At 46.0% G+C, this 143,823-nt stretch overlaps 1 protein-coding gene across 6 annotated transcripts; it reads left to right on the top strand.

The window, feature by feature from the left end:
• Positions 1-25,601: 25,601 nt before the first annotated feature.
• ADCK1 (aarF domain containing kinase 1) lies at positions 25,602-138,371 on the top strand. 6 transcript variants are annotated; one of them, XM_041759704.1, is made up of 13 exons: positions 33,085-33,135; positions 34,676-34,766; positions 36,310-36,455; positions 38,767-38,850; positions 71,787-71,990; positions 96,894-97,052; positions 107,652-107,810; positions 115,497-115,613; positions 128,417-128,566; positions 129,733-129,930; positions 135,173-135,366; positions 136,705-136,821; positions 136,970-138,371. In XM_041759704.1, exons 3-13 carry the CDS (start codon positions 36,321-36,323, stop codon positions 136,992-136,994), a joined length of 1,542 nt encoding a protein of 513 aa, XP_041615638.1. In that variant the 5' UTR covers positions 33,085-33,135; positions 34,676-34,766; positions 36,310-36,320; the 3' UTR covers positions 136,995-138,371. The 6 variants fall into 6 exon arrangements, with proteins under 6 accessions (XP_041615637.1, XP_041615636.1, XP_041615638.1 ...); XM_041759705.1 differs by having other exon boundaries at positions 71,787-71,852; positions 136,705-138,371; XM_041759701.1 differs by having other exon boundaries at positions 136,705-138,371.
• Positions 138,372-143,823: the final 5,452 nt, after the last annotated feature.

The following is a 143,823-nucleotide window of genomic DNA, read 5'->3' as shown; positions in this document are numbered from 1 at the left end:
GGTTTTTCACTGCATCTGTATCTTTGAGGTAAATACTCAGTAGGGCAATTGCTGGGTCATAGGGTAGCTCTATTTTTTAACTCTTTGAGGAACCTCTACAGAGTTTTCCAGAGTGGCTGTACCAGTTCACATTCCCACCAACAGTGCAAGAGGGTTCCCCTTTCTCCAAATATTCTTCAACATTTGTTTCCTGTCTTGCTAATTTTATCCATTCTCACTGGTGTGAGGTGGTACCTCATTGTGGTTCTGATTTGTATTTCCCTGATGGCCAGTGATGCGGAGCATTTTCTCATGTGCTTGTTGGCCATGTGTATGTCTTCTTCCATGTGAAATTTCTGGTCTTGTCTTTTGCCCATTTCATAATTGGATTGTTTGTTTCTTTGCTGTTGAGTTTAAGAAGTTCTTTATAGATCTTGGATACTAGCCCTTCATCTGATATGTCATCTGCAAATATCTTTTCCCATTCTGTAGGTTGTCTTTTAGTTTTGTTGACTGTTTCTTTTGCTGTGCAGAAGCTTTTTATCTTGATTAACCCACCTCACTTTTATATGCTTTCCCAATTTTTAAATATCTTGTAGAGTCAAAGTATTAGTTTGTATTAAAGTATAGTTAAAGGGGCCAGACTTACAGATTACTTAGAAACGGCAAGAGAAAAAGTGTAACTTTATAATGGAGATATAATGCCATGATCACTGGTATTATTTTTAGAAGGATAGTCTGACATTAGTTGCTTCCCCAATTACCTTATCAAGTCAGATCTAACTTTCAGTTCCTAAGAAATTTGGAAGATAGGGGAAGAGATAAATAACACAAAGAAACAGAAAAACCAGAATGTGAGCCATTCTACAGGATGACTGGCCTAGACTCTTCAAAATGTCAAAGTTATAAAGAAAAAAGTAATAGAATGGATGAAAATAGTATGGATGAGACATACTAAGTGCAATAAATAAAAGGTTGATTCGATTCTGGTTCAGATGGGGAAAACTGTAAAGATATTCTTGGGCCATATGAAACAAATTTGAATATGGACTGTTAGTAGACTACGTTATGGAATTTTTGCTAAAAGGTATCAACAATTGTTAATATTTTGTTATATTTGCTTTCTCCCTCCCTCCCTCTCTGTCCCTTTACTACACACACACAAACACACACACACACACACACACACACACTTTGTCATTGTTGTTAAGTTGAACTGTTTGAAAGCAAGTTGCATACATTTCATCCCCAAACGCTTTGGCATGCATCTTCTAGGAATAAGGACATTCTCATAGAGCTTTTCCTCTATGGTCAGGAACAGGACAAGGATGTTCACTCTCACCGGTTTTATTTGACATAGTACTAGAAATGGGTTTTTCATATATGGGCTATATTATGTTGAGATATGTTCTCTCTAAACCTACTTTGTTGAGGGTTTTAATCATGAATGGATGTTGTACTTTGTCACATGCTTTTTCTGCATATGTTGAAATGATCATATGGTTCTTATACTTTCTTTTATTAATGTGGTATACCATGTTGATTGGTTTGCAAATATTGAACTATCCTTGCAGCCCAGGAATTATAGTGATTATAGTGAATGGTTTTTTTAAATGTACTGTTGGATTTGGTTTGCTAGTATTTTACTGAGAATTTTTGCATCTATGTCCATAAGGGATGTTGGCCGCTAGTTCTCTTATTTGGTGATGTCTTTATTTGGTTTTGGTACCAGGGTAATGCTGGCCTCATAGAATAAATTTGGAGGTTTTCCTTCCTTTTCTGTTTTTTGGAATAGTTTGAGAAGAATAGGTATTAACTCTTTTTTATTTATTTTATTATTATTATTTTTAAAGATTTTGTTTATTCATGAGAGACACACACAGAGAGAGAGAGTGAGAGAGAGAGAGAGAGAGAGAGAGAGGCAGAGACACAGGCAGAGAGAGAAGCAGGCTCCATGCAGGGAGCCTGATGTGGGATTCCATCCTGGTACTCCAGGATCACACCCTGGGCCGAAGGCAGGCGCTCATCTGCTGAGCCACCAGGCATCCCCTTAACTCTTTTTTTTTTTTTTCCCTTAACTCTTTTTTAAGTGGTGTTTGGTGGAATTCATGCATGAAACCATCTGGTCCTGAACTTTTTTGGGAGTTTTTTGATTACTGATTCAACTTCTTTGCTGGCTATCAGTCCATTCAAGTTCTCTATTTCTTCCTGCTTCTGTTTTGGTAGTTTTTATGTTTCTAGTAATTTATCCATTTCTTCTAGGTTATCCAATTTGTTGGCATATAGTTTTTGATAATATTCTCTTATAATTGTATTTCTGTAGTATTGGTTGTTATTCCTCCTCTTTCATTTGTGATTTTATTTATTTGGGTCCTTTATGTTTTCTTTTTGATAAGTCTGTCTAGAGGTTTATCAATTTTATTAATTTTTCAAAGAACCGGCTCCTGGTTTCATTGATCTGTTCTAATTATTTTTTGTTTGTTTCTATATCATTTATTTCTGCTCTAATCTTTATTGTTTCCTTCCTTCTGCTGGCTTTAGGCTTGCCAACAGCATTTTTCAAAGAGCTAGAACAAACATTCCTAAAACTTGTATGGAACCACAAAGACCTCAAATAGCCAAAGCAATTTTGAAGAAGAAATTTGCAAAGCTGGAAGCATCACAATTTCAAACTTCAAGTTATATTACAAAGCCGTGGTAATCAAAACAGTATGATACTGGCATAAAAATAGACACTAGCTCAATGGAACAGAATAGAAAACCTAGAAATGAATCCACAACTATATGGTCAATTGATCTTTGACAAAGCAGGAAAGAATATCCAAAGAGAAAAAGACAGTCTTTTCAACAAATGGTATTGGGAAAACTGGACAGCGACATGTGAAAATGCAACTGGACTACTTTCTTACACCATACACAAAAATAAATTCAAAATGGATGAAAGACCTAAATGTAAGACAGGAAACCATCAATATCCTAGAAGAGGCAATAACCTCTTTGACGCTGGCCATAGCAACTTCTTTCTAGGTATGTCTTTGGAGGCAAGGGAAACAAAAGCAAAAATAAACTATTGCAACTTCATTAAACTAAAAAGCTTCTGCACAGCAAAAGAACTCATGAACAAAACTAAAAGTCAGCCTGCAGAATGGGAGAAGATATTTGCAAATGACATACCCAATAAAAGGTTAGTATCCAAAATCTATTAGAAATTTATCAAACTCAGCACCCCAAGCAGTAATAACCCAGTTAAAAGTGGCAGAAGACATGAATAGGCATTTTTCCAAAGAGGCCAACAGACACAGGAAAAGATACTCAACACCACTCATCAAATGAAATGCAAATCAAAACTCCAGTAAGACATCATCACCTCATACCTGTCAGAGTGGCTGAAATCAACAACACAAGAAACAACAGGTATTGGCAAGGATATGGAAAAAGGGGAATACCCTTGCACTGTTGGTGGGAATGCGAACTGGTGCAGCCACACTGGAAAACAGTATGGAGTTCTTCAAAAAGTTAAAACCACCCTATGATCCAGCAGTTGCATTACTAGATATTTACCCAAAGAATACAAAGATCCTAAATCAAAGAGGTATATCCACCCTGATGTTTATAGCAGCATTATCTACATGAGCCAAAGTATGGAAGCAGCCCAAATGTCTATTGATTGATGAATGGATAAAAAAGATGTGGTGTGTATGTGTGTATTGCTACATATATGTATATATATACATATATACACACATATATTGGTATATTATTCAACCATAAAAAATGAAATCTAACCATTTGCAATGACATGGATGGAGCTACAGAGTATTATGCTAAGCAAAGTAAGTCAGAGAAAGACAAATACCATATGATTTCACTCATATGTGGAATTTAAGAAACAAAATGAGCAAAGGAAAGAAAGAGAGAGGCAAACCAAGAAAGAGACTCTTAACTATAGAGAACAAAACCTATGGTTATCAGAAGGGAAATAGGTGGAGGGAATGGGTTAAATAGATGATGGGGATTAAGGAGTGTACTTGTGATGAGCACTGGGTGATGTATGGAAGTGTTGAATCACTATATCATACCTAAAACTATTATTACACTGTTTGTTAACTAACTGAAATTTAAATAGAAACTAAAAAAAAAGAGTATACCCTCCCCCCTCCAAAAAAAAACTTCTGTGCTTCAAAGGGTAGCATCAAGAAAGTGAAAAGACAGTCTACAGAATAGAAGAAAATATTTGCAAATTATATATCTGCTAAGGAACTTATAGCCAGAATGTATGAAGAACTCTCACAATTCAACCACAAAAAGACAAATAATCCAATTAGAAGACAGCAAAGGATTTGAATAGATGTTTCTTTAAAGAAGACACATGAATGGCCAATAATCACACAAAAAATTGCTCAACATCATGAGCAATCAGAGAAATGCGTATCAAAACTATATTTACTAGGGTGACTAAAATAAAAATGTCAGACTAAAACAAGTATTAGTAAGGCTGTGGAGAAATTGGAACCCTCATACACCGCTTATGGTAATGTAAAATGGTGCAGCAACTTTCAAAAACAGTTTGGCAGTTCTTGAAGAAGTTAAACATAGGGGATCCCTGGGTGGCTCAGCGGTTTGGCGCCTGCCTTTGGCTCAGGGTGCGATCCTGGAGTCCCGGGATTGAGTCCCACGTCAGGCTCCTGGCATGGAGCCTGCTTCTCCTTCCTCCTGTGTCTCTGCCTCTCTCTCTCTATCATAAATAAATAAATAAATCTTAAAAAAAAAAAGAGGTTAAACATAGAGTTATCTATATTATCTATGGCCCAAGAATTCCTAGGTATATAGTTCAGAAATTTGAAAATATACATCCATGCATAAGCTAGAGTACAAATGTTTATTCATAATAACCCCAAAGGAGAAACAACCCAAGTGTTCATCAACTGATGAACAGATAAACAAAATGTGATCTATCCATCAAATGGAATATTATTTGGCAATAAAAAGAATTATAGTATTGATACATGCTAAAACATGAATGAATCTTGAGCAAGATTAGCCCACATGCAAAGTTGGAGGGAGCAGTCTACAAGAGATTACCTTCACTTTTAACACTAATCACAGATTGGGAGTTCCTAAAGCCCTCAAATTTGATCATTCATTAGAAGAGGGACAGAACTCACTGAAAGGTGTTATCCTCATGATTTATTACAGGAAAAGGTTCTAGATTAAAATCAGCCAAGGAAAGAAGTGCATAGGGCGGAGTCCAGGAGGATTCCATATGAAGCATCCAGTTGACCTCTCCCTGTGTAACCAGGACAGCATAGCTTTCCTGGCATTGGTATAGACAATATTCAGGGAGTATTGCCAACCAGGGAAGCTCATCTGAGCCCTGATGTCCAAAGTTTTTACTCGGCTTCCATCATGTAGGTATGTCTGATTGCTTTTGTGGTTGATCGCAGTCTCTAGCCCCTGCAGACATCTACTGATACCGGGTGACCTCAAGCCCACACTAAATCACATTGCTGGTCTTTCTGGTCAGCCCCCACCCGAAGACTATTTGATGTGGCCAGCCTCCACCCTAAACCATATTTTTAGACTATCCGGTGGCCTAAACTCTGAGGCAAACAAAAATACTCTGATTAAGCATGATATTTCACAAGTTTAGAGATTACTTCCCAGAAGCTGAAGACAAAGGCCAGATCTCTGTCCAAGGTGAAATTCTTGACTACAGAAACCTTGGAAACATGTTAAATGAAAGAAGCCATGCACAAAAGGCCAGATATAATTCCATTCATATGAAATTTCCAGAATAGACAAATGCATAGAGACAAAAAGTAGATTAATAGTTACTGCGGAGGAGGGGGCTAGTGCTGGCTGGTTTAGTCTGTAAAGCATGGGACTCTTGTTGATCTCAGCATTGTGAGTTCAAGCCCCATATTGGGCACAGAGCTCACTGAAAAAAAAAAAAGTTACCTGGGGCTGGTTTGTGTGGGGATGGAGGATGGGAAAAGTGAGTGACTGCTAATAGGTAAAGGATTTCTTGTCAGAGTGTTGAAAAATTCTATAGTGCTGATGGTGACACAATTCTGTGAATATACTAAAAACCACCGATCTGTATACTTAAAAGGTGAATTTTATGGAATGTGAAATATATTTCAATAAAGCTGTAAAAGTGAAGTCAAGTAAAATGCAAAACTAATAAAACGAATAAATAAGTGAATAAAAAGTATGATATAGTATCCCTTCATTAATTTTTTTCCAAATTAGGTTTAGAATTATCTTGTTGAATACTTTTTGAAAAGCTTGTAGGAATGTTTTTATTGAGTTGACTGTGAATTTACGTAGAGCTGATATCTTTACAGTTTTATGTCTCAGGATCACTGTTTAGGTGTTGACTTATTAAAATCTTCTTTCAGGGATCCCTGGGTGGCACTGTGGTTTGGTGCCTGCCTTTGGCCCAGGGCGCGATCCTGGAGACCCGGGATGGAATCCCACGTTGGGCTCCCGGTGCATGGAGCCTGCTTCTCCCTCTGCCTATGTCTCTGCTTCTCTCTCTCTCTCTCTCTCTCTCTCTCTCTGTGACTATCATAAATAAATAAAAATAAAAAAAATCTTCTTTCAATGACATTTTGAAGTTTTCTTTATATAGACTACCTATCTCTCAGGACATTGATTACTAGGTATTTCATTTCTTTGTTATAAGTGCAATCTCTATTTTTATATTATTTCTAAATACAACAATAATTTTTATTAGGCAAACCAAAAATGTTCTGAAACATAGCAATTTATGAATAGAACCAATGTTTTCAACTGTAGATTACTTAAAGTTAGGGTTAACTTGTATATGGTGAAATGTGTTCCTATATCTCCTTCCTGGGATTGAGCAGTTCTTTGGTTTGATGTACAGGAAAGCAGCTTTGCTATCAGCTACTTCCCTCCTTGAGCTAAGAGATTTCCTGTTTAAAAGCACTGCAAGACCTGCTGACCCCATTTCTTTTCGGATTTAATTATTCTTTTTGAAAGTTGACTCTAACCTGAAGGGGATTTGAAACGTAAGGCTCCAGTGGGGAATGAAGCTTTAGACCCAAGATAACTATTCCTTTTTCTGTTGAACAGCCTGGCAGGGGAACAATTTGCCCCCTGCCCTGAGCACTGTCATTTGTTTTGATCACTTTCATTCCCTATCAAGTGTGCTGCCAGCTCAGAAGGCAGCCATCTGATATCTGAAGTGACTCCTTTCATTATTGCCTTGTCTTTTCTCTAGTAACAAGATATTCCACCAGAATATGCCTGTTTGTGGTTTAAGAAGCTGCAGTGTGTGCATAGCTATGGATTTAATAACCATAAAGGGAAAAAATACTGGCATAATAAGAATAGTTACTATTTGCTGATGAGCTCTTCTGGGCTCGTTTATCTCATTTACCCCCTTACGCCAGTTCTATGAGTAGTTAACTCTTGTTTCCATTTTACAGACCAAGAAATGGAGGCTCAGAGATGTTATGTAAATTGCCTAAGATGACAAATAGAAAGTGACCAATCTGGGCCTTCATCCCAAAGAATATGATCTTAACCACTATTCCATACTGGCCCCCAAGTGGAAGTTTCTACTTTTCTTTTCTTTTTTTTTTAAGATTTTATTTATTCATGAGAGACAGAGAGAGAGAAAGAGAGAGAGGCAGAGACACAGGCAGAGGGAGAAGCAGGTTCCATGCAGGGAGCCCGACGTGGGACTCCATCCCGGGTCTCCAGGATCACGCCCTGGGCTGAAGGTGGAGCTAAACCGCTGAGCGCCTCCCCCCCCCCCCCCCAGCTGCCCAAATTCTACTTTTCTAAGAAATCTGGAGTCAGATGTATTGCTCTCTTTGCTTCCTAGCTGTGTAATGTTTAGCGCTCTACCTACCTGATAAGGTAGTGAAGATGAGGTGAGATAATGAATGGAAAATGCTTAAGTGCTTGAGTCACCACAAGTATTATATTTTCAAAATATTATATTTTCAAAAATATATCACGTTTGTCAGAAAATTAGCTTTTTCTGTACTAGAAATTTTTTTTCCTTTTTCTGTGCCAGATCCTGTGCTAATTTGGGGGACTCAGTGAAATGCTATATAGCCCAAGTCCTAACCACCAGCAGGCTGGTCCATCTGGGGCTTGTGGACCGAATCTGGCCTTCAGAAGTATTCTGTTTGTCCCCCACACATATTACTTTAAAATTTTTGAATTAGATACAGACAATTCAAAATGGGGAAGATTAAAATTTTTTTTAAAATCAGAGTTCAATTTGCCAACATATAGTAAGCATAACACCCAGTGCTCATTCCACCAAGTGCCCCCCTCAGTGCTCGTCACCTGTCACCCCATCCCCCCGTCCACCTCCCCTTCCACTACCCCTTGTTCATTTCCCAGAGTTAGGTGTGTCTCATGTTTTGTCACCCTCACTGATATTTGCACTCATCTTCTCTCCTTTCCCTTTATTCCCTTTCACTAAGTTTTATATTTGGGGAAGATTTCAATAAAAATCTAGACTTCCTACTGCTTTTGAAAACCAGTAGAGCTGGCAACACTGGGCCTCTATTTTCCCATGGCAGCTGTCACCTAGAATGCAGTTTGTCATGTGGGAATATGGACCACAGACCCCATCACCCCCTGTTGCTTCCAAGGCTGGGGGAGTCACTGGTCATTCGCTGCTGCAATTGCACTGTTCTTGTGGTAGAAGTAAAACTTCATGTACCTAGAATGCTCTCAAAAGAAATCAAAAGATAGACCAAGGGAGCTACTACGTGATTTAAGAAAAATGAATAATGTTTTTGCTTAAAAGCCAGGATTATTCTCACATCTGACCTGCTTCACTCTTTTTGATTATCTTCTCAGCCTCTATAGGCATATACATTGGCAGCCCCTGGTGCGGAAAGGTAACCTCACGATGTGAAGCAGTGCCATACTGGAGGTGAGCCCAAGACACTTTGGAAGTCCAAAGAAGAGGCACTTAACTAGGCCTGGGAGTTCAGAGGATGCTTTCCTTAATGTCACCTGACCACGGTTATGTGCTATTAGTGGGTGAGGCTCAGAAGGACAGTGGCAGAGGTTTGGGTGGTTGGGTGGGATTGGGGAGCTGTTTAAGCAGATGGAGGAGCTTGAGAAAGGGCTCAGAGATAGTAGCAGCAGCTTGTGGACCTTCTACCTTGACCTCTTCCCAGAGGGGGTGGTGTCTCTAGCTCTCATATCACTAACAGACAAAAGATGACTCTACCCAATCAATGGCCAAGCCCTCCTGGCTCCATACACCAGCTGTACTCACATCCCTAGGTCTCCCTAACTCACTAGACACACATGTACCCCGAGGCACCACCCCTCAAAATCCATCAACACAAGTTCTTAACAGAAGGAGTTTTCACACCCATCACCCAGTCACACATCAAACATAATATAGAGTTATTCCTTCAGATGAGGGGCTGAGAATATCTTAGTGTTTAAATAATAGAAGTCAGAGTCTGTGTGGCTGGTGGAATTTACACCCCTCTACAAATAAACCACCCCTAAACACCTGTTTCTGACAAAGGCAAATTAAATTTTTTCCAGGGCAATAAAGAGAAGCCTCTAGAGGTGAGAGTGTTTCTCTGAGAGGAGTCCAGAAAAGTGGAGGGAAAGGGACTCTAGCAACTCACAACATGAGAATGGAAGTCTGTCTCAATGCGCAGGACCAGGCTCCACCCATAAGACAAGTCATTTTTTGTTCATAGTGGGTAGACTGATTTTTTATTTTTGAGGGTGTCCATCCAGCAAGGGAACTAGCAGGTCTAGCCATGAGTGGTGGGAAGGTTAAGTGAAAGTGAAGGGCCTGAGTCTATCCTGGCAGGAATCCATTCCTACCAGGGGTCTAAGAGACTTGGCAGAGGCTAGGTGAAGGCTTGAGGATAGAAGAGACTTCCCTTGCTGAGTTCAAGGTCAAGTTCAACACACAGTCAAGAACTCTGCTCCAAACCATGGTAAGAATACCACTCCATACTCACTAGGGTGGGTATAATAAAACAGGCAGACAATAACAAATATTAATGAGGATATGAGAAATTGGAGCCGTCATACATTGCTGGTGGGAATAAAGGGTGCAGCTACTTTGGAAAACAGTTTGGCACTTCCTCGAAATGTTAAACATAGAGTTACCATACAACCCAGAAACTCCACTCTTAGGTATGTACCCAAGAGAAATGAAAACATGTTCACATAGAAACCCATACACAGTGTTCATAGCATCATTATTCATAATAGCCAAAATGTGGAAACAACTCAAATGCCCATCTACTGATGAATGGATAAACAAAACATATCTCCGTGCAGTAGTATACCATTCAGCAGTAAGAAATGAAGTAGCAACACATGATACAACATATATGAACCCTGAAAACCTACCAAGTAAGAGAAGCCAGTCGCAAAAGACCAGACATCATGATTCCATTTACATGAAATATTCAGAACAGGCATGACCATAACAGAGCTTGGAGTGGTGGTTGCCTGGGGCTAGGGCCAGGTGTGTGTGTGGGGGGAACCTTCTGCTAATAGGTATAGATTTCTTTTTACAATGTTGAAAAGGTCCTAAAATTAGATAGTAATGATGGTTGTACAACTCTGTGAATATAATAAAAATCACTGAAATGTACCCTTTGAAAGGGTGAATTTTATAGCATGTGAATTATATCTCAATAAAGCTGTTATTAAAAAAGAGATCTCTGCTCCAAGTTTCCAGATACCCCTCCAAGTGGATGCGACAATGGCCTTGCTCCTTTTTTTTCTTTCTTTCTCTTTTTAATAACTTCTTGAGCCTCTCTTTATTTATTAACTTCACATCTGCTTATTTTTCTTAAGGTTCTGCGATAAGAAATGGGTATTTCTCACGGGTATGCTCCATGAAGGCAGATTCCTGGCTTTTCCTAGTTGTGTGATATTGAACACGTTAACTTCTTTTTTTTTTTTTTAAGATTTTATTTGTTTATTAATGAGAGACACAGAGAGAGAGAGAGGCAGAGACACAGGCAGAGGAAGAAGCAGGCTCCACACAGGGAGCCCAATGTAGGACTCAATCCTGGAACCCCAGGATCACGCCCTGAGCTGAACGAAGGCAGATGCTCAATTGGTGAGCCACCCAGGCATCCCACGTCAGTTAACTTCTTGACTTTCGTTTCCCATTTGACGAAGGAGATATTAATTGTACCTTCTTATAGGGTAAGTATGAAATATGTGATAAATACATGAAGCCTGTTTTAGAAGAGTACCTGCCACATAGTTAAGCTCCATATGTATTTGTAATGATTATTTCTATATTAAAACCCTAGATCCATATTTAGCATATACTAAGTGCCCTATAAGGATTAGCTATTAATATTACTGTAATATTTTTAGTAAAGAGGGTAAGGGCTAACTTGGAGACTTCATCTGTTCTGCTACTGATGAGCATTTGAGCTGCTTACAGTTGGAGTTAGTAAAGAACCATGTGGCCTTGCATATTGGTGCATTAATTTCTCTAGGGTATATACACTTGGGAATGGGTGGCTAAGTCATGGGGTATTCAGATCTTCCTGTTTCTGGATAATGCCAAACCAGGTTCAAAGTGATTGATTCAGTTTATATTCTCACTTCCAAAATTTGCACACTCATCTTGTAAAATTTTATATCCAGCTTGTAATGTTGGCATCGATTTTAATTTGCATTTCCCTGATTAGTGATGAGGGGGTGTGCTTTTGAGTTCCTCTTTTGTGAAGTTTCTGTGCAAGTCTGTTGTCCCTTTCACACCAGGTTATGTGTCTGTTTCGTGTCCATTTGTGGGAATTCTTCATGTGGTTTGGAAACTAGTCCTTTGGTTGGAAAATAGTCCTTAGTCTATTGCATGCATTTCTAGTTCTCTTCTTGCTCCAACATGATATCGTTTGATGAACAGAAAATTTTGATTATTAAGCAAATTTATGAGTCTTTACTGTTTTGGTTAGTGCTCTATGTGTGTTGTATAAGAAATTCTTGAATATGCTTCCCTGTATTATTTTATAAAAGCTTTCTAGTTTTTCCTTTTACACTTGGATCAGTTCCACATGGAACTGATTACTGTGCATGAGGTAAAATAGTATAATTTCAATTTTTTAATATGTGGATGCTCAATTTTATCAGCACCATTTATTAAAAAGTCTGCTCTTTCCTCACTGATCTGCAGGGCACCTCTGTCATGTAGTGTCCATATGTGTAGATCTTCTTGGGAGCTCTTTATTCTGTTCCTGTTACTGGTCCTCTCACCTTCTGCTTATTCAATAGCCTCAGATTTCAATAGCTCTTTAGCTTTAGAATCAGCTTATCAAGTCCCACCCCCCAAATTAAAAAGTAAATAAAACTGTTCCCAGTCAGTGACATCTCAAGATCTAACTGGAGGGTAGTAGGCAGGAACTTTCTTTTTCCACTTGGAAATGAATGAAGACGCATGCAGATTTTTTTTCATCTTTCTATGCGCTAGCTGCCTTATCCTAGGGGCATGAGTATGGAGTTGAAAACAACAGGGAATGGCAGAGCCAAGGGAGTCACTAAGGACAGTCAGACCATATCTTCTAACTCCTTCCTAACTTTGGGTTCCACAGCTTTCTGTTTGACTTGAGTTTCCTTTTGGATGCAGCCAAAAGCATCCCAACTTACCTTAAATACAGCTTGAATGCAGAAGCAAGTAAAAAAGCCTTTTCATGAAAAGGAAAACAGGGGTCACAAAAACTATTAACTTCTTTCTATAGGAAGGTAATATGTAATAATTATAATGATAACAATGATAGTTATAGCTAACATTTACCAAACCAGGCACTGTGCTAAGAAATATACAGGTAACATATCATTACATTTATGATGTTACTCCAAAGCCATGACCTCCCAATGTTATTCTTTTCCCAGATCCAGATATGTTAAGTAACTATCACAATGTCACAGAGCTAGTAGAATTTAAAGACAGGCCTGTCTGGTTCCAACATACTTATCAATTGCTCATTTGACTTAGAATTCTCATGAAATAGGGAAAATTATTATTATTTCAAAAAATTTTAATTTATTCATAAGAGACACATAGAGAGAGGCAGGGACATAGGCAGAGGGAGAAACAGGCTCCCTGCAGGGAAGGAAGCCTGATGTAGGACTCGATCCGAGGACCCCGATATCACGACCTGAGCCAAAGGCAGACGCTCAACTACTGAGCTACCCAGGTGCCCTGAAATAGGGAAAATTCAAGCAGAAGAGCAAGGTTTTAGGAAAAGGGGAATTCTATCTCACTCTGGGGAGGAACATAAATGGATATAACCTTTCTAGAGAACAGTTTGGCAATGTGTATTAAATATCTAAAAATATATTCTCTTAACTACTAGTTCTGCTTTTTAAAGAATGAGTGGGACCCCCAAATAAAGATTTTTGAGGATGTTCAGAGCAGCAAAATTTTTAGTAGCAACATTTATTTTTGACTAAATGTTAGGAACTGAAATACTATTGCAACCATTAAGACTAATGTTTTAGAATTTTTAATGACAAGGAAAAATACACTATCTTAAGTGAAAGAAGCAGATTATGAAACCATATTCACAGCAGGATTCCTATTGTATTATTTAAAAGGCAAGAAGGGTAGACCATAAATTGATAGTAGTGATTATCTCTGCAGGATTATGGATAATCTAAATTTTCTTTTACTTTTCTGAAATTTTCAAGTTTCAACTACGAATATGCAGAACATTTTATTTATAAAGATCTCAAACATATTCAAAAGTAGAACAGAAAAATGAACCTGATGAAATTCATCACCAGCTTTAACATTTTTCAACACACGGCCAGTCTTGCCCATGGCACTGCTTCTCACTCCCTCCCCCAGATTATTTTGAAGCAAATCTTAAACATCATATTTTATTTGAAAACAATTTCAGCACCCTTCTCTAAAAGATATGGTCCTTTTTAAAAACCATAGCCACAGTACCATTATCACACCTAATTTTAAAAATACCAAATTATTCGATATAATCAAATATCCATCTAGTCAATTTTGTCATTTCTCTCACTGTCTTAAACATTTTTGTTTTGTATGTTTCTTGTGTGTTCTTGTTTTTGCCTTTTAAATATCTATATATTTTGCTTATTTGAATCAAGGTCCAAGTAAAGTTTATCTGTTGTGATTGGTTGATATATCTCATATCTCTTTTACCTGTAGGTTCCTTTTCCATCTCTTATTTTTTTCATGCAATATTTTGTTGAAGAAATCAGATTATTTGCCTCCTAGAGTTTTGCATCTTTGTGATGGTCTTCCTCCTCTGTTTCCTGTAAATTCTTCATTAGATCTAGAAGCTTGATCAGATATAAGGTTTTGTTTATTCATGAGAGGCATAGTGAGAGAGGCAGAGAGACATAGGCAGAGGAAGAAGCAGGCTCCTTGCAGAGAGCCTGATGTGGGACTTGATCCCCAGACCCTGGGATCACACCCTGCCAAAGGCAGAGAGAGGCTCAGCCGTTGAGCTACACAGGCATCCCCAGATGTAAGGTTTTGTTTGGCTTTGTTTTTGTTGTGAAGCTGGGGAAGGTATAGAGCAACCTCACAGATGGTGGTGTTTACTGCTATCAGGAAAATCCAGAGTCTGGTAGTCTTTCTTGTGATGTTAGCAGACATTACTATCGCAGCACCCATAAATCAGTAGGAGTTGCAGATTGGTGAGGTTCTGGCATTCCTTTTTCACTTACTAGCTGGCATACTTCTGTAAAAGAGAATTTCACGAAGGATAAAGAGAATGAATACCTGATTTTCTTTAATTACTCATTTTTAAAATAATTAGGTGGTTTTCTAGCACTTCTCAGAGATGACTTATTATTTGTTTGTTTGTTTTGAAGTACTCACAGAGGTAAAGATACTTGATGTGCTTCAATCCATTGATAATCAGTTTTGCAAGTGGGAGGCTCTTCATGTTGACTTCTGAGTTCTTCTGGCCCAGCCTTCATTGTCTTTGATAACTTCCATGCTTTCTGGTGTGACAAAATATTTCAGGATCATCTTACCCATTTCCATCCCCAGGCAAGAATGAGTCTCTAAGAAGCCTTGATTTCTTTTAGTGGGACAATCTGTATATTAGGAGGTGGTAAACAAATGATTTTTAATAAAAGGAATAACAAACACTGGATGATGAATAACAGTACAAAATAAATAGTATTATAAAAATGTCACAGCCCAACACTCCTTTAGAGAAGGAGATATGGTACCACACAATCCAACAGAAATGTCCACAGTATATCATGGACATGATTCCTAGTCACCCAGAAAACTTAAACTTTGTTCACCAAACTTATTTGACAAAGAAGTGTAAAACTTAAAAAAAAATTGTATGCGTGGATAAGCCCTAGTTATCTGGAAAGTTAAGGTAAATAGAATGTTTCATTCACCTCAACAGTGAGTGGTTCTCAGGATTGTGCTGAGAATAGAATCATTTAAGGATCTTGTCAAAATACAGATATCTGGGCCCTACTCCAGACCATCTGAATCCAGGGAAGAGGGCTTGGAATTTGTATACTAATAAGACTTCCAAGACTTGAAGCAGGTGGTTCTAAAAACTACCCTTTGGTGAGCTTTGCCAGATAGCTAGATAGACAGATAAATAAAGAAAAGGGAGGAGGAGAGATGCCTTTAAAGAGTTCACCTCAGAGCATACGTCTGAGAATTAAATCCCATTAAAAAAATTTAGTGATTCTCTTTTTCTGATTTCAAAAGAATTTTATTCTCTGTGAAATTTTGAAAAATGGAAAAGCAAACAGAAGAAAATAACCACCTGCAATCCTATTCCCCAGACACCATGTCCATTAGGTTGATGTATAGCCTTCTAGCCCTCTTAAGGGCATTTTGATTGCTCTTTTTTGCTAGCAGACACCATTACTGACTTGCTTGGGGGCTCTCTGCTAGTAAGTGGGAGAGTCCACACTGGAACCCAGCTGCTGAATCCTGAATTTCATTATGTTCCAGTCTAACAGAAACAGAGGAGCTCCCTGCCTGCCCCTGCCTCCATATCATCCCCAACATTACTTTACACATGCCTATATTGCATTTTAAAAATTGATTTTAAAATGAAAAAAACAATAGTCTGTGTCCATCAGACTGTAGGCTTCTCAGCAGGGCAGGAAAATCATTATTAATATCAGTATCCCCCACACAAGGCCTGGTGCTTAATAGTGGCTCAGTACCTGGGACAGTGTAGACACCCAACAACTGTTTCTTCCAGGCACGGAGTGGAAGACAATTAGGTCTCTATGGCCTCTGGTGGAACTGAACTTCAGGTGTCCTAGATTTTCCCAGACTGACCTGGTTTTCTCCCAAAGTAACAAATTGTAGCATCCCAGCTTTTAAAAAACAGAATACCTTCCTGACAGCGTGATGTGGGAATGTGTGTGAAGGTGTAATTTTCCAGATATTTCCTAGTGGGGCATCTCCCTTCCGCCCTGTTAATTTTCTGGAGGTTGGGGCAGCTGTGAATTGTCAGCAGCCAACACTCAAAGGAGCTGAGTAATGGGGATACTGGCTTGGTAAAGGGGACCTGGGAAGAGCACTAAGCATGCATCCTATGCCACCTAAAACTACCTAGCATACATCAGTGGCACCTGTACCATAGTTGAGAAAGTCCCAGTGTAGAGAATGGTGTACTGAATGCAATAAAAGGGGTAAAAGGGGGTGGTTTGTGTAATGTCTGTGAGGGGGAGGAATCTGGGGGAAGGGGAGCCAGATGGAAGTCTGGAAAAGTCTAGATACGGGATCCATGGGGAACTTGACAATGCTTGTGGCAACGAAAAAGGTGAGGAAGGGAAAGAAAGGAAGGGTATGTGAAGGAAGTGTCACAAAAACAGGTAGGACTGAGAGAAGGAAGGGGAGAGGGACCTGGGGACCTGGGAGGAAAGCAGTGTCTGGGCAGGCATAGAGATTCAGGGTGAGGAAGCTGGAGCTTGGTCCTTCTGGCAAGACCAAGAGACAAATTCTCTAACATGAATGTTTATGGAACTATCTTCTCCTTTGCTTTCATTCAGAATATCCATTGTTAAAGATAGGATTTGCTCCTCAGATTTCAGCAAAAGGGGCATGATTGGGGGATGCCAAAGCCCACATGCCTCCTCTCCCCACAGAAATGCCAACCCACCCACCTGCCCCATCAGCAGGTTAGGGCCAGGGTGTCAACAGCTTTTGGGGGAAGCTGTAAGACCCTGTCCTCTTTCAGGATCAGATTAGCTCTTGACATGAGTCACATTTCCAATTGTCTTTCTTTTCTGATAAGAGGGTCCTCACTGTCTCTGCCCTCCTTTCTTGGCAACAGAAGGGTGGTGTGAGATTTAATTTCTCAAGAAAACTAAAAAGGACACAAAGATCCCCAGCCTATCTCACGTGAGCCAAGATCTTTGGGTGTAGGGGGTCAGCTCAGACAAAGGCACTCTGATAACTCGTAATAGTTTCTTTCTCTAATTATAGAAAGTATTTAACTATTGTTCTGTAATTGCTTGCTGCAGTTGGGTTTGAGCTTTTTTTTTTTTTTTTTTTTTTTTTTTTTTTTTTTTTGCCTTTTTTTTTTCTTTTTGTTTTGTTTTGACAAAAGCCTGCTTTCTGATGAGTTGTTCTTTTTTTTTTTTTCTGCTTTGGTCCACTGCCATAACAGTCAGTCCTTGGCTATTCCACTACATAACTGAAGGAGGTGGTATAGTATTTCTGGAGAAACCACTTTACCTCCTTAAATGGTTTTCCTGGCTTCCCCACTCCTCCCAGTTGCCTAATAGAGAAAGGGAATCAACATTTATTGAGCATCTACTCAGTATTTATCAGGCATTGTACTAAGCCCTTGGATAGGCTGTTTTAGTCAATCCTTACAGCTAGTCTGAGAGTAGATATTATTATCCTCAATTTACAGAAGAGGAATCTAAGGCACAGGAAGGTCACAGCCAGCAAGCAGCTGAGCCAGGAATCAAACTCAAGTCTGTCAGACTTCATGTTCTCTCTCTTTCAGAGCCCAAGAGGATTTTTTATGGACTGGCTAATTGAATATTGGTGTTGATGCTCCCACCACTGTGGGAGAATTGGGGAATCCTGCTTCCTTACCCTGAAAGTGCCTACCTCTAGGTTCCCAGCTGGTGGTAGGGCCTAGGGGGGAAGCCTGCAGGACTTCAATAGGAAGGGGGATTCCTGTGTTGTGGGACTCCTGTGTTGAGGTCTGGGATTCCTGAGACATGGAGAAATTTCTGATGTCATGGCAGTAATGACAAGGAGGGAAGCCACCTCTCCACCAAGAGGGCTACAGTGCTCCGGGTCCTATGGGAAGTAGAGGCATGTTCAAGGGTTGAAACGCAGTGTTGAATGAATGAAATGCTTAGAGGAGGTACAGGCAGTGGCAGGGAAGCAGCTGGGCACTAGCATCGCAGGAAGTTGTCACTGCTCCCAGGTCTAAGGGGGTATAGTGTGGGTGTTCCTGCAGCTCAGTGAGGGCTGGGGCTGGGCAGAAAGGCCTCGGCAGGAGCTGTGGCAGGAGAGGATCTCAGCCTCTGCCTAAACTTGGACCTGAAGGGCAAGAGCACACACATGAAGTGGGGTGGAGGTGTGCATGTGCATGCATGCATGTACATGTGTGTGTGTCTGTGTGTGTGTGCATGCATGTGAATAGATATCTATAGGCCTCTCTCTCCTTGGGCCTCCCTGCCTTCCGCCCATGTTGACCAGTGGCCAAACCCAACTGTAAGACAGAGGACAGTGGAGCCCCAGGGATACAGCCTGTGCTAGTCAGTCTCTTGGGCACAGGGCAGGACAGAGAAGGGTGGAGAGAGGACTTGCGGTAAGATACAGAGGATATTTGGTGCAGGGTCTTACTCCACTGCATCCTCGGTGTCAGGTTGGACATTGCTTACAGACTCAGAATTGTGGGATGTGAATGCTGGAAGAGCCTTAGATTTCCGCCCATAAAATTCCTTTACTTTACAAAAGAGGATCCTAAGTCCCAGCAGGGGAAAAATGACTGGTCCAAGGTCCAAGGTCCAAGGTCCAAGGTCCAAGGTCAATAGACAACCAGTAGCATTAGGCAGGACTGGAAGCAGCTAACCAAACTCCCAGTCCATCTTGCATCTTAACTGAGAGGTGTGGTCAATTAATGGCTGATAATAAAGGATTACTGGTAAGCCAGCTTGCCAATTTCCTGTTAAAACTGCTCAAAGAACTCAGGGCCGGAGTTAACTTCGGCTCCAGACATTTGCCTCAAATGATTCCCTCTAAATATACCAATGATCAGTGTGAGCTGCTCATTCCAGAGTGTCTGCTCTAGAGTCACACTCAGGGGACAGAATCCCAGCTGTGTCCTTATGGAGTGGTCTTGGACAAGCTGCTTGATCCTCTGTGCCTTAGTTTGCTCAGCTATAAAAATGGGGATAATAATATCTATCTCATATATCATGAAAATTATATGAGAAAATATACTTAAAGCACAGACTAGCATTTGGCAATAACAAATGCTTGATAAATGATAGCATATAAATGCATATATAGTATTTATTAGCATATATAAATATATATGTGATCTTCGTGTACACACACACACACACACACACACACCCAGCTCTCCAGTAAACTGATTTAGAATTCTAGTTAAGAATTCATTTGGTTTTTACCCTGAGATATATCAGCTGTTGCTTGCAAGGAATTTTTCTTCTTCTTTATAACAGATAAGAAAACTGAAGGGTATGACAATTATAACTCAGTAAAGCTGGAAAAAAAAGAAAACTGAAGGGCCTGTGTGAAGTGCTTTTTGTGGGGTCTCTAAACCAGAAGCAGATAAGAAATCCCTGCTCTCCATGTCACTCCAGCCCCTGGGTTGGAAATGAATTCCAGATTACTCATCTTGATTTACTTCCTCCGAGGTGTTAAAAAAAAGATCTCTTTAGACTTGCATCAAGTCCAGGCCAGTCTGACCACCCCATGATGCAGGGCTGAGCAGGTTTCCATCTCATAGTCATTGGTACCTAGAAGTATTCAGAGGCATCAGGCCTTGCTCTCTCTCCAACCTTAGCCTCTGCTCTTCAACTCCAGCACACAAATATATATGGTATATGGATTGGTCTGCAGGTCTTCTGGCAAATGCTCAACTGCCCTCTGGGGATAGCTAGACCCTGACCTTCCAGTCCTGGGTCTGGATCGACTGCCTTTTCCTGCTGAACACTCTGTCCTGGGAAGGTGCTAACAAAAGGTCTGGCCCTCCAGCTCACCCTTCCTTCTAAGGCTGTAAACCCTGCAGGGCATTGCTCACCTTTGGAATACTGCCGGGAACCAAATACAGCTTTCCTGTTTCCTCCACTACAAGCCTTAAGGCTTTCCCTTCCTGCAAAGAACATAGTTCCTTTATTACTCCCTCTACAGTAATCTTTTCTCCTGCTTTTCCTCTGGTTGGCTGCTTCCTCTTAGATGGTTTACTTCCGGGACACAACACAGAGCATCTTTTTTTTTTAATAATAAATTTATTTTTTATTGGTGTTCAATTTGCCAACATACAGAATAACACCCAGTGCTCATCCCGTCAAGTGCCCACCTCAGTGCCCGCCACCCAGTCACCCCCACCTCCCACCCTCCTCCCCTTCCACCACCTCTAGTTCGTTTCCCAGAGTTAGGAGTCTCTCATGTTCTGTCTCCCTTTCTGATATTTCCTACCCATTTCTTCTCCCTTCCCCTCTATTCCCTTTCACTATTATTTATATTTCCCAAATGAATGAGACCATATAATGTTTGTCCTTCTCCGATTGACTTATTTCACTCAGCATAATACCCTCCAGTTCCATCCACGTCGAAGCAAATGACGGGTATTTGTCATTTCTAATGGCTGAGTAATATTCCATTGTATACATAAACCACATCTTCTTTATCCATTCATCTTTCAATGGATACCGAGGCTCCTTCCAGTTTGGCTATTGTGGACATTGCTGCTAGAAACATCAGGGTGCAGGTGTCCTGGCGTTTCATTGCATCAACACAGAGCATCTTGCATGAATGCTTCTCTTGGATAGCATTCTGAACACTGAATTTACCAACTCCAGGCCCTGATGCCTCAGAAACTCAACTGGGACCTTGGCAGGTTCTGAGATAATTTAGCTGCTTCCCTTTGTGGCTTTGATTGCTTGGTTCATTTTCTATTTAGCTTCTTTGGTCACATCCCATCTCAACAAAACCCTTTGGCTTCCTAGTGCACTTGGACTAAAATTCAAACCAGTAAACATTCTGACACGCTGTGTAACCTGACTCTACCTGCCTCTCCTACCTCCTCCCACACCATTCTTTCTGCTTAAGTTACACTGGGCTCCTCTCTGTTCTTCAAACATGCGAGGCTATTTCCTACCCCTGGACCTTTGTACTTGCTGTTCCATCTGCTTGCAATATACTTCCTCCCCTTCCCCATGGCTGACTTGCCCATCCATCACGTTGTAGCTTCCTCAAAGATGCCTTGCCTGACTTCTTCTCTATCCAAAGTCACCATCTCTGGCCTCTGTTTAGTTACTTTTATCACACACCCCTCTTCTTTCCTTCATAGGGTTTATACTATTATGTATCTATCCTGTTGTTTATCTGTTGTCTGTCACCTTTCTAGGCACTGAGGATCTAAATCCCTGTTCTTGGTACACCTGAGTGGCTCAGTGGTTGAGTGTCTGCCTCTGGCTTGGGTCATGATCCTGGGGTCCTGGGATCGAGTCCCACATCAAGCTCCCCATGGGGAGCCTACTTCTCCTTCTGCCTGTGTTTCTCATAAATAAATAAATAAATAAATAAATAAATAAATAAATAAATAAATAAATAAAATCTTAAAAAAATAAGTCCTTGTTCTCATGAAGCTTATGGCCTAGTGAAGGAGACAGATAAAAGCCATTTAAACAAATGAATAATATAGTTTCAAGTATTGATAAATGCTATAACAGTAAAGCAATGTAAGGGGATAGTGTGTTTTAGGGACTGTGGAGGAGTGGTGGTGGTTAGGTAAGAGTAGTCAGGGATGGCATCTTTGGAGGGGTGACATTGGAACAGAGAACAGATTGCGGGGATGGAGCAGACCTTTGAAGTTATGGGGGAATGGCAAGTGTAAGAGCCTCCTGGCAACAGTAAATATGGCAGGTTGAGGAACAGACAGGAAGCTGGTTAGGCTGGAGTGGCATGAAGTGAGGGAGAGAAGGATGGAAAATGAGGCTAGAGACAGAGGTGGTAGGAACAAGCCCAGGGGAACTGGGTGAGTTGGTAAAGAGTTTGGATTTTCTTCTAAGTGTGATGGGACATGTCTTCACAGCAATATTCAGTTTCCAAAGCATACACCTCATCTCTCTCATCTCTTATACACCTCACAAGAACCTCTGAGGTAGGTGGATAGATAATAATACTTTTTATCATGAAGGAAGCTACTATTTCATCATTTTACCTTTGGTAAATCAAAAAGGAAGTTCAAGCTTTGCCAAATTAGAAAACTTGCTTTTTTTTTTTTTTTAAGATTTTATTTATTCATGAGAGACACAGAGAGAGATAGAGAGAAGCAGACACAGGCAGAGGGAGAAGCAGGCTCCACGCAGGGAGCCCGATGTGGGACTCGATCCTGGGTCTCCTGGATCACACCCTGGGCTGAAGGCGGAGCTAAACCGCTGAGCCACCCAGGCTGCCCGAAAACTTGCTTTTTTAAAAAAATATTTATTATTGATATACACCGTATTATTAGTTTCAGAGGTAGAGTTTAGTGATTCTTTGGTTGCCTAAAAGTTGCTTTAAGTCACACAGTTGAAACAAGACTCTTTAAATCAGTGGTGTCTAGCTTTCCATAGGCATTGAAATGCTCTGGGGAGCTCTACAAAATAGTTACACCCGGGTCCTGCCCCCAGAAATGACTTAAGAGGGCCGAGGTGTGGCCCAGGAGGATTGTTGTTGTTGTTGTTATTGCTGTTTTTTTTTTTTTTTTAAAGATTTTATTCATTTATTTGAAAGAGAGAGAACTAATGAAGGGGGGTGGGCAGAGGAAAAAGCAGACTCCCTACTCAGCAGGGAGCCCAATGCAGGGCTCCATCCCAGAACCCCATCCCAGGACCCTGAGATCACCACCTGAGCCAAAGGCAGACACTTAACTGACTGGGCCCCCCAAGTACCGCCCCTCCCCCCGAGGGTTGTTAAAGCTCTCTAGGTGTTTCTAACCTGCCTGAGAACCACTGCTTTCAATCCACCAGCTTTTCACTACATGAACTGCTTCTTTGACAGAGCTTTTCCACTAAACTGCCTATTAAAATCACTGAGGGAGCTTTCTAAGGATTATGGAGTTCCAGACTGCAGACTAGAATCTAAAATCAGAATTTCTAGTGTTTGTTTATAAGCACCTCAATTGCCTATCTGTGTTGGAGCTTCCCCCATTTGCTTTTTGATTTTTCCTATTTGCTGTTGTCTCTTTGCTTGTTCCCTTTACGTTTTATACCTTTTTAATTCCTCTCCTGTCATTTTCATGGGATTTCATGAAGGAGTGGATTTAAACGAGTGTATTCAACATACTATGTTGAACTTGAAGGCTTAAAAATTAAAAATTTAAAAATGTTTAGATAATTAAATTTATACACACATTCACTGTAAAAAAAATTCAAATATTATAAAAGGGCACATGGTGTAAACTGAAAGTTCTTTAGCCCCCACCCCCATCACCCATTTCTACTCCTCAGGATAACTGCTAGCCTGATAGTAACATTTAAACTTAGGGTGCAATTAGGTGCATACTAAGTTTTTAATATATTTATTATGTCTTCTCTCTGGTTTTAAACTTCCTACTTTTATTTAAATACCTTATGTCTTTTACTGTATTATACTGCAACTTTATGCTTTTTTTAAAAAAAAAAAACAATTTTTTTGATGTTAACAACCATCTCTAGGAGAAACCCTTTCAACCTTTAATTCCCAGCCTCCAAGTCAGTTCTTAGTTTACGGAGCATTTCAAAATCATCTGGGCAAAATTATTGTTCCATTCTTTATGTTCCTAGATCACTTTGTTCATACCTCCAGCTCATACTTCTCACACTGCTTGAAAATTATTCATGTTCCTATCTTAGCATGTATACACTGCAAACTTCAGACAGAGGTAGGGGAGACTGTATTATGCAATTCTATACTACTGCTATCTCTGTATCAATTGTCTTAGTCTATGGCTTGTTTTTTTATGCCTTTTGTTGAGAAGTTATTGAATTTAATGTAGTCCAAATTTATCAAAGTTATAATATTTGAAGTGCATACACTTTGTGCTGTGTCATATAATGAACCCAACCCTGAGATCACAGGATGTTTTATTTTCTCTTAACCTTTCTGATTTTTTTTTCCCCTTGAAAGTCTTTAATCTACCTGGAATTAGTTTTTGTTTTTTTTTTTTTCAATTTTTTATTTATTTATGATAGTCACAGAGAGAGAGAGAGAGAGAGAGAGAGAGAGAGGCAGAGACACAGGCAGAGGGAGAAGCAGGCTCCATGCACCGGGAGCCCGACGTGGGATTCGATCCCGGGTCTCCAGGATCGCGCCCTGGGCCAAAGGCAGGCGCTAAACCGCTGCGCCACCCAGGGATCCCTGGAATTAGTTTTTGTATGTGAGGTGAGTGAAGTCCCACAGAGAGCTAGTTGTTTGAGTTCATATATTGGATAATGTGTCTTTACCTTTATCTGGATAATGTGTCTACCCATAATGCTAGCTCTTCATATAATCAAGATCCCACATATGCCTGGATCTGTTTCTGGGTTCTCTAGGCTAAGTTCTGACCACCACCTCCACCATCCTTATACTAATACCAAATGACCTAAATTTTTACAGCATTAAAAGATAAATACAGATATATGAAAGGCCGAGTCCTTGAAACACGTTACTCTCCTTGAGGAGTGTTTTGGCAACGTTTTACCCTTTGGTTTTGCATATAGATTTTCTTTTTAGATTTTGACGGAGAAAGAGCACGTGCACAAGCAGGGGGATGGGCAGTCAGAGGGAGAGGTTAGAAGCAGGTTCCCCGTGGAGCAGAGCTCAAGTTGCCGCTGGGGCCGGACTCTGGGATCATGACCTGGGCCGAAGGCTGAGGCTTATAACCCACCGGGCCACCCAGGTACCCTGCATATAAATTTTAGATAAGCTTGATAGTTCAGAAAAGATTCTGTTGGAAATTTGATCGCAATTATATTGAATTGACAGATGCATCCCCACCCCACCGCACCCCCATCTCTGTTCCCCCAGGAAGTGGCTCAAGAGGTATTTGTGGAATGAATGAAGGTCTGATGAAGGTCTCCAAAGTACATCTCATAAACACGCGAAACAGGTCAACGAATGCACGAATGGGGGCCACACATTAACCAGCAGCACATTCTCACCGTTGGGCAACTGTCAATGTCTTCTCCTGCTTGTCCTAATACCTTATTCAAAATACACAAACCCACAACCCGATTCTCCACTGGACACGCCTCTGTGCCTCCTCCAGAAACAAGTTTTCAGGAAGGCTGTACGTCCGCAGTAGGGCAAAGACAAGGCGGCCTGACAGGTAAGGCGCCCTGACCCCTCCGACTCCCGGGGCTGCGCGGCTCGCGGGTCGGCAGCCTCGGGCACCACGGACTACAAGTCCCGGCAGGCCGCGCGGCGGTCCGCTCCGTTAGGCGCAGTCAGCGGGTGGCGGAGGGCAAGGGTCGGCGAACCCCGTCCGCCGGCTGCGGCGTGCAACCTGGCGCCGCGTCCTCGCGTCCCTCGGGGGGTGAGTGGGGCAGGCGCGCCGGGGCCGCACGGCGCGAGGAGCGCGGGGGAGGCGGTGTGGCAGCGCCGGGCGCCTGCCTCCGCTCGGGCGGTGGGGAAGGAACCCTGGGCCTGTGCCCGGGTCACCCGGGACGGCGCGCGGCCACGTGACCGGCGGGGCCCCGCCCCCGCTGCGGTGACTGCAGCCGGGCTCGCCGGGGGGCGGACGCGCGGACTGCGAGGGCTGGGCTGGGCGGGAGGGCATCAGGCGGCGCGCCCGGGAGACCTCTCTGGGCTGTCGGGGGGATGAGCGCGGGGGCTGAGCGTGCTGCGGACCAGAGCAGGGGCCCCGCGGAGATCCGGTGCCCCGGAGCGCCCCTGGTCTCCCCACCTGGCGCGGGCCCTGCGCTGGCAGCTCTCACCGTAAACGTGCGGATGACACCTGTGTACGGAGAGCAGCTCCCGGAAGACACCTAGACAGCTCTCCCCCAGGCTGAGTGGCGTTAACTTTCTACTAGGCAGGAAGCCCGCGGATCCAGTAGGCATTTATTGCTCACGTCCGTGATAATTGGCACTTGGTGGGTGCTTTTGGGGAGGTATTTCGCGGAGTTGCAAGTGAATTAGACTTTCCCCGCCCCTTTTCATGTGTTTTCTTTGAGCATTTTCTTATTGCACAGGTTTTCAAACTGCATCAGAGTCACCTGGAGGGCTTGTTACCACACGGAATGCTGGACCCCATTCCTAAAGTTTCTGATTCACTAAGTCTTGGGTGGGGAGCAAGATTTTGCATTTTTTTAAAATTTTTATTTATTTATGATAGTCACAGAGAGAGAGAGGCAGAGACATAGGCAGAGGGAGAAGCAGGCTCCATGCACCGGGAGCCCGACGTGGGATTCGATCCGGGGTCTCCAGGATCGCGCCCTGGGCCAAAGGCAGGCGCCAAACCGCTGCGCCACCCAGGCTTCCCAGATTTTGCATTTCTAATATGCTTCTAGGAGATAGAGATGCTGCCTGGGACATACATTTGAGTTCTTCTGCTTTATAGGAAAAGGAGTCCTGTTTTTTTTTTTTTTTTTTAAGAGTCCTGTGAACTTAAAACACCAACCCTTCCTTCACACCTGGTTATGGGCCTTTGGGTCCTTGTTTGCCAGTTTAACTTTTTGTAGTTATGGTAAATATGTGCCTATTACGGCGTACAGGACTAATTTACTGCTACATCATTTTATATACAGATTTTCACAAAGTCTACACTTGAGTCATTTTTCCTGGATTACATCATCTTCTATTATGTCATTATTGGCTTGGCTATTTCTCAACAGCCCTCACAGATGTAAGATTTGACCTCTGCTGGGAGAGCTTGCATTTTATTCCTTCCTGCTATGTACGTTTTCTTGTCAGATAAGGGACCTATATGGTAAGAATAGTGCTTTGTTCTGGCATCCATTTCCCCACTCCCTGCTCAGTCCCCTGGCCCCCAACTCATTCACTAAATCTCCCGGATTTAGATTTTTATGTTGGAGGGACTCCGGTGACCCACCTCTTACCTGCCACTTGCTCTTTGTGTTTGATTTTCCACTGTTCGCCCTTGAGTCCCACTTTTCTAGGATGAACTGAAGGGAGAATTTCTATTCCTTGCCTGAGTGAGATTTATTTTCCCTGTCTGCTCTGGGACCTTGGCATCAGCCAGGGATTCCTTTATTTAATCAATATTGATTCAGCCACCTTCTGGGCGTCAAACTCCAGGAAAGGGAGTATGATTACACTTGACCTGCATCATTGGTGGCAAAGCAGGTTAGAAACCTGATCAGGCCAACTATATGGTCCCTGGGCATTGACTCTGCATCTTTCCAGACTTGAGACATGATAGCATCATCTACCTTGTTTGGTTTTTAGCCACATGATGAAACATTTCAGGTTTCCCTGAAAACCTGATCACTCTTATTGGGTCTTTTCCAGTCTTGGGAGCAGACCAGAAGAAATAATGCTGAATTTCTTTAATGGCCTCGTTAGGAAATGGGAAGAGGCTGTGGTCACTTACAGGATTGATGGAATTGGAGCCCAAAGTGCCTTTCCTCTGGCCATTCTCACCTGTGCACCAAACAGGGAAAGGTGATTTCCATGCTTATCCTGAAATGTGGCATGGGAGGGGGTTGCCGATGGGTGGTAACTGATAAGCCAAGCCACTTCTTGGCCCACCACAAACAGTAAATGCTTGGTTCCCCATTTAGTTGTGCCCAGGGGGTGGACATTTCATTTGACCATCAACTTCCCATTTGTAGAGCTTTCCACACTTGCCTTTGGCCTTGTTTCATCACCCGCTGGGGTGTTCCCTGTGGCTTTCCCTTACTTATGCCTGTAGATGATAATAATATTTGTCTCATCTTACTGGGTTGTGTGGAATATCTAAGGAGATAATGAGTGCAAAGGGCTTTCTAAAGGTTGGTTGTTGCTAATATTGTTACCTGATGTTTAGGTTTTAGGGGCTCGGTGTCCTCAAGCTCCCTTCACCTCCCAAAAAGTGTGTGCTCATGTGAGAGGTAACTCAGGTGAAAGTCAGAAAGACGAGTAAACAGAACTGGGCAAGGCAATTCATTAGCAAATGGTTTAATAACGAAAGGTGTTTTTCATCGACAGACATATTTCACGGCTGACAGGGTCTTTTAAAATACCCTGAGGGAAGCGACTCATTTGCATGTTAAAGACTCACTGACACCTTATGGAAAACTCCAGCTCCAATCTATTTAGACGCACTTTGGCTCCTATATCATCTATTTTATGTTTTTCAATTTCCACCTCTTTTATTACTGAGGACATTTGCATGAAAACCAGGTCTTGGGAATTGTGTCTGCTTCCCTGAGGCTTCTCCTCCCAAGGTGGGGTGGTCTCATGGCTAGGGGTGGCCTTATTGCCCACAGGGACAGGCCTGTAGGAGGGTGCACGAGGAAGATGAAGACAGGGTTTAAAAGAAGGAAGAGCTGGGAAGTGGTGGTGGTGGTGGGGAGGATGGAGAACCAATTGACAGCCCTGGGGTGGTTTTCACCTGGGAACCTGATTTGTTACTGGGCTATAGTTTCCCCCTTGATTCATCCGTTTAGTAAATACTTTTGGAGCACCTTCTATGCTAAGGCAGGTTTGGTAAACTGTAGCCACTGGGCCAGGCCACACCCATCACTATATATCGTCTGTGGCTGCCATTGGCTTTGTGTTACAATGCAGAGTTGAGTAGTTCTGACAGTGGCAATGTAGTCTGCAAAGCTGAAAATATTTAATATATGGCCCTTTATGGAAATAGCTTATGACCTCTGTGTTGTGGGGGAGAATAGCGAGGCCAGAATGTGCCTGCTGTGTTTGAGGAATAGCAAGGACATTAGCACTTTTGAAGTGGAGTAAGGGGGAAAATGGAAAGGCCTGGGATGTTGGAGGAAACTGGGGGTCAGATCAGGTAGGGCTTTGTAGGCCAGTGCCTTAGGTCTTCTGAGTGAAGTGGGAGAGAGTTGAGAGCAGAGGGATGCATAATTGGACTGAGGCTTCCATGTTGAGAATAGGTGGGGGAAGAATTCACTCTTATTCAATCATGTATTTGTTAGCAGGCTTATTAATTAATTATGTAATATGTTAACAATTCTGCCCCTGAAAGAGGCAGAAATAGGACCAGATCCTTAGAGAAAAAAGCAGTGCATAATAAGGCCAGATAGGAAAGAGCAACTAATTCTTTTTTTTTAATAATAAATTTATTTTTTATTGGTGTTCAATTTGCCAACATACAGAATAACACCCAGTGCTCATCCCGTCAAGTGCCCACCTCAGTGCCCGCCACCCAGTCACCCCCACCCCCCGCCCTCCTCCCCTTCCACCACCCCTAGTTCATTTCCCAGAGTTAGGAGTCTTCCATGTTCTGTCTCCCTTTCTGTTATTTCCCACTTATTTTTTTCTTCTTTCCCCTTTATTCCCTTTCACTATTTTTTATATTCCCCCAAATGAATGAGACCATATAATGTTTGTCCTTCTCTGATTGACTTATTTCACTCAGCATAATGCCCTCCAGTTCCATCCACGTGGAAGCAAATGGTGGGTATTTGTCATTTCTAATGGCTGAGTAATATTCCATTGTATACGTAAACCACATCTTCTTTATCCATTCATCTTTCGATGGACACTGAGGGAGCAACTAATTCTAATTAGTTGGCTCACAAAAGGCTTCATAGAGGGGTGAGGGAGGGGGTTTGGGGGTGGAGAGGTATCTGGGAGATGAAGCTGGCAAAGTCTGATGGGATACGAATAGGATGGGCCTTGAATGCCTTACTAGAGAATTTGGACATTTTTGTCAGTGGAGAGGATATAGAATAATATGACTGCCCATGAAGGTTAGGGTGATGATGACCTGGGTGGAGAGTAAAGGTCAGATGGGATATGAGGAAATGCATTTGGAATGGGGAATGGTTGGGCAGTTCACACAAGATAGGATGGCCTTCCTCCCCTGCTTTGTTAATTGTATGAGGTTGTGCCAAATCCTGGTCTCCCAGGTGCTAGGAGTTCTTCTACATAAGCTCATCAGTATTTCTGGAAAGAAGAAATGAAGTTTAAAATAGCAGTAAGGAAAAGAAGTCTTGTTTGCTGAATATGTTAGGCATTATATTAAAGCAGCATCTCATTTAATGCTCATAGTGACCCTAGGAGGGAGGTACTGTCAAGAGCTCCCTTTTGTCGGTAATTACATGGGAGGCCCCAAGGGGTTGTGACTTGCTCAAGGTCACACAGCTGGTGAGCAGTGGAGCAGGATTCTTCCTGGCTCCAGAGCCTGAATACCTGACTGAGGCTGATTTCCTGGCCACTAGTGGCTCCATATGACCTTTTTAATGTGGGCTTCTCTGCAGGCCCCGCAGTGATGGTCTCTGGATCATCCCTCAGGGACCTTCTTGCACCAATGATCTTAAGGAAGGTGTATAAGGAGCTGAGGTACACAGCCTAATGTAAGGCCTGCTTCCAGGTCCAGTTGGGAACCCGTGTCTTAGTGAGACAAGGTAGAAGGTGAACTGAGCACCCTCCCCTTTTTGGTAGAAGACACTACAGGCTGAGCGTGTGTAGATAGCAAGGTGAAAGGGGAGAGTTAGGTGGGTACCTGTCCCGATATTAGAAGTGAGGCATGCAGAAGTCTCCAGAGACTGACAGGCAGGGGAGTAAGTAAGGTCCTTTACCAAAGCATGGCATTGGGAGAGGAAATAATGAATAATTGTAATAATAAGTATAATAATAAGAGATGAGTGGTGGTGGTAGTAGTGGTTGTTACTGTGTGCTACTGTAGGTGGCACCTTGCAATACGTTTTGCATGATTCCCTTGTCCCTTACTATCCCATCTGGTAGACACTGCTGTCATCATCCCCATTTTATGGACAAGGTCATAAGAGTCAGAGAAAGTTAGCAATTTGCCAATTTACCCAGTTGTTAAGTAAGTACAGAGACTCAAACCCAGGCATGCTGGACTGCATGTTCCCAACCACCATGTCTCTTTCTGGAAGGAGCCCTGGGCTTATTAAAATGTTGGCAGAAAAATAAACAAATAAAAAGCTGGCAGAATGATGTGGAGGTAGGGAGATTTTCATAAATAAAGAGAATATGGGGAAAAAAGAATATGAAGTAAATAAAGCCCATTCTACAAAGCAAGATTTTAATTTATTTTTATTTACAGACTCCATTCTTGGCACAGTTAGGAACTGAACCCAGGAGCTGAGCCAGAGCATTTGTGTTTAGGGAAACACATCGGTTTCTTACATTATTTCTTTAAAAATAATTGTTTGTAGTCACTCTTGTAGGGTGATCACAGATACCTGGGGTTGGGAGTAGGTATGATAAACTTGGAAGGCTTGCTTTTGGGCATGGTTTCACTGATGGATTTGAACACATGCAGCCTCTTTATTAAAAAGAAAATATTTAGAAGAATGGCTCTCAGACTTCAGCTTGCATAAAAACCACCCATTATGTTATTAGAATGCAGGTTCCTGAATCACACGCCCAGAGGTGGTGATTCAGTGGGCCAGAGGGTAGACCTCAGAATTTACATTTTTGTGTGTTTTTAGAAAAAATGTTAAATGGAGGTATAATTGACAGATAACATCAGTTTCAGGTGTACGACATAGTGGTTCAATATTTATATACATTGGGAAATGAGGACTGCAATAGGTCTAGTTAATCACCCTCACCACACAATTACAATTTTTTTTCTTGTAATGAGGACTTTTAGGATTTACTCTTAGCAACTTACAAATATATAATAAAATAGTAATTGTTGTCCATGCTATACATTACTTCTCTATGATTTATTTTATAACTAGAAGTTTGCATTTATTGATCCCCTTCACCCATTTAGCCCACTCCCACCAACCAGTTCTTTGTATCTGTGAGTATTTTTTGTTTTTTTGTTTTTTTTTTTAGGTTCCACATACAAGTGAGATCATATGGTATTTGTCTTTTTCTCTCTGACTTATTTCATTCAGCATACTACCCTTCAGGTCCATCCATGGTGTTACAAATGGCAAGATTTCATTCTTTTTTATGGCTGAATTCCATTGTATTCACCTATGAATCACATTTTCTTTTTTTTTCCAGTTTTGTTAATGTTTATTATTTTTTTTAAATTAATTTTTATTGGTGTTCAATTTACCAACATACAGAAAAACACCCAGTGCTCATCCCATCAAGTGTCCACCTCAGTGCCCGTCACCCATTCCCCTCCAACACCCGCCCTCCTCCCCTTCCACCACCCCTAGTTTGTTTCCCCGAGTTAGGAGTCTTTATGTTCTGTCTCCCTTCCTGATATTTCCCAACATTTCTTTTCCCTTCCTTTATATTCCCTTTCACTATTATTTATATTCCCCAAATGAATGAGAACATACACTGTTTGTCCTTCTCCGATTGACTTATTTCACTCAGCATAATACCCTCCAGTTCCATCCACGTTGAAGCAAATGGTGGGTATTTGTCGTTTCTAATTGCTGAGTAATATTCCATTGTATACATAGACCACATCTTCTTTATCCATTCATCTTTCGATGGACACCGAGGCTCCTTCCACAGTTTGGCTATTGTGGCCATTGCTGATAGAAACATCAGGGTGCAGGTGTCCCGACGTTTCATTGCATCTGAATCTTTGGGGTAAATTGAATCACATTTTCTTCATGCATCCATTGATGGACATTTAGGTTGTTTCCATTTCTTGGCTATTGTAAATAATGCTGCAGTGAACATCTGAATGCATATGTCTTTTTGAATTAATGTTTTTTTTTAATATCTTTTTAAATTTTTTATTTATCTATGACACAATTTTTTATTTATCACACACAGAGAGAGAGGCAGAGACACAGGCAGAGGGAGAAGCAGGCTCCATGTACTGGGAGCCTGACGTGGGATTCGATCACGGGTCTCCAGGATCGTGCCCTGGGCCAAAGGTAGGCGCCAAACCGCTGCACCACCCAGGGATCCCTGTTTTTGTTTTCTTTTAAATAGCCAGAAGTGGAATTGCTAAATCATATGGTAGTTCTATTTTTAAGTTTTTGAGGACCCTCCATACTCTTTTCCATAGTGGCTACACCAATTTACATTCCTGTTAACAGTGTACAAGTCTTCCTTTTTCTTTATATCCTTGCCAACACTTGTTATTTCTCGTCATTTTGATACTAGCCATTCTAGCAGGTGTGAAGTGATATCTCATTGTAGTTTAAATTTGCATTTCCCTGATGATTACTGCTATTGCACATCTTTTGGTATTCCTGTTGGCAATTTGTATGTCTTCCCTGGAAAATGTCGATTCAATCTCCTGCCCGTATTTTAATTAGATTTTTAAAAACTATTGAGTTGTATGAATTCTTTATATATTTTGAATATTAACCCCTTATCAGATATATGATTTAGAAATATTTTTTTCCCATCCAGTAGGTTGCCTTTTCATTTTGTTGATGGTTTCCTTTGGTGTATGGAAACTTTTTAGTTTCACGTAGTCCCATTTGTTTACTTTTGCTTTTGTTTGTTTTGCTGTTGGTGTCAGATTCAAAAAGTCATTGCCAAGACTTATGTCAAGGAATTTACTGCCTATGTTTTCTTCTGCGAGTTTTATGCTTTCAGACCTTATGTTCAAGTCATTAACCCATTTTGAGTTAGCTTTTGTGTATGGTATATAATAGGGTTCCAGTTTCATTCTCTTGCATATGGTCATCAAGTTTTCCCTTCACCATTTCTTTAAAAAGACTGTCCTTTCCCCATTGTATATTCTTGGCTCCTTTGTTGTAAATTAATTGCCCATATGTATATAAGTTTATTTCTGGACTCTCTGTTGGGTTTCATTGACATATGTCTGTCTATTTTTATGCCAATGCCATACTGTTTTGATTATAGTTTTGTAATATAATAGTATAACCAGAGACCATGATACTTCCAGCTTTGTTCTTCTTCCTCAAGATTGCTCTGGCTATTTTGCTTCTTTTGTGGTTCCATACAAATTTTAGGATAGTTTGTTTCATTTCTCTGAAAAATACTATTAGAATTTTGATAGGGATTGTATTGAATCTGTAGATTGCTTTGGGTGATATGGAAATTTTAACAATATTCTTCCAATCCATAAACACCAAATATCTTTCCATTTATTGCCTAATTTCTTCATCAGTATTTCATAATTATCGGTGAACAAGTCTTTCACCTCTTTGGTTAAATTTATTCCTAGGTATTTTATTTTTGATGCAATTATAAATGGGATTGCTTTCTTAATTTCTCTTTCTGATTATTCATTATTAGTGTATAGAAACACAACAGATTTTTGCATGCTGATTTTGTATCCTGTACCTTTACTTAATTTATTTATTCTGACAGTCTTTTGGTGGATTGCTTAGGGTTTTCTGTATATAATATGTCATTTGCAAATAGTGATAGTTTTACTTCTTCCTTTCTAATTTGGATGGCTTTTACTTCTTTTTCTTGCCTAATTGCTCTGGCTAGGACATCCTGTATTGTGTTGAATAGAAGAGGTGGGAGTGGACTTCCTTGTTCTGTTCCTGATGTTAGAGGAAAAGCTTGCAACCATTCACTAGTGAGTATGATGTTAGCTCTGAGTTTGTCATATATGGTCTTTATATGTTGAGGTATGTTCCCCTGTACCTACTTTGTTGAGAGTTTTTAATCATAAGTGGATGTGGATTTTGTCAAATGCATTTTCTGCATCTGTTGAGATGATCATGTGATTTTTATCCTTCATTTTGTTAATGTAGTGTAAGAAATCTGCATTTTTGAAATGGAAGAAGATTGTAGAATTAAATCTAAATTTATGAGTTATACTAAATGCCAACAGAAAAGACCAACAACTATATGTTGTTTAGAGAGATGATATAAAATGTAAGTTGAAAGTAGAAGAATGGAAAAAGATGTATCTGTGAATACTTAAAAAAAAAAAATCTGTGGTTCTACTGTGAGACATGGGTCCAAATAGATTTTAAAGAAAACACAGACAAGGCTGTGTGCAGCAATAGTTTCCTACAAAGAGGAAACAGAGGCACAGAGCAGGGAGAGGATGGTCAGAGACCGAGTCCAGAGCAGAACCAAACAGTGATGACCTGGATCTTCCTGCTGCATCTGTACAGCGTTTGCACATGTGGGCCGCTTAATGATTCCCTTCTCCTGGGTGGACTTCTCTCCTGCTACCTGCCACTGTGTTCAAGGATTTTAGTTTCATACAGAGTTCCTAGAAATTGAAGGGGAAACAGCCTCCTGGGTACAGTGGGCCCCAAATGCTTCAACAATACACCTGGTGGACTGAGCTAGTTCTGGTAGGGCGGGGAAGAGTATCAGGGAGCCTTGTCCACTTAATCCCACTGACTGAGAGTGCATCTGGTCAAACAGATCAAATCAGCAGGTGGACATTGAATCCCTAATTGCAGAGTACCCTGCAGGACCGTGAGTGGACACTGTAATTATAGTCGTGGTGTTTACCTTCAGGGGGCTCACGGTTTAGACAGGTGGCAGTTTACTCTATCTGAAATCAATATTTTGGAAATCAGCCAGACGTGGAGAGCTTATCTGGCTGCTTCTGACCAGCTGACATTTCAGCTGTGGCCTGAGCACTTCTGACCTGTGTGTGCATGGTGGTGAAGCAAGTTATAAGTGATGATGGCTGGCATGCTTTCCACTTTCCCCATCTGAGATAGCACCTTCCTCACATATTCATCCTCCTTCCTCAGACCCTCTTTGATTTTCTTCTGTTATTGATACCAGCTGGTGTTCTAAAAGGCCTGTTTGCTTCCGACCTGTTGTCTTGCCTAGAGTGTAAGGAGCACATGGGCAGGAACTGTGTTTTGTTCCCTCTCCCCCAGGGCCTAGAATGGAACCTGGCGCCCTGCAAGGAATAATGACTTGGTGCCAGGTCCTCTGCTAAGCATTTTATATACATGATCTCCTTTTATCCCAATAACTTTTGAGGTAGGTATCCTCCTGTTTTACGAGTGAGGAGACAGATCAACAAGATTAAGAAAATGACCTGAGGTCACATAATCTATGAAGTGGCAGAGCCTGGATTTGAATCCTGGTCTGACTTAACTGTGGAGCTCCACTGTTTCTCGTTCTCTCCTTTCCTTCTACAGGGTCTGGGAACATGGCCAGAAGGGCTCTGAAGCTTGCTTCATGGACCGGCGTGGCTCTTACTGCCTCGGGCTTCTATCTCTACAGTAACAAGTACTTGGATCCTAACGACTTTGGTGCTGTCAGGGTCGGCAGAGCAGTGGCAACGGTAGGTCTTTCTCCTTGTCAGAGTGGCAGGGGAACTGCAGTATTCCCTGCAGGTGTTTGTACCTGTAACAGATGTGGAGTTACCCGCGTAGCCTTACATGTGCAAGACTCCCTCTGCTCAGCTGCACAGGCATGGCTATGTGCCCCATGTATCTGTGTTCTTGTATGCCTGACCGCTGTCAGCCTGAACCCAAATAGAATGGAATTGCACAGGGTCTCTGTTGAAGCCTTTACATTTTAGACTCTGTATCTTACTTTAGTGTCAGACCTGGGCTGGTACTCCTCAGCAAATGCATATGGCAAGACTTTGCAGCTTTGTTGAAATTCTATCAGAAAACGCTTTCTCCAGGGAGCTAGTGTGTGTGGTTCCTGAGGCAGGGCTCATACTCGGAGCAGCCTGGCTTTGGAGAACTTTGAGGATCCCTTCATTTTGCACGTGTGAGGGCGGTTTAGTAATCCCAGACTAACAGAGAATCTGAGTTGTAAATTTCACCTTTAGAGGTGTTCTTCAGTGGCCCGGGAGCATCCTTTCTGTGTGATCGTGTCCTCTTAATGCTGCTGAGAGCAACTCTCCCAGACATGCGTATATAACTGCCCAATCAGTGGGTAGATTGCCACATGCTTCAATGCTTTCTTTCCTCCTTTGTCTGCTGCAGGATGAGCTCATCTTTTCTTCCCCTTGGTGTGGATAGACTCTGATGCACAGTCTGTTTGGGTTGTTGTTTTATTGTTTCCTTAATACTCAAGCGTTGTGAAGTCTTCTCCCGAGCGAGTTACAGAATCTAGACGGACAAATAAATAGGCATGGGATATAAAATGATTCCTAAGAGCCTACTGAGTGCCTTTTTGGGGCCCAACGTTGTCTTATATGCTTTGAGAAGTAGAAATGAACTGTCCCACCTAGACCCGGCTTTAAAGGAGCTTATGATTGAGGAGTGCTCACATGAATGGGTCAAAAAACAATCAAAAGCCATGGATTGGGTCAAGATGTGTGACTCAGGTGACCACTTATGGCACCTCAGACACAGAACTGAAACCTGTAGGCTGGGAGTCAGGATGAGTGCCCTAGGGCAAGCAGGCTTCAATGGAACCTTAGAGATTTGAATACAGTTGGCTCTTGAACTATGTGGGGGTTAGGGTGCCAATACCCATGCAGTCAAAGATCCATGTATAACTTTTGACTCCTCCAAACCTTAATGTCTAATAGCCTACTGTTGACTAGAAGTCTTACAGATAACATGAACAGTTTATTAACACATTGTTTGTGTTTCATATATGTCATATACTGTATTCTTATAGTAAGGTAAGCTAAAGAAAAGAAAATGTTAAGAAAATCATAAGGAAGAGAAACTACATTTATAGTAGAATACTGTAATTTACTACCACCACCACCACCACCAACAAACAACCCATCTGTAAGTGGATCTGCACAGTTCAAACCCATGTTGTTCAAGGGCCAGCTATAGCTGGAAATGAGGGAGGAGGGCATTTACCAGTTCTTTATAAACCAGTCACCAGGGCTCTGGTCTTGATTGGCCTTGTGCCTTGTTCAGTGACCAGCTCTTGCTTGTGGTTGGTGTTCAACACACTTATGTCAAATGGAATAAAGCTTTGGGGGTGTAGACAAGGGAATAGACTTCTTTTGGTATCAGCTATGTCAGCCCCTTAACTTGGAGGGGCCTCAGTTGCTCAGTTCTAAAAGGGAGAGTTTGGCCTGTCTCCTCCATGTCTGAGATATCTGGAAGCCTAAAATTTTCTGATTCACCAAGTATATGGGGACTTCTCCTAGACTTTTGGCCAAGGGACCCAGAATCAAAGCTTAGGCTATCAGAGCAACATAAATATAAAATAATGTTTATTTGTGATAATAAGTTTATCCAACAGCACGCATTCAACTAATCCTTACTGAGCATTTACCTATGTGCCTGGCATAGGAAAAAGGTACTGGGGGTACAGTGATGAGTGGGAGAGATAAGCCTCTGTGTTTATAGAGCTGAAATTCTAGCAAAGAGAATATAGTCCACATATAAGGAAACAAATGAACAAGGTAATTTAGGGTATGATCATTTTGTTACGATAAATAATTGAGAGTTCCTGGTGTGTTAGAGCTCTCTGCAGAGGTGGCATTCGTGCAGAGTGCTGGTTGACAGGAAGAAGCCAGCCAGGCTAAGATCTGGGGACAGAGCATCTTAGGGGAGGGGTTGTCTACTTCTCTAGACATATTGCCTGTGTCGGGGGCCTGTGGCTGTAGGGGTGCCAAGGAGCAGTCTTTGCTGTCCAGGCACTAAGCCTTTCTTTTCCTTGGTCCACAGACAGCTGTCATCAGTTATGACTATCTCACCTCCCTGAGGAGTGTCCCCTATGGCTCAGAGGAGTACTTGCAGCTTCGATCCAAGGTAAGGAACCCAGGGGACCCATCTGAGCCAGGCTAGGACTGGTAAGTCTTGAAGTAGCTGTAAAGCCTGAGAAATTCCTGCATGCAGCTGGAGGTGGGAAGGGGGCGGTGTGGGAGATTGAGGCCGGGGGCTTGGGAGCCAGGAAGGGAGGACTTGCTCCTCATTGGAGATGTTTTTGTGCTGATGGGCCAGGCTGCCAGGCCGCCATCAAGGTGGGTCCCATGGCACTCAGGTTATTAATCTACAAGGCACTGTCAGGGAGGCTGGTGCGTGTTTCTGGGGAGCACAAGGTGTCTGGGATGACTCAGGAGGGATGAGTCCTGTTCCTGAGATAACTCAGTTGGCTTCCGAAGTACTTTGTCAGGTAAAACCCGACTGAAAAAGGTTAATTGCTTTCCAGTCCTCTCAAGACTACACTGGGGCTTCTTGCTAAGCCGCTGAGTGGAGCTGTCGACCCCACACCTTCTTTCCTCACTTGGGATAGGTCCATTGATTTTGATGCTATGACTAGATGAGTGAGGCAACAAGCAAGAAGGCATTTTTTTTTTTTTTTTTGGATGTAAGTTGAGTTTGGGGTCAAGTGTAGATACTTTTGTTTCCTCCAGAGAGAGGTTTGTGATAGATCTATATGTCTTTGCTCAGCCTGGAATTTCCTTGGCCCCTTAGAAAATTTCTAGTCATCCTTCTGGCCTCAGCTCAAATACCTCTCCTCCGTGACACTTTCCTTCTCAGTCATTCTTGGTGAAGGGGGTAATTAACTTTAAAATTTTTATTTAAACTTTTCATTATAGAAATTTCAACCATTAATGAGAATAGAATAGTATAATGAACGCTTATAGAATTGTCATCCAGCTTCAGACATTATTAACATTTTGTCAGTCTTATGTCATCTACTTGCTCCTTCATTCATTCATTCATTTTTAATTCATTTATTTATTTTTGCTGAAATATTTAAAAGCAAATCTCAGGCATCGTATTATTTAATTTGTAAATACTTAACTCTGTATCTCTAGTAGATAAGTACCTTAAAAAAAACTTAAATACCATAATCATAATTAACAAAATTAAAAAAAAGATTTTATTTATTCATGAGAGAGACACAGAGAGGCAGAGACATAGGCAGAGGGAGAAGCAGGCTCCCTGTGGGGAACCCAGTGGAAAACTCCATCCTAGGATGGTGGGATCACGACCTGAGCCAAAGGCAGATGCTCAGCCATTGAGCCACCAGGTGCCCCATAACTAACAAAAATAACAATATTTCCTTAATAACTTCTAATAGCTAGTTTATACTCAAATATCCCTGTTCCCAAAAATGTCTTTTTAAAGTTGGTACATTACAATCTGGATCCAAATGAAGTGCATATATTGCATTAGGAAACATCAACCAAAATCTTCTCAAATCTATAATATTTCCATTCCCTCCTCTTTTTGAACTATTTGCTTGTTGAAAAAAGCAGATCATTTACCCTATAGAATTTTCTGTATTCAGGATTTGGTTGATTGCATCCTCAAAGCATCATTTAATGAGAAATAGATTCACATAGCATGCAATTCAAAGTATGTAACATTTGAACATACAAAATTATTCTTCTCTCCCTTCCTCACGTACCCAGTTTTCCTGCCTGGAAGTGATCATCATGTCATATGGGTCCTTCCAGAGATATCTTCCTATTTGAATTTAATCATTCTGTCTTCTTTATTTCTACCACAAATGATAATTGGTTACATGCCTTCCTCTCACTTTAGACTATAGATTCCTTTAGATCAGGGATTGGGTCATCTTTTTTATATTTTCTGCCTTTGATGATGATACCTAGGACTGAGTTGACTTAATGGCTGTTTCAGGCTACACCCTACTAGCTCCTTCCTTGGGAGAGAACTAGAAAGGGTGCATGGTTTGTATGCAGAAGACCTGAATGTGTGCTCTGTCTTTAAGGTGGTCATTTAGCCTTTGGAACTACCATTTTCCTTGTCTGTAGACCACAGTTGGCTATAGCACATATTGGGGCTTTAGATAATATCTGAGACAGTGTGTTGTGAAGTGTAAATGTGAAGCAGATATCAAAAATCAGTCGGATGTCTACTAGGAGGTGTGCTCCATGAGGACAGACAGTTGGTCTTCATGTTTGCAGCACCTATAGCAGTGCCCAGGACACAGTAGGTCTTGAATAAAGGTTTGTTGAGCAAATGAATGGATGAAATGTTAGTTTGTGTCAGAAGATCTCAAAGCCCCAGGCTCTGAGACTGATGCCCATGCCCACCGCCTGCCTCTCTTTCTCCATTGAACCAGTGTTCTGAGCCTCAGAGCCCACCAGAGAGACATTCTGCACAGAGGTCCAGGCCGGGGCTCAGGGGCAAGGTCTCTGCAGAGCAGACAGGGGATGGGTGATATGGAGACAGTGGCCCTCATGTGTAAGTCATCTGAAAGGCAATGGTGCCATAGTTCCTGGGAAAGTTGACAGTTTTAGGGGATGCAGGAAGGGAAGTGCAGCCTGGTATTTGGCAGGAGGGTAGCTCGTGGTAGCTGGCACAGATAACAAGAGTGTAGGCTGGTCCCTGGGAGTTGTGCCTGGGAAGGGGAGCTGGCTGGAGTAAATACTGCAGGAGTGTGTTCTTCCATTGGAACACTTATCTGTTCTTGTCTTCGTGACTGATAACGGAATGAGTGAAGGGTAAAACATAATTATCTCACCTGTCAAGTCAGCATCTCCAGGTCCCAGAGTATGCTAGAGCCAAGAGACAGTGACTTAGAGAAGCACTTTCAAGGTTGGTGCTCGGCTGGCTGGTATCTGAGTGACTCAGCTCCACATCAGGAAGGGGTAGGAATCAAAGTTTTCTAGAGGTGCAGTGGCATTTTGCTGGGCAGCTGAGGGGGTGTGGGGAGACCCCAGTGCTTTGAAGAACCAGACTCCTAGTGTCCAGGATGCTTGTAACCAGAGGCAACAGGTGTGAACCAGCTTGTCCAGAAGGCAGAAAGAACTCATGGCTGATACAGGTGTTCAGACTGGGCTGGAGGAGGCAAGGTTGAGTTGATTCTGACTGAGGGGGTGTGGTATACTAGATGTATGTTCATTTTTCAGCTCAAGAACCATTCATATTTTGAGGAGTAGCATCTAAAACTTCCTTTGGGGAGCCACCCATATCTCATGTATTTGCCATGAGGTTTGAGTGAGGCTCACCCCACCTTCAGCTCCAAGAGTGGGCACATGACTTAGGCCATCTGTAGAGTCCATTCCTGTAGCCCTAGAGATTGATTCAGGGATGGGCATCTGAGCCAGTGTTGGTCACTGAGTGTCAGGTCTAGGACTTTTGGGGGTGTCCCTCATAGAACACTGCCCTTTCTGCTGTGTTAGCTGCAAGTATAGGATGTTGACTTAGAGCTGCTGGCAGCCATCTTGCCATCATGAGGCGACAGCCTGTCTGTGAATGGAGTCAGTATTGTAGAGAGACGTGTCATTGGAGTCCCTAGATCTTGCTGAGCCTGAAACTAGATTACCACTGGACTTTCTAGTTAGATGTGCCAGGAGATTATCTTTTTGCTTCAGATGGTTTGAGATCAGTTTCCTGTTACATGCAATCAAATGATTCCTATACACTGGGGACTCCTGGAGAAGCATCCTTGATCTTGAAGCACATGTAGGGTTTTGATAGATCTTAGAAGGTCTGGTAATTCAAGAAAAGAATGAAATTCAGAAATTCCAAGGCCTAAACAGAGTGAGGAGGGGTTTGCATGGTGCTGGGTAGTATTGTGAGCATTTTGGCCTTTCAGGCTCCTGGTCGGCCACTATGCACGCACCTGTATTGCCCTATCTGTAAAGTGGTGGCAGTGGCCTTTGCACCAGCTGAATCTGGAGGAACAGAGATGAGAAGCTTTATTAAATTAAACACTGTGGATTCTTGAATATGGCCAGAGGGGAGATTGAGAGGCACAAAGTTTGCCTCAGTGGCTCCTTATCATTTTAATGAACAAGTTAATGTTTTCCTATTTTTCTTATTTTTAAATCTGTTAATTAGAATTCTTCTGTAAGGAAGAGCTATCCCTTCTCCTTTAGTTGCTTATTTAATTATTTTTATCATATGAACTCATGGATATTTTTAATCTATGGATTGTAGCCTGAAACCATCATTATTTTTATTGTTCAAATTCTTCTAATTTTGGCCATTGGGAGCTCCTTCAGGTTGATTTTTTTTGTGTGTGTGTCATTTTTGCACGTCTCTATTCATTTTTGAGCACTATCTTAACTTTTTTTTTAAAGGTTTATTTATTCATTTTAGAGTGGGAGAAGGGAGACAGAGAGAGAGAATGCAAGTACATTAGATGACGCGTAGAAGGAGAGGGAGAGAGAATCCTAAGCAGACCCTCTGCTTAGCACAGAGCCCCACGGGGCTCCACCTCACAACCCTGAGCTGAAACCGAGAGTCGGACACTCAACTAACTGAGCCACCCTGGCGCCCCCACTATCTTACCTTTCTAATCTGCAGACTCATCTTGTATTTTCCTTACCCCAGCCCTGGAATCAATCACTTCTCCAAGGAGTCCTGGTTTCTTTTATTGGAGAATGGTATTTAGAAACCAAGATGTTGGTGCTAGATATGCATATTGCTCCTGGAGTGCCATTGTTTTTAGGCCCTTCCAGGAGGTGGAGCTAGGACATATATGTATGTATATTTACTCATGCTTACACACACCTATCTGTTAAAAAACTGTGAGTTTATACTGATATTTCCAATTCCAGTCTAACATCACAGAGTTTATTTTAGCTCTCTCCCATTCCTTATGTGTAACTTATTTCTCTGAGAGTGATAGCCTGTTATTATCTACAATATATTCACTTACTTGTTCAACTAGTATACCCTAAAATAGTTAAAACCCTTGGGGCATGTAGGAGCAGAGAGAATGGCCCAATCTGGGTGAGACTGAATGAGTTAATGGGGTGTTTGAGCTGGGTCTGGAAAGGTAGATAGGATTGAAACATGTAACACTGGGGACAGGTGATTTTGCTTGAGGTTGATGGGTAGAATTTTGGGGATTGTCTATAAAAAACAGAGATTAGTTCAGTGTTACTGGGGACTAAGGTATACTAAGCAAAGGGGCATACTGGCAAAGAGAATTAAAGCTAGGTCACAGAGGGATAAGAGGCGAAGGGGTATACCAGGGGTAGTAGGGAGCCATGGCAGGTTCTTAGGTAAAGTTTTGTTAAGCCTTCAGTGAATGAGAATGCTTAAAGTCATCAGTCACTGAATATTTTTCGATGTGATAAATATCGTACTCATCATCTGATAGAGTAGAAGCATGAGAGAGGAAGGGAGAGAGAGGGATCACAGGTGCCTTTTCCTTTCTTAATCAGCATCCTAATATAGGAGGGGGCCTCAACTGCTGCTTTGGGAAGCTTTTGAATTGAATCCCATTTCTTGTTTCTGAGTAGGTCACTGGGCTCCTATGGTGTCAGATGCTTCAGGTCACTGGTATGTGTATGCATCATATTAGTTACTCTAGTATTTACTATTGGGGCTTGAGGAGATAATGATTAATAATCCTTTCCTCCTTGTCTGAGAAGCAGAACAAAGGAGATGCAGGTCTCTGCTAGAAAGAGCTGAGAATGTCAGCTTTATTACTGATAAATGCTGGGCTGGAGCATGTCTTGGGTCTGTGAGCAAGTGGACTTGTACTTCAGTCCTGAATTTGATAGACTTACCTCCACAGGCACAGATATGGCAGTACTAGTCTCTAAGAGGGGGGCCTGCCTCTTAGGACAGGGAGGAGTGGAGCACCAGTGTGTCTGTGGGTGTGTGCGAATCCCAAAAAGGGAGGCAAGAGGAAGGGGTGGGCTGAACATGACTTGTTTCTTTTCCCAAACTCACCAATCTAATTGGTGAGTCCTCCTCCCACAGGAAGTGAGAGGGAAAAGAGAGGCCAGGAGCATTATACTTCTAGTGGGGCTCCCATTAAACAGAAATAGGAGGTTCACCAATAGTACTTATTCACCTGCAGACAGCAAATAGCTATAATTTTGCTATAAAAACCTTTCATATCCATTAAATTCTGCTAATGTTTACACCTGACCGTGTTTAGGGACATGGGCTGCTTCAGGCTTGAGTATGGGACAACAGTTGCAACATTACTGAAAGCCACATTTAGAGAGAAGGGTCATCTGTTGTCAACCTTTAGAACCATGGTATCTGGTAGAGTGTTTTTTTGGGGAAAAAGGATATTGGTTAGAAGGGGCTTAGGTACAGTGATGACTCTTTTTATAGTTATGCCATTGACCTTGAGAAAGACATCTCTGGCACCAGCTCCTCAGGCCTCTAATGTACAGATGGGACTGGAGATCCAGAGGAGTGATGGGATTTTTTTTTTTTTAAGTAGGTTCCATGCCCAGCATGGAACACAGGACTTGAACTTACAACTCTGAGATCAAGACCTGAGCTGAGATTGAGTCAAACGCTTAACTGACTGAGCCACCAGGTGCCCCAAGCCCCCTGAAGTTTTATGGCAGATCTTGGGCTTGGACTGGGTCATCCAGATCTTGCCTGATCTCATGTTCTTTGCTCTTCATACCTGATTGTCTCTGTTTATCCACTTGCCACCTTGGGGGGAAGCACCAAGTTGGATAGAAAGTGTAACCAAAGATTCCTGTGTAGCTCTTCTTGCCAACTAGCTGCTGCTGCTGGGTTCTTCTCCCCTGGGTCCATCCATCCTGGTATGAGCCCTGGGAATCTCTACAGAATCTCCTCCTAGGAATCTCTTTCTGTATTTAATCAACCAACCAAAGAGTTAATCCAACAAATATTTGGAATTCTCATTTCTCAGTGGAGGAAGTATAAACCCTCCAAAGGAACCAGTGAATGCTAGCTCTTTGCTTTGGGAAAGCGTTTCAGCTCTTAAGCTACTGACCAACTGCCAGTTTTGAGAATAACTGTGCTATCAACTTAGTGAAGGTATGATAATTCAAGAAGTGCTTTAAAGACCTTGTTGCCCATCCAGAGGAACTGTAGCAGTGTCTGGCTCTTCAGGAATATTCTCTGAAACCTGGGGACTGTCGTGGCCACACGAGGACATCTGTCCATCTGTTATTTTAACAAACTTTAACTGAGCCTGCTCTGTACCAGGTCTTGCGTATGGCTCAGTCTCAGAGGGTATGAAGGGAAATAAGACTTGACCTCTGCCCTCCAGCTGCTCACAGTCCAGTAGGGGAAGCAGGCGTAAAATCACCAGTTGCGGAAGGATCGATTTGTCTTCATTCCAGCTCTGGGTCCTGACAGCAACTAACTCCCAGCCAAGAAGTGGGGTGGGGGTGGGGGGATGGCAGGGGTGGGAAGCAGGACCCTTGCATGGGAGGGGCTCCTGAGCTAGCATGGCGAGTGAGGGTGGGGTGCATACCAGGGAAGGCCTCCTCTGGTAGTCATATCTAACTGTGCCCTTGTTCCTTCATGCACGCACCATCTGTCAACCTGGTGTGGAAGTGTTTTGGTGAATTTTCATGCACTCTGTCCCTCAGGCCCCTTTTTGCTCCTTTCCTTTCTCATCCTGGAACATGTGTCAGAGTATTCTACACAGAGGAGGAGGAGAGAAATGGAATCCTTGCTGTCTTGGTGACTGGCTTTCTCAGAGTTTGTGATAATTTTTGCAGGAGCATGAGCTGCATTTAATTTGCTCTGCTTGGGTCATGTAAGGACCCGGCCTGTGAAACAGAGAGGCAGAGTCTGCAGTGGTACCCAGTGGCTCTTTGTAGCTTTCTGTGTCCATAAACCTTCCTGAGTACTGCATTGCAAACCCGCAGGACTTTGTGCTGTGGCCTCGGTTTGGGGAGAGTTCCAGAGGGCTAGGAACTGGGGCCTTGGCATGGTCTGGGGAGAGACTGGGAAAGGTCTGCCTCCATCAGTGGGGACCCCGGAGGAAAAAGGCATCATTTGGGCTTCTCCCGGAGACAGTGTTCAGTGTGGGGTGACTTCTCTGTAGTTCCCAGGCAGGCCATGCGAACGTCATGTGGTCACCTTGATTGTTCTAGACTTATCAGTGACCTATGGACCTATATACCCCTTGTATTTAAAAAAATATGTGAAATTAAAAAAAAACTTGTTAAATATCTAAGACCTAAGGCAAGGTATAAAAAATAATTTGGTGATCACTCTTCTACTCACTGCATGATCTCAGAAATTATGCCATATCGATACAAGTGTAGCCTCCTAGTACTTCCTTGATTCCAGGCTTTCTCTACAAAACCAGAAGCAACTGCTATCTTGAATTCATGGGTTGTTATTCCCATGTATTTCTTTGTAACCAGCTATTCATGTATTTGTATGATATTTTTCATCCTATTGGCTTTTCCCTTTACTTGATTTTGTTCTAAGCAAGATTGCAGGCTTAATAGACTAGCGATCTCTTTTTGGGGGGTCTGCATATGCAAATAAGAAGTGTCCTAGGTACCACCAGAAATTGCCTGTGTGCCATCTTTTTATATACCATTACTAGTACCGGGTCACCCTGGGAGAAAAGGCTGCATCATCTGTAGCAGATGCGAGGCCAAACTCTGGCTTGTGCCCACCATTGCTGTGATCTCTCCCCTGCTGGGGTTGGCCACTTTCTTTCCAGCTCTTCTCTCCTCTTAGCTCACCCTCTGTATCTCCTGGGGCTGCTTCGAACTTGAAGTTGCCTGATGGGATGGTATTTGCCGCTGCTCAGAAGCAATGATCTCTTGCCAGAGGCCACAGCTGAAATGAAAAAAAAAAAAAAAAAAAGCCTTGTGTTCTGGCGATGGGAGGCTATTACCATGTGCGAGGCATCTCCCCATACTGATCAGTATAATTAATGCCATTAGCCAATCCTGAATTTGCATGTATCTGTAGCTTATTTGCCTACCCAGGCTGCTTGGACACACAAGGTTGGCTTCTTGCTGCCCCAGAGCTGCTCACCAACTGTTCCTGCTACCTGGTTCTTGTGGGGTGGGTGGAGGAGGCCAGAGTGCATTGCTCCCCAGAAATGATGCCATGTTGAGTGTTAGCCTACACCTAATGGGGCAGGAGCTGGAGAGAAGCCAGCTGGAGACACTGTCCTTCCCCATCTCAGACTCCATCCTGGACTAACCATGACTGGGCTTCTCATTGCTTTATTGCTTTTCCCCCTGAAAACCCTGCATGGTTTCCTTTCTTGCCCTGGATTGGGTGCTTCCACCATGACCCATGTGATGAGGGATGGCATAAACTAGGACTTCCTTAGTGCTAGGGTAATTCACTACTGTAGTGGGTTACTGAGGATGGTGGGGAAATCTGTATCTGGAAGGGCAGCTTTCTAGGAACAGATTCTGGCTGTGTGCCATGGAGGTGGGAATGTGACAATGCACTATCAAATGATCAGAGATACCTGAGGAGCCTTATAAAGTGCAGATCCTTGGGCTCTATAAAGATTTGTTTTTGGTGGTTCTGGAGTGAGGCCTAGAAAACCATATTTTTAATGAGTTCCCCAGGTGAGGTTTTGAGGTTAAGAACAAGTGTTTACGTTGAGCATCGTGGGATAGGCGCTGTGGTAAGGGTTCTCTCTCTGGTATCTCCTTTAACTTGCCAACAATCTGAGGTATCTACCCCCATTTTAAAGATGAAGAAATGGAAGCTCAGATGAAGTGACTTGTCCAAGGATCCATGGCTAAAAAGTAGGTATATTAGCTTCCTGTAATCCCTATAACACATCACCACATATTGGATGGCCCATGACAACAGAAATGTATTCTCTCACAGTTCTGGAGAGGCAAAATCAAGGTGCCAGTGGGGCCATGCTCCTTCTGGTAGCTTCAGACATACCTTGTGGCTGTGTCGCTCCAGTCTCCGCCTCTGTTTTATTTTGCTTATAAGGACACTTGTCAGGGAGTTTAGAGCCTACCTGGGCAACCCAGAGTGATCTCATCTCAAGATCCTTACCTCAGTTACATTTACAGAGATCCTTTTTTTCCAAATAAGGTTATATTCACAAGTCCAGGGAATTAGGATAAGGGCATATCTTTTTGGGTACCACCGTTCAGCCCACTACAGGGTCTTTGATTTAATTGCAGATCAAGTGGCCCCTGAGCCTGTGCCTATAACCATGTGCATCCTGGTTCTCTCATCTGGACTAGATGAGCTTCTAGGGTTCCTCTAGGCCAGCAGCCGAGGTGTGAATTTCCTAGCTGCACAAGGGAGTTTGAGCCATATGTCAAGCCTTGATAAACCAGAGTTTTCCTCAACTATCTCTCCCAGCCCTCAGCCCTCAGCCCTCTACCATGTCTCCTGAAACCCATTGAGCTATTTATCCTCCCCAACTCCAAAATTCTCACACCTTGATGTGCTCAGGAGGTGAGGCTCAACTCCTACTGGCTTGGTTGGGATGGGCTTCTCCTGCCTCTGTGTTGGCGTCTCTCAAATGGGACTTGCTGGAATAGCAGGGGTAGATGGAAGGCCATGATATAACTAATAAAGTTGGTGAAAGGCAGTCTGCAGCTATGAGGTTGATGGAGATGCTTGTTAACTGCACTAATAATCTAATAGCCTGTTCTTGATTTCCCGCTTCTCACCGTCTTGGCCCCAAGCAGCTATTTTCTACCAAATTAAAATCCACTCAGCTCCTTTCCTGTCCCTGAATAAAACTACCCTCAAAGCTCTTGCCTATTACAGCAAGACTTTTTAATAGACTTTTCCTTGTAGAACTGTGAGACATATGTCCAATTAGCAGAATAACTTCACTTAAATATACAAATAAACTGTTGACTGATAATGGTGGGACATATGTGAGGCTAATTTAAGGCAACGTGGTTCAGGAACTGGAGCACTGCCCCCCTCCCTTACCCCCAGATCCTCATGCCTCCCCCTCCTCCCACTCTGTATATAGGATGAAGAAGGATGTCTCCATGCACTGCCTGGTCACAGTGCAGAGTACCTACGCCACTCACGATTCATACAGTCAGTTGTGTAGCAAAGTTTTTATTTATGTTTTTTAGACAGAGCGTGCACGTGTGCGTGGGGGAGGGGCAAATGGAGAGAGAATCTGAAACAGGCTTCATGCCCAGCGTGGAGCCTGCCTGGGGCTTGATCTCATGACCCCTGAGATCACGACCTGAGCCAGAATCAAGAGTCGGGCACCCCAGTGTGCCTGGGTGGCTCAGCCGGTTAAGCCTTTGACTCTTGGTTTTGGCTCAGGTCATGAGCTCAGGGTCTTAGGATGGAGCCACGTTGGGCTCTGCACTCAATGGGGAGTGGGCTTGAGATTCTCTCCCTCTTCTCCCTCTGCCTCTCCTACTCTCTCTTCATTTCTCTCTCTCTCAAAAAAAAAATCGGATGCTCAACCAACTAAGTCATCCATGTGCCCCAATTGTGTAGATTTTTTAAAAAAGATTTTATTTATTTATTCATGAGAGAGAGAGAGAGGCAGAGACACAGGCAGAGGGAGAAGCAGGCTCCCTGCAGGGATCCCGAAGTGGGACTCCATCCTGGGACTCCAGGATCATGCCCTCGGCCGAAGGCAGGTGCTAAACCGCTGAGCCACCCAGGGATCCCCCTGTGTAGCAGATTCTAATTGAGTACTGTGCCAGGTGGTAGGTACACGGCAGTCTATTCTTGAGGGGATGAGATAATTACCTATCAGTGGAACTCACGAGAACATCCTTTCCAGGAAGGCAGGTGTCTGTCCAGCTTGCTGCATCCTTAGCACTTAGAACAGGTTTGGCACAGCACAGGGTTTGGCACAAAGTGGGCTCTTTTTAGTGAATCCGTGAAGTAGGTAAACAGGATAATGTCAGCTCTTGCTGAGTGCCCTAAGAGAGAGAGAAACTATGGTCATAGGATAAAAAGCTACTGAAGCAGGGCTGGGGAAGGGCTTTCTGATGTGGGCTTTTCCAGCTGAAGCTGAGAAGTGAGACAGAACAGCTGGTGAAGACCTGGGAAAATGCTGTTAGCAGAAGAGGCAGGGCTATGTAATTTCAGGGCTCACTGGGGGGTTCTGGTGGTGGGGTGGTGTGAGGAAGTCAGTCTCCCCTTCTTGTGGCCCTATAGCCCTGACCCACAGTGGATGGGCAGCTCCCAAGAGATTACAGCCTCATTGCTGGGATGTGCTCAGGGTCTGGATTGGGGGGTGGGGGAGGGTTCCCTGCCGAGTCTTCTGTGGAACTTGCTGAGATGATGCTAGTTTAGAATGGGGAGGGCTACTGCCTGACGTGCGTATGACTACCCTGCCTAGGCTTGCACTCAGGCCTGCAGTGGGGATGAAGGGCAGTGGCAAAATGCAGATCTCTCCCACCAATGTGATCTGATTGCCACCCTGGGTGGAGAGCAGCCTGACTGTGGGGTACAGGTGGGGAGACTAGGTGGAGCCAGGGCACTGGGGGTGGCGAGTGGGCAGCTGAGAAGTCCCTGGGGAGGTGGGGCTGTTCATGAGCTAAATACCCTGGTGCATGATCCTTTGCCCCACCTAGCTTCATTTGCAAAACACAAATTCAAAGATAAAATTAATTTTAAGACAGTAGCTACTGCTTCCTATTGCTGCTGTAACAAACTACTACAAACAGTGGTTTAAGATACAAATGTTTTGGGATGCCTGGGTGGCTCAGTGGTTGAGCATCTGCCTTCGGTTCAGGGCATGATCCCGGAGTCCCAGGGTTCGGTTCTGCATTGGGCTTCTTGCATGGAGCCTGCTTCTCTCTCTGCCTGTGTCTCTGCCTCTCTCTCTCTCTCTCTCTCTCTATCATAAATAAATAAATAAAATCTTTAAAAGAAAAAGACACAGATTTATTCTCTTACAATTGTGGAGGTCACAAGTCTGAAATGCTTCTCACTGGACTCAATGAATGTGTTGGCAGGGCTGTGTTTCCTCTGGGGGCTCTAGTGGGATGTTCCTTGTCTTTTCCACCTGCATTCCTTGGCTCTGGACACCCATTCTCCATCTTCAGAGCTGGCAACATCTGGCCATGTCCTTCTCACGCTGCCAGCTCTCTGGTTCTCTTCTTCTGCTTCCCTTTTCCACTGAAAAGAACCATTGTAATCACACTGGGCCCACCTAATAACTTGAGATCATCTCTCACAAGATCTCAAGATCAGCAACCTTAATTTCTTATTTTATTTTTAAGATTTTATTTATTTATACAGACACACACACACACACACACACACACACACACACAGGCAGAGGGAGAAGCAGGCTCCATGCAGGGAGCCTGATGCGCGACTTGATCCTGGGTCTCCAGGATCACACCCTGGACTGAAGGTGGCACTAAACCGCTGAGCCACCTGGGCTGCCCAGCAACCTTAATTTCATCTGCAACCTTAGTTCTCCTTTGCCATGCAGGGTAACATAGTCCCATGTTTCAGGAATTAGGTCGTGGACATCTTTGTTGGGGTGCAGGCATTATTCTGTCTTTCATATTAGATGGCAAGTTTGAGGCCCTAACAAGGCAGGCCCCGTGTGCCCTGAGAAGAGGAAATTGCAAGCCTAAAGAGCCCTGAGATGGGAATGAGTTTGTCTTGTTCAAGATCCTGAGAGGAGGGCAGTGGGATGGAGTAGAGTGAATGACAGGATATGTGGTACCAAATGCAACAGGAGAGGCTGGCTTAGGCTGAGAACACAGGGCTCCTAGGCCACAGTGAAAGGTTAAGAACAGCAGGCTAGGATCTGCCTTAAAAAAAAAAAATCTCTATATGAAAATTCAAATGCAGTTAAAGAGTAGAGATAAAATATGATGAACCCGGGCACCTAGATCTAAAATATGTTGCCATAGGGGCGTCGGTGGCTCAGTCCATTAAGTGTCTGACTCTTGATCTCAGCTCAGGTCTTAGGGTTGTGAATTTAAGCCCTGAGTTGGGGCCCATGCTGGGCCTCTACTCTGGGTGTGGAGCCTACTTAAAAAAAATATCTTAAAAAAACATGTTGCTATCATTTTTTCATTTCTTTTTTCTGCCAGAGTTTTAAATTGCAGAAATCATGCCATGTCACCTGTAATTTCAATGCATGTCTCTAACAGCTGACGTTTTCTAAGTATTCCCATTATTATCACAGTGGATGAAATTAGCAAGAATTGTTTCTTTATTTTTTGATTTATTATTATTATTATTTTTGGAAAGGAAGGGCTGAGGGAGGGGCAGAGGGCAAGGGAGAGAGAATCTTAAGCAGGCTCCATACTCAGCGTGGAGCCTGACACGGGGCTCGATCTTACAACCCCAAGATCACAACCTGAGCTGAAACAGAGAGTTGGACATTTAACTGATTGAGCCAGCCAGGCGCTCCTAAGAATTCTTTAATTTCAACTAATTCCTATATGTGTTATGCTGTCCGCCACCCCCCCCCCCCCAAATGTCCCTTCCAGTAACCTTCATGCTGTATCTGAACTTTGTGGCTGTTCCCTCTTTCTGAGGCTAGAGTGAGGCCTCCTTCCCTGTATCTTTGAGGATTTTGTTTTCTCTTCCTTTCTGCTGGCCCCCAAGATCTCCAGGCAGTGAGGAAATGGCCTGAACGTGGGATGGTGGGGAAGGGAGGGGAAGCAGGCTGGCTGGATATGTTATTCTGCTTGTGGCCTAACATTTGTTTTTCTTGTCTGTAATTGCCATTCCAGAAATGCCCTCGCTCTTCTAGCCACAGAGCAACTGTTGAGAACAAATTAATTATGCATCTTCTCAGTGTGTGTGATTAAGGGGCAGATGGAGGGAAGGGTTCTCTTCAGTTTTTCTGGCAACTAGGTTCCCAAATGGATGCTTTCCAGACCAAAGAGTGCATGTCCTGGGCTCCTGTGGGCATCTGGATTTGTCTGTGTGGTGGCAGGCTTGTTCACTGGCAGGCAGACTCACAAGTTGCCAGTAATAATATTATTAATCCCTTAAATTTGCAGCATATTCCCTGTTTTCTGAGGGCTTGTGCACTCATATCAGCTCATTTGTTGGGATTTCAAGGATGCTGGAACAACTTTCTTTGCTTAATACCTCCCTAAATCATTGCTGATGCTTGTAATTCCACCATTAGAGATTAATTCCTTTGGCCTAAAACTGTTCCGTATTAAAATGCAAGTATCCTTGGCAGCTGTGATGCATGTTTTATTCATTAGGCCTTCTCAGCCCCTACCAGCTGCCCTCCCCAAATGCCCCCTCCTACAAATTTCTTTTTAGGATGGCCTTCTCTGAAACAGAACCCATGTTTGGAACCTATCCCATTCCATAGAATTCTACTTTTCATTTCTGAGTCTGGAAAAACAGGTAAAGAAATTCCTGCCAAAGTGACAATGACAGATAATTTCCTGTATTATCACCTCTAGGGATTGCACTTTAACTGGAACTTTCTAGAAACACAGTTTCCTCATGTGAAGGAACCTATACTCCTTCATCCTATTATGTCATCCTGTCATGGCCTTGGATCTTCCCTTTTTCAGGCTCCCTTAGAAAAGCAGAGGAAAGGGGCCTGGCAGGACACACTGAGATCCGGTTGTCTGTGTAACACAGATCAGACATTGGCGTGGAGTATTATTCACCTGGAGACTGGAAAAAGAAGTAGAACAGGCCATGTGTAACATCATGTCCATTTTGCAGAAGGAAGATCAAGGTTTAAGGACAGTGATCTAGTTGCAGTGGGGCTAGAGTTAAAGTTTTGACTTTAGAACCCCATTAACATGGTTGTAAATTTCATGAGTCAGAATATGCCTTAGAAACAGCCTAGCTCTGGCAAAGCAGGTGCGTTCCATCCTCTGACTCTACTTGGTAGGTAGCGGTTCTCTGACACACGGTAGAGCATACACGTGTCTTCACCTGGGCTCAGTGAGTGGGTTGTGGTTGATCAGTGTTTTTTTATTTTTAAAGATTTTATTCATGAGAGAGAGAGAGAGAAGAGAGAGAGAGAGGCAGAGACACAGGCAGAAGGAGAAGCAGGCTCCATGCAGGGAGCTCGATGTGGGACTCGATCCCAGGTCCCCAGGATCATGCCTTGGGCTGAAGGTGGCACTAAACTGCTGAGCCACCCGCGCTGCCCTGATCAGTGTTGTCCAATGTATGCCCTGGGTGTGGTAATAGAGGGGAGACATGTGTGCCACCTTGCTTATCTCTCATTTCCCACATAAGCCAGCTGAGGAATGGAAAGCCAGAAGAATTTGTTCAGGACTTGTACTGTACGGCCAGTAAGTTAGGGGCAGAACTGGTGCAGAATTCAGGTTTCTGGGCAGCTCAGGTGACTCAGCGGTTTAGCGTCACCTTCAGCCCAGGGTGTGATCCTGGAGACCTAGGATGGAGTCCCACGTCGGGCTCCCTGCACAGAGCCTGCTTCTCCCTCTGCCTGTGTCTCTGCCTCTCTCTCTCTCTGTCTCTTGTGAATAAATAAATAAAATCTTAAAAAAAAAAAAAAAAGAATCCAGGTTTCTTGAGTTCTGGTTTGGAACTTTTTCTTTGGAAGGAGCCAGGTATTCTAAAAAGCTGGCTTCTTAGTATTGATATTCATGTGGTTAAAGAGCATGTGGTCTTGAAGTCACACTGCCTGGGTTTGAGTCCCAGCTCTGCTGCTCCTTAGCTATGTGACCTTGGCTGGGTGTTTTCATCATTTTGAACTACTGCCATCATCTGTAAAATAGGTGATAATGATTGTGCCTACGTTTTAGGGTAGTTATGGAATGAAATAAGGTAGTACATATATAAAGTGTTTAGATTAGAGCCTAACACATAGTAAATAATCAACATTGGTAATTTAATTTAAATGTTAAATTTTGTTTCATTGTCCTTTTATTATTTTTTAAAGATTTCATTTATTTTAGAGAAGGAGAATACAGGTGTGAGGCGGGGTGGGGGGCGGTGGTGGGAGGGGCAGAGGGAGAGAGAGAATCCCAAGCAGATTCCATTCTGAGCATGAAGCCTGATATGGGGCTCAATCTCACAACCCTAGGATCATGATTTGAGCTGGAACTAAGAGACGCTTAACCAACTGAGCCACCCAGGTGTCCCTCATTGTCCTTTTAGATTATTGCTGGATATGAACACAAAACCTTCTCACAGTCACCCCCTCTGCAGAATCACTCAGAGTTATTACCCCTCAGACACCTACTTCTCATCCTCCCCTGTTGAATGTTCTGGGGTCTTCTGGGTGTGAAGTATTCCTGGAATTTATAATTTGCTGATGAAACTCCCATAGTACTAATAATCAAGTGTGAGATGGTGTTGGGTCTGTAAATGCCTGTGGTTCTGGGTGTCCTACTTCACAGAAGTTTGTTTTGGTTTTGGACATGTAACAGAGCCCTGGAGGCCTGGTGTGGTTCTCCAAGGGCGAGCTGCCAGGTGGGGCCTTGGTGACCATTTTGCCTGGTCGCTCCTCTTATCTGAACATTGTTAAAGCATTTCCTCCAAACAGTCTCTGCTTCCCCATGCTAGTGTGTTCCTAGTCTGCAGACTGAGCGTCTGTGTACAGCTGGTGCCAGCCCTGTCCCCTCACACCCACATCTCCTGTGGGCTTAGACAGCAGGGCCCAGTCAGACTTCAGACCCAGAAGCTGTGCTGTGGTCACTTCTATGCCCTAGTCCAGCCATGCAGGCTGTCCGTGGTTGTTCCCTTTGGGTGGCCTTGATGGGGAAGCCTGGAGAGCTAGAAGAGTCCCAGATGGTTCTGGGAGTCTGGCCAGAGGTGACTCCTTCCTGCAGGACGAATTGTCTGCCCCGGTATTATTTGACCTCACCTCCTGGTAGAGTGACATTTCCTGATGGAAGCAGTGTCTATTGGCCCCCTTAGAGAGTGTAGGGCATGGGAGTGGCTGGGTGGGGAGGGCTCTCTGGGGTGCGGTGTGGTGATAGGTCTGTGGCTTCTGTTGAGTGAGTCATCACTGAGTTCAGTCCTGACTGCAGGGGAAAAGCCTCTGCTTCAGATCCTCAAGGAAGCCTTCTTGGGGTCTATTTGTCTGCTCCCTGCTGAGGAAGGGTTGAGGGCTATGGAGGCTATCCCCCTTGGAAGACGGTCCTACCATTGTCCCTCACATTTGAAAGCTCTGTTGCTCTGGGCCTCTCACCTTGGGCTGTAGCCTGATTTGGTAGCAGCCTGGCCTTATGTGCAGTTGTCTCCCTGCTTTTTGTCATGTGGGCCCAGAGCAGAGCCTGCAGTCAGGGCCACAGAGCTGCACCGGGCCCAGTTCTGTCATAGGGAGGCACAGATGAAAGAAGAGCTGAGAGCCCCAGTGGGGATGGAACTCCAGGCTCTGCTGATAGGTCTGGGATGGGGGAGGCAGCTGCTTCTGTAAGGCGGGAAGGGGGAAGAGAAGAGAACGGGCCAGGCTGGGACTCAGTAAAGAAGAGGGGAGGAGAAAGGAGGGGAGGGGAGGAGGTCTGGGTCCAGGCTGAAGAGGATTTTGACAGATGAAAAGGAGCAAGGGGTGGTGAGATTGGAGTGGCTGGTGCAAAGACTGGGGGGCAGAGGATGGCATAGGACATTACCAGTCATTAGGTTGGGGGATAGCTATTGATGTGGGGAGGGCAAAAGATCAAGTCAGCGGGTGCCTGGGCTGCTTCATGCTAGGTCTTTGAGGCCCAGGTAGGAGTTTGAATTTCATACTGAAGGCTCTGGTGGCTTTTGGATGGTTATCACTGCAGGTTGTCCTCCTTTCCCATTGTGGCCAGTGTCCTGCCCCTTTCTGGACCCGCCTCCTGGGGCTGTACAGGCTTGTGGCCTTATCCAGTTGCTGCACTGAGATCTTATACCTCCTGGGCCTCACTCACTTCCTTCTCCTAGTGGCTCCCTGACCTCTGTATGACTGGTACTTCTCAGGCCCCGGGTGGTCATGAATTTGTTTCTAATCTCAGTGTCCTAGCTGGCTTACGGGAGCAGCTCCTGGGAGCCCAGATGTGACCAGGCACCATGGTGGCCGTGTGGCCTGGCTGGGGGAAATAGCTGAGGCTCAGCGAGTGGGAGGTGGTTGTGAGCATGCAGAGAGGGCAACACTCAGGGCTCATTGCAGGCACTGGCTTCCTGGGTTGTTTTCCAACCCATGGGTAGTGTTTAACAGTGTGTGTGCTGGGCCACAGACTTTAGTAGAAAGAGATGGGTTTTGGAATCCAAGACGGTGACTCAAACCCTGGATCTATCTACTTTGTATTGGCTCAGTAACCCTGGTAAGCCCCCTAACAGTTTTGAGCCTCAGTTTCCACATCTGTGGAAGGGGAAGAATGATAGTGCGCCCCCCCCTGCCACCGCCCAAAGGACTCTTACCCTTGATCAGGTGAGGTAGTGTGTGTTGAAGTTTCATGGACTGTGCATTGACTACTGATGATCCTTAGTACAGAGGGTATGATGAACAAGATTTTGTTTCTTGGCAACTCCTATTCTATGCTGGTACAGTGAATCAACAACTCAAACAGTAATTATTGAGAAGAGGATGTGAAAATTATAAATCAAGGACCTATTTGTGCTTGTTTTATGCTGACAGGTCATTTGGCAACTTATGTTTGATCCTCATTTTAATATGAAATTATTAGATGTTAGTAAAACATAAGATAGGAAACTTATACATACTGGGATGTTCACAACATTTATCATTTATTAATGAGCACTGATAAATTGAATGAAGATGAGTTTTTTTTTAGTTCAAAGACTCAAGACTTTGTATATATATGAAGTGTGACTAAAAAATATAATTGATTTAAAAAAATAAGACAATGTTCTGGAACTAGGTAGTAGTGATAGTTGTACAGCTTAGCAGATATAGTAAAAACCACTGAATTATATATTTTAAAGTGGTGAATTCTTTGGTGTGTGAATTATTTCTGAATTGAAAAATAGAAAAGCAATAATTATGTTACTAAAAAATTTAGAGATTCGAGGAAAAATTACCTCTAATTTCACCAAATCAAACTCACTGTGACTTTGATATACCTTCTTTTCTTTTTTAAAAAAGATTTATTTATTTATTTGGAAAGAAAGAGATATCTTGGGCAAGTGGGGGGAGAGGCAAAGAAGGGAGAAAATCTTTTTTTTTTTTAAGATTTTATTTATTCATGAGAGACACACAGAGAAAAGCAGAGACATAGGCAGAGGGAGAAGCAGGCTCCATGCAGGGAGCTGGATGTAGGACTTGATCCCAGGATGCTGGGATCACGACCTAAGGCCAAGGCAGACGCTCAACCACTGAGCCACCCAGGTGCCCTAGGAGAGAATCTTTCAAGCAGACTCCCTGCTGAGTGAAGAGCCTGCCTCAGGGCTCAATCCCACAACCCAGGAGATGACCTGAGGTAAAACCAAGAGTCAGTCAACTGACTGAGCCACCCAGGTGTACCCTTGATATACCTTAACACTGTTCTGTTAAAACCATAGTGTTCTATGAATATAATTCACTGTTTTTTTTTTCTCTTAATGTGTTATCCTTAGCATTTTCCATATTGTCATATAGTCCATTTAAAATAGCTTACTACTTTTTTTGTGTGCCTGTTACATGGTTTACTTAGCTGTTCCCCTTTTCCCACTTTTAGGATGCATCTGCATATGTTTTTCTATTATAATTAACACTGTGCTGAACACCTTTGTGCACAGACTATTTTCCATGTCATATTATTTTCTTAGGAGAAATTTCTATTCTATTTCTTTTTCTTTTTTTTTTAAAAAGATTTTATTTATTTGAGAGAGCGAGATAGTGACTGAGATACCAAGAGAGAGCAGGAACAGGGAGGAGAGAGTGAAGCAGGCTCCCTGCTGAGCAGGGAGCCCAATGCAGGGCCTGGGATCATGACCTGAGCTGAAGGCAGATGCTTAACCGACTAAGCCACCCAGGTGCCCCTATTTTTATTTGTATATATGATATATATGAATCAGAATATTGTTGAAAGTTTTAAAAAGGACTAGTAAATGGGGAAGGTGTATTATATTCATGGGTAGAGAGACTCAATAATGCTAAGATGTCCATTCTCCCCAAATGAATATATAGATTCACGGCAATTCCTACCAAAATCCCAGCAGGCCTTTTGTAGAAATTGACAAGCTGATTCTAAAGTCCATATGGGATTATGGAAGGTTTTGGAGTCAGTGCTAGAAAGTAACACTGAAAAAGAAGAACAAAGAGGACAAATACTATTTGATTTCAAGACTTATTATATACTCAGAGTAGTCAAGACAGTGTAGAATTGATGTAAAAACAGACAAACTAATCTATGGAACAGGTAAGAAAGTCCAGAAATGGACCCACACATATATGAACAATTAATTTTTCACAATGGGGCAAAGGCAATTCTGTGTAGAAAGGTCTGTCCAACAAACAATGCCTGAATTATTAGATATTCATATGCAGAATTAAACTTTGTATCATGGATGCATGCATACATCAAGAAGTATAGGTTGTACATGTGTCATTTATCATGGGTCAAAATACCTCAATGAGGCTGTTTAAACAATGATAGTATTAGATTGTGATATGTTGAAAATAGAAATCCATGAGTCCAAATGGACAAAAATAAACAGATGAATAAATTGAGAGTTTGATAAGGAACTGGTTAATTTATAAAATTTGGGAGTTCTTCCTTGCACAATACTTAATTATAAAAAGAAAACAAGTAACTTTAAGTAAGGAAGCCTGGTGGATAACATCTTAATGAAGTGATCAAAATTCATATTGCCTGTAGGGAGACAAATCAAAATTATGCACCACCTGATAAGATGTAATAATAATAGAGCTTTTTCTTAAATTGTTGGATTTGATTAGCTAAAATTAAAAAAAGAAATTTTTATATCTATGGTCAGAGTGAATACTGGTCTGTGACTCCCCCCCGCCACTTGTATTCAATGTCTGTTTTTTTTTTTTTTAAGATTTATTTATTTATTTATGATAGACATAGAGAGAGAGAGAGAAAGAGGCAGAGACACAGGAGGAGGGAAAAACAGGCTCCGTGCCGGGAGCCCGATGCAGGACTCGATTCCGGGACTCCAGGATCGCGCCCTGGGCCAAGGGCAGGTGCTAAACCGCTGCACCACCCAGGGATCCCCTAATGTCTGGTTTTGATATTGGAGTAACATTGGTCTCATACAATCAGTTGGGAAGTATTCTGTCTTCAGTTTTCTGAAGAGTTTGAGTGGAATTGGTATTATTTCCTGCCTAAATGTTTGGTAGAATTCAGCTGTGACACAATTGAATTAGATAGAATTGGATAGAAATCTTCTTGTCTGACGTAAACATTGCCATTCCAGCTTTATTTCAATTAGTGTTGGCATGATGTACTTTTTCCCATCCACATACATTAAACCTATTTATATTTTTATATTTAAAGAGCATTTTTTAAAAATTTTTTATTTTATTTATTTATGATAGGCACACAGTGAGAGAGAGAGAGAGAGGCAGAGACACAGGCAGAGGGAGAAGCAGGCTCCATGCACCGGGAGCCCGACGTGGGATTCGATTCCGGGTCTCCAGGATCGCGCCCTGGGCCAAAGGCAGGCGCTAAACCACTGTGCCACCCAGGGATCCCTAAAGAGCATTTCTTATAGGCAACATTTACTGGGATTTTTTTTTAAAGATTTAATTTTTTTTATTCATGAGAATACACAGAGGAGAGAGAGGAGAGAGGCAGAGGGAGAAGCAGGCTCCATTCAGGGAGCCTGACATGGGATTCGATCCTGGGTCTCCAGGATCAGGCCCTGGGCTGTAGGCAGTGCTAAACTGCTGAGCCACCAGGACTGCCCTGGGATTTTTTTTTTTTTTTTTTTTTTTAAAGAGAGGAAGAGAGGGATTGGAGCAGGGAGGGACAGAAGAAGAGGAAGGGAGAGAGAATCTTAAGCAGGCTCCACATCTAGAGTGGAGCCCACTACAGGGCTTGATCTCACAACTCTGAAATCATGACCTGAGCCAAAATCCAGAGTAGGATACTTAACTGGTGGAGCCACTTAGGCACCCCCGGAATCTTTCTTTTTTATCCGAATTGACAATCTTTGGCTTTTAATTGGGGTAGTTAGACCATTTATATTTAATGGGATTATTGTTATAGTTAGATTTATGTCTTTCATCTTGTTATTTTGTTTGTCCTATTTGCCCTATATTTCTTGTTTCCTCTCATACTTTCTTTTGGATTAGATATTTTTAATGATTCTATTTTATTTCCTTTGATGCTTTTTTGTTATTTCAGTGATTCTGTTAGTTTACAGCATACATTTTTAACTTTTATATTCTGCATTCAAGTGACATACCACTTCACAGAGTGTAAGAATCTTATAATAGTGTACTTTCATTTCTTTCTTCCCAGCCTTTGTGCTACTGATGTTAATACATTTTGCTTTTACATGTTTTATAAACTCTACATTACTTTATCATTTTTGTTTAAGCAGTTTATCTTTTAAAGAGATACAGAAAATAAGAAAGAATTCTTATGTATTCACTTACGAAATTACTATTTCTAGTCTTTTTTCCCTCACATACATTCATATTTCTCTCCCATATCATTTTCCTATTACTTGAAGGATATCCTTTAACATTTTCTTTTGTTGTTGTAGAGGGAGATGAATTCTGTGAGCTTTTATATGCCTGAAAGAGCTTCCATTTTACTTTTTTGTTTTTGAAAGATGTTTTTTTCTGGGTATAGAATTCTGGGTTTTCTTTCAGTGCTTTCAGAGAGTTGCTCTGCTCACTTCTGCTTGTACTGTTGCCAGTGAGAAATCTGCTGTCATTCTTTTCTTTGTTCCTCTGTCTATGATGTATTTTTTTTTTCCTCTGGATACTTTATTTTTAAAATATTTTATTCATGAGAGACATATACAGAGAAAGGCAGAGACATAGGCAGAGAGAGAAGCAGGCTCCATGCAAGGACCCTGATGTGGGACTCGATCCCATATGAGGCTTTTTGAATATTCTTGGATCTGTTGGTTTATAGGTCTTTCTTTCTTTCTCTTTTCTTTTCTTTTCTTTTCTTTTCTTTTCTTTTCTTTTCTTTTCTTTTCTTTTCTTTCTTTTCTTTTCTTTTCTGTCAAATTGGAAAATTTTTCAGTCATTATTTCTTTACATAGTTTTTCTTTACCCTCTCCTATCTTCTCTCTTTTGGTGACTCCAGCTAAATGTTTACTAGGCTGCTTGAATTTGTCCCACAGATCACTGATTTCTTTCCATTTTTTTTAAAAATTCTTTTTTCTTTGTGTGTTTCATTTGGAATCGTTTCTATTGCTAGGTCTTCAAGTTCACTGGTCATTTCTTCTACATTGCCTAATCTGCCATTGTTCCCATCCAGTGTATTTTTTACACCACACATTGAAGTTTCATCTCTAGAATTTTCATTTGGATTTCACTCTCTTTTTGAAAACAAATATTGTTCTTGTCTCTGCTTAAATTTTAAACATATGAAATGCAGTTATAATAATGATTTTAATGTTCCTCTCTACTAATTCTTTTTTTTTTATTTTTATTTATTTTATTTATTTATGATAGTCACACAGAGAGAGAGAGAGAGAGAGGCAGAGACACAGGCAGAGGGAGATGCAGGCTCCATGCACTGGGAGCCTGACGTGGGACTCGATCCCGGTTCTCCAGGATTGCGCCCTGGGCCAAAGGCAGGCACTAAACCACTGCGCCACCCAGGGATCCCCTCTCTACTAATTCTAATATAAGTTTCAGTTCTGGTTTTTTAAAAAATTATATATTATTATTATTGTTTCTGAGTTATTTTGATTGATAGTTTTCCTCTCATTTTGTGTTATATTATTCTGCTTCTTTGCATGCCTGGTAATTTCTTATTAGGTGCCAGACATTGAACATCATTTTGGGTTTTAGGTATTTTTGTATTCTTATAAATAACCTTCAGCTTTGTTCTGGGACAGTGCTATAACAAGTGGCTCAAGAATTACAAGATTTTCCAGTCTGGCTGGTGGAAGTAGGTCCTATGTGAGCACCACGTACTCTTAACTCTAGTCTTTCTTGATCTTTTTCTGGACTCAGGTGGTTTCCTCATGTGCATGTGCTGAATATGTGAGGTGGACCCTCCACACATCTTCATTGCTCCTCCTTTATATTGCTCTCTCCTCTCCAGTACTCTGTCCTGTGTGAAGAAGCCTTGTTACTTGGCCTTCCTGGACTCCCAGTTCCATCTCCCCAACTCAGGGAGTTCTCTGGGCACTTCCTGGCTTCCCTTTCCTGATGCTGAGCCTGGAAACTCTTGATGCAGTAAACTGGGACAGTTATAGGGTTCACCTTGTTTGCCTCCCATTGCTCAGGAATCACTGTCCTAACTGCCTGGTATCCAGTTCCATAACAATCATTGTTTTATAAATCTGAAAAAAAAATCAGCTGGACTTTTGTGTTTGTAGAGATTGTTGAAGGAGGGATGATTAAACAAATTTCTTCCCCATTATTGACATAATACATATGAGTATTAAATTTGGAAAATACAGAAAAAGCTTTGAAGAAAAAAATACCTTTGTGATCTCACAGTCTAGAGATACCACTGTTTAGGTTTCATTACATTTCCTTTGAGTCTTTATTTTTTGACTAGAATTAATCAAAAACCCTTGTTTTGGGGTCTGTCTCTTACATCCTCTTTCATTGTCTCTCTCTTTTTCCCCTCATATCATGTGGGGTCTGCATGTGTGTCTGTCGCTTTCCTCTGTGAGTCACAAACACCCCTAAACTCCATTGGAGTTTATTGCTCAGTTCTGATGGGGAACCTGTTGATTCAGTCTGACTTTGGTAACTTTCTGCTGAGTTTGGAGACCAAAGCCCATGTTCCTGGGTATTTAGACATGAGTTAGGAATTGCCCTCTCTGGGCCTTTCTTTGCTCCATCCCTCCCAATCAATAATTAATCAGCACTGGGTTGATCTTATTAGCTATTCACTGCCCCCTTCTCAAACCCCGAACCAAGCTAGCTAATAACAATGCTTTTAATTAATATGAGGCAGATTAAAACTCATTACAGCAAGGTTATTGGTAATGAGATAATCATAAGGCAAGTTATTGAGCTGGGAGTGGAAATGAAGTTGGAGGAGGGGCAGGGAGGCCATGCCAGCTGTTCCTACTGTATTTTGGCAGGGACAGAAGGAGGGATGTCAGGCCTCTGCAGTGAGGACATGCTGCAGCCACACACCCACTCAGCTAGTACAACCTAGTGCTTGGTAAAGGCAACACATGAGTCAGTGAGCAGCTGAGTGGTTGGTATTAGGGTAGTAGAAGAAGTAGACAGGCCTTTGGGGGCAGAGAACCTAAAGTCAGTGTATTTAGTAGAATAATGCTCTATCACTATTTGCATTTCTTATGCATGGTTGCTATGCCATTTAGATGACGGAGCATGAAATTAGCTATGGTTTCTATTAGATTGTGGTCCAGACTTGTTGGTCTGAAGAAAGTATAGGGAGTGGATGGGTCTGGGAGTGTTTCTTTCTCTCTCTTTTTTTTTTCTTCTTAAATTTTATTTTTCTAAGAACATTGGTTCCCCCCTGGCCCTGCCATCTTTTTTTATTCATATATTGAGCACTGACTGTATGCTAAGCCCTGTGCTGAACTCTTTTTTTATGCATTGCTTCATGTGGCCATCCCAGTGATAGTTACCATTGTTCTCCTTTTACTAATGAGGAAACTGAGGCCCAAAGTTAGGGTTATATGACAAGTAAGTAGCAAAGTAGGATTTGAACCCAAGTCTTTTTGGTTCCAAAGCCAATGCTGTTAATCCTTATGTTTTACAACTCCTTCTTGTATTCAAGATTGAGCATGGCTTTTGTTGGCCTTTTAAACTGTATGCACTTGATTCAGCTTCCATGGCCACCCTCGTGCCAGGCTGGTCCTCTCTTCAGCACATGTCATACTTTGGAGCTACTGGGCAGCTACCTCTATTGCCTGCCATTGGTGATTCCAATGTCATGGGTATGTGTCCACCCCTTGGTCTGGTTTGTAAGCTCCTTGCTCTTGGAGACCATCCTGGCAATGCTTGCATCCCCATGGTGCTCGTACATGGAAAAATTCAGTTCATGCCTGCCCCCTGGCACATGGTTGAACACACCAATGTCTCACCCTTTGCTAATTCTGGGAGCTTGGAAATGTCACTGAACCTCTCTGAGATTATTTTGTCATACTTTTTTTTTTTTTTAAGATTTTATTTATTTATTCATGAGATCCACTGAGAGAGAGAGAGGCAGAGACACAGGCAGAGGGAGAAGCAGGCTCCATGCAGGGAGCCAGATGTGGGAATGGATCCCAGGACTCCAGGATTAAGCCCTGGGCCAAAGGCAGGTGCTAAACCACTGAGCCACCTAGGGATCCCTATTTTATCATCCTTAAAGACACATATTGAGATCCATTTTACAGAGATATTGGGCAGATTTAAAAACAGTAATAACCACCTTTATTTCAGCTTTTATTGTAGGCCAGGAGTAGTACTTAGAACAGGGCACTAAAGAAATGGTTATTTATTACAGTTGTTACTGATTGATAAGCCTGAGCTGTCCAATATGGGAGCCACTAGCTACATGTGATGATTTAAATTATTTAAAATTAAGTAAAATGAAGAATTCAGTTCTTCCATCACACTAGCCCCATTTTAAATGCCCGGTATCTAGTGGTAGCTGGTGGGTGCTGTGTTATTGGACACTGTAGATGCAGAGTATTTCCATCACTGCAGCAGGTTCTTTTGGACAAACCTAGAATCAACTAGTTTTTGTTGACTGGCATGTCCTTCCTGGGGTCTCTAGGCTTGTGCAGGTGCACACCCAATGATGTATAGTATGCATGACTAGATTCAGGAGAGTGCCGATCTGGAGATTCTAGAAGCTTTTACCTTTTCATTGAAGCACAGTCCTTGTTGGGGTTAGAAAGTTTCCTGGGTGGGAGAGAACTGTGGGTTCCCCATGAATAGTCCCTGCTGTCAGCAGACACAGCCCCTTAAGGAATCAGATTAGGGAAGTGAATTCTAAAAGGAGGGTTGTTACTAAGCAGCAGTTTCTTGAAAGTTTGAATGGGACCTGCCTTCTGAATCCAAAGGACAGGGAAGCCCTAGAAGCTGGAGCTGAAAAGGGACCGCGGAGATCAGAAACCCTACCCTGTTCTTCTGCGTTTGTGTTTTTTGGCCTTAAAAGAACATTAAAAGGTTTTGATGAATGACAGTATCCCTCACCACTTGTGTGTATGTGTGTGTGTTTATTTAGAAGCTAGTTGAAGGTGACTTTGGGGCCTCTTTAGTTGAAATGTGGGTGCCATTTTCAGTAGATGCTGACTCAGCTTCATGGGTGATGGTTTTGTGAGTGTATAACTCATAGTTGTCATCAATCTACATTTATGGCTCCTGCACAGCTTTCCCTGAGGTACACAGAGCGTACAGGGGACACACATGGTCTCTGCCCCTATGGCTGATGTGCCAAATGATTGGTAAGTTGGAAGTCAACCAGCTTTCCTGGGCTTGTGTGACCAGAAAGGGCTCCCTGTATTGTCCACACAGTGTCTTGAAGGTGACCATCACTTTGTGCCAAGAGATACCCTACCAAGGCTCCAGCTGCAGGTGATGGTCAGTAGGCTGGTGCTTTCCTTTTCCCTTTTTTTTTTTTTTTTTTTTCAATCTTTCAACTGATATCATCGAGGCTGGTGCTTTCTGAGGGCCGCCAGTGGCAGAGACAAATGAAGGTGTGAATCCAGTCTAAAGAAAACAGTGGAGTAGGTCTTCAGCACACAGATACATGTTGCTGTATTGTCCTCCTGATCTGAAATGGTTTTTTTGTTTGGTTGTTTTTTTTTTTTTTTTTTTTTTAAGACACATTGAGAGGTAGAGACACAGGCAGAGGGAGAAGCAGGTTCCCTGTGGGGAGCCTAATGTGGGATTCGATCCCAGGACTCTGGGATCACACCCTGAGTCAAGTCAAAGGCAGATGCTCAACCACTGAACCTGACATCCTTGAAATGCCCTTCTTTTTACCCTAATTTATTCAGATTTGATTTCAGGGACCAATTCCTTGTATCCATAAGGGACCAATCATACCAGTATCTGGGGAAAACTTTTTTTTTTTTTTAATTTCTGAGATCTTTATTTCACATTGATTACTATGTAAGTAAACTGCAGAGCATACACTGTATTAAAAAGTTTTGGGCAGCCTGGGTGGCTCAGTGGTTTAATGCTGCCTTCAGCCCAGGGCATGTCCTGGAGACCCGGGATCGAGTGCCACGTCAGGCTCCCTGCATGGAGCCTGCTTCTTCCTCTGTGTCTCTGCCTCCTCTCTCTCTCTCTCTCTCTCTCTCTCTGTCTCTCATGAATAAATAAATAAAATCCTTTAAAAAAAAATAAGTTTAGAATGGAATCCATCCTTTTATTTTCTATTTATTAAAGTTTTTATTTAAATTCCAGTTAGTTAACATACAGCATAATAGTAGAGTTAGGTGTACAATGCAGTGATTCAGTACTTCCGTACAACACCTGGTGTTCATCACAGCAGGTGCCCTCCTTAAGCCCCATCACCTGTTTCCCCCATCCCTCCACGCACCTCCCCTCTGGTGACCATCAGTGCCCTATAGGTATGGGTCTGTTTCTTGGTTTGCCCCTCTCTCTCTCTCTCTTTTTTTTTTTTCCCCTTTGCTCATTTGTTTTGTTTCTTAAATTCCACATATGAGTGAGATCATATGATATTTGTTTTTCTCTGACTGGCTTATTTTACTTAGCGTAATACTCTCTAGCTCCATTGGTATTGTTGCAAATGGCAAGATTTCATTCTCTTTTATGGCTGAGTAATATTCACACATACATATGTATACACACACACATATATATCTCACATCTTCTTTATTAATTCATCAGTTAGTGGACACTTGGGCTGTTTCCGTAATTTGGCTAATGAGCTAGTGTAGATACTGCTGCTATAAACATTGGGGTGCATGTATCCTTTTGAATTGGTATTTTTGTATTCTTTGGGTGAATACCTACTAGTGCCATTGCTGGATCAGAGAGTAGTTCTATTTTTAACTTTTTGAGGAACCTCCATGCTGTTTTCCAGAGTGGCTGCACTGGTTTGCATTCCCACCAACAGTGCAAGAGGGTTCAAGTGGGGAAGACTTAACAGAAAAGATTATTAACTGGTAAAAAGTAGTAAGCACACAAAGCAGCTGCTCTCTCTTGGGCTGAGGGGTCGTGAACAAGGACAGAACTCAGCTGAGGGCCTCCCACCTGCAAGGATGAGGTGGAGGTCTGCCCAGTGCTGAGGAGACCCAATGGAAGGCACGGTTGAGGGGAGAGTGGACTGAGTGGCAGTAAAATTTGTAGGAGGGTGTGACTGGAGCTAACATATAGGAGCAGCCTGCTGCCTGGTCAGCACACTTGCTGGAGGGTGTGGGCCTCAGTGAGTCCATCACAGGGGCCTGCTGAGTAATGGGGAAATTTACTGGGGATGGGCTGTTCTGGGGGGGCCACCCCTAAACCACTGGCCTTCTGGCTGCTGAGCTGAAATGCCACACTGACACCTCGAAGGGAGCCACCTTTCCCTCCGGTAGCCTCAGTGTCCCTCCAGAGACACCTGTAGACAAAGCTTAATAAGAAGCCACCTGACAATGGAGAAATGACAGGGTGCAGCCCTAGGATCACAGTGTGGGGCGGAGAAGGGCGGATTTGGAGCCTGGAGGCCATAGTCTGAGCAGCATACACCCACTTGCATCCTGTGAGTGAGTCTTTCCTCTAATTCCAGCTCTCTTGGGTCTTGCATCTGAGCTCCTGTGGTTCTCAGTGTGATCCTGTTGTTGCAAGTCCCTCGGTGTGTGCAAGCGGCTCAGTCGCGTCTTCCCGTGTGGTGGAGGGCATGCAGCCGGCCTGCTGCAGGGCCCAGTGAATACACAGTGGCTCAGGTCTTTACTGGGCAGGGTGGGGAAAGTGGGGTGTGTCCTCATCTCACCTCCCAGCCCTCTGCTTCCATGTGGCCTTGACTCCAGAGAAGCTTTGATGTGGGGGGTTGAGCGTGTGTCCTTGGGGGAGAGGGCAGCTGAGTGGCAGGGCAGCCAGCTGTGAGTGTCCAGCTGGATGTGGGCTCCAGTCATACCGTACCTTAGGGAATAGTGGGTTGTAGATGCCTGTCCACTCCCTCTTATTCTGCCAATGACTATGATCTCTCCTCTTCTGGGCTGGAATTTGGGGAATGATTATTTGAGCTACAAAAAGTCATTTGTTCACACCAGCCTGGACCTTTGCTTTGTGAGAAAATGCCTGGTTCCATGTTTGACCATGTTTGCCTTCTTTCTCACTTCCTCAGAACCAGGGCTTGGGCATGGCCTTACCCGGCCATGGCACTGATTTTCTGACACCTGCCACTGGTCAGCTGAGTCCCCAGTTCCAAATTCTTAAAGTGATTTCACCACCTTTTCCCACAATCTTTCATCCCATCTAAGAGCATCTTTCTCTCTTCATTCTTAGGATTAATTTCCTTCTCCCTGCACCCTTCCGTCAGGGAAAAAAGACTCTCTGTGGCCCAGTTGGGACCAGATATCCACATCAAGGCTGGAGAACTCTGCCCAGCGGGATGGAGTCATGTGTATTTAGGGCTCCCCAAGAGTGCACTAGGGTGGGGGCAGCGAGGTGTCCCCCAGAGCCAGTAGTGGATGCCCACAAGGACCTCAGGACAACTCCCAGTGTCCTGACTCTGGAGTCTGGGGCATCTACTCTGCTGTGGTGGGACAGGGCAGGTGGGATCCTGGCTGCTGGGACAAGGGTGTTGAGGGCTGTAGTGTTATCTTCTTAATTTCTAAAGTAGCAGTTTTCTGGGCAGCCTGGGTGGTCAGCGGTTTAGTGCCGCCATCAGCCCAGGGCCTGATTCTGGAGACTGGGGATTGAGTCCCACATCGGGCTCCCTGCATGGAGCCTGCTTCTCCCTCTGCCTGTGTCTCTGCCTCTCTCTCTCTTTCTGTGTCTCTCATGAATAAATAAAATAAATACTTTTTTTTTAAAGTAGCAGTTTTCTGTATGGTCCACTTGGCAACTAATTGTATAGGATCTTTAACTGTTTCTTCCATCCTTGTTGCCAAAAGTTATTAAACTCCTCAGGTGGTTCATTGCCTCCAGTATGAACTTAATTATGTTGGCATCTTCCATAACACCTAAGAGAGTGTAAATCTATCATGGATGTTTATCCCTGTTGGTTGATTTCATGGGTACAAGAGGTTCCCACAGGGCACTGGGCTCCCTTACCTTCTGTGTGTGCCCATGGCTCTATCCTGCCTTAGAAGCCGTAGCTTCAGGAAGGCAGGACCCTTGCAGGTCCAAGGGTCCTCAGCTGAGCTGGAGTGATAACTGGGGGATACACAGCCTGGGGGGCAGGGGGTACTACCTCCCAGCTCTGGAAGGACAGTGGGCATGCAAGTTAAGGCTGCCCTGTCGTAGGTAACCTGCCCAGCTGCCTACTCTGTGCACCTGATGTTTCCCAGTAAAACTTTTCTTCCAGTTAAGAGGAGTCTCCTGCTTTAAAGTTTGCTGAGTTAAAAGTGCTCTAGGTTTGGAGCATTTTCTAGACCTTCCTTTGACCTTTATTAGCTATTTATTCATAAGCACCACATCTGAGTTTCTTATTTTTAAAGATACCAGTACCTGACTCCCTGAACTGCTATAAGGATTAAAAGAAATAATGCATATGAGCATGTTTTAGAAACCGTAGATCTCTAAGCAGATAGTGTTATTAATATGTCTGAGGCTTGGGTGACACATACATTAACTCAGTGTACCCTCAAATGAATCATTAGTAGATTAGAATTGTTAAAAGCCTTGAATGAAGGCTCTGGTTCCTGGGCCAGATGAATCTCGATGGAAAGAGGATCAGAAGCATCGGAGCATCAGCCATATGAGGGGGCTGGCCTCAGGATGAGGCTGGAATTGACTGCTCTAGGTACTAAGACCGAAGGAGAGCATGGAGGCAGTCGGTGAATGAAGCTGTGTGTGTGTGTGTGTGTGTGTGTGTGTGTGTGTGTACTCTGAGGAGCGAATCAGGGTTTTCAGACAGAGGGGGCAAGCAAAGGGGGTGATTTCCAGTGGGCAGTGGGCACTCATCCCTCTCTGGCCCTGGCCTGTCTCCCTGCAGGTGCACCTCCGTTCTGCCAGGCGTCTTTGTGAGCTCTGCTGTGCCAACCGGGGCACTTTCATCAAGGTGGGTCAGCACCTGGGGGCTCTGGACTACCTGCTGCCCGAGGAGTACACCAGCACGCTGAAGGTGCTGCACAGCCAGGCCCCACAGAGCAGCATTCAAGAGGTCCGCCAGGTCATCCGTGAGGACCTGGGCAAAGAGGTAGCCGCCGGGGCTGGGCCAGGCCGGGCTGGGTCCTGGGATGCTGTGCTTCTCAAAGGCACCAGCAGTGCTCTGGCTGCGGGGTGCTGGTGCTCTGGCACTGGAGCGGAAAGGGGACTTCACGGCAACTTTCAGTAGGGAAATCGTAGGGGTTAGAAGGAACCTCTGTGGCCCTGAGTACAAAAGATTAGTTGAGGGGGATCCCTGGGTGGCTCAGCAGTTTAGTGCCTGCCTTTGGCCCAGGGTGTGATCCTGGAGATCTGGGATCGAGTCCCGTGTCTGGCTCCCGGCCTGGAGCCTGCTTCTCCCTCTGCCTGTGTCTCTGCCTCTCTCTCTCTGTGACTATCATGAATAAAAAAAAAAAAGAAAGAAAGAAAAAAAGATTGAACCATATGAAGTTGTTGATATGTGGTTGTTTGGGTTCTGCAATGTAATGTGATTCATAGGGATCAACCTAATAATATCCGTTAATTATTGAGATTCTACTGTGTGAGAACAGCTGTACTGTGTTCCATGCATTATCTCACCTCATCCTCTCTGCAAAAATAGGAGGTAGGTACTGCTTTTTATCACATTTTGCAGATGAGGGAATAAAAGCTATGTGGAGGAGATTAAATGAAGGGCAAACCCAATTTAGGGTTCGAGTCAGGAGCAAGGCCACAGGCCAGGAGGAGCAGGCTGAGGACAGAGGGACCCCAGGCAGAGGGGACGGGATTGGCATGGCACAGGCCCCTGCGTGGCTTTGCTTCTTGCCAAACTGTTGGCCTCCTGCTTCCTATAGCACGAGATTCACCCCCAAATTAAAACTAAATAAATCACGGTAATAACAGTGTGAAGTGCATCATTGCTGGCATGTGGCAGCTCAGTGGGGGCGGATTAAAGGAAAGGAAGGCAGCAGATTAACCCTTGGAGGTCGACTTGTCTGTGGAGGGCTGGAGGGGGTGGCAAGGGCAGGTCAGTGGCCCCCTCTAAGCCAGAGTGCAGTGAGATGAAAAGTTTGGGATATCAGCTTCATGGTGGGCCCACTCAGCTGGCAAAAGCTCTTTGGGGTTAATAGATTTCATCTGCATATTCAGGGCCTCTTCTTAGGTCCCCCTGGCCATGTGATCCTGAGTGTGGGGGCTGTGGCTCCTGCCCCACAGGTCTCGAGCCCTCTGAGAGAGGGAGGCTGATGTCAAGGTCACAGTTCTGAGGGGGCGTCCTTCACAGCTGGGAAGCTCAGCAACCTCTGCTTCCTTACCCCGGCCCCCGCAGGCACACAACTGAAGTCTCTCTTCTCCCCCTTCCTCCTCCTTCCTCCTGGGAGATGGCATTTGTTCCCTGGTGACACACTTTCTCAGTCTGTGGGTGGAGGGAGGGGCGAGGGGCTGTGTGGGAAGCAGGGTAGGTGGATGTGGGGGTGTGAGGGCGGGGAAAGTCACTCACTTTGCACTTCCCTCCTCCTCCCGCCTCTCCTGTGACACTTCGTGGGGAGCAGCTCTCCCTGCCAGGGAGATGTTTGAGTGGATCCCACTGACTGTGGGCTCTGTGCCTGCCCTGGGACACTCAGTGGAAAGCTCTGTTTTGTCCCTGGTTTCAGGTTTCCATCCCTGGTTTTCCGACACTGTCATGTGTGACCATCTGCTGTCTAGGTTCAAGTTCTTGGGTGGGCTCTGAAGACACTTGGAGCTCAAAGACCTCATTGCTGCCCCTAAATCTCAGACTGAAGAGCAGAGAGGGAGGCCAGAGAGAGCCTGAGGCTGGTGTGTTCTGGCTGCCCTCGTTGATTGCATCTGTGCCTTTTGCAGATCCTTCCCATCAGCAGAAGCCTGACAGGGGTCACTGGTGTCCTCATATCAGTCCCTGCCCCAGGCAGAGGGGGCTGGCCCTGAGTGAGCTTGCATCTCTTGTAAACCCTATGATTTACATGTGGTTTTGAATCAGTGTGAATCCCTGCACAGCAGCCTGTGCCATCAGTGTGGAGGGGAGAGTGACACAGGGATGTGTGTGGCTAGGGGTTGGGGAGGGGCCACAAAGCTAAGGCAGGGGAGGGGTGTGAGCCACAGCACGAGGCCTCAGATCTTCTGATTATCAGGCCAGTGCTTTGTTTCCCATGCAGCAGAGCTTCTGTTTGGCAGAAATCTTTTGGAAATCTGCTTTCTGTGTCTGTATGTGTGTCTTGGAAGTTTCTCAGCTAGTGTTACCAGAAAGAAACTTGCCCTTTTCCCTTTAATTTTATAAGTTAGAAGGACAGGTTCTGGGAAGCAGTTTGAAGCCCGAACTCTAGAAAGGTGGGGTCATTTCTGGTGACTCCAAAATGACCTGGGTCTGGAGTGGGTTGGGAATTGTCTCCACCTGGTCGCTTAACTGCCCTTGGGACTGGAGGTCTAGGTGCAGTGCCGACCTTAGCCAGCAGATGGCGCCGGAGCTTGAGTGTCAGGGAAGGACGCTGAAGGCTTGGCCCTTTCCAACATAGGGGAGCCCTGACAGGTGGCTGAGACTGAAATCTTTCTTCTCCTGGGCATGGCCCATGCTGTGGAAGGAGCCCAGGCTGACACCTTTGCACCCTGAATGGGGCAGACACGGGCCTAAGCCATGAGGCTCTTGACCACCTTGGTTCCCAGGGTTCTTGGCCTCCTGCCGGAGGATCTGCTGGAGGGTTCTGACCACCAACCCGCCCTTACACATTCCTCTTCTGGAGGAATCCTCAGAGGCACAAGCAGCCCGTAGTTCTGTGTTTTGATACCATTTCCTTCATTTTCCATTCTTTATCTCTCTCTTTGTTGTCCAAGCAGCTGGTATTTAGTGAGGAGGGGACAGTACTGGAAGCTTTGGGTACAGCCAAGGATGGGTAAGATCTCATTCCAGCCCTTGTAGTCTGGGGTCATTGGGAGGTACACGTCACTGTTGTAGCTGGCCATGTAAGAGCCCACAGGGTTTATAGGAAGAGAGAGAAATAGAGAGAGAGAGAGAGAGAGAGAGAGAGAGAGAGAGTTCAATTACATTGGGTGGATGGAGGCTTTCTGAAGCAGGTGGCATCTGACCCAGGCTCTCAAGGGGGGTGGGATTGAAAAGTGGAAGTTGGAGGGGGGGACATCTGAGTGATGAGGTGGGCTAAGCACAGGTACAAGCCCTGGGAAGTGTGAGTACAGAGGTTGCATGGTGAATAGTCTTGTTGAATATGGGGTTCAGGTTGGTAAATAGTGGAGTTGAGGTTGCAAAGTTGGTGCTAACATCATATTTTGAAGGGCCTCAAATGTTATTTTTATAATGTGAGCCTGAGGGAGAGGAGAACGTGGAGAGGGACCCAAGCAAAGGAGGATGGAGCGGAGCCAGATTTTCTTAGCAAGGTGGGGGATAAGGTCATTTTTTCCAGGTGGGGGAAAGGGAAGGGGTGGGAGGTTTGAGGTGGGTGGAGAGCTTGGGGAGAGGAGTTATGGTGGGACTTAGGAAGAGATGATGGAACTGTCAGCTGTACTGATACAGTTACCTGTGGTCATAGACATATATCCCTCCTCCTACCCCCTCCCTAACACACACACACACACACACACACACACACATCTGATCTCAGTACAGTATATTTCAATAAATGATCCAGTTTTGTTTGTTGTTTTGGGATATACTTGTGTCAGATTAAGTTCTTTCTAACTGTAAAATTCTATGAAAAACTGAAGGAAATGAGATCAGCTGCCAGAGTGATGCACAGAAATACCTTTGTTAGGGGCACCGCTTGTACTGGTGTTGGAGAATTGGTGTTTGGCTGCTGTACTCTGAAACAGGTTGGTTTTTTTTTTTTTTTTTGACTGCAGTATTAATTTCTGACTCTTTTTTAAAAAGACTTATTTATTTTAGAGAGAGTGTGTGCATGCATGTGAGTGGGGGGAAGGGCAGAGGGAGAGAATCTTAGAGCAGACTCCCCACTGAGTGCAGAGCCTGACATGGGGCTTGATCTCAAGACTCATGAGATTATGGCCCATGAGATCATGATCTGAGCCAAAACCAAGAGTCAGATGCTTTACAGACTGAGCTGCCCACACGCCCCAAAAGTCTACTGATTTAAATGTAAATCTCATTCAAAATCATCCTCACAGAGATAATAGAATAAAGTTTGACCAAATGTCTGGGCACCATGGCTCAGCCAAGTTGACACATTAGATCATCCATCATGGTTCCCACATGGCCCTCGTCAGGACTACACATTTGTGCCCTTGGTCCTGATCGTCAGGCTTTCTATTGAGACCTGGAGGTGGGCAGGAGCTAAACTGCTTGCTGATTTATTGGTTGTGTGATCTTGGGCATGTGACTTATCTCCTCTGAGTCTCGTTTTCCTCGTCTGTAAAATGGGGATAATAACAGTATGCGCCACATAGGGTTACTGTGGGGATTAAATAAATTAATGGACTTGGAGCATATAGTAGAGAACAAGTGACCAGCAAATGGTAGCTCATTTCCGTGTTATGCTGGATGCTTTGTAAGCGTAAGGAACCGAGATTCTGAGAGACTTATAAATGGTAAAGACATGGGACTTTACACCAGGCTTTCTGATAGCTGGTATGGTTCTCTGTCCTGGATACTGTTTTGCTAGCAAGAAACAGAAAAAATTCTCCTTTCTCTTTCTAGATGATTACCTAGGGTTCCATCTGTTGGTCAGCCCCTTCCCTCCACTGCCTTGGCAGTCTGTCCCCTGGGCTTCTTGAGCATGGGTCCAGAAGTTGGTGGTTGTGCTATGTTCCAGACCCAGCCTTCCACTGTGCAGGATGACAGCTGGACTCTGCCTCCCTTGTCCTGGAGGAGCTGGGTGTGGGCGTACGTGGGGACGAACATACCCTGGATTGGACTGGAGCGAGGGACATGGTTAGAGAGAGGGGCTGGAGGAGCCGATTCTAACCTGGGGGACCCATGACTGGCAGACTTCCCCTCCCTGGTGACACAGGCCTCCATCTCATATTCCTTGCTGCCTTCTTTCCAGGGCTAATCCAGTTTCACCCTGCCCTTCTCTTATTTATTCACAAATATTTATTGAGCATACCTGTGTGCCAGATCCTGTGCCAGCCCCTGGACATCCCCGCCTCTTGGAGTTCTTGCCTGTGTTCTTGCACACTGGCAGGGGCCTGGCGGAGGCCCACTCAGCCTTACCATCCCTGGCTGCTCCGCTGCCTGCAGCTGAGGACCACCAGCTATCTTTAGATTGGCTTCTTTTGTCCTGAGCACAACCTTTGTTCTGGCGTCTGGTTTCTTTGTCTCCCCAGACTGTCCCCAAGACGGCTGCCATGTGAGCATTCTGGGAGTGGAACAGAAGGAGCTGGTGGCCACAAAGATGTGGGTGGGGGGGACTGGGGGGCAAGGGAGAGAGATTCGCCTCCTCCGGGCTTCCCAGCAGCTCTCAATAAAAAATACATTTATATTAAAAACATAATGAAGAATAAAAAAACATTTTCTCCCCAATAATACTGAACATCAAAAGGAGATTTTTATCAATTATGGAGAGAGATTTTGGCCATAAAATGGTAATTTAACAAGTAGGAGATGGATGGCGGGATGCATTAACGTCAGCCAGGACGGATGGTGGGCCATTAGTCACTAGGGGAGAGAGTCTTCTTCCCCAGGCCCCCCGGTTCCTGCCTTCACCCTGAGCCGCTGCCCTGCTTCAGTCCCGAGAGGCCTCCTCTTTGTGGGGTCTGCTCCATCTCCAGGGCACCTTCAGTCCATTGCTCTGCAGCTTCTGCATGGCCCTTATGTAGCCTGGGTCACGTCCCTCTCACGCCTGTGGAATAGAGCCCCCCAGAGGCCAGGGCAGGAATTGCTTCCCACTTTCTTTCCAGCCTCATCCGCTGTTCCAGTCTTCATGGAACTACACCCTGACCACATGGGAGGTTCACTGCATGCACCCCGGCCTGTCCTCTCACTTTCCCGTCTTCACTCAGCAGGCCCCTCTCCTCCTGTGAGCTCCGGGCTGACACCACCACCACACGCACACACATGTTCTGTTTGCTCAGTGTCAGGCACTGTCTCAGAAGTTCCACACAATTCAGCTTCTTGCTAAGATCCTCTGAGATGGGTCCTACTATTATTTATTTTACAGATGGGAAACTGAGGTACAGTTTCCCATGAAGTCATACCCTGGACTTCCTCACACATCCCCAGTTGGGATTGGTGGCTCCTTTGTGTTTCCTCTGGATGCTTTCTGCCCCTGTCACAGATCTTATGCAGTTCTTTGTTGCATTAAAGAACCATCTTGAATCTCCCATGGGGCCTACTGTGGGCTCTGCACATAGGAGGTGTTGGTAAGTGTGGCTGAGTTGAATAGCAGAACTACTTTGAGTACCCTTGTCCCCTTGAAGCCTTCACTGACCTCCTCAGCCACATTGGACTTTGAATCCGGAGCAGTTGGTTGACCTCTTACATCTGGTCATTTCCATGCCAGGTTTATGTTCTTGGGGTGGGTGGTCTTCTCCCACTCTTCTTGGGGTTCTCTTAGATCACTGCTCAGTGCCTGGCACACCAAAGTTGCTCACTCATGGGTTGTTACCTGCATTGAGACACTCTGTCTGATATAGGATGTCATGACATGGGTCCTGGAGTCCTCAGGGTGGCCAGCTCTGCTCCTGCCTCTGTCTCACTTCCATGGTCCCCTGGGGCGTTCCCATAGGAGCCTGTGGAGGGCTCTGTGAGGGTGTGTCTGGGGCTTTCTAGACTACAGGCTAAGTTCAGGGTCTGTCTTCCGGAAGGAACAGAAGGGTCAGTTCTTTTTTTTTTTAATATTTTATTATTTATTCATGAGATACAGAGAGGTAGAGACATAGGCAGAGGGAGAAGCAGGCTCGCTGTGGGGAGCCGGATGTGGGACTCAATCCCAGGATCCTGGGATCATGACTTGAGCCAAAGGGAGATGCTCAACCACTGAGCCACCCAGGCGTCCCCAGAAGGGTCATTTCTGAGGCAGTATGGCTTAGTGGTTAACAAAATAGGCTTTGGCATCAGAGAACCTTGCAAGAATCCCAAATGCTGCCAGATTTTAGCTGTATCATTCATTCTTTCTGAGCCTTAGTCCCCCTTTCCATAAGTAGGGATGACAACAGAACCTTTGCCCTAATAGAGCCATGACGAGGATCGAAAGCTATAGCCCGCCTGGGGTGCAGGGCCTGGCACACAGTGAATCCTGGCAGCAGTTGGCTCCGGTCATCATGTGCAGAGCTCTTGTGAGGACAAAATGAAGCAGAGACACTGGGATCCTTGATTCTATCCAGCTCACCACCTGTGCCTGGACCTTTCTGGAGGTCGACAAACACTGGCTTTTCTTATTTGGCCTTTGTCATTCAGTGGCAAGTGCCTTAGACAAAAGTTACCCAAGAGAATCACTAACTCCTGGGTTGTGATGGTTTAGAAATCACCTGGTCCAAGCCCTGTGTTTCACAGGTGAGGAAACTGAAGCTCAGAGTGGGAAGTCACTGGTCCAGAGTGGCACAGCTGGGTGGTGGTGTAAGCAAGACCTGAACCCAGTTCTCCCAACTCCCAATCCAGTGCTCATCTTCCTGTTGAGGGCTGGGAGCTTGCTGGAGTGAGAAGGCCAGCACTTGGAGACATGCCTGGTCTTGCTGTCAAACCCAGAGGTGCTCCACTGGCTTTTGCTCTCCTTGGAACTTGTGGTCTCCTGGGGACTTTGAGGAAGCCCTGTTTTCAGAGATTCATGCCTCATGGTGAGAAGATTCTCAAGGTGTTCTTTCTATCCTCTGGTCAGCCCTCCCACTAGCTAGTGGTTTGGGATGATTATACCCATGTGTTCACCCTTCACCTTCAACCTGTAGACCAGGCTTGTGGTATATCCCCCCTCTTTGGGGTCTAGTTCAAAAGTGGTACCCAAGCCCATACCCTCTACTTAGCAAATGCGTTGGTCCTGCTTGCTGGAGAAAGTTCCTCAGCTTATGGTGGCCCCCATTCACAGACTCTGGAAGGTGGGGGCCCACCACTGACTGCTTCACTCCATCACAAAATACAGACTCCTTGAGCAGCTGATAGGTACTCACCTCTGTATGGACGCTGTGGGGGATCTAGAATCTGTCAAAGCCCCATTGCTCCCTCTTGAAGCTGGGCAGACAGAACAATTCACAGAGGAAGTAATTAGAGAACAATTAAGCTCTGCTGTGGGGCTGATGCAGGATGAGTTCTGGGGAAAGTTGGGAGGAGGGGACCCTTGGAGGTTGAGTAAGATTGAAGGAGTGAAAGTAGGAGGCCGTTCAAGGCTGGTGGTCTGGTAGCGAGGGTGGCACACAGCTCCACGGTGCTCGGGAGCAGAGCAGCAGGGCTGGGGCAGCCGAGCCCCTGGGTGTGCTATATCAGATCACAGGGCTGCTGTCACAAAGCATTGCAGACTGGCGGCTTAAACACCAGAAATCTGTTGTCTCCATTCAGGGGGGCAGGAGTCTGAGACCCAGGTGTTGGCTGGCTCAGTTCCTCAGAGGCTGTGAGATTCCTCCAGGCCTCTCCTCCAGCTTCTGGTGGTGTGCTGGCTTGTAGAAGTGACCCCTGGTCTCCCTCTACCTTCGCACTCACCTGGCGTCCTTCCTGTGTGCCTGTCTTTCCCTGTCCAAATTGCCCCCTCTTGTAAGGATGCAGTCATAGTAGATTAGCACCCTGCCAGTGTGGCCTCATCTTAACTTATCGCCTCTGCAGTGACACTATTTCCAAGTAAGGTCCCATTCTGAAGGTTGGGTACTGGAGGTTAGGACTCCAATATATGAATAGTCCCAGGCCATAATTTAGGCTGGAATAGGTGAGGGCATTAGCACCTTTATAGTCGTGAGGCTTGGAACCCTAGCCTGAATGAGCCTAGGCAAGAGGGCAGACTTATTGTGTCCTGTCACTATGCTTTGGGAAGGGAGAGGGTTGAATGGGGCTTTTGGGGTGCTCTTCCAGGACTCTTCTGTCTCATGTTCTTCCTATATCTTCATCCACAGCTGGTTTCCTCTGTGACCCACTGCCTTTGGCATCTCTCACTCTTACCTCTTCCCAGGTTTACTCCCAACAGCCCCTCCCCCCAGACTCCGCTTTCCTTTAATGAAATTCTGGATCAGGACTCTGCCCAACCGAGCCAAGTCAGGTGAATAGTGTCCCCCACGCCCCTCCACCCTGTTCCTATCTACCTAGAACCTGAGCATGTGCAATGAGGTGTTTGCAGCTGTAATTTGGTAACTTGAGGAGTTTATAGTAGATTGGGATGGGCCCTACCTCCAGTGACTGACTGGTAGCTTGCAAGGAGGCCATGTGGTGGCGGCCGTGGAGATATGAGTGATGCAGCTGCAAACCAAGGAACTGCCAAGACTGCTGGTGGCCACTGGACATGAGGAAGAGCAAGGAAAGCTTCTCCCTGGGGGCCCTCAGAGGGCATGTAGGCCTGCCAACACCGTGATTTCAGACTTCCCATCCCCAGAATGGGGAGGCAGTACATTTCTGTTATTTTAAGCACCGATTAGTGATTTGTTATGGTCACCCTGGGAAACAAATACAGATGACCAATCCCTGACCAATCACAGCGGTCGCAGGAGGTGGGGTCCCTCAGGAGATGTCATCCCTCTCCATTTAAACTCCAAGGTGACAGGTGATGTGGGGTGGGATGCAGCAAAGCATAACATGGTATAAAAGATGTTCATGTCAGTGGATGATAATGGGGAGTTTGTGTTTGTTTGGTACTTGCTGGGTAGTACATACACCTTGGCTGAATGGTTTACAGATATTGTTTCTAACCGTTACAATAATTCTGCGAGGTTGGTTGATTTTACCGTTCCAGTTTTCCAAATGAGGAAGCAGGAAGGTGAAGTAACAGCCACAGTCTCCTAGCTAAAAGAGGCAGAGGCAGGCTTTGAACTCTGTTGCCTAGGCATCCCCCCACCCTGCCCCAAAACGTGCCCCTCCAAGATGCTGTGCAGCAGCTACCTGTGAGGAGGGCTGGTTTCTGGAGGGCAATATAGTGGGTGTAGGGGCATAGGTATTGGACCTTGGTGTGCAGACTTGAGGGTCCTGATCTTAGAACCTATGTTTGGTCATAGTAGCTAATAGTGTCTGTGTGCATGCGTGCATGCGTGCGTGTGCAGGCCTCCACGGCTGATTATGGGCAGAGTCGGCCAACAGTGAAGGATGGCTGGAGAGGTGCAAGGCAGGAGCCACGCAAGGAGGCTCTTTCCTTCCTCCACATCTGGTAGAAGTGAACTCTCCCTTTGAGCCTATTTTAGCTGTATCCTGGAGCTTGGGCATGCCCAGTTGTTCTCTCCTCCTCAACGCCCCCCGGACTCCCTGTCATCTCTCAGGAGCTCAGAGTGAGTGTCCCAGGTTGAGCAGTGGGTCAGGAGGCCACAAGCCAGAAAATGAGTGCCACAACCACTGCTCTGGAAGGAGCTGCCCTGACAGCTGACCCCATGCCCTCTGGGACTGCCAGGCGAACTGCAGGGGTGTCATCTTCTCCTTGAATGGAGCTCATGGCCTTCTTTCCCCTCCCCAGGGAGAAGGGGTAGGTGTCTTCTTGCAGGTCGCTCAAGGCTGGGGTTGGCAGCGTGGGCAGGATGGATGTGATTGCTGTGGCTCTGATACCTTCTCCCGGTGTCCAAGTGAGCCAGATGCTTGTCTTTACTGGTGATGGCTGGGGCAGAAGCAATGATTTGGAGTCCCAGGTCCCACACTGTCTTAGAGGGGACATAATCGCCCACCTCAGCTGGATGCTTACCACATGAGAGGTACTAATCCTGGTTGGGAACTCCCAGAAGACGACTCCAAGAAGAGGAATCTGGTGAGAGTGGTTTTGTGGGAAGGTCAGGTGCAGTAGGGAAGTGGAAACATGGTTCAGGGAAGAGAAGGCAGCCGGTGACCGTGTGTCCTTAAACCAGCTGCCACCATGGGAACCTGGGAAGTGGTGCCAAACACTTGCCTTAAAATCAACCAGCCCAAGGGCCAAGAGAGAAGGTTGGGTGTTTATACACCAGCTTCCTAACTTCACAGTGATGGTTGCCTCTGAGGGCTGTGAATTCCTGCAGCCTTGGAGAAAGAGCCCTCCAGCTCATATGCAAATACTGAAGTTGCAGGAGGGACCAGGGGAAAGATCTGAAGGATTGGGTGGGCACTGCAGGTGTGCATGTGCCGGTGTGCTCTCCTGTAATCCCCACAGCTGCCCTTTGGGGGAAGTACTGTTATCCAAGCAAAGCCAGAGAGGTTGAGTCATGTGTTTGAGCTTGCACAGAGACATGAGGTTGAGTTGGGAGCAAAACCAGGATTGACGGCAGATGCCAAGATCCTAACCCTTGCGTTCTATTGCCCTGTGTAAGGAGCCCCGGGCCTTTCCCCAGGTTTTGTGTCCTAGCAGTTTATGGCTTCTCCTCGCATTCCCAAGTGGGAGGTGGGGAACCCTAGCAGGTCAAGGAACTGCAGATTTATTGTGTCTCCATCCCTAGCATGTGTTCGATGTTTCCAAACAGTCTCCTTTCAGTCCTCACAAAAACTAGGTAAGTTAGGTGCCCCTTTTCCCATTTTTCCTACGTGTAGAAAATAAGATTCAGACATACTAGGTACTCAGGGCCACATAGCAGGACAGCAGCTCAGCTGGAGGCTGAACCTGAGGGCTATCTGACTGTAGAGGCCTATGCACTTCAGTTACACAGGCTGCTGCGAGAGGTGTGGGGCCGGGTTTAAGGCCCACCCGAAGGGCCTGTGAGACCCAGTCTGCTGCTGAGGGCCACGCTGCTCCCCTAGCAGCACACCAGCCCACCATCTTGCCTTCATTCCCAGGCTGGCCCTGGGCCTCTGTTGTCTCAAGAGCCAATCACATGGTGGAGGAGGTGCTCTATGAAGCATGTGGTGAGGCTATTTGGCTCTTCTCCTCCTTCTCACCTCTGGGAAAGAAAGGTGCTGCCCCTCTGTGCTCACAGGCAGGGGCTGGTGTTGGAGGTGAGGAGAGGTCTGCCCTCCTGTGTACCTTCTGAAAGCCGGTCCTTCTAGGGGAGGAGAGGGAAGGAGAGGAGCCCTATTCTCTTTCCACCATGCCCAGGTCCCCACACATAGTCTACCTGCTGTAGCTCCTTGGCAGCAGAGAGAAGCAAACCCTCCACGTCTGGCTGATTTATGTTCATTGTTGAAACAATAATGTTTAATCTGGAAAGGGCTAATCAATTTTTTATGCTGATTATGAATAGGCCAGCTGTGCCTGCTTCTTTATTCATGGGGCTTGAGGAGCAAGCCCATGTCCCTAGCCGGGCTTCCTTGGTGGTTTTTGCTGTGGGGGGCCCTGCTCAGTGGCCTTGCCGGTGTGCCACTTTGGAGGTGACTCCTTATGTGTGTGTGTGTGTGTGCCTGTGTATGTCACCAGGAAGGGTAAGTGACTACAGGTGGAGAACCAGATTTGAGTGTGTGTGTGTGTGTAGGGGGAGGCTGGTATGGGCGATGGTACCGGCATGAGAGTGCAGGATGGAGAATAGGAGTTCCAGGATCATAGAATTAGGAAGGCCATCCAGGACCAAGTACTCCAACACCCTCCTTTGCCAAGTGAGGAGTTTAGACCCAGAGAAAATGAAGCAACCTCCCTAAGGTCACAGGGCTGGTTAGTGGAGGCAGTGGGACGGGTTCCGTCACTCAGAGGGCAGAACTCTTTGCCTAGAAGTACAAATGGGGCCGGAGAGTCAGAGGAAGGCAATGTGTAGCTGCGCTAGCTGAGTTACTGACTCTCCTACAACTCTGACATCTGAGGAGCTTACATTTTAGGTACAGGATGAGCTAGAGACAGCTCAGTGAGAGGTCAGGATGAGTTGAGTCAGCTGAGATTTGGGCTGCAGCTTTCAGGTGTTCTTGGAATCCATTGATAGGGTCACAGAGAGGGGTGATTTGGGGAAGGCAGTGAATTCTGGAGAATGCAGAACCTGAGCAGGACTTGAGTGCTGTCAAAGGAAGCCAAGCACAAAGGTCTGGAGAAAGCATCTTGAGTGGGTGGAGAAGCCTGAGCTGAGGATGTCGTCTCTAGTGGGTGTCACCTCGGGCGAGGGTGGGGTGCCTGAACCTGGAGAGAGACTGGAGGGGCCCGTGTGGCCAGGGCCTGGGGCTGGAGACATGGGGCCTTGGGCCGGGTGGGGGCAGGTGCTCAGCTCAGACCACTTGGTTGTCCCACAGGTGTGTGTTTGGGCCCTCCACGGCCTTTCTCCTTGTTGGATGCCACGAATCATTTGTTCATTTATTGGCTCAGCCGATGTTTGTGGGACTTCTGTTGTGTGGGTGTCAGGGGTTATGTAGCTGGACAGGCTGCCTCCATGGTGCTTATGATCTAGTTGTAGGGGAATGACACGTTAAATGACCAGAAAAATAAAAGTTTAATGACATTCATGATAAATGCCACAAGGGAAAAGTATAGGGTGCTCTAAGTTTGGGAGGCCAAGGATGGGGGGTCTTTCCAAGGACTGAATGGTGATTAAGGGGATGGTTAGGGGAAGGAGGGCAGGACAGAGAGAACAGAGAATGCAGAGGCCTTGGGATGAAAAGGAGCATGGATCCATCTGGGGACAGAAAAGGGGTGGTGGTGATGGGGCAGAGAGACGCTGGAAGACACAGCTCGAGACATGTATCAGGCATGTTTGGGAGCCCTGGGGTCAGTGACCCCAGGGAGCCCAGAGCCAGTGACAGACTCTGTAGAGAGTGGCACAGTCCTCAGTGACCTGCAGGGGGACCAGGGGTGGAAGTGAGGATGGTTACAAGGCACTTGCGGTAATCTGGACAAGAGTGATGGTGACTTGGAAGAGGGGTGGGTGGACATATTTTGGAGACAAAATCAACAGAACTCAAGGAAGAATTAAATGAGGGTTGAGAGGGAGGGACGGGCACACTGGGCTCCCAGGGCTGGGACATGAACAGTGGGGGCCACCTGAGAACAGACATGGTGCTAGGGGTGGGTACTGCTGGGGCAGTATTAGCGGGTCACCTTGCTGGCAGTTTGGGGAATGACTTTCCTGTGAGGCTGGGCTTTGCACAGTGGCTCCCTTCCTCCTTAGGGTCGGTGGTCAGAGAGTTGGTGGAGAGTCCACGTGGGACTGAGCAATTTGGGGTTTAGCACTGAGAGACTGGGTCCAGCATTAGGTTCCTGGTTTCCAGACATTAAAAAAGTCATCAGCACCCTGACCTAATGAGAGCTCTGAGAGAGAGAGAGAGAGAGAAAGAGGAGAGGAGAGGAGAGAGAGAAGCTGGGTCCATAGGAGAGGCTGTTACTTCCACAGCTGGAGTAGCTCCTGCAAAACACCATCACAGGAGGAAGTCTCCCTTAGGCCCCTGCCACTCTTCCATCTTTGGTGTATGAGCTGATGGTTTTATGTGAGGTAGAAAAGGAAACAGAGCTTCTTGTGAAGAGACTGGCTTAAGGGCTTCACCTGGGGCCTGGGAAGGAATACCATGTATGAGGCAGCCAGGAGAGCAGAGGACCCCTTGCCCTGGAAGGAGGAAGAAGGACTGGTTATAGGTGTCATCACCTGTCACAGAACCAGACCTATGATGTGCCCTCCTGGCACCACGACCCATGTTCCCACACTGCCAGTGCAGCTCCTTTCCAACCCTCTAGCCTCAACATTGCCCTGGGAAATGCAGCAAAAGAATAAAAATGACTATACTGAGACTGGGACACTAATGCTTTGCATCAGAGGTCAGCAAACTTCTTGGTAGAGGCCTGGGTTAGGGTCCCAGCAGTGCTGTGACAAATGAGTGCAAATTTAGTGGCTTAAAACAAGACACAATTATTATCTTCCCCTACTGTGGGTCAGAAAATGTAAAATTCGGGTTGGCTGGGCTGTGTTCCTTCCAGAGATTCTTGGGGAGAACCTCTTGCCTTGTCTACCTTCTAGAGGCTGCCTGCATTCCTCGGCTGGTGGCCCCTTCCTCCATCGTCACAGCCAGCCATGTGGCATCTTTCAACCTCTCTCTCTCATTCTTTCACCTCTTCTCCCTTTGTCATATCTCCTTCTCCAACTCTGACCCTCCTGCCTCCCTTTTATAAGGACCCTGGGATTATCTTGGGCCCACATAGTAATCCAGGATGCTCTCCCCATCTGAGGAGCTTTAACTTAATCACACCTTTGGGGAGTGGGACATGGACATCTTTGGGGGGCCCTTTCTCTGCCCACCATCAGGCCAGCTAGTAAATATTTTAGGTTTCGCAGGCCATTCAGTCTCTGCCTCTGCTGTGGCAGTGTGGGAGCAGCCACAGACAACGTGTAATGAATGGGCATGCTGTGTCCCAATAAAAGTTCATTCAGAGACACTGAAATCTAATTTCATATAGTTTTCATATATCAGAAAATACTATTCTTTTTCTTTTCCCAGACATTTAAAAAATGTGGAAAAGCATTCTTAGCTGATGGGCTGTACAAAAACAGGCATCGGCCTGGATTTGGCCCACGGGCCATTGCTTGCTGCCCCCTACTCTAGACATGTAATATCCTTTAATACTTAGAACCCCTTGCAAAATGAATGTTGTTATCATCACTCCCATTCTGCAGAATGGTAATGGACCTAAGCACTTTGCTCAAGGCCACACGGCTAGATGTTGGCAGGTAGGAATGCTGACACCAGAGCTGATGTTTTTTACCCTCCCTTCGTTTTGCTGGAGTCAGCCAGGCATGCGTGTAATGTCCCCAGATGTGGACTTTCTCTTCCCAGTAGATCTTGAAGGTCTGGGTTTGCCCCCTTAAAAATCCCAGGGTACTGCTGCTCTCACATGCAAAGCGAATCTGGAAAACTTCTTACTGGGTAGAACATACTCAGGTGTTCTAGAAAGATCGTAAGGGCTTTGGTACCTGAGCTCTCTTATTTGGGGCTCTGAGGCATGGGAACGTAGCTTAGGCTCATTTGCCATATGGCATTTTGCCACCTTCCAAATGCTAGGGAAGTCTGTCCTGACAGCAAATGTTGCCACCATAAGCAAGGATGCCTATGCCTTATTTCCTTTCTTCTTTATTTTTGGGTGTAGGAACATCTGAAGGTTGTTGGAAAGAGGCCTTTGGAGTTTTGTAGTTTTATGAGGGTGAGCCCATTAGGTTTTAGAAGTCCTGGGCCTTGCCAGAAATGAGTGTGCGCCGCTGTGGCCAGGCTCCCCACTCCCCACCACCCACCCGCGTGAGCTGTGGATGAGGACTCCTCCTTCCGGGGGTCGACCTGGGGGGGCCCAAGTCAGCCTGGATTCCAGGTTGGGAGTTGTTGGCCGTCTTCTTTCTGGCCCTCATGTTGCTGGGTCTTTCTCCTCTTATGTATGGTTCACACAAGCCCTTCCCTCTGCCTAGATTCCTTCCTTCATCTAGTTAACTGGCACCTCATTCTTTAGATCTCAGTTCTTTGTTACCTCCTCTGAGAAGCACTCCCTAACCATGTTTAATCCTCTGAACACAGGCTCTTATGGTATCAGCTACCTCTCCCTTCCTAGCACTTACCAGAGTTGGCCATTTCCCTTTGAGTACTTGATTAATTCCTGTCTTACAACTGGACTTTAAGTTCCAGTAGTGACTTCAGAGGGTGGTAGCTGTTCCTGATTTGCACAGGACTGTCGAGTCCCTGGTGACTAGCACAGTGCCCTGCTTATATTGGTCACTTAAGCATTTGATGGATGAATAAATAAATGACCTTTAGCGAGTATGTTCCTCTCTATAAAGTGGGGGCAATTCTGTCTCCTCTGTCTAACCTCAAGAGAAGGTTGAGAGCACATAAGAGCACTTTGAGGGCAACAAACATTATGCAGCTATAGGAAAGTACCCTTGGTTGAGCATTTAGTCCTTGTCGAGCAAAGATATCCTGACATCCCTTATACCAAACCAAGCTCAAGTTCAAGCAAGAAGTACTAAGTCCTCACATGGGTAGGTTTCAGTAGAGGGGATAGAGCTGTCTGTCTGATTCTTGGGACTGAGCTCCTGCCCCCACCTGTCTCTCACTCTTGTGATGGGGTGTAAGCACTAGGCTCCCAGATACCCATGGCTCCAAGAATGGCTCGTTGTTTCTATACTGTGATCACCTCGTGGATACCTACCTGGTCTGGTCCGGGCCCTGGATTATAGGGGTCCTCGTTTCATACTGCATCTCATTCTGCACAATTTCTTCTATCCCAGAGATCTCTGTTGCAGGCAGAGACATAGACATGTCACCCTGTGAGGCTGTACAAGTTATTAAGATGGGGAACGTTGAAAGATTAGATTTATGACAGCCAACGGTGGATTATGAAGAATAATTTATCAAATGTCAGTGCCTGCAGCCTACAATTTACAGAAGGTTTGCTTAAGCTGAGGAGATCTGATTGGACTGCCCCCACCCCCACCTCTAATGAATGACAGATCTAATGGATGGCTTCCCAGGCTGGCCAACCACACTTGGTGTTTATCTGCTTTTTATTAATCATTATTATCACAACATTTCCATAGGTCCCTCCACCCGCAGCTCTCGAAGTGCCCAGCACCAGCGAGGCTCTCTCAGCTACCTTGAAGGAACAGTAGCCACCTCTGATGCCTTAGCTACCCTAGATCATCTGGAAAGCCCAACATCCCCTTATGACGAAGAGGATAGGGAAAATTGAACCTCATTCATTTATTAAGAAATACTTATTGAATACCAATTACATCAGGTACCTTGGATACAATGTTGAGCAAAAATGGAAGAAGTCTATCATTTAGAAGGCAAGACAGAGTTTCAGCAAATATAAATCAAGGCAGAGTGCAACTGTGTTAATTGCTCCCCAGAAGGGCACCCTGAATTCTGAGGATATACACAGGGAGGCTTCCCTGAGGAGGTGATAGTTGAGCTGTGATTTGAAGGAGGAGATGGGGCAGGATCAGACTCTGGATTGTTTTAAGGATTTTGGCTCTGAGAAGCTGGTGAAGGGGTTTAAACAGAGAGAAGTGATATGAGCAGCCTACGTTTGGAAAACTCACTTTAGCCACATGTGGAGGATAGATCGGAGGAGAAAGGAATGTGGTGGCTTTTACTCACTGACTGAACAGAACTGACAGCCTAGAATTGCTGGCTCTTTGTTCATTGCTCTCTTTGTTACACCACTCTGTCCTCTTCACAGGGGTGTTAAATGGGGCACCCGGGAGGTGCCTGGGTGGCTCAGTGATTGAGCATCTGCCTTTGGCTCAGGTTGTGATCCTGGGGTCTTGGGATTGAGCCCTGAATTGGGCTCCCCACAGGGAGCCTGCTTCTCTGCCTATGTCTCTGCCTATGTCTCTGCCTCTCTGTGTCTTTCATGAATAAATAAAATATTAAAAAAAAAAAAAAGATAGGGCACCTGGTACTCCTGCTGTAATTTTTGGGGCTATTCTATAGGTTATAATCTAGATCCTTAATGAGTGTCGATTCACATGAAGACTCTACAAGGTAGGTATTAAATCCCATTTTACAGATGAGGAAACTGAGGTACAGACAGGTGATGGCCCAAGCCGGTGTACCATGGAGCCAGAGTTTGAGCCTGGGCGATTTGACCCGAACCTTGCATTGGAATTACTTTGCTCTGTTGCCTCTCAGATCCCACCGTCCTGGCCAGCTGGTGGGCATTCTCATGGAACACACCCACGGCCTTGGGTGTGACTGCTCCTTGCTTCTTGCTTTTTGGTCAGCTGCTTGTCACATCCCGTGGGAGGAAGGAAGCTTGCTCTGAACTATGATGCCCTTGGCAGAGCCAGGTGGATGATTATCTTATACCTGGAGGCTCTTAGCAAATTGGTGAGAGTTGAGCCTGTGCCAGCCTCCTTGTGCAGGCTTAGACAGCAACACTGTCTTGTAATTTCTGGGGTTGACCCTTGTCAGGAGAGGCCTCGGGTTCTGCCGCCAGCCCTTCGTTCATTCTTCCCAGCTGGGCAGTAGCAATAGCTAATGGCTCTGCAGAACTGACGGTTTGATCTTCCAGAATCCCAGAAAGAACGCAGACTACATGGAAGACAGGGACTGTGTGTCCTCGAGCTATTTTTGTCATTATTATTCGTATTATAATAAATTGCTCTGTGTGGGAAGCTGAGGGTGGGGGTATTCACACCTGGAGGCAGGGCAGCTTTTGAGTGGGGATGAGGAGACACTTGGATGCCTTGTCCTCACTCCCAGCGCACAGGGACTAGATAGTGATTTCAGAGGTCCCCTCTTCTTAGCTTGCCAGAAAGTCCTGTCGGGTGTGGGTGAATTGTCACTGGGTGGGGGGCACTGTGTCCAGCAGGCCCTGCTAAAATGCATGTTTTCCAGAGGCTGTTGCCTTATTTTGCTGACTGGGGTCTCCTCATGGCCAGAGATAGTGTCTGTTTTGTTGCCCCACATACCTAGCATGGTTTCTGTCATGTGGCAGGCCTGCAGGTCAGTATTTGCTGATTGACCGACTTGAGCTGAAGAGTGGCAGCTTGGTTTTGTTTCCTGTATTAACTCTGGCCAGTTAGTAGTGGTGGCCCAGAGCACCGTGTGGAGAGATTCTGAGGCACCATCTGTGCCCAGCAGAAATGAATGCTGTGGTTGATTAGTGGTGTCTGGTGTAGGTATGCTTAGGGTGTACTAGTTAGCTATTGCTGCCCAGCAAATGGCCCCCAAACAACAAACATTTGATATGCTACAGTTTCTGTCGGCCAGGAATTTGGGAGTGCCTTACTGGGTGGTTCTGGCTCGGTCTATGTGAGGTGTTGCCTGGGGGCTGCAGTCATCTGAAGGCCTGACTGGGGAAGGAGAAGGAGAATTTGCTTCCAAGATGGTTCACTGTGGGCAGGAGGCCTTAGTTCCTTGGACTTCTCTCCATGGGCTTAGTTCCATGGCCTTAGTTCCTTGGACTTCTCTCCATGGGCTGCTTGAGTGTCCTCCTGACAGGGCAGCTTGCTGCCCCGGGAGGACACCATCTGGAAGAGGACAGGAGGGTGTTATGGTGACGTCTCAGAGGGCATGTGCTACCTTCCTCCATGTGCTGTGGGTCCTTAATCTAGCTCACGCTCAGAGGTGGGCAGTAGACTGCACCTCTCAAAGGTATTTAAGTACCTGTGGACATATTTTAAAGCCACCACAGGGGGAATGAGAAGGCACATGCCACCTATTTGCTGTCAGTGTCAGGTGTTACTTAGAAGATGCAAGAATGACCCTGAACTGATGGGATGCAAACTGGGCATGTTTTGTAACCAGAAGGAGGAGTAGGCATTGTAGCAAAGTAGGATGTCAGCTGGCAGAGTGATGCTGAGATGGAAGGGTGCCTGGGGCAGGTCCCTGGGAAACGGTGCCAAGAGGAAGGGGCAGGTTTCACACAGAAGCATATAGGAAGTGATGGTGGGTTTTCTGCTCAAGGCAAGCAGTCTGTGCTTTGTAGAGTCCTAGGTAGCTGGAGCTGTCTCGTCAGCTTCAGGCTAGGGTGGGGTAGGTTCCTTCCAGCTACTCCATTAGCACAGGGACTTGTCCCTCTCCTCATCAGACTATAGTGGATGGCTGCTGGCACCCAGCCAGGCATGGGCAGAAGGGGCATTTCTCAATCTCGAGAGCCAGATGTTGTTTGCTGCTGGTGCCATGGTAACCTGCTCCAGGTGCCCTGGGCTGTTTTCCCATCTCCTAAGTGGGAACTGCCTGGCCTTGGCAGCTAGGCCTGGACTTGCCTGCTTTGAGACAAGCTTCTGTCTTCATCTGGACCCAGCCAGTTCTGGGTTTGTTAGATTTGTTGGGCATTATCTTACATCAGTGTAGTTTGATGTCGTAAATCCAGAAGAGGTCTGATGTGCATGACTATGGGGACAACAGGATGGAATATTTGAAACTGGGCCATCTTGGAAAATCCAGGACATTGCCCTTCCTGAGGCTGGTGAGGGGCCTGAAGCTGGCTGGCAGAGAGACATAAGCAATGCTCCCGACAGGAGTCTTATTATGGCTTTTATAGACAATCCTGACTTCCTGTTACCTTATTTGGGTAAAATGAGGACCCTGGCCAGTGCTTGGCTGCTCAGTGGTGTGGCATTTTGGAAACATTGCCCAGGAAACTGGCTTCATAGTCGTAACTTTCTGGAGAGTCTCGCTCTCTGCCCTGTACCTGGGTCTAAAGTCACATGGCCTTGGTTCCCTGGACCCCAGCTGATGTCAGTCTGCTGAAGTCTTAACCTGAGCCGATGGGGGGTGACACATTTCTTCTTGCTCCTCTCATGTTTTCTGCTCATAAAAAAACAAACACCGCCTCCTGCTTTCTCTCGCTCTCTCACACACATACACGCTAAAAAAAACAGATCATATAAAGCTAGAGAAACTTTTTTTTCCTGATTATTTTTCCTTTTCTAGACAGGGACATTGATATATTTGAATCATGGGCCGACAGTAATTAAAAAGCACATAACTAGTCATTTTAAAATGCAGTTGTTTTACTTAATTGATTTTGCCACCAGACCCGGAGGAAAAAAAGAGGAACAGGGGAAAGACACGCTTAGAAAGGGAGACAGGTTTCTGCGAGTGACTGGAGGCAGCTAAGGGCCCTGCTTGAGTCTAATTGCTGGCCATGTTGCAGTTGGTTTCTGTTAATGGTTTTCTGCTCACAGGGCTGGGGGCCGGGGCCTGATGGGAGGGGTGGCGTTGGTGTCAGCTGCACGGGGGGTATAATTCTGCTTTCGGGACAGAGTCTATTTTTCCTTACTATCTATCAGCATAAAGTACTTCTACTGAGCACTTTGAATCAAGGTTCCATTTAGAGATACTTTATTCATATTTAATTACAGGCTGTAGCACCAATCTTTAATTACCTTTTTTTATAAGCCAGCTAAGAACATTCACTAGCAATCAATTATTGTGTGTGTGTGTGTGTGTGTGTGTGTGTGTGTGTGTGTGTGTAAGCAAGCACAGGAGGGTGTGGGTGTGTGCCTTGCTTCCTGATAGAAAGGAAAGGATGGCAGCAGGGGCCCTGGGAGGTAGTAGGTGGGCAGGGGTGGAGTGGCATCTGCCCAACAGGTTCCTTGTATGGAGTGAGTGGTGCATTTCTCATGTCTGTCTTTGCTTCCACTGGTCAAACTGGGGATGGTGGTGAGGGCAGGTCCTCAGAGGTGGGCCTCATTCAAGGTGCCCAGTTGGTACCCAGGCTTGAGTGGTATCTTAAGCTCCACACTCCCTGCCTCCCCTGGTAGAGGCAGGGAATTGTGGGAGGCCCCCTTCCCATTCCCCGGGGATATGGTAGACCAGGCTTCCTCTTACCTGAGAGATTGGGAGATGCTTGCCTCAGCCCTTTCCTTCCTTCACCTCTCCCTGGAGTGCTCCTGGCAGCTATTCTTGCCACACAGTCCTAGTGATGCCATGTCACTCTTCAGTTGCAATGACTCTGCAACGTCCCTGCAATGACACTGGTTTGAAGCCTGGCTGTCCTTCGAGAATGAGCCAGTGTTCCCAGGGAGCCAGGTGGAGGCTTGGGGTGGGGAGTGGGGTCAGATGACCCCCAAGTCCTTTTGCAGTGGGGAGATGGGGCCATTCCAGCTGCCTGGGACATGAGGGTCTGAGTTCACAGATCTGCTCCAGAAAACATTCTCCTTGGTGCTCCTTCAGGAACAACCAGAGGGTTTCTAAAGGCAGTTGTTGTTGATTTCATTATGTAATGGCTGAGAATGTTGCTGAAGTTCTACCTCCCTTCTATTCCTGGATCCCTGTCCCAGCAAGAGGGCACGGGGGGGGGGGGGGGGGGGGGGGGGGGGGGGGGGAGGGGAGGGACAGGAACTCACACTTACTGAGCCTCTTGGGGATGTTGGGTACCCTGCCCGTGTTTCTTTTGTCTAACCCAGATGGGCCCGAGAACTTATCAGTCAGAGCCCCTTTAGCCCTGTGTGACAAAACAACTCAAACTGACTTAAGCAAAAACAAGAAATTATAGGGTGGGTATTCAGGCATGGTTAGATCAAAGAGCCCAATCATGGTGACCAGGATTCATTCTCTCTATCTCTTGACTCTGCTTTCCTCTGCTGTGTGACTCCTGGTAGCCCCAGGCTTCAAGTTCAACTTTTACTTTCAAGTTCAGCAAAGAGAAAGAATCTCTTCTCCTACAGTTCAAATAAAGGAAAACAGTTGAGTCTGACTGGATCTGTTGGGTCAAGTGTCCATCTCTGAAGCAGTCAGCGTTACCCAGAATATTCAGGATTCCGATTGGCCACGCTGGGGTCTCACACCTACGTGGGGTAGCAGGTGGAGTGCATGTAGGTAAATCCCCCACAGGACATGTGCTTTTACATTTGAGGCCTTTGGACTAGTAGGAGTGTGGGAGCAGGAAGGTCCAGCCATTTGAAAAGGAAGAAAGTTGATTTAGTGCCTCTCCAAGTGAGAGGATTCAGCCTTTCAACAAATACGTGTTTGCCACTAGCTATTTCACATGCTGTTGTAAGCATAGGGAATTCAGCAGCTAACAAGACAAACAAAAATCCCTGCCCACTTGAAGCTGATGTTCTAACGGGGTCTACCGGGTTGGTGGTTCTTTCATTCTCCCAAGCCAAGCCCAAGTCCAGAATAAGGGGTTTTTATATGGAGAGACCCAGGTGATTGACATGTGGAGACTCTGGCCCTCAGGGGACCTCGAAGTCAGGAGGGAGGAGAATCCACAAGTATGTGATTGGGGAAGGAGGTGGGGAAGTAAGCCCTGGGAGGGGCAGAAATAAAAACCCAGTGAAGAAGAAGGGGGACGAGGAAGCCAATCTGTACCCATCTTTCATGACAGAGAAGTGGGCCCCTCCCATGTTGCCTGGACCTTTGGCCTCTGAAGGATGTTGATAAATGGGATGGAGTTTAGTGAAAGCTACAAAAATGATGACAGGGCTGGAGGGAGTGATTTATGAGGGAGATTAGCAAGGTGCTGGTGCTGCCTAGCAAGCAGAGGGGTGGGCTGGTGGCCGAAGGTCATCTGACTGCTGACGTCCAAGGAGAGGAGGGGGCCAAGGGGCAAGACAGAATGCCTGCTGCAGAAGAGGGTGCCGGGGGAGGCAGGGGCGAGGACTGAAGGCCTCAGCATGAGGGGGACATGAGTAGGGCGGCCATGGGACTAATCATGCATGCACATATTTGTGTGTGTGTGTGTGTATGTGTGTGTGTGTGTGTGAATGGACCTTCTAGGATTGGGAGGCTATATGGGGACTTCAAGAAATGGAGGGGGTGAGAATTTTAGCCTTGGATATTTTTGTAAAAAGGCTTTTGGGGGTCTCCTTCCCATCTGTAGAATATTCATATCTGGACCATGTGGGTGTGGACACTCAAGTCAGAAAGACTTTTCTTCCTTCAGGAAGATTTGGTGTGGCATTTCTAAGAGGGAAGGAAGGAAGAAGGGAAGAGAAGACAGTAAGGAGCACATATTCCATTTCGTAGAGAAAGGGCAAGGGATCTGCCCAAGACTCCCTTTGGGTGACATTGCAGGTGGGGATTAAAAGTGAGGCAGGGGCATGCAGCCCAACTGGCCAGGCCGAGGGTGGGCTTGGGGACCCATGTTGAGCCTGCTGCTCAGGCAGGAACAAGAGGTGGCTGTTAGGTTTGGAGCCACCAGCCTAGGGTCCCTTGAGCTCTCCTATATTGGTGGATTTGAGTATCTGATCTCTGTATTGGGCTGCCTGGGGCCCAGGTTCTGTTAACTCTTGATTTTATGTATATTTGTAACAGCCTTAGGGGTGCAATGGTACATAATTAAACGAGCAGATGGTACTCAGTTCTGAACATTCTAGACAGCACTTCTTTGGCCTTGAATGGAGGTGCTCAGGGCGCCCATGCATGTGTATGAGGATGCACCCTCCATGTGTGTTTTCTCTCTCACTCCCTCCGTATGCTGCTGTGGATCTCCATGGCAGCAAAGAGCCCAGGCAAGACACTGGGTTGGCATACAACTGGTAGAGCAGAAAATCTATCGGGAGACATCAGGCGGTACTGGCCCCATATCCCCTCTCACCGAACTGAGTCATCTTAATTGCTTCATCTTTTCTCCATTCTTGACAGATTCATGATTTGTTCGTGAGCTTTGATGACACCCCTCTGGGGGCCGCCTCCCTGGCCCAGGTTCACAAGGCAGTGCTACATGATGGGCGGACAGTGGCTGTGAAGGTCCAGCACCCAAAGGTGCAGGCTCAGAGCTCTAAGGACATTCTCCTGATGGAGGTGAGGGACTTCCTCTTTCATCTTCATTCTATATTTCTCTGGAAACTAGGTGGCTCCAGTGACACTGGTTCAAGGCAGCTGAGTGGAGTGTGACCCTTTGAGCAGCAGGATGGGAGGGGAAAGCTTGAGACCATGACAGAGGAAGCGTCAGGACAGTGCTGTGACCAGGGGACCTATGGCTGGGTTGGTCAGTTGTTCTCGGTGTGTTCCTAGGAGCTGTCTGGGGATGGTCTCAGAACATGATGGACAGCTGCTGGGCCAAGGAGACCTCAGGTGGATGTTGAAGAAATGAGATGAACCAAAGAGGGTAGAAAAGTTACATCTTAATTTGTTAAATTATAACAAAGGCAGCCATGTGGTCAACCAAGGGATGTAAAAATGACAGGAAGCTCACATAGAAATATTTACACAGATTACATGTTTGCTTATCTCCTGTTTTGAGTGAACAAGCTTGTCTACCTAAAATGTTCCTGGGAAAAGACCTGGTGGAGACTGTGTCTATGGACTTTTCTAGCTCTGTCCTCAGAGCAAGGGAGGGGGTGAGCTGGGCCCTGGCTGGGTAGTACCCATCACCTGGCCCAGGAGGTCAGGCATTTCACCTGCCAGTGTGTCTCTCCCCTTCTCTGCAGGCTCCCTTCCTCTGTTCTCTTTCCTTATTCTGGACTGAGTTTGTTTCCTCAGCTCACCCTGACTAAGCTTTGCATACGCATGGAAGGTATCTTTTGCCCTAGGTGCTAGGTGGGTCCCAGGAACGCAGGAGTGAGGAAACTCCATCTTCATCACTGGGGGAGTTCCCTGTTTAGTGGAAGGGCAGGTCTGGACACAAACATCCACAGTGTGGGACTGTGAGTTCTGCCCAAAGTGCTGTTTTGGGTATGGTGCCCCCAGCACTGTGCTTAGTATGTTGGAGGTGGCCAGGGCTGGGGACAGGGCTTCACTGAGGAGCTGGTAAGACAGCCGGGCTGGGGAGGAATAGCCCAGCCTGTGCAAATGCCTGAGGCTTAGAGGAAGAGTGGGCTTGGAGAAGAACGAGCTGGTTCAGGTGGTATGGCTGGGAACGGTTGGAGATGGGGCTGGGAAGGTAGACAGGATATCGTGGAGGGCCTGATCTTGCAGGCTAGAGCATAGAAAGGTATACACAGCAAATATGGATCTACTGTGGAACTGAGGGGATCTGATTCTTTCCTGTAGTCAGTGGGGAACCATTTAAGAATTTTAAATCTGAGAATGTCATGATCAGATGTACATTAGAAACGAAAGTCTGTTGGCAGTCTAGAGGTTGAACTGGAAGACAGAAAGACTGTAGCCAGGGAGCCTAAAGGAGGGGCTGCCACACTGGTCTGAGCCAAAAATAATGATGTGCTACCAAGGCAGTGTAGTGGGAGTGAAGGGGAGGGGTGGGCTGGAGGGGCAGGGTCATAGGACTTTGTGACCAGCTTTACATGGGGTGGGGGCAAATAAGGGTGTGAGTGAATGGGAGGGGAATAAAACAAATTGTGTGTTTCTCACTTAAATGATTAAGATTGGGTGCCATTAACCAGTGTATCAGTCAGGGTCCGGTTGGGAAGAAAAAAAATTGCTGTAGATATTTCCAGCAGAGGGAACTTAAAACAGAAAATGAGGCTTCCAGGGGGATGGAATAGCAGAGAAACCACAGGGGATGGTGAGGCTGTTACCAACTGTAGGAAGCTGTTGCCACTTTCAAGGTGGAGGGACAAGGAAAAGAGCTAGTTCTCAGGAAAAGGGCCTGGGAGCTGAGGTCACCCTCCAGAGCTGGCCCATGGTGGGCTGGTCCTTTGGGAGGTGGATCATAGCCATAGGGCCCATCACCTGGAAGGTGGAGCCCTAGATGCTGTTTGAGGCAGCAGAATTCTACCTCCTTCTGTCCCCAGAATTCCACCAGTGTTGCCCGTTGGCCAAGCCTAGATGGGAAATGCAGTTTCTCATGAAAGTAGTGGGGTTAGGATGATCTCAGAGCTGGGTGGAATGGGTGGTGGAGCTACCACGAGAATGAAGATACTGCAGTCAGGAGTTCTGGATTGGGATTGCTCTGCTGGTCTGCATTTAGCCCGGAAATACAGATACAGGATTTACCAGCAAGGAGATTCACAGCAGGTAGGTGAATCCGGCAGAGTAATTGAGGTGGAGGGTGGAGGGTGGAGCAAAGAGAAAAGAAGACAAGGGGAGAGCTGTGAGGACTACTGTCATCAGGGGAATATGCCCAGGAAGTTAAGCTCTCAGAGGAATGGAGAAGGCACAGCCAGAGAGATTGGAGGAGAACCAGGACTGGGCAGTGCTGCTACATCCCGTGGAAACAATTTCAAGAAGAGAAATAGAAAATGTAGCAGCATAAAATAACAGTTGTGTGTTTTGCTCATGAATCTGCAGTCCTGGCAGGGCTTGGTAGAGAGACTCACCTGTTTCATGTGGTGCCAGCTGGCTGGTCTGCCTGAACTGGAGGATCTCTCTCTAGGTGGCTCACTCACATGGCTGGTGGCCATGGGCCGTGGGTCCTTCCAGGTAGCCCTCTCCACAGCTGCTTGGGCTTCCTCACAGCATGGTGGCTGGTCCAAAGAGTGAGTGTCCCATGAGAATAAGGCTTAGAGCACATGAGCATTTTATGTCCTAGCCTTGCCAGGCATAGAGCACTACTTCTTCTTTACTCTGTTAGTAAGAACAAGAGTCACAAAGGCTCCCTTAGTTTAAAGGATGGGTGGATACTCTACTTCTTGATGGGGGCATGACCAGGTTCTAGAAGAGCATCAGAATGGGAGATACTGTTGCACCCATTTTGGAAAATACAGTCTGCCGGAATTAGTCAGTGTTGTCAAATGCAAGATAAAATTAGTAAAGCTCTGGAACCTCTCGGATTTGGTGATTGAGAGTCCTTGGGGTGAGCAAGGAGAATGGAGTGAGGGGGTGGGAGAAAATTGAAGCTCCAGGGGGTGGAGATGGTTGACATAGATTACTTTTCTCAGGTGTGGCCGTGACAGTGGGGAAGGTCATATAGTGCTTAGACCAAAGTGCACAAGATTAGAGGTGGGGACTGGAGCAGGCTGTCGCTGATGGGGAGGGTGGCCATTAAACGGGAGAGGGGTGCGGCTGGAGATCCAGTAGAAAGAAGTAACTGACAGATGTGGTCCTAGGGGAGACTCCAGGGATTGGGCTTGAAGGACACAGGTGGAAGCAGTAGCCTCGGTCAGCCTGTGTTCGGAGCCTGGAGGAAGGTGGTGAAGCTGCACACAGATGAGTGTGTGAGGCAGGGGGGGGATGGTGGAAGGAAGGTGGGCAGCTGAGTCGTACCAGCCTGATAGCCCTATTTTTTTCACTGCAGTAGGAGGCAAGACCATCTGCTGAGAATGAGGGGGTAGGAGGTGGCATTGGAGGCCTGGGTGGGGGTGAAGGTTTAGAATGTGTGATGGAAAAGGGAGCTGACCAGGGCTCGAGAGCAGGGTTCCTGAGTGACACCGGGCTTCTATCTGGAAACCAGAGTGTTCTGGAGCACCTGCCACTGGCTACACAACAGCCGTAGCTGGGAGTGAACTAGGAGTCTCAGAGCATGCCTGGGTGTCCCGAGACCCAGCAGCCACTCCTGTGTCAGGCAGGAACCTGCCTCTGCCCAGAGGTGCCATCGAGACCCACTTGGGCTGGGAGGACAGCAGTGACACTGTTTCTCTGCTCAGAGCCTCATTTCCTAAGTAATGGTGGCCATGAGGTCAATAGCAATGATAGCGCTAATAAAGGTTTGGCATGTCCCTCCTGGAGATAAACATCAGATGGTTTCCTTGGGAAGTATGGCCCGGCAGCTGTGTGCGGAGTACAGAGTGGCCCATGCACAGTAGCCGAGGCTGGGTGCCCAAGGCCGATTGGAGACCCGGACTCACAGCCTTCAGAAGAGAAGTGGGACACAAGGCCCGAGGTCCCCACCTCTGTGCTCCATCAGCATGAACAGCAGGACCGATGATGGTGCTGCCTTTTCACCAGGTTTGGTCTCCAGTGGAAAACATCCTCCCCAGCTCACCCTTCTGTGTAAATTAAGAACCTGACTGGAAATCTCATTTCATTTTTATATTTGAAAGGAGTCTTACAATTTTGTTCCTGAGTCCTGACTTAGAATAGTATCTTGGGTTTAGGAATGAAAACCCCAGAGAGGTTCTCTTAGCAGGAGAAGAGTGACTTCTGGGGGGCGAGAGGGCCATATTTGCCACCAGAAACTTGGAGACATGGTGAGGAAAAGCGTGGCTTTCTGGCAGTTCCTTTTATGATCACTCCAGGTACTTTGTGTCCTTGTGCCTCCCTCCCACTGCCCACTGCTGTCCCTCTCTCTTCTCCAACTCTGTGACTCCCAGCACAGTCTTTGAGAAAGAGAATCCTACTAGGGTAATTCATACTAAAGAGAGAGTGACTACTAGACATAACCTTTGAATATTTGCAGCTAGAGAGGTGAGCTGCTAAATCCAAATACATATCTGCTATAAAGGAAGGTCTGGGAGTGAGGCTTTTGAGAGTGAGGAGGTTGGGGACTGATACTGTTTATAGTAGTGAAGATGCTTTAGGCAGCAGGTACCTGAAAAATCCAACTGAATGTGGTGTAAATAATAGTAACTGTATTATGTCACATTTCAAGACACCCAGCAGTAGTGTTGACTATTCCAAAGTTGACTGATCCAGCACTTCACTATGGTTTTTAAGGACCAGGTTCCTTTTGTCTTCTATTCTGGCTTGTCTTAGGGTAATGCTCCTCATGGTCCCCAAACAGCTGCAGCAGTTCCAGCTATTACAAGTAGATGATATCCAGTGCCAAAGAGGACCTGTTTCTTCCCTCATATTCCTTAGCAAAAAGGAGCCCCTCAATAGAATTTCCTTCATTTCTCATGAGCCACAAGTAGGCCACATGCCTGAGTCTAAATTAGTCTTGGCAAGAGATATGAGACCGATTGTGATTCACCTTCTCAGGCTAAGGCCCGCCTTCCTTGAAGGACATGAAAGATGCACAAAACTGGGGTTCTGTTAGCCAGGATGGTGAGGAAAATGGCTTTTGGGTTGGCACCTAATAGCACATGCCACCATAGTGTTTTGTGTCTCCTGAGAACCTGGCACTCTTCTTGGGAAGGGGGCAGTCTCTTGGATAGACTATGCAATGGTGGTAGGAGGGTGGAAGCCGACTCTCAGTAAATGGTGTTTGATGAACCTGATGGTGTTGGTGACTTTGCACAAAAGAGAAAGGCACAGGCAAGGGTGTTTTTCAGCTTTGTCATTATCACCTGATATTGTCCCTTTAATAGTTGGGGCAACTCTACTTCTAGATGCACGGCCAGTGACTCTTATTGATTTGAGTGGCTGTCCAGAGCCAGACTAATTGGGCCCAGAGATTGGAACAATGATTCAGCAGGAAGGGGTGAACTGACAAGGCAGTCTGTTCGTCTGCTGGCGGGCTGGCTTTGCAGCAGTTCTTGCCTACAATAGCAGGGCACTCAGCGGGCTGGATCTCACTGCCGTTCTGTTAGAGAGCACGGTAGGACTCAGAGGACCCGTAAGCTGGTGGTAAAACCATAATCCCCAGGTCCCAATAGTATCACCTCAAATCACTCCCCGTTATCTCTTGAGCTTCCGGAATTGATGATGAATACCCCCTTGCTCTGTGACTCCCTGAAGAACCTAACTCCTGCTCTTTGTGTGCCACCTGTCCCCAAGGTGCTCTCCCACACAGGGGAGGGACTCTGGTCTGAGCACCAGAATCTGATCCACATTTTGATATCATCTGGCCCATGCCAAGGGTCTCTAAAAATAAAGACCTGTGACGGTCAGGTCTTTGACTTTTTTTTGAACAGCATTTTCAGTGCATGCTGCCTGTCATCTTGTTTCTTTTCTGAACGTGTTGATTGAACAGTGGGTGGCTAGGTACTGTTTGTGTTGGCACCGACTCCAACAGCTGATTTTATTTTCTAAAAGACATTAAAAAACCCCAGAGATGTAGACTATCCTGTGGAAACTTCTCTTCACCCTATAATTCTGTTTTGTAAAAAGTGTGCACTTTAATAACTTATCGGAACAAAGATAAACCCCATGAATGGCAAGCTATTTACATCACTCTGAATTGATTTTCGATCCTTGTCGAACATCCATTTTTACCAGTTCGGATCCGTGCAGGCGTTCTATTTAGCGTGCTCTTTTCCCATAGAGCGTTATTTCTTTTATAAGATATAATAACTTAATAACAGGCAGCCTTCTTTCAGTTGCAGTTTTAACAGTCCATAACAGCTCTTTTTGCACCTTATCTCACGCTTCCTATTGTATTACCCTGTATTGCATTGCATGAGTCAGGGCTGCGCAAAGAAAGGAGCGAGAAAACCCTGTGTCCGAGTCCCGCATTTGAAATGACAAGCTCTGTGACCTTGAGAAATGCTTTAACCTCCTGGAGCCAGTTTCTTTCTCTGTAAAATGGGCAAGAAGAGGATTAAATGAGAGCATGTCTGTAAAGTGCCTCATAGCACAGCACCTGGTATGGGGTAGGTAGTAAATAATGATCATTTCCTTTTTTTGGTGGTTATTATAAATAGCAATCACTAGTTTCCAAACTTTTATGTGACTTTCAATTTTTTTCAATATATTTCTGTGTGGCTCACGATTTTTCTTCCTGTGAGCCAATGGCCCTATAGGAAAATAATTTCATTATTCTACCTCGAAGGAAATGCTAATTGTTGAGCATACCTTGATTGATTCATTTGAAAATCACATAGAAAATTCTCAGGCATTCCAAAACTGTGGTCACCGAAAATTCAGAGGTATTCCCCTTTCCCACTGAAACCTCAGAAACAGAAAAACCTAATTTATTTGAGTAACACACATGTGAACGTATAATCATCTCCGGAGGAGAGGACCAACCCTTTGAAATTTTCATTTATTCATTCATTTATTCACTCATTTATTCATGTGAATATTCAATAAACATCTGCTGAGTGTGGAGTGCATGCTAGGAACTGGTAGAAACATTGGCTGTTAGAAGAATTTTATGGAGAAGTTACATTTTGGGAGAAAAATCAAAAAGCCAAATTGATAACAACACCTGTTTTATTTTAGTTGACTGCAGCTGTTGTCAAAAAGGAAAAACTTAAATGAATCTACTTAGGGCAGGCTCTCAGAAAGGGAATTGGATGAAAACAGAAGGTAAAACGGTTTTGTTTTATTCTCCTTAGCCATGAAAAGTCTCAAATGGTAGCAGCCCAAACGTTTTTAGATTTGGACCAGATGACTCCTAACCTGACCCATCTCCCCACTTGCCTAGAAGTTCAAGGGGTTGGTAATCCCCTGAATTACATACAAAATTATGTGAGGTACGTTTTCTGGGTTCATAGCTGGCATTAAACTTTCAGATTGGTAGACTTCCTATAAAGGAAAGGGTGGTATTCTTTTATAAGGTGGTGAACCACTGACACCCATTCCAACAGAACCTCTCATTTTATATTAGCCGAGGGAGTGGCTCAGCCATTACCCACACAGTGCTTTAGAAATCAGCTCTGTGAGTACTGTGAAGTTTTTTTGGGTATGAATTAGTTTACTAATTAGTTATTAGCAATTAATATTAATCAAACCTTTGCTTTTATGATTAATGACGTTAGGTATTAATAATAACCAATGGTACTAGTAATGACTGATTATTTGATTGATTAGTAACAGATAAATCTGTAAAGTACAGAGTACTGTACTTTCAGTGCTGTTTGGTATCAATGATAGTTTAAAATTTCACAAATAATGGTGAAACCATACATTAAATGATGAGGAATTATCGTTTGGCTAGAAGCTTCATCCCCAGGTAGAGACCCACTAGGGTACATGTGGCTCCCTGTGTATGCCCACGCCTGGCCCTTGGGTAGTTACCTAGGAGGTAATCAGTAATTATTGATTGAACAAATGACTGAGCCTCACTGTGGTTCCTTCCCTTGTCCTTCCTGGGTGAGAACCTCTGGAATTGAGGCTGGAATAAAACATCCAAGAGGTTTCTCCCTGAACTCAGAGCCCAGAGAGTAGAATTCAGGTGCTTCAGAGGTCGGGTATGCACTTGGCCCTAGCCCAGGCAAGTGCTTCTGTTTCCTGTGCAGCAGCTCTGCCTCCCCTTTGGTGGCAGCTGAGGGCCATCTGAGGTCACTGTGCTGAGACATGATGCCTAGGGGGCTGCTGGTCCCCAGTGCCTGGGCCTGACACATGCTGTACAGGCCTTGCTGTCACCACTCCTCCCACCTAGCTTTGTGTGACTCAAACAGAAACAAAACATAAACTAAATCAATTATCATAAGGTCACAGGTCTAGCCCATGAAAGACTAGACAAGACTTAAAAGAAATTAGACTGCAGCCAAATGTAATTAAAAAGGGTTTTTGATAGGAATTGAGCATAATAACCATGTGTGATGATTCCTTTAGAACGGCATCTGGTACCTTGTCTAAGACAAGGGTTTAAAAACAAAGCCAAAAGTGCCTTGTAGTTAATGGCCTGCTTTAGGTCTCTTTATTTTATATTGCACGTGCTTATCACAGTGCTGGGCATAATACAGGAAGTGCAAAAGGAAGCACAGGATGAAGTTCATAGCTGTGGCTCAGTGGGTCCTTCTGGGCAGATGGGATGGCATCTTCATCTGTTCAGGCTGCTATAACAAAATGCCATAGACTGGGTGGCTGAAATCACAGACGTTTAGGGGCACCTAGGTGGCTCATTTGGTTAAGCATCTGACTCTTGATTCTGGCTCAGGTCATGATCTCAGGGTTCTGGGATCAATCCCTGTGTTGGGTGTGGAATGTGCTTAAGATTCCCTTGGGATGCCTGGGTGGCTCAGTGGTTGGGTGTCTGCCTTCAGCTCAGGGCGTGACCCCGGAGTTCCGGGGTCGAGTCCAACATTGCGCTCCCCACAGGGAACCAGCTTCTCCCTCTGCCTGTGTCTCTGCCTCTCTCTGTATCTCTCATGAATAAATAAATAAAATCTTAAAAAAGAAAAGATTCTCTCTTTTCCTCTGCCCCTCTCCCTCTACTCACATGTACTCTCACACTCTTTCTCTCTCTTAAAAACACACACACACACACACACACACACACATACACACACACACAACCAAAACACCCCAGATGTTTATTTTCTGTAGTTCTGGTGGCTGGCCAATTCAGTTCCTGGTGAGGACTTTCTTTCTGGCTTGAAGAAAGCCACCTTCTTTCTGTGCCCTACATGGAAGAGAGAACTCTGTCTCTTCCTCTTCTTACCAGGACACTAATCCCATGATAGGGGCCCCACCTTCATGGCCTCATTGAAACCTAAATACTACCCTAAGGCCCCTGTCTCCAAACAGCATCACCCCAGGGCTTAACGTTGAATTTAGGGAGGATACAAACAGTCCACAACAGAAAGGGTAGCGCTTTTGGTACCAGTAGGCCCATGGTTTTTAAATTCTTGCTCATTGCTATCTGGCATAACCGGGGGATGGAGATGGGCATTCTTGGAGAACTGGGACTATAATCCATATCAAGAATTTCTAGGAAGTTTGATCCACTTTGAACATTAAGAGGAGGGCTCATAGTAGAACAGGAGAGTCCCTTTCTGTGTTTCTCTCAGGAAATGCATCTCCATGTTCCTGGCCTCACCCTTGTTACCTACTGCAGTCATCATCTACAAACTTCCTAGATACTCTCAAATCCAGAGCCCCAGTGCAGGGCAGCCTCAGAACTGAGTCCCAGCCCATGGTAGGGATCATGGCACACTCTGCAGATGTCACTGGGCTCCTGTTCTCTGCTGAGGATGTTTAACTTCACATCATTAAGCTGATAAATGCCTTATAAGTCCACTGAAATCCTGCTTTCCATCATGTCCTCACTCAGGAATCCACAATGTGGCCAAATTGCCAAAACACTGAGCTTTTTATCCCAGGGGTCACATCCCTTATCTCTTATTCCTCTTGTGTCATCCAACTTTGTTTTCTTATTCCAGTGTACTCTTTATCAAGAAATATTTTAGACATGCAAAAAGTTAGAAAATAACATTATAAATGCTCAAGTACCCACCACTCTGTCTAGGAAATAACAAAATGCTGTATGATTGCAGCACCCTTCCTGACCTTTGTAAACAGGACCATGGGGGCCAAGTCCAGGAGCAGCCAAAGCAGAGACAGCAAGCAGTTCAGCAAGTGAACGAGAGCAAGGGTTTGGGGCCTGGGTGAGCTCAAGTGGAATTCTGGCTCTGTGCTTCTTGCTGGGCAAATTTGGGACAGTTCTATATAATCTCTCAGAGCCTCAACTTCCTCATCTGTAAAATGGGGATAAGTGTATACCATGGACCTGCCGGAGTTGTGAAGATTGAGTAGAGTGAAAATGTAAGTGCCTAGCCCAGCACTGGGTTTGCTGGGAGTGCTCGGCAGATGAGGGCTGTTACTGCCGGCACCTGTTGGGCTTTGATCATCTTGGCTTTGAATTACAGGGACAGGCCCCAGGGGAGCAAGGAGGCCTTATTTCAGGGGAGGCCCGGGGAGTTATCAGTGTGCAGACCCGGGCAGGAGGGCAGAGAGCCGAGCTCCCATGGTGGGTGTCATGGACTGACTGATGGGGTGCTTGGTGGATTTCAGGTGCTTGTCCTGGCTGTGAAGCAGCTGTTTCCAGAGTTTGAGTTTATGTGGCTGGTGGATGAAGCCAAGAAGAACCTGCCTTTGGAGCTGGATTTCCTCAATGAAGGGAGGAATTCTGAGAAAGTGGCCCAAATGCTCAAGCACTTTGACTTCTTAAAGGTAGGAGGGGCAGGGCAATGGGGCCATGGTAGTATGGTGAGAGTGCAAGGGAAGACTGATCCCCCCCGCTGAACATTCTGCCCTTATGGGACATAAGTTGGCACACCTCCTTCCTGAGTCTTCTTGCTGAGCCTGAATGATTTGTCCCTAGTGTTGCACATTAAAGCTCTTGAAGGGAATGCTACAGAGAAATACCAAATGTGGTTGTTGACCTGCCAGCCAAACAGATGTTTATTGAATGATCTGTAATTCTAAGACACCAAGTGCTACCCTAAGGGCCTGTAAGCTGTGATCTCTGCTGCTGTGAAGCACGAGATGAGGACATTGATGATGATGGTAGCTAATGCTACTGTGCTCTGGCACTGTTCCTAACACTGTATATTACCTCACTTAATATGCAGTCAGTTCTGTTAAAATGCAACGTGTGAGTTCCATGGAGTATGAACTCCATAGTATGCAGACCCACACAACAGAAACCTCAGGGCTTAATGGGGAAAATAGGGCTAAGGCTTACAACAGTTCCAAGAGACACATGACAAGATGCTCATCATCACTAATCATTGTGCAACCATGATGCAAACCAAAACTACAATGAGATATCACCTCACACCTGTCTGAATGGCCAGAATAAAAAAGGCAAGAAGTAACATGTGTTGGCGAGGATGTGGAGAAAAAGGAACCCTTATGCACATTTGGTGGGAATGTAAATTGGTGCAGCCACTATGGGAAGTGCCTCAGAAAATTAAAGACAGAACTACCATATGATTCAGTAATTGCACTGCTAGGTATTTATTTAACCCCCCCCAAAAAAACCTCACTAATTTGAAAAGATAGAGGAAGCCCTGTGCTTATTGCAGCATTATTTACAATAGCCAAGATGTGGAGGCAACCCGAGTGTCCATCCACAGATGAATGGACAAAGAAGATGTGATATATACACAATGGAAAATTACTGAGCCATGAAAAAGAATGAGATGTTGCCATTTGCAACCGCATGGATGAACTAGAGCATGTAGTGCTAAGTGAAATAAGAGGGGAAGGCAAATTCCACGTGGTTTCACTCGTATGAGGAATTTAAGAAACAAAACAGATGAACAAACAAAAAAGACAAGCAAAAATATGAAGTTAAATACAAAGAAAAAACTGGTGGTTGCCAAAAGGGAGATGGAAGGAGGGATGAGCGAAAAAGATAAATGGGATTACGAGTACACTTACTGTGATGAACACTGAGTAATGTATAGAATTGTTGAATCATCCACCTGTAACTAATAGAACACTGTATGTTAATTATACTTCAGTAAAAGGTAAAATAACAAAAGGAGACAATTCACAAAAGAGAAAAATGCAAATTTTAAAAAATGTCACCAGTGACACAGAAAATAAAAGATGAAAACCTGCTAAAAACAGGAGTGTAGTTTTACGTGTTAGATGGCTAAGAAATATGTACGACCGCAGAACACATGGCACTCTGTCTTGACATCTGCTTGTGAAAGTGGGCATCAGAAGAGTTGCTGCTTGTGAATATTGTGAGGTGGTGGAAGGACGGTCATCTGGAATTGGGCGGAAAGTTGTGTTGCCAGATGTGCGTGGGCAGGACTCACGACACACGTGGTGATGTTGGGGTGTGTGTGTTTGTATATGGCTGTGTCGTGCAGTTCAGCTGGAGGCAGTTTCCTGCATTCACATGGTGCTTCCTGGGAGAGGATAGCTAACATAAGCAAATGCAAAATTTGCATTTGGATTAAACTGCCCCCCCAATACATCAATCATGTTAGAAAAATTTTGTGTTTTCAAGTGTTATAGAAGAACTGCCTATATGATGATAGAAGACACTTACTGTGGGAAACTATATTAAATGATACAAAGTAGCGGCTTTGTGAGAGGTCCTGCTAGTAAGTGCTCTGGAGGTTCAGGAGAAGGGACTTCCGTGGTCAGTCAGGGCAGGGAAGGCTCTTCTGAGGAGTTGGCACTGGAATGGGTCTTTGAGGATTGGTCTGATGTTCCCCATGGGCTCCATAGGCTTCTCTATTGATAGATGCACACCAACACCACTGTTCTTCCAACATATCTCGTCCTTGGTGGGGCTTGGACCCATTTCTCTGGGGCTTCCTCTTCCTGGTGCAAGGGTTGGGCCCCTCTGGTACCCTGCATAGAGAGCTTGGCTTTCAACTTTTTGAAGAGATCAGTTGTTCTCTCTTCACTCAGGCAGCCTGGAGCTTGTGTAGGAAAGGAAGTCATCTTCTAGGAGCTCTAGATAGTAGTGCCGGAGCCAACTGTCAAGCAGTCCTCTTCTAGAGGGGGAGGTGTCTCGGTACATTGTGTGGGAAGGTCTCTTGCTCTTGACTAGCATGTTTGTGTGGCTTCTGAAGACATCCTAAGAAATAGAGGTAGTGTTGATACTTCTGCTATCCAGATTGATTAACAGGGATGGGGAGGTTGAAGATGTGCCTACACTAGGCACCTGTGAATCCTAAAGCTCAGATCATGGGAGGAGAAGCCACAACTGTGGATCAGTGTAGTGTCTTGACACTGATGTTGGCGAAAGATGTAGCCATTGACAAAGTTTGACTCTGCGTGAGTTGAGAGTCAGGTCTATCTGGACTGTCTGCCCCCAGTACAATGTATGACTAATGCTTCCTCAGCTGGCCATCATAGATCTGGGTGTGCCTGTAAATTCAGATGTGCAAACTAGATCTGGTAACTCTGCCCTAGCCTTGAAGTTCAAGCCACCAATTCAAGAAAAACATGGCTCTCTCAGACAAGGAGTGATACTAACTCCTTGGTTGATGCCGTAGAATCTAATTATGGTTGCTTCTGCTTGCATATCCCATTTCTTCCATTCCTTTATCCCACATTCCCTGAGCATTTCCTGAACTTAGTGTTGTGCTAGGAGCTAGAGGGACCTAGATGAATAAGAGATGGTTGGCTCCTATCTGAGAAAAACGTCCCGTCTAGCTGGGGACAAACATTCTATGTTGTTACAATCTGGGCCTATGACATGCATATATGTCCAGATTATGACAGAGACTTTGCTACGTTTCTGTGGATTCCCACAAGCACGTATTTCATTCTGCCCAGGATAAGGAGCTCAGAGGGGGCTTCCAAGAAGTGTTGAGTGTACAAAGGGGTAGGCCGTATTTATTAAATGTTTCTTCTGCCCTAGACACCATGCAGGTACCATGACATTGAATCCTTTCAACAGCCATCACCCCATTTTACAGGTGACAGTCTTAGAGTAGAGGAGCTAGGGCTGCAACCCAGATTTTCTGATTTCATCTCTGGTGCTCGCCTAAGGGCATTCTGTTGCCTCTAAGCCGGCAGGGGTGCTCCTCAGCACCAGAACTATGAACCAGACAAACAGAACCATCTCCTTCACCGTTCCCATGGAAACAGCAAATCATCCACTGGCTGGGGCCAACTAGCATCTGCCAGACCAAGACATGTAATAATAATAATAACACAAATTTTTGAAATGAGGATGCCAAATGGGTAAATAATTAATGTAATGATTTGACCTGCCGCTTCTAAAACCCACACACTGTTCCTAAGACAATGGTGCAACTGAGGCTCCTGAGTAATTAATTTTGCCTAAACACATAACAAGTGGGAAGCAAATTTTGCACTGTGAACCCAGTTCAGCTCTTAAAACTGGAGATAGATTGCTTTTGCACACTGGCACCCCATCACAACATCTGTGCGTAATTAAGCCTCAGCGAAGAGTTTACCTCTCAGTGTGTGAGGCATCTTCCAGTGGGGTTTAATAACCTCAGCCCTGTGCTATAAATCTCTGCACCTCAGACAAGCACTGAATGGAAATGTGGTATCAGGGAGACCAGGAGAGGGTGAGAGGGCAGCCAGGCCCAAAGGTCAAGACCAGGGCATTTGTAGATTTGTCGTGTATTGTGGGGAGGGGATAGGGCAGGCCATGAGGTTTGTGACTAAGCTGGGGGCCAGGTGGGAAAACAGGGTTTGAGACTAGAAGACCTGAGAGTGTGCTTGGATGTGCGAAGACTTCAGGGAGAGGTTAAGTAGTCATCTCCTGAGCGGGGCCGCATCAGGGTGGCCACTTATTAGTGCAAGGTGAGGATCTGGGACTCTCCAGAAATTGTGGGCGGGCCTTGAGGAATGTGCATGCAGTCGGAGAAGCACCATAGCTTCCTATGAATCTCAAAGATTACGAACCACTGATGTATAATAATTAGTATGAATTAGTGTTTTTTTACGTGCCTGTGCTTTTTTTTTAAAAAAAAGATTTTATTTATTCATTCATGAGAGACATAGAAAGAGAGGCAGAGACACAGGCAGAGGGAGAAGCAGGCTCCCCGCAGGGAGCCCAATGTGGGACTCAATCCCAGGACCCCAGGATCACACCCTGAGCTGAAGGCAGACGCTCAACCACTGAGCCACCCAGGCGTCCCTATGTGCCTGTGCTTTTTAAAGTGCTTTTAAAAGTGCTTTACATGTTTTTACTCCTTTATCCTTATACAGTCCCACAAGGGAAATGCCATGATTAGCCCTTTGTCTGCAGTAGGGAAATTGAGGTCCAGAGAAATGAAAACCATTTGTCCAAGTTTACACAGCTTCTGTTAAGGGGCAGAGGCAGGTTCTGAAGGGAGGCGGCCTGGCTCCAGAGCCTGCCTGTTAAACCACCGTGCTGTTCTGCCTTCGTCATAATTTGTGGGACAGATGTGACTTGTGCCGAAGTGTGTATAGCATTAGCTCTGCTTGTGTGCCGGGACCACATGTGAAACGCTACGCGTCTGTCATATGGCAGCTGCCGTTTGTCCAGCAGGTGCTAAGTGTGTGCTGTTGTGTCGAGTACCAGGATTCCACACATGCTAGTAGGAAGTTGGGAGTGTTGCTTTGCTCTGAAGGGCATCACCACTTTACGGGTGGGAAGCTGGCACTCAGAGAGGTCATAAAACTTACCCAGTCACTCAACTTGGAGATAGCAAAGCCAGGGTGCCATCCTGAGAGTCTGACTTGAGGTCTGTGCAGTTTCCCTGGGCTCCCCGGGTGATGGGCCCTGGCCCAGGCAAACCAGAGCCTACTTTGCACGTGCATTGACCAAAGCACAGGAACAGAAGGGAACTGTGGGGTCAGGGCCAGACTAGGAAGCCTGGGGTCTTGGGCTGCAATTTTCCATAATTTGTGTCTTCCTGCTTGGGATCAGGATTGGCTGCAGTGTGGCTTAGGGGCAGGTACTGCCCACAAGAGTGGGGCCTCTGATCTGTACAAAGAGATAGACTTGAGACTCAGAGTCCTCATGGCCAGGGTGTGACCCTTCCTGTGGGGTCCCCAAGCCCCCCTTGGCCCTGGGTCTCCCTAGGTCCAGTTTTGTTTGGGGGGTATGTGGGGTGGGGGTTGGTTCTTCTCGTCACCTCTTTAAAATGATTCTCTTTCATCTTCTTCTACTTTGATGGAAGGAGCAGAAGAAGGAAGGCATGGGGATGAAACACTGGTGTTGGGGTGAATTTTACCTCCTGCCCACAGGATGATTTGGGGTCAGGTCATCAAATTAATGTCCCACAGTCAAGCCAGATTTCTCCTACCTGAGCAGGGAGCAGATTTGCATTTCGTTGTCATTTCCATGATATAGTTGTCCAGGGGCAATTGCTGTCCTCTCTGAGCTCCCGTGACATACCTCTCAACTTCCCAGGTTTGGTATTCTTTTTTTTCCAATCTAAGCAGCTGAGGTGGGGGCCACGGTGTTGTCAGATAGGGATGGTTGCATTCGCAGGGAGGCTGGGAAAGAAGGCTGAAGGAGGGGGAATGTGGTGCTCCCACTGCCCTGATTAACAAGCCCAGAGAGTCTCCAGACTTTGGGTTTTCTCTTTCCATCTGTGGCTCTTTCAAGCTGTTTTCCAAGTTGACCCAGGCAGGCCCAGATTGGGGGGGGGGGGGTCTGACCTCATGTCCCCAGAGCCCTCAGGCACTCACTACCAAGCTTAGGTTTCCAAACAAACCAAGAGAAAGAACTTAACTTCCCCAAAATATGTCCTCTCCATTTGGAAGCCACAACAGCAAACTCGCACTCGTATTTTTAAAGATAGCTTTTGAAAAGTGCCAAGCAAGACTGAGTTTTAAGTTCACAGTCAAAGAGAGTCACAGATTTCTCTGCTGGCCCAGATTCCTGAACGGCAAGAACTACAGGAAAGTAGCAAAACCAAAATGCCACCTTGACTTCAGTTGGAACCTCTGTTCCAGGGAGCCCAGGGTGTTTCGCTCGTGTGTGCCTCCCCAGTCCTCCTCAGAGCTCCTTCTAGAGATGGGGCAGGAGTAGTCCTTTGTGATGAGAAAACTGAGGCATTGGAGGTTAAGTGGGTGGATGAAGACATGGGAGTATTAGCAGAATGAGGAAAGGAAGCCGGTTTCTTGACTTGAGGGCTGCGGTCTTCTTGCTACATGAGTTTTGGGGGTTGAGTTGAGGGAAGTCCTATTTCCCAAAAGCCTTGAATTAGCTGCCCTTGTTACTTTATTTGTGAGTGGAAACAAGGTCGTCGCAAGTTGTTGGGGAAACGTGGCACGCCGATATCCCAGTAATTCCTCCCTCCGGGCAGTGGTTGTCACTCACACACATGGCAGCCCAGGAGCCCTTGTGCAGTCTGATCTCTTGCCTATTCCTGGGGAAATCAGGTCTCTTATTTGGCCATTGGGTGTTCTCAAAGTCAGAGTCAGTTGGAGAGCATTTGGATTAGGAATGCATTTGTCTGCAGGTGACCAAAAGCACAATTTAGAGTGTTGTAAACAAAAAAATATTTATTTTTCTTACATGGCAAGAAGCCTTACAACAGTTGCCTGCTGATATTATGTTAGTGGTTTGACAGTGACAGGGCCAACATTTCTGATTTTCTTGGACTTTTCCTCATGGTTACAAGATAGCTGCTGCAGCTCCAGGTATCACATTCACTTCCAAAGTAGGAAAGAGAGGTAAGAAGAGTTGCACCATTTACAAACATCCCTTTTTTATGAAGAAAAGGAAAACCTTCCCAGAGCCCCTAGCAGGCCTCCACATATGTCTCATAAGCCAGAACTGTGTCACTTGGCCATACTTATTGCAAGGCAAGCAGGGAAAGTATGTCCTTGGGGAAGAGGAAGATTGGGAGTAGGTGCTGGGTTAGGATCCAGCATTATCTACCACAGAAGACTTGTAGGAAATGAGTGTGAGAAGACTCAGGACTTCCAGACTGAAAAGTTTATCACCTAGTAAAAATTTGTTCATTTTTAGACATATACATCTAATAGATCCATTGCACAGGTGTAGAAATTGAGGCAGAGGGTTGAGATTCATGTGAGGAGCCTGCAGCAGGCCTAGTGAGAGAGGAAATAGATTTCAGTGCCAACTCTGGCTCAGGTATAAGGAGTTCCACACCTTTCCCCCTAAATCCCAATTTTAGTTTGGCTCTTGTGTCTGGAGGCATTGAGGAGGGTGGGGAAGCCGTTCTGTGGTCCCCTAAGCACGAAGGGGTCTCTAAAGGAGGGGCCAGGGGCTTCGTTGATGGAGGAGGCTACCTGGCTCTCTTGGGCTGACCCGCACTGCCCTGTCACCGCTCTGGACCCTCTCAGGCTTTGTCTCCTGTTCCTGGGAGGAGCATGTGCCCTTGCCTTGCTCACTGTGCTTCTCTGTGATCCTGGCCTCCAGCTGCAGGCCCGCTAGCCCTTCTGACCTGCCCTTGCCTATTCCAGGTCCCCCGCATCTACTGGGATCTGTCCACCAAACGAGTGCTTCTGATGGAGTTTGTGGACGGCGGCCAGGTCAACGACAGAGACTACATGGAGAAGAACAAGATCGATGTCAACGAGGTGAGGCTGAGCACTCATGGCTGCTGTGTGAGGGATGCGGGCTTGGTCAGGGCTGCCCACCGAGGGCAGGTGTGTCCCTGTGAGGTCTCACAGTCTTGAAAGAGAGCCTGTTATCTGAAGAATTATAGTATCTCTGAGCACAAAGCATCCTCCCAGGGCATCTAGTACTGTCCTCCACCCTGTCTCCTAAAGCTGGAGCTGGCAGCACACGGGGTGCAGGCATGTGCTGAGCCCCTTCTTGGAGCTCCTGCCCTGACAAGTGACCACCACCTGTCTTCTTGTACCATTGGAGTCCCACAATGCTGAGCGGCTCCAGAGAACAGTGGTGTGAAACCCGTGGGCCTTACTACTTCTGTCCCTGGGGGCGCCTAGGCCCTCCCTCTTCCTGCCCTCCCCTCTCCCTGCCACTCCTCAGGCCTCGAGGGTTCAGGCCAGCAGGGGACAGCAGGTGCCAGCTATTTCTACTTCACAGAACTACAAGAAGAGAGAGCCTTTGGTCTCCCACCTCCCACCCTATTGGTCCCAGAGAAAGAAAGTGGCCAGTGGGTGGGCCTGTACACCGTCTTCTGCTGCTTGATTGCCATAGGGTCCCACAGATAGGGATGGAGTGGTACTTTCCCAACAACAGCTATCATGTTTATAGTCCCTCCTATGAACTGGTTATGGGGGTTTAGAGGGGGCCAGACCTCATTGCCTTCTTTAAGAAATTCACCACCTAGGGTTGCTGTTAGGTACACAACTAAATCCTTACGACCACCTCTCAGCAGCAGAAGGGGCGTGAGTGAGACCCCAGGGAGCTTGTGTCTGCGCAGGTTGGCTTCCCCAGCAGGATGAGTAGGAATTTGCTGGGTGCGTATGTGTCAGGATAGAGGGTTGGGGGCAGTGATGGCAGTGCAGGGAAGGGAATGGTGAAGTTTGGCAGGGTTTCCAGGGGGGTGTGGAAAAATAGGTGGGGGTGGGTAGTAAAGACATTGGGCAGGACCCTAAAGGTACCGGGGAGTCATGAAGGGCGTTGAGGAGTGCACTGATGTGATCCACCACTCTGGGTTGGTGAGAGGAAGAAATGGAGAGAGGTGAATGCTCTTCCCTTCCCCCCACCCCAGGCAGCATATGAAGAGGAGCCTGTGGTCCCAGTGGTGGGGTGGCCCAGAAGAGGAAGCTACACCTTGGCTCAGCAGACGAGCCAGTGGTAGGAATGGTAGGAGGGGGTGCAGGTTGGGAGCTCAGACCTCCATTCAAGTGCCTGTGTGGCCTCCGTCAGGAGGACAATGACTTCCTTCTGAGAAGGTTGTGAGGATGACACAAGTGCTGGGCAGTGCCTGGCATGTACTTCATCCTCCAGTATGGTGGCAAGATGGTGGTTGTTTTCATTCTCATTTCTCTTTGGGCTCCGTCCTTTCCTCCTTTATCTCCTTTTACTGCAAATGTTTATTGAATCCCTAACTTGCCACACCGGGTGCTTTTTTCCAAAATAAACCTGGGAGGCAGGTCTCAATGTCTTCATTCTTCAGATGAGGAATCAGAGATGTAGAGAGGGAAGGTGACTTGTCCAAGATCACAGAGCTAGTAGGGCTGGGATTGAAACCCAAGTCCCTTTGACTCCACGGTTTCTTGTTTGTAAAAGGAGGGGTTGAGTCAGAATGTATGGCGCTGCTGGGAACATGGTTGGGAAGGGCTCAGCCACAGCTGGCCTTGGCCTCCTGGGAACTCAGGGAACGATGCTCCCAGAACTCTTTGGGGGCTTCAGGGTATGTGTGTGTAGGGTGGAGAGGCAGGACGGGCCCTAGGACCCCCCGCCCCCACTTCACCCAGGGCAGCTCTGCCATCACTGGAGTTGCCTGTTGGGCTTTTCTAGAAGAGGTCTCCCTTTTGGGTTGGGAAAGGGTAAGAAAAGGATTATTTTAATTCAGCCCTCCACTTTCCAGATGACAGAGCACTCAGAGGGAGAGCAGACGTCTTTCCCGAGGTCACTTGGCCAGTAGCACAACTTGGGGCTTCTGACCCTGCTCCTGCTACTGTTGCCTTCTAGGGTGGGCCCGCAGAGGGTGTTTGGATGGACCTCCTGCACAGGAGGGAGGGAGAGATCTCCTTGCCCATCTCCTCCATTGGTGTGTCCCTGAGTCTAGCCTGGGATCCCCTGTCAACTGTGACCTTTGGGTACAAAGTCTTTGGCTCCAGTGGAGAGGGTGAGGGAAGGAAGGAGAGATCACCTCCAGCTTTTCCTGAACAGCCTTAATGGGGAGCAGGGTCTCTCTGCCTGCACTTCAGGAAAGACGCCAGAGACCTCATGCCTTCCCCTCCTCTGCCAGGTTACCGGCATTTACTTATTGTCAGCTGCGGTGTGATTTTCATTTCAGCAGGGCCCCCAAATCCATTAATCTCTTTGGATACATTGAGTCCAGAGCTGCAGTGGTGTTTTATCAGAGGCAGCTTTGATTTTTCAAAGACAAGTGCAAACAAAGATGTGCTCTGCTGTAGTTGCTTGCTGTAGTTGCTTGCTCTCGCCACTGAGTGAGGTGCCTGGGAGGAGGGGCAGCTGGGCTGGAGGGGGCTTGTGGGAGCTGGCCAGGGTGGTGCCCTCAGAGAGCCCTGCTTTGTCTGCTCCTGCCTCCAGCCCTGGAAGATAAGGGCAGCGTTCCATGCAAAGCAGACCCTTGCTGGACATCCTGTGAATTCGTGGAGAATAAATAAGCCAGCCTCGTGCCCTGGGTTAGCCTCTGTGAGGCAGGGCTGGGGTAGAGTGTTGGTTTATTGTTTCCTGTGGACATGCAGAGTGGGGCAGACTAATATCAGAGTGATTTGGGGAAAGCAATAACAGTAATAATAATAATTATAAGCAGCTAATATGTACCAGGAACCTAGGCACCTGACACGTGTAATCGCTACTCTTTATAGCTGTCCTCCCAAGGGTGAGATGAGAGATCTTAACCCCCTTTATGGATGAGACAGCTAAAGCTCAGAGAGGTTAAACGACTTGCCCAACCTCACACAGCTAGCGGGGGGAGAGCCAAGGGTTTGCACCCAGGTCTGCCAGATGTCAAAGCCCTTGCTCCTCTGTCTTCCCCATGCCCCTCCTGGGGATCGGACTCTGGCTGCAGTACAACCAGGGCCACCTGGGCGACGGCCACATCATTAACTCCTTGAAGGAGGTGCGGTACTTACTGAGAAGCTCTGCCCACCACCCAGGCACTAACTGAATGCAACCCTTCTCTCTCTGACTCATGTCAGGCATGGCTTTTTGCATTTCATGCAAACGTTGTTCTCCTTCTAAAGAAGTGAGGAGTAGAGGAGCAGTGCATGAGCTGTGCCAGGCACAGCACCTGGAGTATGGTTGGTGCTCCAGATTGGTAGCTAGTAGATTGTTGTTGTTTTCATGATTATTACCATCATTGGATCCTGTCCTTTCCTCTCTTCCTGATACCACTAGTGTTTACTAACTGCCTAGCCATGTGCCAGGCCCTTTCTATACTGTAAACTTGGGAGGGATGGCTTGGTGCCTCCATTTGCAAGCAAGGAATCTGGGAGCTCCCAGATCTTGATGGTACGTTTCCATCCACTTTCATATGGATCTACTATGTAATCTCCAGCCGGATAAAGAAGCAAAGATATCTGGCATCTTTGTCACCAGGCACCTCTGGGTCTTTTCTGGAAGCTCTGTTCTCTTCCACTGGTCCATTGGTCCATCCTTGTAATAGTACCACACTGTCTTGATTACTTAATTCCTGAGTCCCCTGGCCCTGGCTTCTGGGGTTTGCATGACCTGGGAGGCTCTTTGGTATTCTGAGATGCTATCATTAAATACTGTCCCAGAAACCTCAGGCTTGGCAGTGGGCGGTGATGGCCCATGTGCTCTACTGTGCCATCGCTGACCATCGTTTGGGAGAAGACCGGGGACAGGCTTTGCTTTACAGAAACTAACTTATTATGTCTCTTACCAAGCAGCAGCAGAGTCAGAGGCCTCATGGAAGACCAGTGGGGCATGAGCATGTGTGTGTGTGTGTGTGGGGGGGGGACGGGGAGGGCAGGGGTATAGGATATTCCACGTTACTGAAAGTTTCTAACAGCCTTCTGAGGTTCTAAAGTCTCCTGAGGACTGTGGGACTCAGCGAGCCTATCCCTGGAGCAAAGCCCTCCTTAGAATGGTCTGGCTGTGAGTGCTCCCTGGGGAGGGAAGTGCAAAGGATAGACAGAAGTGGCAAGAGGCAGATATCTCACCCCCTATGCTGGGCGGCCATGTTTAGTGGGATCTTGGCTGCCACAAGCAAGTGACTCAACTTGAAGTTGGGGCGCAGGAAGTGGTTGTGGAAGGAATTGCTTTCCAAGTGGGTGAGGATGGCTCCAGACCCTTCCAACCACATGTTAGAGTCAGCCCCACTCCACTTTGAAGAGGCCTCCTGGCCTTGCAGCATCCCAGCCTAGCTGGGCCTAGCATGTGAGGAGCTGAAGACCAGTCTACATAGCCAGCACCCAAAGACTCAGAAATGCCAGGTTAGAAGGCAAGAGACCTGAGTTCCAGTGCCCATTCTGCCTGTGGCTTGCTGTATGCTCTTGGACAAATCACTCCTCCTCTCTGAGCCTCAATTTTCTTATTGAAGGCATTGGATTAGCTAGTTGGACTTTAAGGATACATGCTGCTTAGATATCTTGTACCACAGTGATTGCTGGGAGCTAAGACTTCAGCCGTCTATTTCAGAATCACCTGAGGGAGATCATTTAATAATGCAGATCCTTGCTGCACCCCAGACTTACTCATCAGAATCTGCAGTGGAAACAGTTGCCAGAATCTGCATTTTAACAAACTCTTCAGGTGGTTCAGACACCGACTGGAGTCCAGGAACCACCTGCTACAAGGCCAGCCTCCAGGCACAGGGCAGCCCTGCCCAGGTGTGTTCACTCATCCAGGGAGTTTGAGGCCTGAGGGCACCCAGCAGCCTGGAGGGGCCCTCTTTTGTTTGAGTCTCTGCACCCAGAGCAGCATATTACCGAAGGCTTGCCCTGGTGATCATATTTGCCAGTCACATTAAGAGCCGGTGACAGTGACTGTCATTGATTTTATTAAAAGTAAAGGTCGAGTAGGAGCACGCTTTCCTAGGCTGGATGGAGCCTCCTCCAGCCATAGGATGACTATTGATTGCAGACCTTTTATCGAAGGTTAATTGGATTTCAGTGAGTGCATGTTTAAGACCCTGCCTGTGCTGAGGCCCAATTGAATTTGTGTGAAATTAGCTAGAGAGAAAGGTGACAAAGTTGGGAATTTGGGGGAGGTGGGGATGAGGACTTGTGGGGCCTGGTAAGCAGTCTGTGGAGAGTGGGGGTGGGTGCTTGCAAGAGAGGGGTGGGAGAGATGGGGAGCTTGCAAGAGATGCCTGGGAGCCAGCTAGGGAAAGAGGGCAGGAGGCTCCCAGTGGTCATTAGGTGGACTTTGATTCAGTCCTTTGTCCTTGGGATGGCCTTCTTGGTATGTGGTGTGGCCTCCAGAGTTTATCTTTTTGCCTCTCCAGAAAGTAAATCTTGCCTTGAGTCAGAGTTGGGGTGGTGGTGGGGTGGGATTTGGGGTTCAGCTCATATTTTGCAAGACTGCCCACAAATCCTCCTTTTTCAAGACCTCCAACTCCTGTTTTCAAAGGTGTCAGGGGCCTTCAGTTGCTGAGCCTCTGGGCTTGGGGCAAACACCAAGCTCCCCTTTCACCAGCTTAGGGTCTCTTGTCTAGCTGGCTAAGCCAGTTCTCAATAGCTGTCTGCTTCCCCCTGGCAGATGCAGGCTTGCTTGTCTCTTTGCTCTCTGTTGTCAGGGGCTCTTTGTTTCTTTTTGGTCATCTTAGTGGGGTCAGGGAGAGAGTGGAGTCAGTGCGTCGGTTCAGTCTGCTGCATTTAGCCAGAAACCCTTGCCATGCTTCTTCCTTCCAGTAGTTTTAAAATCCATTCCAGGTCATTCTGGGAGCCATGGAAGGTTCTCAAATGCATCTTTCAGCAGACGCTTATTGTGTACCTCCTGTGTGCAGGTACTGCATGTAAGTGCTATACCAGAGGTATGCACAGAGTGTGGGAGAAGGTGAGGCTGGGTGCCCTAGTGGAAGGGACTGAGGGTTTCAAAATTGGGGCACCCTGGGGTTATGCCTGGCTCTGCCATTTGTTGGCCAGGCACCCTGGGGTAAGTAACTTAAACTCTGAGTGATTGTCCACATCTGGGCAGTTGGAGTCCTAACAATACTTACTTCACAGGGTCATTGGTCATGGTCACAGCATAGACCATAAGCTGTGGAGTTGTGTAAAATCGTTAATTAAAAAAAAATTTTTTTTAGATTATTTGAGAGAGAGAAAAAGTGAGCCCAAGTGGAGTGGGGGTGGGGGGCAAAGGTAGAGGAAGAAGCAGGCTTCCCCCTAAGCAGAGAGCCTGATGCGACCCAGGACTCCGAGATCATGACCTGAGCTGGAGGCAGATGCTCAACTGACTGAGGCACCCAGGAGCTCCTGTAGGAGATCATTTATAATTCATGGTGCTGTTTTTCACAGAAGCATGTCTCCCCGAGGCTTTTCTTTGCCCCCCTCCTTTCCACCTACTTCTGTTGGTCCTGGGTACAGACTTGGAAAATGAGCAGTGGTTATCACTTGAGCAAACGGTGACCCCACCCCCACTCCTATCTATAAATGCAGGTAGTACCTGGTCTCCCCGTGTTGAGTACCACACTGACTTTTCCTCAGCATCATCTTCTGCTTCCTGGGCCTCTGGCTTAGTGGTAGAAAGTGCTCAGCAGACCAAGGGTGGGTGGGTGGGTGGGGGGGGGTTGAAGCTGAAGAGACATGGAGGATCCTGCTTACTGAAATCACTAGAGAGAAAACATCTCCTTGTGTCTGCATAGAGAACTCCATTAACTTGTCGGACCAAATCTTGAGAAGCGTGGGGATGTTAGAGAGATCTAGGTGCACGAGATGGGTTTCTGGAGATTTCTTTCACTGACAGCAGGGATGTTAGGAGTGGGGTCGGCCTTCCCAGACCTTGGTACTGGCTATGCTACTTATGAACCATGCCGCCTTGGTGAAGGCAGTCACTCTTTGGAAGCCCTAGCTGCCTGCTATAAAGTGAGGGTGCAGAAGGGTAGCCCAGAGGGTAGTTTGATGATTAAAACATGAAGTTTTTGGTGCAATGCCCACAGTACATGCTCCACACTAGTCGTGATGACACTCAGCCTGCTCTGTGGCACTGGCGAGAAGAGTTGCCAGAAAGCGGAAATGTGTAGGAAAGAAACCCTTTCCCCATTTTTTATACTGACCCAGGTAAGGTGGAAGGATGTGGAAGTATTTCTGTGGAGTGCATTGTTGCCCGAGGCAGGGGATGTCAAATGTTGATAGCTCTTACTTCACTGTGTCTTCAATAGCCATGGCCCCAGAACCCAATTCCTCTGGTCACTGTGATCCTTGAGTCTGTCTGGCCAGGAGACCTGAGAAGCCCTTCTTGGCCTTGGGGATATCTGATGTCCTGGCTCTCAGGTGATGTCCCACTGTAAGCCTTACCCAGAGAAATTTTCACTGAGCTCCAAAATTAGAGTAGCTCTCCTGGCTTCTTATAATTAACCCACTCACCACCTCTCCTAGCACCCTGTGTGGTTGAAGAGGTTCCCCATGCCTTTGCATTCAGGAATTTTATTTCTGTATTAGCTAGTCCAAGGTGGACCCTCTCCACGAATGCATTTGGCCTCGCTGGGCAGCAGCAAGTAATCTGAGGTTTATGTATTCCCAGGGAAGTTCCTGAGGATGGGGAATAAAATCCTGATCTTTCAGGCTCTTGTGCCTCAAGAAGCCTGGCCATAAACTAATGGAAGAGCGAGGAGAATTTGAATAATTAACCTCTTTATACTTTACATCAGGCTACTTACGTGATTATTAATATCCTGCAACAGCAACCTCCTGTTTCTTGGAGAGATCTTGGCCTTGCTTGCACGACACCCCCAGGAACATAAATAGACTTTCCCTTGGGGGTGGGAATGAATTAATCTATGCAATTATAGAATAATTAAAGCACTTTCAGCCAATTCAAGTTTTGAGAAAAATCCAAAAATAACTCTTTGATTTAAATATTATTTACTAAATTAATTCTTTACTCAGACTTTTTATAGAGTCCTTTTTTTTTTTTTTTAACATCCTCACTGTCAGGAAATAAAGGCATTACATAATTACTGAAGTCACTCACATGAATGGCACATTCTTTTTACACAGAACAATAAAAGACTTGTCAATGACTTTTTTTTTCTCTAAAAAGAGGTATACTATGGCTTTAGTTAACAGTGAGTTTTCTGGTTAGAGAAGCAGTCCTGGATTTCCCACTGAGACTCTTTCTTCCAGATGGAATGCCTCCTTGGTTGCTGTGTGGACCTTCAGAAGGTTTTGCATCAGCCCTGCCTACAGGCAGGAGCTTCCCTCTAAGTGGAGAGGCCAAGAATGGGTGATTGACAGCTTGTTTCTTGGACCAGGGCCACTTGGGTTTGGAGCCTGGTCTCACTAACTGCTGGCTGGGTGACCAAGTCTCCTTTCCTTTTTGTATTTCTTCTTTCAGCTGTCTACTACAGAGGATGGCTCTGAGTCCATGAAAGGTGCCCAGAATGGTGCCTGGCACAGAGTGTTAGCTATTACTATTCTAAGAAGGTGGCATTCTCCTGTCCTTATGCAGATGTCACTGTCACAGGGCAAGGGGCAGCTTTTGAGAAACCGAACACACATTTTTTTTTTTTTCTAAAGAAGACATACAGGTAGCCAACAGGTACATGAAAAGGTGCTCAGCATCACTCATCACCAGGGAAATGCAAATCAAAACCCTGAGGACATACCACCTCACACCTGTTAGAATGGTCATCAAGAAGCTGAGAGAGAGAGAGAGAGAGAAAAGAGAAGCTAAGAGAGAAGAGTGTTGGTGAGGAGCGGGGAAAAGAGCCTTCATGCACACCTGGTGGAAATGCAGCCTGGTGCAGCTACTGTGGAAAATAGTGTGAAGGTTCCTACAAAAATTAAGAACAACTACCATATGATTCAGCAGTTCACTTCTGGGTATAGATCTGAAGAAGATGAAATCAGTATCTGGTAGAGTTATCTGCATCCTCATGTTCATTAGTGTTCATAGTTGTTTGCTCTTAATCATGAGACATAGTGAAATTATTATGAAAAGAGGGTGGGAGAGAGGGTGCCCAGTGATGGCCTTAGGTTTCTTCTGGGATCCTCCGTGTCTCTGTGAGTAGAAGGGGGCTGGTTGCCTTCTCTGGGCAAAGTGGTTCCAAGAAACTATTTAACTCTCACAGATGTGAGGAAAAATTACCCAAGATTTAGAAATTAAGGCCAAGAGTGTGCAGTGTATCCTTTCAAAGTCATTCTTAGACATTGTTCAAGCAGCCCACCGAGGGCTTTTTAATATCTAGGGGAATGTACTTTTGTCTGACGCTGCTATTGACAATTAATTAAGGGCTCAGACTGAAGCCATATGTCAACCTGTAGATCTTATCTGCTAGAGATGCAAATAATTTCTGCCCAAGAGGAATGATAACCTCAAAGGTTATGATTTCCTTATTGCTCTGTAGGACAATAACCAGTCTTATATCTAATCCAGGAATCTTAGTCTCTTATTCCTATTTAAATTCCCATAAAATACTCAGCCCCTCAAAATTCTCTGAACCAGCTCTCCCTTCTTATTTGCTCCTTTATTGGTGAACTAAACAATCTTTGACATGTATTCATTCTATATTTTTATGAGTTGTGCTTTTTAACTTTTTGAAAATTACACTTTGATGAAAGTTATAATGGGGACATTTCTTCCCACGTTTTAAATAGTAAGCTAACACATTTGTATGTCTTATATAGTAATATACGCATTTTATAGTAGATATATAGTATGTAGCATATAAAGCACTTTCCCAGGTCTACTCACATTTTGACCTTGAATGTCAGGGTTACCCTGTGAGGATGTAGAGCAGATGGAATCAATCCCACTTAACAGCTAAGGGAACTTGCACCCAAACTGGGAAGGGAGAAGACTACCAGGTCATGCACTAGCCCTAGGTAGTACAAAGATGGCTCCAGAGTGAAGCTGGTGGCCTAGGCTGGTTTTCCTTCTTGCTTGTGCCTTCCATATCTATCTATGTTGGTGAAATCTGGTTAAAGTGAACATCAGGAACAGATCCCAAATGGAAAGACACCCAAGTAGGAGCAGCTGGATGGGGTGTCAAATTGGGGAGGGCCACTTGATGGCTTTGCTTGTGTATATATGAGCTACAGTTGGCAGCACCTCTTCCTCCTCTGGCAGCAGCTCACTCCTCGTGGGCAAGGGCTCCTCCATCCTGAGTTCCCAGACCCCTAGGGTCCATCTTTCAATGTAGTAATAGGGGGCCCAGAGCGATTAGCAGTATTTCAGAAAGCTCAGGGGAGATCATACATCTCCTCATGACAGGTCTGCCCAGACTAAATGAAATGTCATTTCTCTGCTTTTGGCTGGAATTCTGTCAGCATAGTCTGGCTGTACTGCTTATCTTGGGCTGATCAGGAGCCCTGATTGGACCTTATATGCGTCTTGACAAATAAAAATGAATTATTGCTTAATAAATGCAATTGGTTTGGCAAATGCTGCCTTTTAGAGCATGGCTCTGTGGAGCTCCAAGGAGCCTAACCAAAAGGCTTCTCGAAAGGAGACTTGCTGGCTCAGCCTGGACCAACTCTAGTTGGGCCCCCCTCCAAGGAGATGGATAATGGTGGCCCTGGGACATCTGACATCTCAGCCCAAGGCTGAGAACTAGACATTGGGCAAAGTCCTCCAAATGCCAGCAGAGTACTGGACATTCATTTCACTCAGTGTGACACCGGGTAGGGGTCAGGACTTCAGACAACCTCTTTACTAAAGCTGGGAGAGGTAACTCGTTTAAGCTCACAAAGTTCACATGAGAAGTGTAGAGGTTGCCGTGAGCCTGTATGTAGAGTGGTTACAAGGAGGCGGTGGGGTCACACCTGGCTGGAATCCTGGCTGTACGTGTTTGTAGCCCTGTGATTCTATGTAAGTTGAACCTTGATGAATCTCAGCTCCTTATCTGTAAAATGGGGATCATATTGTACTTACTTTTGAAGCCAATATAAGGATGTCATCTATTGCTATAGTAGGGTTATTCTTGAAGATTTGTTTTGGGGCCACTTGTAACTGGGATTCAGAAGAGATTAATGAGGTTAGGATAAGCATTAAGACAGGAACCACAGCATCTCAAAAAACAAAAACACAACCACAGGCAAGGATCTCATTCATGTTGAAGGTAGAGTCCTATATTCACATGTATGGCCTGTTATAGGTAAGTGGATACATAGTAGAGCCAGTTGATGGTATGTAAACTAGACTTCAGTAAAGCCAATTATCAAAATAGAGCCAGCCTCTGCCATCTTAGGAGCTTATAAGAGTGGGCTACATGGTCACTAATCAATAATGACACAAATAATGTGCTAGTACCATGAAAGAAAAGTAGAGTTCTGTGAGAGTTTGTGGTAGGAGAACCTCATCTAGGTTGGGAGGTCAAGGAAGGCTTTTCCAGAGAGGTGATGCTGAGCTGGGATGGGAAAGAAGAAAGGGGTGAAAGAGAGATGGGAGGAAGGCTCTTGGCAGAGGGACAATCCTGTGCAAAGGTCCTGAGGTAGGAAAGCACAGAGCCATTGGAGGAGAGAGAGAGAGTGGATGTGGCTGTAGTGTCATTGTGGCATGAGAGGAGACCAGGGAGGGAGGCTGGGCCTGGTGTGCAGGGCTTTGTAGGTCAAGCAAAGGAATTAAGTCTTCATTTTAAGACTCTACTCCTATGTTTCCCCCCACTCATGGGCCCCAGCTCTTCTCCTCTGGCTGGGATATATTTGTGCGTGACCATGGGGTCCAGCATGACTGAGAGGAGTGTCAAGGGCAGTGTGTGTCCTGGGGCATCAGCTTTGTGAGTTGAGCATCTCTTTGTCCTCTGGAAACCCAGTGGCAGACCATCTGTGGGCCCAAGTCTGGCACTATTCAGCAGCTGTTCCCTAGCTGGGAAAAGGCTTTTAGCTTTAATAAAAAGGGAGTAGAGATAAGAAGACCGCCTCGGCAGGGAGGGCAGCAGTGACAGGATGATTTAAATGGCCTCTCCAGTGTCATTTCTTCTGTGCAACTTCATAAATCAGATTAGCATTGGGCTCTGGTGGGGAGGTGCAAAGGGAAAGGGGCCTGAGGGAGAGGGGAGCAGGGCTTGTGCCTCTAGGTGCTCCTGGGGACTGCTTTGGAGCTGATGGGACAGCCCGAGGGGGTACAGGGGGCACCTATTCCTCACTCATGGGCCCCTAGCCTTGCTGTTTGGAGAAGGGGAGGTTGAGATGACCCCACTCCCACCCCCAACTTTCCCACCCGTCTTCAGTTCTGGGGAGAAAATGAAGAGATTGAGAAGAGAACAGGGAAGAAGAAGGTGGGGGGGGGGTTGGGGTGGCAGTTACAGCCTCTGCAAATCTAGAAGCAATAGTTCTACCTTGCTGTGTATTGCAGTCACCTTGGGAACTTGACAACTGATGCTGATACCTGGGGCCCACATCTAACACTTCTGAGTTCTAGGTGATTCTATGTGCAGCTTAAGTTGAGAAGAACTGGGTTAGAACTGAGCTTCTGTCTTAAACTCAAGAACTATACACATAAGCCATCACTCCCACCACGACTGCTCAGGTCCACCCGATGCCTCTGGCCTTCCTCTTCAAAGGGATCACATTCATGGGTCAGAGTCGAGATCTCTGAAACAGATGTTAATGCAGCATAACTCCCACCCATCTCCCTTCTCTTTCAGATCTCACGCCACCTGGGCAAGATGTACAGTGAGATGATCTTTGTCAATGGCTTCGTGCACTGTGACCCCCATCCTGGCAATGTGCTGGTGCGGAAGTGCCCAGGCACAGGGAAGGTGGAGATTGTCCTGCTGGACCACGGCCTCTACCAGGTGGGAGAGGCCTTTCCTATCCAGCTAGCCCAGGGTCTGGGCCTACCTGGGATCAGAGCTCGCTCAGTTCCCGAATTGCCACAGACACAGGAGGCAGATAGCCAGGATGGATAGAGAGGCCCTGCCCTTCTCCTAGAGTTGTCATTATGTGCAAGTCACATCATACGAGCTCTCTTTAGCCAAATGAGGTTGGTAAGTAGGTGAGGAATAGATGGAGATGTGCCTGGGTATGGCAGGTGCTTTGTCAGCTGTAAAAACTGTACCCACTGGGAAGTAAGCTACCCTTTGATGAGCTGGGACTTTAGGGAAGGAGGGTAACTCAGCCCCAGGTAGGAGGTAATGTGCAGTAGAAAGGAGGCCTGGAGCTGACAGGGACTGGATGGGCCTAGCTCTGTCCTCTGGAACTTGGCACTCATCTGCTTCAGATGAGCCATGAGCTCCTGTCTGGAAATTGGGAAGTTCACTGCCAATGCCAGGACCCAGAGCCTATCTTGAGTCCGAGGCACATGGTCCTGGAGAGGTTTCCTTAATGATCTCCTATTCCTCCCCTCAGAGCCCTGATCTCACCTCCCAAAATCTTGGCTTTCTTTGAAAGACTCAGTGACACTGGGTATATTAGTGTAAAAGGTAGGCCAGCTGCTGTCATACACAAATCCTAAGCACATGATGGCCCAGACACAACAGGTGTTTAATTGCTTTTCACATACCTGTCCCTGGTAGGTGGAGGAGTCTGAAGGCAGGGGTTGACTGAGGCTTTGCCCCGTAGGCTTCCCTTGGCAGGGGGCGGGGGGTGTCTCATCATCCTCCAGCAGCAAGGGTAAGGGCTTGGAGGGGCATGCATGGAAAAGGTTTCAGGAGCTGAACATGTTGCTTCTGGCACGTTTCAATGGTCAGAGCTCAGGCAGAGGGCTGCATCTAACTAGGAGGCAGGTGAGGAGTGTGATTTTGGTGGGCATTGGGGACCTCCGCCACTCAAGACCAATGCTTGGCAAGTAGTAGCTTTCAAGTTGGACCTTCAGGCATGGCTTAACTTTGGGGGAGAAGCAAATGATGCACAGGAGCTCTGGTCTTCATCTGTCCCCCTTTGCAGTGTTCATACCAGCCAGGGTCTAGGCCTTCTGTGAGGAAAGGAGGCCCAGGTCCTTTCACACTGTCCCTCACTGTAGGTGCTCACAGATGAGTTCCGCCTGGATTACTGCCATCTCTGGCAGTCACTGATCTGGACTGACATGAAGAGGGTGAAGAAGTACAGCCAGCGCCTGGGAGCTGGGGATCTTTACCCCTTGTTTGCCTGCATGCTGACGGCCCGGTCTTGGGACTCTGTCAACAGGGGCATTGGCCAAGCTCCAGTCACTGCCACTGAGGTAGGTGATCCCCTCCTGGCCTTGCCTTCTTCTGAATGCAAGGGGTGGGGCCAGGGATAGCCTTTGGACCCCTTCCAACCCTGTGTCTGGGGTTCTGGGCTGGTGGGATGTGATAATAGAACAGTGGGCAGCTTTGGAGATATACTAGAAGACAGTGTCCCTGAATGCAAGGAGGGAGAACGAATGATGTGTCACTGTATCCCTCCTGGCCTTATCAACCTGGTCATGTTAACCATATTATCCAGACTGCTGTGGCTTTTGCTACAACCCACTCACATGGGATTTCAGGCTTCCAAGTTCTCCTCCAAGACTTTTGGGAATTCCAACAGACTGTCTCATCATTAAGTCTGGCTCCACTTGCTCTGTCTCCTGCTGGGCACTGTCTCCCATCGCAAGGTTCCTGTACACCTCCCTACTGGAGAGAGCACCTCAGTTCCTAGTGTGGCACTCAGGCAGGGCCACTTGTGCCATTTTCCTTCTTGAGTGTGTAAACAGACTTTTGGGTCTATCTTTGTAGCTCATTTCTCTATTGATCTAGACAAGAAACCCATGGAGTCAGCTGAGACTGGTTCTAGGTACCCTTCCTTCCCCCCTGTACTTGTAGCGACCTCTCTCCCAGGCTTCTCATTCCTCAGGGAATTGGCTTCTGTCTTCCCGGTCTGTCAGTTTGCCAGACCCATGTAGACTTACCCATAGCCATGTGGGGACAGGCCTGGATTCAGCCAAGGCCCCTGCTCACCACAAGGAACAAGTCCTACTTGTGCATTCAGACAGACCTGGATTCTAATTCTAGCTCCTGCTTTTTCCTAGTGGAATGTCCTTGGGTGGTTCTCATCACCTCTTGGAGCCTCATGCTCCTCCCCATAAGCTACCTTGTGATGAGGGCCTTTAGGAATGGCTAGATGGAGTCTTAAGTGATGTCACCAAAGAGACCACCTCTTGCCATCACTTGGCTCTACTTTTCTGCAGATTGACATCATTCCCCAGCAAGCTTTGTGGCAATGATGACCACCAGCAGCCCCAGGCTTATATGGCTTTAAAGCTTGCTATCTCAGAAGAGAGACAATCTTCTTGCTTTGTCAAATAGGGTTGATAATTTCTGCTTTATTGATAATGCATGTAAAGTGCCTCCCCATGGCTCCTAAAGTTTGTTCACCGAACAAACATTATTTTCTTGCTCGGACCTAGACTAGGTGTTGAGGTTCCAATGATGAGCAGACAGACAGGCCTTCCATGTGATCTGCACTGTGGTTGAGAGAGACAGGCAGTAAACAAGTGAACAAACAGGTAGATGGAATAACTGCAGGTTGCAGATACTGGAGGCAACAGGCAGGGTGGGTGATGGGGGTGTGTAGATTGGGTGTTCAGATATCGTGCAGAGGAGCTGCCATCTAAGCTGAGTTCTGGAGGACAGCCACAGGCAGAGCTTGGAGAAAGTGTTCCAGGCAAGGGGGCACACGGTGCACCAGGGCAGGGAGAGAAAGTGTTGGCATGGTCTGGAGTGTGATGAGGTGGGTGCAGGAATGAGAAGGATTTGGGGTGCTGGGTGGATGGAGCTTCACACGGGGCCTCATAAAACCATGGGAAAAAGTTTGGATTAGTTCTCAGTACAAAGCAGAGCCTTTGACAGATTTCAAGCAGGGGAAGAACAGAGTTGTTATTTTAAGTATTTCTCTGGAGGAAGCAAGCTGAGCAATGGGGCAGTCGGTTAGGAGACTGAGAGGTGGTGGGGGGTGCAGACATGCCAAAGGCAGTGGAGGTGGAGGGAAGCAGATGGAGCCAAGGTGTATTTGGATATAAGACTGAGAGGCCTTTTTTGTCGACTTGGGTGTGGAGAGGAGGCAGAGGGAGGAGTCAAAGTTGAATCACAGCTTTTAGGTGTGAGTTATAGGATAGAGGGTGGAGCTACTTCCTGACATAGGGAAGACTTTGGGAAGGACATAGTTGGGCTGGAGACAGTAGTTAGAGCATTCACATAGGAGCATCATGGGTGGCAGTCCAGCTTGGAGCTCAAAGATATAAATTTGAGAGTTCTCAGTGTGTACATGGTATTTAAAGATTCAGTGATGGACAAGGTTGCAGGGCACACAGTAGGTACTTAGTATATGATGTGTGTTTTTATTAACTAAGTTAGAACTTTATTTTGCATTGTTACTCACTTATAAAGGCCCAGCATTAATGCTACCATATTGGTCGGCCTGGGTTGCCGTCATGGAATACCACCGACTAGGTAGCTTGTACAACACAAGTCTGTTTTCTCACTGTTTTGGAGGCTGGAAGTGCAGGTTGATTTTTGGTGCAGCCTCTCTTCCTGACTTGCAGATAGTTGCCTTCTTGCTGTGTCCTCACGTGGCCTTTCTTCTATGTGGACACACTCCGGTGTCGTCTTCTCCTCCTAAGGACATCAGTCCTGCAGGGTTAGGGCCCCACCCTTTTGAAGTCATTTAACTTTGCCTCTTTAAAGACCTCGTCTTCATATGCAATCGTATTGAGGTTAGAACTTCAACATAGCGATTTGAGAGGCACAATTCAGTCCATAGCTCCAGCCAGGAAGCCTCTCCTCATCCCCTTTGCCAGAGGTGGCCCCTAATACTTGTATCACTCATCTGTATGCACTCGTGAAGTGTAGCTGTTTGTATACTTGTATGAATTCTCCAACTAGTTGGTGAGTACCTGGAAGGCAAGGATCCCGTCTTGTACATCTTTTTTATAAGGTCCCAGCGGGGGATCCCTGGGTGGCGCAGCGGTTTGGCGCCTGCCTTTGGCCCAGGGCGCGATCCTGGAGACCCGGGATCCAATCCCACGTTGGGCTCCCGGTGCATGGAGCCTGCTTCTCCCTCTGCCTGTGTCTCTGCCTCTCTCTCTCTCTCTCTCTGTATGACATTCATTAAAAAAAAAAAAAAAAAAAAAAAAGGTCCCAGCGGTCCTGGACCACATCTAATAGAGAGGTGTTCATGTAGGTTCTGGAGACAAGGACTCTATTTGCTCACTTTGGACAAAAACTCAGTGAAAGAATAAACTTAGCCACTCCAGCCCCAGCCCAGTCTCTGAGATGTAGGGGCTGTTTTCCTGAGTCTTAGTCTTATTGAGAATGAGGGGAACCTCCCACATTGTATCAGGGAAGTTGTTTTCCCAGCTATAAGCGGCTTAAACAATTCAGCGTGTGTTCTCTCCATAACAAGAAGCCTGGAGGTGAGTGGGTCCAGGTTGTTAATTGAGCAGATCAGCAACGCAGGGTTCTGGGCTGACTTTCAAGTTCTAAGATGACTGTGGCTGTTCCAAGCTTTACAACTTTATTACCTGATGTCCAGAAGTGGGAATTAGGGGCCATTTCTTCTCATATGTTGTTTAAGATCAAGAAAACTTTTCCCAGAAGTCCCTCGACAGACTCCTCCTTGGTCTCATTGGCCAGAATTGTGTCTCATCCATGCGTAAGCCAATGGCTGGGCAGAGGCCTTGTGCTCAGAGCCGACAATAGCGGACATCAATCAAGATCCCCCCCACCCCCAGGGCTAGGGAGGGGCTCTACCTCCCTAAAGAGCACAGCCCCCAGGGGTCAAGTGAACAAAAATGGGCTTCTTTTGACAAAGGAGAAGGGGTAATGGCTGTAGGGTAGGCACCCAACAGGGTCTGCTGGAGACAGCCACTATGAGGATAGCCCAAGCTTAAAGAGACCCCCCCCCCCAGAAGGAGTCTGGGTGGGTGCAGATATTTTCTTTTGCTCTGGGAGGGGCTGAGAGGGACTGTCTCCAGGCCAGTCCCAGCTTTGCCTAGGGGGTCCCTTTGGTGAGGGAGGCCTTGATCTGGCCTTCACCCTCAGGCAGGGTGACCCACAGCTGTGGTGGGAGGCAGTGGGGGGACAGCCAGCCTCAGTGTCTGACTTCATGTTGAGATGGTTCCATCTGATAGCTCCTGCCTAAGGGACATTTCAAGTTTCACAGCAACTCAGTTATCAGCAGCACACATGTGTTCCAGAAAGGGCTGAGCATCCTGCTTGTGCTGCAGAAGGTGGCCACATGGGGAAGCCTTTGGTAGCACTGCTGGGCCCCTTGTTGTGACTTCAATTAGCATTCCTTATTTCCCCATTCCTTATCTCTGCTGACCCTTGTGGTCCTGCTGGGAGGTGGGCATGGAGGGCATGAGCATTTCTAGTTTTTAGATGAGGACACTGGGTTAGAAGAGATGAAAGGACTTACCCAGGGTCACAGTCCTACTGGGAGATGAGAGGCAGGAGAGCCTGGTGGTGTGGGCTCGGGAGCTGGACTGCAGGGGTTCAAATTCCAACTCACACTTACCTGCTGTGGCCCGTGGACAAGTTGTCCAACCTCTCAGTGCCTTGGTTTCCTCCTCTCAAATGGGGCTGATGCACTTGCCTGATAGGGTTGTCGTGGGGATTAAATGAGTTAATACCTGTAAGCATTTTCCCTGGATACTGAGAAGAGGTCAGAGGTATACTGTCATGCTCAGGACTCTGACTGGAGGCAGCTGTTTCCCCAGAGCCATGTGGAGTTCAGACCTCACACTCAGACACCAGCATGAGGGAAGGGCTAGCCCTGGCTCCTGCTCCTTGGGTACTGGGACTTTAAGCACTGGGCTGGCTGAGACTGGCTTCAGCATGGAGGGCAGTGATGGGCAATGGCAATGTAGGCAGTAGGGGCTCTGGGTAGGTCTGGTGTGCATAGAGTTAGGGTATAGAGCAGAATTTTGGAGTTGAGTTGGGGTCAGGAGCTCAGATCTATGAACTGAACCAGCCTGGGCTTAGCTGAAGAGATGGGGGACATGATTCAGTGGGTACCACTTCCAGGACTCCTTCTAAGCCTGGCCTGAAATTGGTGGCCATTGGAAAACGTCTTGGAGAGTAACACACAGGTGAACCGCTGGGCTGAGAGGCTGGCTAAGTCCAGCCTCATCCAATGATTGGTGATATAAGCAGATTTCCTGCCCCAGGGCTTGGAGGATGGGTATTGGTGACCTGTGGGGAGCCAGGGATGGCAGAGGCCCCTGTTGATGTACTACTGTACCACGTCCAATGCTTGGCCAGAAGTTGGAGTGAGATGTCTCACCCAGGTTTGTCGGACTACAGATCCCCTTATGCTGAGTTTCCCTGTGAGGGGAGGTTCCTCATGGCGCTGAGGGAGCCATACTAGAAGCTCCCTCAGCCACAAACTGCCGTGACACCCACCACTCTGGGCCCCACTTCCTCCACCAACTCTCCATGTCTGTCTCCCCATTGCTGCTTCAGGACGCAGAGATCCGTAACAACGCAGCCAATTACCTCCCCGAGATCAGCCAGCTCCTCAACCATGTGCCTCGCCAGATGCTGCTCATCTTCAAGACCAACGACCTGCTCCGTGGCATTGAGGCCGCTCTGGGCACCCGTGCCAGTGCCAGCTCCTTCCTCAACATGTCACGATGTTGCATCAGAGCGCTGGCCATGTGAGTGCGGGCTGCAGCCTCTCCTACCCTCCCAGCTCTCTGGCCTACCCCAAGGATGCTCTTTGCCTCCACTTTCTCCCATGGGTCCCCAGGGCTCTACTTGAACTCCTTAGTCTCCAACTCTCCCCGGAGGAAGAGTTAGGGGCAGGAAACAGCTCCAGTGAATTCCCTGATTCCAGGTGATGTGTTTGCGTGATCCAGAGAGCCACCTGTGCTTTGTAAAATTGGTGGATTCTAGGACCTTACCCTCTGAGTTAAGATTTCCAGGTGATTCCTACTGTCATTAAGTTTGAAGTGTTTTCTGAGTGTCTCAGTTCCATCCATGTGTCCCCTGGGCTTGGAATCAGGACACCCTGATGCCCATCCCATTTCTAACTGGTCCCAGAACCTGTCTTCCCAGCATTGGCTACACAGCAAGGCCAGTGTTCCTTTCCCTACAGGTGTGGCTGTGACTGTAGAAAGTGTTGCCAGCAGGTTTACTTGGGATCTCACATCTTTTAGATTTGGAGTCCCTTGGAGTCCCTTGGAGTGTTGGTGAGGGAGGGAGAGCTTCCTCAGGGAGATATTGCTAAAGAAGTGAGAGTTCTAGATCCTTCTATCTGAGTGTACAGATACATGGGAAAGGCCTTGCTCTAGCTGAATTTTCCCCTCTGAGAGAGGAGCCCTAGACTAATGTCAACTCCCATCCATCCTTTGCAGAGAATGGGTCATTCTGGCAAACTGTCTGGTCAGGGGAGCATTGGTCACATATATCATGCACCCATGTTCAAATATTGAATTAGATTATAACAAAATAGACTGCACACAGAAAGTGCTGAACATGATTTATTCTTCCTTTGAGGGTTCTTGTAATGAAGCCTTGAATGGGTCATTATCATAAACACCAATTTTCATCCTGTCCTTTTGTTAGTGTGAAGGGACTGAACTAGGTTGCATCCATGCTGGGCTCGGCCTCTCGGGACCACCTGACCTAGTTTCCAGGTGATTTAGCCTCAGAAAGTTTGGGAAAGCTTTTATATTTGAGTTTGGGAGATTCAGGGTGGCATATATTTACTCAACTTATGGAAAAAGGGAAACATTGGAATGTTCCACTAGGCCTTTGATGCTCTATGAAACAGCTGCTTTTGTTTACCCCACTTATCTGGAAAGCTCCAGTGGAGTAATTGAGTTCCCCTGGTCCTTGGGTGGGCAGTGCTATGATCACATAACTAGAAGTCACCCACCAGGGCGGGCGTCTGGGAGTAGGCTAAGCCATGATCTTCCGTTGTTCTAAGTGATAACAAGTGCTTCTTGCTTGCTTATCTCCTGTTTTCTCCTTCCTTCTTGTCCCTTCTGCAGGCACAAGAAGAAGAATGCCAGCTCGTTCTTCAGAAGGACCCAGATCTCTTTCAGAGAGACCTTCAACTTATGGCAGATCAACCTTCACGAACTCATTCTGCGTGTGAAGGGATTGAGGTTGGCCAGCTGGGTCTTGGCCCTGCTTTGCTGGCTGTTGCCCACTCCATGCTGAGTGGACCTGCTGTCCCCTTTCCCTTTCCAATGTGATGCTGTGGTGGGCAAGTGGACTTTTCACTCCTTGTGCTTTTGTCATGTCTCCACCCAGGTGCCCTGTTGCTGTCACATGTTGACCTGGAGCCCCACAGTCATTGTCCATGGCACCATTATACTCCACCTCCGGAATCCCAGTCCTACACTGCAGCCCTTGTCTCTGGGCCCACAAGCTGTACCATGCAAGAGGTTTCTCTCCTTATCCAGGAAGATGACACAAGTCTCTTTCCTGCTTCTGGCAGGCACCATTGGGCTGGATGTCCCCCTACTTCCGGTAACCATTCCTGTCATTGGGGTGGACCATGAATCCCATTGACTTCCTACAGGAATTCCTACACTTAGCTTGTGGGAAGTTTGATTTTGTGGAAAGAGAGCATAGTTTCTGAGAGTGCTAGGAACAGACTCCCTCTCCTTGCCCTGTCACTCCCCAGAAGGTGTTGCACCTGAGCAAGATGGCTTGGCCTCCGAGGCATGAGTTCACTGCTGTCATGGTGACCCCTTTGGTGTTTTACATACTGTGAGTCAATAAAAACCCCTTCAAGGTTGCAGGGAAGGGCTTTGTTGGCGGGATTTTTATTCTTGGTTGGGAGTGAATCCACGTTGGCCATTAGGTAAGAATAGACCTGGATGCCGTGTGCCACTGTGTTCTAGTTGGCATCATGCCCCTGTCACCCTTTCAGCCTTTCCCCGTGTGACCACTTTCTGCCCTTTGTAGGTCCTTCTTACCTTCCAAGACTCTCAGACTGGTTGGAGAAGTTGAGAAGCCCAAGGCCAGGAACTTGGAAGCTCAGCAGAAACCCCTGACTTTGGTTTCCCTGGGTTCTCATCACCTTCCCTGTGAGCTGGCACCTGCTTTGTTCCACTAATTGCCTCCTGACTTAGCCCTTTGGCTTGTCATTTGATGCCACCAGTCCCAGAGTCCATAGTGTAAGCCTCGGCCACTGTGGCTTGGTTTCACTCTGAAACCTCACTGGCACCTGTCTGGACTCCATGCTTCCACCTGTTGCCCACAGGTGGCCAGAGCTGCCACGCCCCCACTCAGTCATCTGCTCCTGTTTGTGGGACCTCCCCAAACTCCTACTGTAACTCCAGGTTCCCAAGAGACCCCTCCCATTTGGCAGGTCCTACTATTACTGAGTACCCATGCTCACAGTCATTGTATTTGAGTCTCTGTGATCTCTTACTTCACTCCATTCACAGGGGCAGGAAACTGCTAAATATGAATCTCCTCTTTATTCATAATTCAATGAGCGGATTTTCCACTGACCAGAGATGATTTGCAATCTTTTTATTTCCTGAAAGAATTAATTGTTCTTAGTGACCAGTTGGATGCACCCAGGGACCTGAGAGAATAATTTGCAAGATCTGTTATTAATCATGAGGATGCATGCTGCATATTATATTTTATGGTGTCTTTTATAGCCACTGAAGTAAATATAAATGTCCTTTTTGTTCAAGGTAATGGTTACTTGCTTTTCACTTTTAGTTTAATGGTTGGCTTCCTGCTACCCTGGAATCTAAAACATCAGCACGTTGCCAGTGAGCGCAGCACCCAGAATAGTTAACCAGGGAGAGGAGAGAATCTGGGAGAGTTTAGGATATAGGAAAATTTGAAAGGAGGAGGGAAGGTAGTTGGTTTTGGGTGCCTTCCTCGGAGAGAGACCAGGCTAGGTTCTTTGCAAATAACTTAAATCTGATTTGTCCCATCAGCTCTGTGAGGGGGAAGGGTCATGAGTCTCATAGAGATGGGAATCAAGGCTCAGAGAGGGTTAGTGATTTCCCTGAAGTCACACAGATGCTAAGTGGGATTCCACACTTTGTTTTTTATTCCCCAGTGCTGGAGATCTAGATCACACTCGCTCTGTGGCCTGTCATATGTGCCTGAATTGAGTCTCAAAAACCCTGCTTTGAGAAGGAATTGGGTTTCCAGTGGAGGTAGGGGAGTCCAGCATATTCTCTGGGGCCTAGGGCAGTGTGGGAGCTGGACCACTGTGGCCTGCATGCAGTTCTGACACTGACCGTCTGGAGTTAGTGCAGAGTTCACAGGCTTCAGGGCTTAGTTCCAGAAGACTGGCCACACTTCAGACACAAAGCTGCGGGTTTGGAGGTTCACCAGCCCAACTGGCTTCAAATTTGGGTGTTCCCCTCCCCCCAGATTCAATAATTGACTAGAATGACTCAGAACTTGGGAAAGTGATATACTTGTGATTATAATTTTATTTTAAGGGATACAGATCAGGACCAGTCAAATGAAGAGACACGGAAGGCAAGGTCTAGGAGGATCCTGAATGCAAAGTTTCCACCTCTTCTCCTGTGGGATCAGGACACATCACCCTCGTGGCATATCAGTGTGTTCACTAAGCTTCAGTGTTCAGGGTTTTTATCGGTATTTCCTTGCATAGACACAATCGATTGAATCATTAACATGATTGAACTCAGTCTCCGGCCCACCCTTCTCTCCTCTTCTTGGAGAAAGTGGGCTGATATCACCCCCATCCCAGGTACTCTAGTAAAAACTCAAGTGTGATCCAAGGAGCACACCCTGAAAAACAAGGATATTCCTATTGCTGAGAAATTCCAGGGAGTTAAGTTACCTCCCAGGGGCTTGAGACAAAGATCAGACAGGCTTTTATTATATAATAACCACTCTGATGTGTTCTTATCCTATGCCCTTCGCCCGAGGTATGTCTTTACTGACTGACCACTGGCCTGTGGCTTCTGGTTGGCTTGGGTGGAGCCATATCTGGAGCTTAGAGCCATAGGAGGCAACTCTTTCCCTGTCTCTCTCCAATGGCTTAGCGATAGCATGGCTGAGCTTCTATGCGTGGCTTTGTTCTGATTCCTTCTCTGGCCTGTGGAACTTGCCATTAGTTGATTTGAGTTTGATGCTTCCCAATAAAATCCTGTGACTTTTTTTCTCCCATCAGTGACAATGGGTCATGTCAGAAAGTCCCCAGCAGCTTACTTTGTTTTACCTTTTAACACTTAAATACTCAGTTGAGACGTTGGCTTCTTTGACTTGGGCAACATGGATATTTTCCCCTTTTTTCAGGTAGAGTAGAAATTCCAACTCTATGGCCATGTGGTCTAGAGCCTATTAGGTACATGCTTAGTTCATAGGTGGTTGAGAATCCTGGCTTATAGTAAGTGCTAAATAAATATGCAGGGATTTAGAATCTCAGAATACTTTTCTTCAGGGCTGTTGAAATCTGTATATTAAAAATAAACTACATGTACCATTCATCCTCTGTTAGGAACATTGCCTTGTCTGATTGCCAGGTTAATTTCAGCAGGGCTCTGAGCCCACTCCCAGGCCCCCAAGAATGTAAGCAGCCAATGAATGATGTCTCAGAAAACCAAAGTGGCTCCCAGAGGCCCCTAAGCAAATCCCTTTAGGAGCAAGACTCATTGGGAGATTGAGAATTACCCTCTGTGTGAGCAGCTGTGAGAAGAGTTCAATGGAGCCCTGCAAGTGACACTTGGGGCTTATGTGGTTTCCAGGTATAGCCATGAGGGATTAGGGTTTAAAAGTTGGGAACTGGTGATGGGGCAAGATCTTAATGGGCAGGACGAGCAAAGCCACAGAGAGTGGCTGTTCTTTGCAGCCTGACCTTTTGGAGTGGTGGTGTTTGTCGGGCTGACTCAGGAAGGAATTGTATTTGACCAAAAGTCGTTGGATGCCAGGCACCCCAATGCCACTGTTTGCAGGTAACTGGCCAGAGGAAAACTGCAGGAGGCCCAGACTGCAAAGCCTTAAATCTGCAAACATTTTAGTAAAAGCCCATTTGTTTAAAAAAGCTGCTCTCACCTCCTCTCTTCCCTCCCTCCTTCCTTCCTGTAAAGCCCATTACAAAGTTGCACAGACTAGCTTGGCACTCTCTCTTTTCTAAAGGAAAGGTGAGGTCAGCCCTCAGCAGAGTAGATATTAAACCTTGGGTTAGCTGTGATGTCCATTTCCCTGTGGTGAGTGCCTCCTGGCCTGCATTCTCTGGAGGCTGCCTCAGCCTCTGACATCAGCCAGCTCACCTCCGAGCCAGGTCACCGTGCCCCTGGCTGGCACTGCTGGGGGCAGAAGACACTCTGCTCAGTTCTGCTTTTGGCTTAATAGTTGCATAATTCCCCTGATATTTCTTCCTATTTTTCTTTTTCCCATTTTTGAGAAGGAGGACCAGGCTCTTAAGACTGGTAAAGTGATGGATAGTAAGCCCTTGACCTCTGCCTTTTCAGGTCCCATGTCCTCATCTCCACTCCCTGCACTTTTGTTCTAGAACAGTGTGTATCAAAATTTTATGTAACAATGAGTAACCTGGGGTCTTATAAGAATACAAGACTCTGATTGAGTCTGGGTGGGGCCTGAGATTTGGCTTTTCAGTTGAGCTCCTAGGGGATCTGTTGCTGCTGGTCCATGGTCCACACTTTGAGTTGCAAGGACCTAGATAGGTGGCTCTGAAGATAGGTTCAGGACCACCACCACCAGCAGCATAACCCAGGAGCTTGTTAGAAATACAAGTTCTCAGACCCCACTCCAGATCTGCTGAATCAGAAACTCTGGGGTGGGGCCCTGCAATCTGTTTTAATAAGCGCTGCCAGGAATTTTGCTGCATATACAGTTGAATCTCCGTTCACAACCCTCCCTGCACATTGGAATCACCAGGAGAGCTTTGAAAACCCAAAATTCTGATTGAAGTGCTTTGAATGAGGGCCAGACATTTTTAATTGGTTTTTTTTTTTTTTGGTAGTGTTTTTAACTTACTATTTTCAAATAACTTCAGATTTACAGGAGAGTTGCAAAGATAGTACATGGGGGGTCCCCACATACCCTTCATCTCCCTTTCCCTAATGTTGACATCTTATGTAACCATGGTGCCTTTATTAATACTAAGGAAATAACATTAGTACAGGACTATTAACTAAACTACTCATATTTCACCCATTTCCCTACTGATATCCTCTTAGTGCTCCAGGATCCAGTCTAGGATGGCATGTAGCTTTCAGTTGTTATGCTTCTTTAGTGTCCTCTGTGACAATTCCTCAGACATCCCTGCTTTTTGATGACTTTGATGCTTTGGAAGAGTATTGGTTGGGTATTTTGTAGAATGTCTCTTGATTTTGGCTTGTTTGAGGTTTTCATGTGATTAGACCGGGGTTATGGGTTTAGGGAAGAATACCGCAGAGGTGTCCTTCTCATGATATTGTGTCCAGGGGGACATGATATGACATGACTTAAGTGCCTGTGCTGTTAAAGCTCCCATCCAGGGTTGAGACCCTGCTTCAGGCTCATACACCTTCCATGTGTCTTCTAGAGAGGGAAGAGATGCAGCCTATAAACTCCTCCACAGGTGGGCATTAGGCACAGTCTCTTTGAAATTTAGAGAGACCTGGCTATTTCCAAATTAGAAGGCTCCCAAGCAACTAGAAAAAATGCAGATATACCAATACAAGGTCATAAAAACGGCAGTGTAGTCTAGTTTTAACGTTTATATTTAGCATAAACTAATTCTTTAAACATACACACAAATGGAATGACAAATGGATGTAATATCGGAAGCCTGAACATTGAGCCCCATCTCGCGAAAGATAGGCCTGGTGCTAGGTATTTTGTTTTTCAGATATATTGCACTTCTATTTTCAGGAGTCACCAGTGGGGCGTTGGCAGGGAGCCCTCTGGTCAATCACCCTTGAGCAGTGGGCTGGGCACCCTCTGTACCAGCCTGACCTGGCAGCTGTCTTCAGTACCCAGAGAGGGCAAGTCAGTCTCACCTATTATTATTTTTTGAATAATTTTTATTATTAGCCCCCAGTGGCTATCTTGTCTGCCTCATTCTTTGAACCCCTAGATCAAGCTATTCCTGTTGGCTAGATCTATCCTTGATTTTTCAATTTCTTGAGTCCACAAATCTGCCTTGCCTTTTTTTTGGTATAAGTTACTTCACATTGAATATTTTATGTTTAACCAAAGGGTCCATACCCATTGCAGCGATTATCTTTAAGGGCCCTGGGCTCATGTTTGGGTTATGGAGAGCCTAGAGGAAGTCTAGAGGGGAGTAATAGACACATTCACAGAGATAGAAAATAAGGAAACGATTATAGACTGGACACTTTTCACACCACTGAACAAGAACAAACAGGACTAAGTTGTAGTAAATTTTTATTGCTGTTGTTGAGACAATGAGAGTGAGGGCTACTAAAAGGTTCCTTTAAATGCCATTTCTGGTCAAATCACCACAGAGAGCCATGCCATTCTGGCTGGTTGCCATGTGTATGGATGTGCTTTTTAGAATAGTCATGCCTATTTACTAATGACCCATGGGGTTCTTAGAAGCTGGCTCTTTGGCTGAAATAGGCTTAATTTCTCTTATTGATTCTGTGAGTAGCTGGCCACAGGTCACCCCCAGAGAGCTGGCAGGAGCTCTTTCTTTAATCACAGTGTTAGTTTGATAGAGATGTCCCTGGGCACATTTAAGATAGAGACATGTGTTCCCCATAGGCCTAAGAGCTGGGCCAGCCAGTTCCCAGAACATGAGTTAAACCTGAGGTGACTTTAGGAGCTGGACTGTGTAGGTGGAGGTTTCTGTCTCCCCTTGCGTCACGTGTCTGGCTGAGTGAGATGAGGGCTCACGGGTGGCTTGTCACCTGTTTCTCCGTCTGGACAGTGGGCTTCCTAGCCATAGTGTGGCTCTTCTTGTCCACTCTGCCTTAAGTGCACACTCCCTGCTTTCTGCTCCTGATGGCACTCAAGCTCTGCTTTGCAAGGGAAGCCTCCCGAGACAACTGTGCCTTTGTGGCTTCCTGAGAACTAATAACTCAGTTCTCCTGACCCTTCTCTCCACGCCCACTGTCTGTACGCATTTGTCTACGTGCCCTCTACAGGTCTTGGAGGGCAAGGAGTACTTCTTTGTCTCTTGCAAG

The sequence above is a fragment of the Vulpes lagopus genome, chromosome 6 (assembly GCF_018345385.1).
Source record: "Vulpes lagopus strain Blue_001 chromosome 6, ASM1834538v1, whole genome shotgun sequence".
NCBI classification, from domain to species: domain Eukaryota; kingdom Metazoa; phylum Chordata; class Mammalia; order Carnivora; family Canidae; genus Vulpes; species Vulpes lagopus.
This window is presented reverse-complemented; position numbering and strand designations above follow the sequence as displayed.

Coding starts and splice junctions, on each gene's coding strand:
- ADCK1 (XM_041759703.1), top strand. CDS start 36,321: ATGGCCAGAAGGGCTCTGAAGCTTGCTTCATGGACCGGCGTGGCTCTT. Junction 97,053..107,651: donor AGGACATTCTCCTGATGGAG/GTGAGGGACTTC, acceptor GGTGGATTTCAG/GTGCTTGTCCTGGCTGTGAA. Junction 115,614..128,416: donor ACAAGATCGATGTCAACGAG/GTGAGGCTGAGC, acceptor CTTCTCTTTCAG/ATCTCACGCCACCTGGGCAA.